Here is a 144,179-nt window from a genome sequence, read left to right as displayed (position 1 = left end):
TCTTCTCAGATGAAGGCTAGTGCTCCCAGCAGGGGTTTGGAAGTGTGGGAAGAATAAAGAGATGCTGTCTGTGCTCTACCTGTTCTATTTCCAAAGCTGTCAATCTGGTGCTTTTGCTAATGTGGGGTAGATGAGAGGTCTCCTTCTGATTTTGTGTGCTTGTTTTTGCCCTTCACATCAGGAGGCAGAGCGCCAGGCACAAGACAAGACAGTGCATGCTGGTGGGTTTTTTGACCACCGGGATAATTCTGCTTGTAAGCAGCCTATACTCCATTGATCTACAAAGAGGTCAAAAACCATATGAAGGAAGCAGGCAACAGTGTGTGTGTGTGTGTGTGTGTGTGTGTTTATCTGCCCCCACCCTAATTGCTAGGGAGAAATAGCCCTCTGAAATGTTTTCTCTGTCTGAAAGCAGGACAATGTGATGCTTTGCAATGCATAGCAAAGCAAAAGCATGGGGAGTTATGTCTATGCAAATGTCATGTGTATGAGACGCCCATTGAACATGAAGTACTTCTTCACACAGTGCATAGTTCAATTTTAGAATTCACTACTACAAGATGTAGAGATGGGCACCAATTTGGATGGCTTTACAACAGGGTTGGATCAATTCCTGGAGGAGAAGGCTACCAATGGCTACTAGCCCTGATAGTTATGTGCTACCTTCAGTATCTGAGGCAGTAAGCCCATGTGCACCAGTTGCTGGGGAGCATGGGTGGGAGGGTGCTGTTGCACCATGTCTTGCTTTGTTGGTCCCTGGCCGACAGCTGGTTGGCCACTGTGTGAACAGAATGCTGGACCAAATGGAACCTCGGTCTGATCCAGCATGGTACTTCTTATGTTTATTTATTTATTTATTTATTTATTTACATTTATATACCACCTCATAGCCAAAGCTGTCTGGGCAGTTTATAAATGTACCCTCTCAGTGTCATGACACTGTTTTGATAATAAGATATCATTTTCTATACCAACTTTATTGAGGCATAGTGAAGATGACTTGAAATTGTATGCTATGCAAGCCAGCTCCTAGGTTGTATATATGTCACATGATTCTACCATGACCAAGACTCAGGAAACCTTGGGGTACTTTATTTATTTAATTTCATTTCTATACTCCCCGATAGCTGAAGCTGTCTGGGTGATTCACAAAAGTTAAAACCATAAGTACAGCATAAAATATAATATGAAAGCTTAAAACTACAATATAAAACCACAATATAAATGTACAACCAGAATGAAACCAACCAGCAATGCAGAGTTTTAAAATGCATATTTAAAAAGCAGATTTAAAACAGCAGAGTTAAAAGATTAGAATACTAAATGCTAAAATACTGGGGAAATAAAAAGGGTTTCACCTGGTGCCAGAAAGAGTACGATGTAGGTGCCAGGTGAACCTCTCTAGGGAGCTTATTCTACAGCCGGGATGCCACAGCAGAAAAGGCCCTCCTCCTGGTAGCCACCCGCCTCACTTCCTTTGGCAGGGGCTCAGGGAGAAGGGCCCCTGAGGATAATCTTAGGGTCTGGCAAGGTACATATGGGAGGAGGCATTCCTTCAGGTAACCAGGCCCCAAGCCATTTAGGGTTTGAATGTTAATACCAGCACTTTGAATTGGACCCGGACATGGACTGTCAGCCAGTGCAACTAGAAAAGCATTAGGGATAAGCAATGAAGGACAGATTCAGTTCTCTTTGGCTTACATTGCATTCTATGGCCTCTTAAAATCTTAAGATTTACCAGTGAATGCCAACATTCATTGGTTTTTTGACACTCACTAGAACATGTACGTTACTCAGTTAATTACTCCTTATTCATGATCTAATGGCTTCCAAAACTGCATAATTAAACTTGACTTTCTAATTACCAGGAAAGAATATAGCAGCAATACTTTCTGTCCAGTCCTTACTGTTTGCTGTATGTTCTAGAATTATAATGACCTTAACCCACACTATTATTATTATTATTTTGCTTTTGACAACAATACTTGTGTGTTTGTATCAGACATCTTGTGTGCATGGAAGTATTTTCTATCAATTTTGGATTCTACAACATTGCTACTGAATTTTGATTCATTTCCAGTAAATGGTTAGCCAGAGTCCTCCTATTCCATTCTGTTTCTCTGCCTGGTTTTGAGAGGCCCAACAACAAACATCTATAGGCAGCCAACTGCCTGGCATTTAATCTTGTAATGGCCTGGGCATTTAAATTTGATACACCTGATAACTGTCAAATGAAACCTCAACGTCTCTTGAGAGTTGTCTTCTCATATTATTAGAGTGGCCAGTTTCTCATCCCCATGATATCTCCTTTATATCACTAGATCTTTCCCTTTGTCAACCCTTTGTTCAAACTTCTCTTTCTCTCTCAGCAATGTGATTCAGTAAATCTCTCTTCACATGTAAGTGAACAAGATATTGCTTTTCTGATAAGAAGAAAATGAACTGTCATTGGTCCTTCACCCCCTGCTGGCAGGTTTCACCCCATTGCTCATGGCTGAAACTCAGACAGAAAAGACGCCTGTTTCCTTGTTACAGTTTTGTCTGGTGACAGTTCTGTTCCCAGTGAGAAATGAATATTTATATGTGGAGCAAAGCCATTTTAGTTGTAGGCTATTGAAAATGGAAAAGAATATAACATTGGGGCTCTTCTCTCCAGCCTGTTCATGTCTCTTTACTTCTCTCTGAATCCCTTTGGCTGTGCACAAGCATTTGATTCCTCAGTGACTTCTGTCATGTTCAGCTGTTCCTTGCATTTTCACTTTTTGGTCCATCACTATCCACTCTTTCCTGGTCATCAACAGTCAAGTACCAGCAATCTGTAGACTTTTAAATAAAATCTAGTTAGCTGTTCTGTCTTTGGCCTTAGCTAGACTAGGCTATAACCTGGGGTGAACCCCGGGATCATCCCTGTGCATCCAGATGATGCACAGGGGTTCTCAGGATCAGGGGGATCATCCCTCCCTTGCCCTGGGATAAAGCCCTCCCCTTTGGGCCCGCTTTTTCTGTGATCTCGCACAGAGCCGGGAGCTGCGCCCATCGGGGTTAGGGTGGGGGGAGCGCAGAAATGAAATGAAATTTTAAAAAAACACTTAACTTTGCACACGACCTTTGCATGCCTCTCTTCCTGAGGTCATCACGCCTTACGTGTAAACGGGGCAAGATCTCTCATTAATCGCAATGCGAGGTCTCCCCTCCTCTCCCCCAGACTTTCAGGTAGATCTAGCTAAGGCCTTTGACTGATCACCAGCACTAGTAAAGAGTAAAAAGAGGAAAGAGTGAAAAGAACAGATTTTTTTCAGCATAAAATTGAAACCCAATCTAGGATTGTTTACTAGATCTCTTGGCACTTTCTCAGAGAAGCGGTAAAAGAACAAACCTCTCTTGATTTTGATTTCCCTTTTTTTGAAGAATAGGTGGCATATGTCCATAAATCAGGCCCCAGTGGAGCCACCAAGTAAAATAGTTAACAAATTAAGGATGAGGATTAAGTTGAAAGAGCTGATAGGTAGAAAAATAGATTATCGATACCCGGTGCCTGTTCACACTTCCCTGTGCCTGTTTGCATTCTCCTTCCCTCTTTATTGTTTACTACAACTTTATTAGATTGTAAGCCTATGCGGCAGGGTCTTGCTATTTACTGTGTTATCTGTACAGCACCATGTACATTGATGGTGCTATATAAATAAATAATAATAATAATAATAATACCTATCATCTCACACATTTGTATCTCACCCTTCCTCCAATGAAAATATAAATGAATGAAAATTATATAGATAAATTTACAAACTAATTTAATTGTTTGAAAAAAGAAATAACAACAAAATAAAACGTTCTATCGGTGACAACAAAGCCCATGAGGAAGTGTGATTGTGAGTTAAATGTATATGTACAAGAGCATTTTGATTCCTAAGTTTACCTGCCACCCTGAAATTCACTATGAATTTAAAGTGCTTAGAAAACCTTACTTACATGAATTTCATTATGTATTCCACATGATAACTATATACTCACCAAATGTCAAATGTTACATGTCAAAGCATCTGCATTATTATAGTAAGTTGCTCCTTTGGGCCAAACATTTTCACAGTTGTGAGTGAAATATTAATCTTTAAGATCAATTAATTTTTCAGCTCAAGATTCCAGCATCCATGTGTGAGAACATTTGGAACTTTTAACTAAATTGTGAAATTGGGAATAGCAATATGGATGGATAGAACTAGCTAAAATTCTGATTAGGCTGATGGATAGTTATGGAAATCACTGCTCAGAGCTCAAGATACAAAACTGAAAATGGCATTCAACCTACAGGTTCTTCAAATGCCTACTTCCAAATGCTTCAATCTTAAGAAACTCAGAAACATTGAAGCATTCCTATGTTGTGCTTACTAAGAGGTGTAAAAGCACATGAAAATAAAACAGAAGGGAAAAGATCAGATCAATCAGAAGTTCTCAAGGTACAAAAGTCTACAATAGACTGGAGATATACTGGGTATACTTTATGCTTGTTAGCATAATTTCCTACTGCTGCTGCATGTGAGAACTCTGCATGTATAGTAAAAAACACCTGTAATGAGAAAATACATATAGATGGTCAAATGAGTGAGGTTTGAGCTTGCAAGCTTCTCCAGACATCGTATTGACTCTTGTCTCATGCTCAATTACCATTCGCGTTTGCAATGGCTGCTCATGTTGCACGAATGGGAAAGTTGTACAAATCGAGCAGCGATTGAATGGGAAATTTGTGCAAATCTCCCCACATTTGCATAAATTTCCTGATTTGTCCAAATTTCCTCCATAGATGGGGTTGATTAAGTCTAGTGAGGAAATTTGTGCAAATTAGGAAATTTGCACAAATCAGGAACAAGGTGAACATGAGCAAATGTTCAACAAGTTGTGAATAAATTCAATGGGCACATACAGACACTTATATGCAGAGCTTTGAATAGGGAATGCTCACATGTTCGCAAGCAAAAACAAAATTCTCATACAGCCCTAAAAATGTGTCCTAAGGGTACAAAGGAGAGAGTGAAAATATAGAAATGTCTAAGATGTAGGCTACTGAAAGTTGTCATCTTTAGAAGGACTTACCCCAGTCCACCCTGAGCACCAAATAATCATCCGTACACTACGCTCAACATCTAAGGTCCTCCTCCGGGTGCCTACCCCAAAGGAAGCTTGGAGCATGGCAATAAGGGAGAGGGCCTTTTCAGTGGTGTCCCCTCAGTTAAGGAATGATCTTCCCGATGAGGCTTGCCTGCCACCAACATTGTTATCTTTTTGGCAGCAGGTCAAGACTTTTCTCTTCTCCCAGGCATTTAACAGCATATGCTGAGTTTTTTAACTGACCCCAGAATAGTTGTTTTTAAATGGATATTGTCTGTTTTTGTATGTATTTTATGGTTTTAATTTTTGTATATTTCTTTTTAATGTTCTCTGTCATTAACTTTTGTAAACCACCCAGAGAGCTTCAGCTATGGGGCGGTATATAAATGTAAATAATAATAATAATAATAATAATAATAATAATAATAATAATAATAATAGACCCCTGTTTGCTGCATGTGGCTAACTGCCAGGTGGACCATGGGTGCCCAGTGAGTAGTGCTCAGCTGCCCAATCCCTCAGCAAACTGCCTTTTTCTGTAAAAATGGTGGCTCATTCTTTTACATGAATAACTGTAAGCCTTTTATGCAAGTGGTGGCTGTAACATGGCCATTTATACAAGATTACAGGTGTAAATGGTCCAGGAGAAGGGAAGGATGTACTGAGGGACTGGATCAGCCCACAACTATTCAGTAAATAAAAACTAGAAGAGCAGGTGGCTTGAAGATGAGAATTAGGAAGGGGAACTACAGGAATGCCGCCACTTCTGACAATTTACCTAGCAAGTGGCAAGTTTGTACCTGCCATGAGGGTGGAAAGGAAAATATGGAGACACAAACATTTCCATGAACCAGGAAACATGAGCCAATGGGAGCTGACCAGAGTAGAGGCTCTAAATGCCAGGTCTATGTACTTCAGAAAGTTTCTCTGTGCAGCAACCCACCCATCCCTCCATAAATGTTGTACAGTATGAGATCAACTAGTCACCTTGATAGGCTGAGAAGGGATTTTTTGGGGTGGCACAAGAATATATTTTGTTCACCTACTTACTCTACACTGCCTCTCAAGGGGAAGTAGTAATATTCTCACCAATTAGGTATATTCACCAGATTCATCCAATTCACACCTTGTTGTGGTGAACACAACTTGTGCTCAGAAATCTGTACATTTCTGAGCTTGTGATGTGCACTATAAAAAAATGTGTTTGACAACATTCACACATTTGACAAATATGCAAAGAAAAATGCATATATTTCCAAAATATTTGAAAATAAACTTCAGTCAATGGGTGCATGTGTCTAAAAATGTGTATGTCTAAAAATGTGTGCATTAATGCATACATTATGAAAATGTGTACAAATATTCATACAGACTTTTAGAGTACTAATAACTACAAGCTCATGGAAAAAAATAGGAACTCGACTTCAAAAACAAAACCAGGATTGATAGATCTGTCCATCCATACTTAGAGCTGGGCTAGAATTGTGCAGGTTGACAGCAGGAGGGGTTTTTCCTTTTCTCTCTCCTGAAAATCTAGTGTTCTGTATTTAATGGTAGTTAGCCTAATGAAGATCATGTCAAGATAATAAAGCCATGCTCATTTATTCCAATTGCACCTCTTAATGTGGGGGTGGGGGTGGGGATAAGAGTTGGGATCATAACAGTCCAGAGGCGAGTGAGCTCTGAAACATGCATCTCCTGTCCACAGGAGTTTCCCAGTGCACTGCAAGGAAGTAGACAGCACTGAACACACAAAGTGATGTACACGCGCAACTGCCCATTCCATAGAAATGAAGGCAGAAACCAATTAGAGCAAGGTATCAGTGTGTGGCTCAAAGGATCCACAGAACTGGATTGGGAGCAGTGGGTGTAGGAAAGCACTCATGGAGGTGGGGGGGAAATGGGACACAATTATAATTATGACTTCAGTTCTCATGCCATTTTGGGACAGTCCCATTTGTGTGAATATGAATATTAGATGGTAAGCAGTTTGATGATTAAAGCTTATGTTCCAGGTTGCAATCCTTAGCACCATCAATTTATTTTCAAATAAACATGAATAGATTTTGACTTTACATATTTAAAACCAGTTCCACCATTCAAGCACCTATTATATATATATATATATATATATATATATATATATATATATATATATATATATACTATTTTCACACTCCAAATTTCTCAGCAACTGTCATGTGGCGGGGTGGGAAGGAAATAGGTGAGAGAAAAGGACTTTAATTTCTAAAAAACAAACAAAAATACATTCAGATTATTTTCTCTAGATTCAATTTCAAATATCACAATAATTCTTTTAATTCAATTTGCTATTCATGTCAGTATGCATGTTTTGCTCTCCCTCCCTCCCTCCCTCTCTCTCTCTCTCTCTCTCTCTCTCTCTCTCACATACACAGAGAGAGAGAGAGAGAGAGAGAGAGAGAGAGAGAGAGAGAGGGAAACACATGTCCCCAACAGTTTTATTGTTATTTATTTACTCAGTTTCTGCCCACCTTTCATTCTGGACCAGATTTTCCTTTTGATCTGGAACAGATTTTTGTGCTGGCTCTTTGATGAACAAATTGCTTAAAAGGATGAGTACCACCAGAGTTTGCCAATAGAGTTCTAAGGCTATTCTATATTAAATTTGTTTTTTTGTTTGTTTGTTCTTCACACTGTTGTTGATAATATTACTAACATGCTGAGTAGTTGTGAAGGACTCCTAAAATTGGGAACAGCTGTGAGCTGTCGCCTGTTTCCTGTGGATGATCTAAAGGTCTATCGGTTTGGCAGGTTACCCTGACACCTTTAGTACCCTCCACCCACACATTTCAAGGCCCCTGTTTACAACTGGCAAAGAAACAGAATTAATGCATTGTCTGATTGCTACATGGGAACTAGGGGTTGGATAGAGAGAGAAAATTCTGAAATTTCAGTTGAGCCAACACTTTCAGCTGACATTGCTGGGATTATCAAGCAATAACTGAAACTGTCAGTAAAGCTTGTTAACAAGTTACAACTGTGGGTACCAATTTCATCCTGAAGATCAAGTGTGACACCCAATTATCCCAGGATGCCTGTGCTGATTCTAGAGCCACAGAAAGCGAAAATGAAAGTTTTGGGGCTCCATATTTAGATCATGAAATATTTCGCCTAGCCCTAAAAGACCTGTTACACTGAAATACTAGAAAAAGGCAATGCCTTGCATTTTAGGGCCTATGTACAGGACCATTTTTGCTTGTGACAGCTCATGTCCTTTAGATAGCCAATGTTGAATCCAAATTTGCTGCCATGAGCCAAGCCAGTAGTGTATTCAGTAGTGTATTCAGAGGTCTTGTGCTGAACTCCATGGGACTGGATGATGCTGGCATGCACGCAGTCAGCTCAGGCCACCCAACTGGAACACAGTGTGGCTTCAAAATGTCAGCTGCCATGGACTGAAACAGTTGTAAATTTGCTCCCTAGAAAGAGACTGTGCTTTGCTTGCTTTCTCAGTTGTGAGCAGTCTTTATAGTCTCTCCCTGGTATAAAATTCAAAGAATAACAGGGCAATTTTTTAGTAGATGCATGATTGTGCAGACACACTGGGCATACTAGACATGATAGCACTCTTCAAATACTTCAAATACTTAAAAGGTTGTCACACGCAGGAGGGCCAGGATCTCTTCTCGATCCTCCCAGAGTGCAGGACACGGAATAACGGGCTCAAGTTAAAGGAAGCCAGATTCCAGCTGGACATCAGGAAAAACTTCCTGACTGTTAGAGCAGTACGACAATGGAATCAGTTACCTAGGGAGGTTGTGGGCTCTCCCACACTAGAGGCCTTCAAGAGGCAGCTGGACAAGCATCTGTCAGGGATGCTTTAGGGTGGATTCCTGCATTGAGCAGGGGGTTGGACTAGATGGCCTTGTAGGCCCCTTCCAACTCTGCTATTCTATGATTCTATGATTCTACTTATGAGCCAAATGTTTCAGAGACCTCTCACATCACTAAGCTAAAGGGGGAGAGAGAGTGGCAGAGAGAGATGATATTGCTTTGTTTAAGAAGGAAGTTGAAGGAAGATGCATATATCATTGGGGCTCTCTCTATGGCCTGCCTGTTTGAAGTGCACTTTGAGCAATTGGGTGCAGAAGTACATGGTGGTGGGCAGGCAACCAAATTAAGATCATGTGGAAGTACTGTTTGTATCCCCCATTGGAATGAAGATAATTCCTGGGATCAAGAGTCACAATTTTATTAACTGATAACAAGGATCTGCAATGAATAATAATCCTAGGACAAGTGTGGGCAATGCTGAGCCCCAGGAGACTTCTGCTAACATCCCCTGGTCTGGAATTGGGAGATCCTACCATGTCTCTAAGCATTAGTTAGCCACGACCATATCTGGGCTTTTCATTGCCTGCCCACTGTGAAGGTGGGCTATGGGGGTGTGGCTCTGGCCACTCCAGACCATCTCCATTGGTCAATGTTTGATGGCTTTGGATTACAAAACTATAGGACTAAAAGGCTGCTCCCTTCCTCCATCCTCTTGAGCTAGTCAGTAGGGATATGTCCCAACCACAAGATTTGGTTTGGTGCTGGATTTGGCAATTTGGAAAACAGCCTGATTCAGCTTGGATAAATTCAGATGTGCTTCAACATGGGTCCGAGTCCGAATCTTCAGGAGGCTAGGTGCAGCACCTTTTATGGGAGTGAAAAATTCAAATGTGGGGTGGGGGGGAAGTAACTGTTCACTTCCACTTAATTTCCGTAAAAACAAAACGTCAATGTCTGTTGTTGTTGTTGTTGTTTTGGTAATTTGTATGAAAATGGCATATGTTGGACAGGTGCCCCCAGGCAAGGAACCTGCAAAATTTCAAAAGGATAAGTTCAGGGGCCTAGGGAATTATGAAGGGATGAAAAACCTGCGAGTAAGTCCCATTAAAATCTATAAACTCACTTCTGAGCAGACATGTATATGCATGCAGTGTTAAACAGGCCATGTTTGCAGAACAAAAGAACACTTAGCCATTTGTTTTTGTTGACTTCATTCACCAATCTGAATATCTTAAACAGGGCAGTCAGGTGTGTCTGAAAAATTTCCTTCAGTTCAGATTTGGAACCTGGAACTGAATGTAGAGCCATATGCAATCTGCGATTGAAGTCCTGAACTTGCAAGGTGATTCACAGAACAGCAACAAAAATGTATTCATAAAATGTGTACATTTAGAAAATACCCATGAAATATTTGAACTTTTGAGCAACACACAACCACAAGCAAAGGGAGAAAAATGCATGCATTTATAATGGGCATAATTGCTTTGTACATTTGGGGAAATATGCACAAATTTTCATGCAAAAAGAGAAGAGCAAAGCTCACAATCTGATGTGGGCATGAGTCAGAATGAGCTTCGAGGGGGAATCCAGCGAACCTCAATGAGCTCAGATTTTCATGATTCACACATCACTAGACAATGTACATTAAAGAGAAGACACACTAAGAAGGGCCTAAAGCAATTAGATAGCAGCGCCAAAACGACGCAGTCCAAAGTGTGCTGACATCCAAGTGAAAAACAGATAATTGCCCTGTTCGCTAGACAGTGTTGGCATTACTGAACTTCAAGCTGTTCAGTTACTGAGTGTGGTCCAAATTTTCCACTTCCTCAGGTTTGTAAGTTTGCACCAAAATTTTGAATTCCAGAATCCCTCTAGTGGCTAATAGTTGGATATCCCCTCTTCCCTTATAAATAATTCACTGAACAGCAATCATTTCAGTCCACCCTTTTCATGTCTTAGTAATTCTAATGAATCGTTCCAGTGGTGATTATTTCCAATTAGGGTTATTTATAGCATACTGGTCCATATGGAGAAAACAATTCCGAAGAGCCCTATTCCTATAAATATAGCAACTCTGTAATTATCCTGTGGCTGACTCATTGTACATAAGGAATGAGGACAGTCACATGTTCCTTCATTAGTATTCATGGAGATATCATCTTTATGTAGCATTTAACCCTTGATAAATCTATCCCCACGATGTTATCAGGCTTCTGAAAGCAAATATTGAAATATGTAGGAGAGATCTCCTAGACAGCAGAGCATTTCATATCAAAGATCAGCTCTACCATATTAAACATCGAAGTCCTTGGTTGATAGGAAACATGTGATGTAGGGAAATAGAGAACATGTCATGCAATCCACGTTCAGTCTAACCTACAGACTATAAGATCAGATTTTGAAATAGGCAGCAACCCCTGTACACATTTGCAATGCAGTTATGTGCATGTTTATTTGGAAGTGAATACTGCTGTGTCCAGTGTGGTTAACTCACTGGTAAATGTGCATAAAACTCCATAATCAATGGAATCTAAGCAGCTTAACTGTGCACAGCATTGCAGAAATCCATGGACATCTAGTCCTGCTTGTGCATGGATGGAAGCCATGCATTTCCTGAATGCCAAACCACTTTTGAAACACCAATCCATGAAGATCAAGTACAGTTCTCTGTTCTACCAATATTGCAGTTTGAAGAGCTGTGCTGAACAGAGTAGCTTACTAGAGTAAGCTACAGATATGCTCTCATAACCTATCGTTTGGATTACTGCAATGCATTATACATGGGGCTGCCTTTGAAAATGCTCTGGAAACTTCAACTGGTACAAAACAGGGCAACACATTTACTAACAGGGACTGGCTGACGAGACCACATCACACCAGTCCTTTTCCAGCTTCATTGGCTGCCAGTCCCGGTCCGGGCCCGATTCAAAGTGTCAATATTAACATTGAAAGCTTTAAACAGCTTGGGGCCAAGCTATCTGAAGGAACACCTCCTCCTATATGTACCTATCAGGGCCCTAAGGTCATCCACAGGGGTCCCTATCCGTGAACCCCTGCCAAAGGAAGTGAGTCAGGGGGCTACCAGGAGAAGGGCCTTCTGTGCTGTAGCACCCAGGCTGTGGAATGAGCTCCCTAAGGAGGTTTGCCTGACACCTACACTATATTCTTTGAGACACCAGTTGAAGACCTTTTTATTCTCTCAGCATTTTAACAGTCTATAAACTTAATTTTAACTTTGCTATTATAAATTTGTATTTCTGCACTGCGGCTGATTTTATCCTGGTTGTGCTTTTATATTGTATTTTATATCATGCTTTTATACTGTTTGTTTTATACTTTGAATGGTTTTAATTTTTGTGAACCACCCAGAGAGCTTCAGCTATTGCGCAGTATAAAAATGCAATAAATAAATAAATAAATAATAAATAAATAGAGCCCTGCAGTGGAGTCCACTGTAAATATTGCAGGTCCAGGTTGAGGCTGAGGCTGCTTTGAATTCCCAGTCAACAATTCCCTCCCCCTATGCCTTTCAGATTGCAACAGAGGTTGATTTACTCCCTCAGACTACCACCTAGGTCAAATCCAACACTCAGTTGCATTGAGGAACTTCATGCTCCAGATGTCCATGCAGACTAGAAACACTTATAGATGTACAAATAAATAAATCTACACATTTAATTATTTATTTCATGTCTATATTGTCCAATAGCTGAAGGTCTCTGGATGGTTCACAAAAATTAAAACCCCAGTTTGAAAATAAAACCAGAATAAAACCGATCAGCAATACAGAGATTTAAAATTCAGATTAATAAAAAGCAGAGCTTAAAGGCTAGGAGGCCAAAATGCTAAAATAATAGGAAAATAAAAAAGTCTTCACTTGGTGCCAGAAGGAGTACAACGTAGGTGCCAGGTAAACTTCTCTGAGGAGCTCATTCCACAGTGGGGTGCCACCGCAGAAAAGGCCCTTTTCCTGATAGCCACAAAAGAACAGAAGGATCAGTGGCCCCTGATAAATTGAGTATACTCAGTAGCCAGTATGAACTACAGAAATCAGACATGAAACAATACATCAATGCAACTCTGTAAATAGGCTCCAGTAAATCAGAATCCTGAAATCCAGGGAAAAACTGGGATTGGAAGAAGTAGATAAGGGCTAGAAAACAAAGGCTCTCTGGAACAAAGTCTAAGTAATAGGGGTGCCAACTCACATCCCTATATAATCTGGGATCATAGCCCCAACTATCCCACTATTATAAGTCTATATTGGGCACCAGACTTGCAGCCTTAAAGGATTTAGCCAAGTGTTCTACTCATTTAGTCACTATGCTTTACCCTACTTCCTATATACAGTATTTGTAACTCTATCAAGCACCGATATTGCAAAGTATTTCTCTCTCTGTTCTCCAGTAATCTGTACTATTATCCCGGCTTTGTCAAAGAAGAGGGGCTGAAAATAACATAAGCTACAGAGTATTGGAGGAATGGAAGATAGTTAAGAAAGAAAGAAAAATCTGTCTATCTTGTTCTTTGTGGAAATGTCAGAGTCCCTTAAATTTGAAGATCACATCATAATAGTCCATAATTAATGTTTGTCATTTTGCTGGAGGTTGCCAGATTATCATTAGCTCATCTTTTGTATTTGCAGGATAAAGTGTCCAAATCATCGGAAATTATTTACAATTATGCTGTTAGGAGCTGTTGGCTAATTTCACCTATTAATTAACACAACTTTCATCAGCACACAGCTATGAATATAATCTTAAATATGTGTCATGCTTGTACCAGAACTTTTATTTGAACATTGCAAAAATATCTTCTTGAAGGCTGCCTATGGGATTTAGGACTAAGATGAACATAGGGGGTTCTTTTGAGTGGGGTGAAAGCAAAACTTTTACCCATTCAGAGAGAGAATAGGAAGCAATGTCCTCACTCTGATTTGGCTTTCCTATCTAATTAGCTGTGTGATGCTATGATGTCATCATGCTTCCTACATCATGCTTGATTGGCTGACATCACCGCAGGAGCCTCTGTTTGAAAAATAATGTTGAAGCTGAGATGGGGGAACGTGGGGAAAATAAACAAAGGGAGCTCATGTTTTTGTGTGTTTTCCAAAACTCCCCTTTCATCCTGAGGAAAAGCATAATCTGAATGAGACTTTTTCTTTCTCTCTGGAGCTTCAGCCCAACACATTTGGGGAAACATTGGCTGCAAGACAACTGCTCACAACTACGTATTTTTAGATTATAACCCAACTCTGTGCCATAAAAATTTGATAGCCTAGATATCAGAAAACATGAACAAATGACCAACCAAACCTGCCAGGGACTTAACTGGGTGTACCTAATAAGTGAGATGCCTTAATCTAAATGCCAAACTATAAGTTAAGTAAATTGATAGCCTGTAGCTCAGGCTTATATTACTTTCTTCACTCTTGTGTAAGTATATGTGGCCCCAATTCATATTCTCAAAATCCCAACCCCTCACAGGGGGACTTAGAAATGGGGGGAAGCCCCAATGGAGATTTCCTCCTTGCAGGAGGGAATTTTGGGAAATGGTGAGGGGTGAAGTTTGACTTTCTCCATCATGGACTCAATCCAAATTAGGGCCACATGTGCTTACACAAGTAAAAAGTAAGACAAGCCTCAACCACACACTACACCGTTAGCACAACATGTAGTTTGGCTCTAATGTTAACAAAGAAGGATCTTTATAGTTCTGAAACAAGCACTAGTGAAGAAAGAATGGGAAAAGCTTGACTTCTGGAAACTTACTGGAAATATCCAGACTGTGGCTTTCAATTATCACTGAACTGTGAAGATAAGATGGTTAATTCATAGAATCATAGAATAGTTGAGCTGGAAGGGGCCTATAAGGCCATCGAGTCCAACCCTCTGCTCAGTGTAATTCTACATTAAAGTATGCCTGACAGGTAGCTGTCCAGCTGCATCTTGAATGCCTCTAGGGTGGGAGAGCCCAATATCTCCCTAGGGAATTAGTTCCATTGTCATACTGCTCTAACAGTCAGGAAGTTTTTCTGATGTCCAGACAGAATCTGGCTTCCTGTAACTTGAGCCCATTATTCCGTGTCCTGCACTCTGAGATGATCAAGAAGAGATCCTGGCCCTCCTCTGTGTGACAACCTTTCAAGTATTTGAAGAGTGCTATCATGTCTCCCCTCAGTCTCCTCTTCTCAAGGCTAAACATGCCCAGTTCTTTTAGTCTCTCCTCATAGAGCTTTATTTCTAGACCTCTGATCATCCTAATTGCCCTCCTCTGAACCCCCTCCAGCTTGTCTGAATCTTTCTTGAATTGTGGTGCCCAGAACTGGACGCAGTACTCAAGATGAGGCTTAACCAGTGCTGAATACATGAGAAGCAGTACCTAGTGCAATTTGGAAGCTCTACATCTATTAATGCATCCCAAAATAGCATTTGCTTTTTTGCAGCCACATTACACTTTTGGTTCATATTCAGCTTGTGATCTACAACAATTCCAAGATCCTTCTCACTTGTAGTATTGCTGAGCCAAGTATTCCCCATCTTGTAACTGTGCATTTGGTTTCTTTTTCATGGGTTTAGAACTTAGCATGTATCCCTATTAAATTTCGTTTTGTTGTTTTCAGCCCAGTGCTCCAGCCTATCAAGATCACTTTGAAGTTTGTTTCTGTCTTCCAGGGTATTAGCTATCTCACCCAATTTTGTGTTATCTGGAAATTTGATAAGCATTCCTTGCACTTCCTCATCCAAGTCATTAATAAAAATGTTGTAGAGCACTGGGCCCAGGACTGATCCCTGCAGTGCAGTACCCCACTCATTGCCTCCCCCCAATTTGAGAAGATACAATTGATAACACTCTTTGAATCCACTTCTGTAGCCAACTGTGGATCCACCTAACAGTTGTTCCATCTAGCCCACTTTTAGCTAGTTTGCTAATCAGAATATCATGGGGTACTTTGTGAAAGGCTTTGCTGAAATCAAGAGGTTACCCGATCAAAGGATGAGATCAGATTAGTCTGGCAGGATTTGTTCTTGACAAATCCATTTTGCCTTCTAGTAATCACTGCATTGTTTTCAAGGTACTTACAGATCGACTTCTTTATAATCTGCTCCAAAAATTTCCCAGGGATTGATGTCAGACTAACTGGTCTTTAGTTTCCAGATCCCTCCTTTTTGCCCTATTTGAAGATACGGACAACATTACCCCTCTTCCAGTCATCGAGCACTTCACCTATCTTCCATGATTTTGCAAAGATAATAGACATTGATTCTGAGAGTTCTTCTGCCCAGTTCCTTTATTATCCTAGGATGCAGTTCATCAAGCCCTGGAGATTTGAACTCATTCAAGGAAATTATGATTAGGATAGGCAATGTGTTTCTTGTAGAGATGGGCAAATCTGTCCATTACAGTTTCTTATTTTTCCATTCTTAAATTTTATTCTTTTCTTAAAAGTTTGCATAAACATTCATGTGCATTTTTGTGCACATTTCTCCTAATACATGCATGCATTTTATATGCAATTTTGCCTAATATGCATATTTGCCTTATAATGCATTTTAAATGTTATTTTCAATAAGATATGCATTTTTCATGCGTTTTCTCTAAATATACATATTTTTGTACACATTTCCCCCTTTTTATAGGAGAACTCAATTGCAAAATTCTTGGAAGCGCAGATTTCAAAGAATGACTGATTTTTTGTTCATGTATTGGTTCAAAAGTGTGAATTTAAGTAAATTCACAGTAAAATGCAAACCAAACTAATTTGTTCCCCATCCCTAGTTCCTTGATGCTACTTCTTTAACTTCACAGATGCAATGAAATACACAAGCATGAGTGACTCACACTTTCTGTCCTCCGTCTTCCAAACCTCAGGCAAAGGAAGAGATGTGAAAAAAAACTTATGAGACCAGGAAGTGGGAGAAGAAGCAAATATCACACCTGCTTCCTCTCTTGCTTTTTCTGTGAAACATCTGAAACATGCTAGTCTTTGAGGTGAGAACCTATCACGAACACACCCATCTATTAGAATGTCAGCATTTGCAAATCCACCCTGGAAAAGAAGCAATGAAACAAACCCCTGACTGAAGGCTAATCATTTGTTAATTATTTTTCAATTTAAATAGATCATCTACAAGTTAAGATCTTTGTTTAAAGTGGAGGGGTAACATCCTTGTTTCTGAATTTAACGAACTATCATTGCCACATATTTCAGAACATGAGGGTTCCATAGAACAGAGAATATAACCCCAGAGTGTCCCTTAATACGTATGGTGATCAGCCTGCTCAGAGACATCAGAAAGCTGGTTCACCCGAGAACGTTTTTTTCAAATGTACTCATTATGAAAAGAGATGCAAATGTATGTATAATGAAAAGAGGTTCATGGACCCATGTTTTTCCTATGTGGAAGGGATATCTTTGTAGGAAAACAAATTAGTTTGGAATAGATGCAAGTATGTACACTTGATCCCCAAATGCATAATACAGAAGACCATCACTAGAAAGAATTAGCCCCATGACAGTGCATCACGGCTGCAGTGTGTCTCAGGAGTCTGGAGAATGGTGAGGGCAGCGCCTGCCATTACAATATAATGGTGAATTGCAACAGTTTTCTGTCATTGTCTTATATATATATTTCCTGTTGGCATCTTAAATCCAGCCAGGGCTTCCTGCCTGAGCACAGGGAATCAGCCAAAACAAAACATAACAAAATAAACAAACAAAACACTGGCCAAACAGCCACAGATGTTGTAAAACTCAAATACTCCTAGCAACAACAGCTTCAAACCCTCAAAAAAGAAGATTGAGTGGCAGTGCCATGATAAGAAAGACAACAACCATACTTGTTTTGTTTTGAGAATTACATTTGCCAGACAAAGCAGCAGAGGCTTCAATCTAACATGGATTCAACCTGGTCAACAAGGCCAGAAACATGATCATTAAGTTGGCATAGTGCTGAACACATCACAACTGCCATTTTTAGTTCTCCCAGGTCTATTATTTATTTATTTATTTATTTATTACATTTTTATGCTGCCCGATAGCCAAGACTCTCTGGGTAGTGCACAATTAAAACCATGGAAATACAATAAGTATGCAATAAATTAAAATGTTAAAAGGTAAAAGTGCAATATAAAATCAGATAAATTACAATCCTGGGAAAGCCTTTTTTGAAAAGGTATGTTTTTAGGAGGTTTTTAAAACCTACTACATTCTCTGCCTCCCGAACCACACACCGGGGGGGGGGGTTTCCAGAGGGTGGGAGCCACTACAGAAAAGGTCCACCATTGAGGTTCTTTGTGGTGACATTCTGTTCGTTTTGGAATGGCCAGCAGGACCTCCTCTGAAGATCGTAAATGTCATCTGGGTGTATATAAGAGGAGGCGGTCTGCTAGGTATGTTGGTCCCAAGTTGTTTAGGGTTTTGTAGGATAACAGCGTGACCTTGTATGTGGCTCGATAGCTAACAGACAGCCAGTGCAGTTCTTTTTACACAGGTTTTATATAAGCAGAGTTAGGTGTCCCTGTGGGCACCATAGCTGCTGTCTTCTGCACTAGCTGCAGCTTACGAACCACACACATGGGTAGCCACGCACAGTGTGTATTCCAGTAGTCTAGTGATGAGGTTACCAGTGCATGAATGACCATGGCTAGGCTATCTCTATCCAGGAAAGGACGTAGTTGATATTGGGTGCTCCGGGCCACTGAGGTTGCCTGGGCCTCCAGTGACAAAGATGGATCCAGGAACACCCCCAAACTATGGACCTGCTCCTTCAGAAGGAAAGTAACCCCATCCAGAACAGGCAAACTCCCAATTAAACAGCATTTAACAGCATTTAACAACATATGCTAAGTTTGTTTGTTTTTTAATGGACCCCAAAACTGTTGTGGTTTAAATGGATACTGTTTTATACTGTTGTTTTTATATTTTTGATGGTGTAAAATTTTGTATACTTTTTTTAATGTTCACTGTTTTTAACTATTGTAAACCACCCAGAGAGCTTCGGCTATGGAACGGTATATAAATTAAATAAATAAATAAAATAAGGGACATCTGAAAGACTGGCTAGCCTTGTTTGCTCAGACTGGTACCTTCTTTTTCTATCCCTTTTCTCTGTTTTGTAAAACTGCCTCCTATATAATTTTATTTGTTACATTTCTATACTGCACAGTAGCCAATGCTGTATGGACAGATCACAAAAATTTAAATCATAAAATACAACATGATAAAATATAAAACCGGAGAAATAGTTCCAAATCTTGCTTGTGATGCCATCTCCCCATTTTAGACAATTCTCTCCCTCCCTCCCTTCTCTCTCTCTCTCTCTCTCTCTCAATGGCATATTGCCAGTATTATGCTGCCAATAGGACCATCATGTCTCCTGCTACTTCACTCTTTGCCATGCATTGCCCTGAGGATCCAGCAATTTCAGCATTTTTGTAGTCACATAGGAAGTCATCTGGTAGCAAAAGCAACCCATAATCAACTAGCAGTGTATTAACAGTATGAAATAATCTGTGCAACATTACAAAAGACACTCAGGTCCTCACCAGCCACCAGAAGTCACTAAGTCTGAGTCTCAATCTAAGCTGGCATTTCAGCCTAGCAGTTATGGAAGCAAGACAGTGAATTGTCTGTTAAGCATCCTCAGGGAAGGGCATTCAGACACCAGCAAGTGTCTCTGGTTGTTTGTGTATGTTTGCATTCTGTCTTGATAAGTCAATAGCAGAAATGACTCTGGTATGATCCTACTTGGAGCATTTCCTCTGGGCCAGCAGATATCAAGAAGATGTGATGTGATGAAAATTGAAAAAGAAAGTCCAGACTTTGCAAGTTACCTTTTAAAGGAAGTATATTCCAGGCAAGCTTTAAAAGTCATCCTAATAACAATTTTCTCTTTCCAATTGAAAGAACCCACATTTGTTGGTGTTCTATTTTTATTCCTTTTATTAAACAAGTTAGGTTTGTATTCCTGGAGTCTGCATGAAAAGACGCATCAGCAGATCACTGGTGCATGTCAGGACATGAGCCATAAAGCACTGCTTCATTACACACTTGAGTGTTTGGGGTTCAAATTATAGGCCAGTACACACAAAAGAGACAGTGTTGTAATTAGGATCAAGACTCCTGAGCGGTGAATCACAACACATAGTATTATATACAACGAAGCCATGAAGCGTGGAGCGGGTCAACAGCCAAGAAGGCATGCATGGCATTAGGGGAGAGAATGGTTACAGCAGTTGTGGGGATTATTTCAGATCTTCTGTATGTGGCTGCCCTACTTTGCTGCTCTATTTTGTTTTGTGGCTATGTTCTTTGAAGTGGCATCAGAGCTTGGGGTTACTTCAGGCTACACATCCTTAGTGTCCCTATAATCTGCAGGCTACATTAGACCTAGCAGTCCTTCATTGGTCTTCACCACCCCCACCAGCCTAATTCTATTGTCCCTGGATCTTTCTCTCTGTTTCTTGTAGCTGACTGTGCCTTTGCCTGGTCACTGTGTATCCTTATGAAATATGCTGTATTTTGTGGCTTTAATTCTTGTGAACTGCCAAGAGAGCTTCAGCTATTGAGTGGTATAGAAAGGTAATAAAGAAAGAAATAAAATAAATAAAACTTTGGTCCCATGGGCTTATTTGGAAATTTCAGAAACTGTTCCAGACACTACCATAAATTGGTTACCATTTAGCAAGTCACAAAGGACAAGTAAGCTGCCCAGAGACATTCATGGAAAATTATGATGGCAGCAGCTAGAGCAGGGGTACAGAATCTACCCTGCAGGGCATCCCAATGTTGGGATTCCTCGTGGAGGTGGGGCTTAGGCTCCAAGCCAGAACCCATGGAATTTTGAAATAGCAGCAGGGATGTCAGGTGCCCTGGTGTTGGGACTCATCATCCATGATAGGAGAGCAAGCACTTTTCCCCACATGAATGAGTTCCAACATTTGTTGCCCCAAAACCCCACTGAGATTGGAGATAGCAATGGGGATCAGAGATGGGATTTGCCCACATCGGGAAGTGCAACCACTCTCTATTGTGCAGGTGAGTCTTAACACCTGTTTATCCCCACTGGTTTTTCTGATCAGTGATAGCAGCAGGGATGAGAGGTAGTGGTAGTCTTTTTCTCAGGGGTTCCCTACTCTCAAGGAGTCTTCTAGTCCTCAAGAAGCTGGGTTGCTTTAAGCCTTGAGATGTGCACATCACCTTCAAATGGCTGCCAGAGGCTGCACCTTTTGGAGTCAACACTCTCTAGGCTGGTAGGTGGCTTAATTTCTTCCTCTGACCTCTTAATAGAGGAGACATCACCTGGAGGGGAGTTGAGGATTCTGTTTGCAGGTCTATCCAAGTCCTCCTCTGCAGATGGGGCTGGAGTGGCTTCTTCTGAGGTGCTGGTGTTGTCCACAGTGGTGCTGTAACTGGGTGCCTGCACCAGATGGCCTTCAAGCTCTGCAACATCTGACTCATTCTTGGAGGAGATCTCCAGCATTGGGCCCAGGCCAGATATGACAGAGAGAGGGTAAGAAACCCCTGGAAATACATCATAAAGAAGGAAAGAATTTGCTGTCAATTGCTATTTTTTTCTTATTTTCCCTTGCCCCTCCCTTTTCACTTCACTGCTCATGTGACTTAGGTCTGGTCTGTACAATCAGCTGGGGTGGTAAAAGTGTTCCTGTCCTGTATCACTTCAGACTGCAGGTAGGAGAGCACAAGAGTAAATGTTTTCAGCATCAAAGGAGCCACCAAAATTATTGCACAGCTGGAGAACACAGCCAAAATGCTGATGGTAACAAATTCCATGGGCAATAATGAACAACATCAGCATGGGGAACATTTTTTTTCCATTTAGAAACTGTAAGTAGCTATTTGCAACCAACCTCTAGAAACTGGTGAAGTGGACTATGTGCATTTTCAAGCAGCCACAATGACAATGGAAGCATTGGATTGTGTTGGGGAAAACCAGCATCTAGTCACTGCAAACATTCCTTTTATTTTATATCTTATAAAGGTGAAAAAAAACCCAAAGTATCATGGCCAGGTATTATTAGCAATAGCAGTAATAGGGAAGCAATGGCCATTAGACAATTCTGAATCAACATTTTCTGTGAGATTGGATGTTTGATAAGCAGTGGCGATAACCCTACCATGCAAAACTTGGTATTTCCATTTTAATAGCACTGTTGAGTGGGTGTTTATGTTGGAGTAAAATAATGGACTAAGCAAGGAGCTCCATGGTAACTGTAAATGATGGCATCAGTCAAATCTTCATGTCCACTCCACAGTAAATATACAGGAGAAATTCAGCCAGTATGGAGGAAGGAGGAGCCTTAATGTTCAGATACCATTACATAGTCTTCCAGAGTCAACTTGCACTAGTCAATCAAGTTCTTTTGCTGGGATTTCATTCCTCCAAATCTTGCAGGCATTATATAGCTTTGTTTTGAATACTCATACAAAGACTGATGCTAAAACAAGCAGAGTCCTGGTCTAAGACCCTCCTGGACAGCAGCAGAATGATCGAGTTTTTATTTGTAGTGCATCAAAGAAAAATAGGGGAAAGATGCAGTCTTCACAGGCCAGCATTTTCTGACAAATGTTCACAAGTCAATGACTCACTTCATTGAGGGATTGATCCACACCATCAATGGAAATGAAACCACTGAAGCAGTGGGAATATGTAGTATAATCAGCAATCTCGACATTGCATTCCTTCACGATATATTAAGTGCAATTCAAAATGGACTTTTGACTTCACTCATTAGCTGTCTCACATGGACAGCTCATCTGCTGTTTTGAAAGAAGTGCAATCTTGGAACAAGCGCTGGACAAAGATAAAAAGTCAGGACTATGGGAAGATCTTGAAATCTTGGGTTACTTTGGTACAATTAGCAAAAGTTTTAAGAATGCTTAAGGAATCTTATCTTTGTGGATTTCAGTATGAATTGGCCTGATCTGCACCTCTTGGAATCATCATCACCATCATCACCGTCATCACCATCATCATGATCTTTTGTAAACTGCCCAGAGAGCTTTGGCTATGGGGCATTATAGAAATGAAATAAATCCTCTTCCTCACCTTTGTATGGCACTTTCCATTGTTCAAGGCACTTCACATACATTAACTAGTTGTAACAGCTGTATAAGGTAATCAGTATTACTATCTCCTGATTTTGGGTATGTAAATCAGCTATAATTTCAGAGTGGAACATATTTTCAAATGCTTCTGTTACAATACTGCACACATTCAGTGCTTACACACACACACATGTTTCCTAGGCACATGTGGGACAGATACTGTAACAGGAGCAATTTTAGTACCATGGCCAGCAGCACAGGTACCAGACCATGGCTTAGAGTGATTTCAGGACCATGGAGAGCAGTTCTGCAGCTAGAGTACTGACATGTTATCTCAGTACTGCTGACTGGGGAGGGGGGAGCAACTGGCAGGGATTTATAATCAGGCCTCAAGAGTCTTTCTGGAAGCTCCACTCCCTCAGATGCTGTTAAAGGGCCAGTAGCCTTTTCCTGTAGGCACTGGCTTCTCCTGGGGAGTGAAAGTTGGAAAACTGAGGAACTGGTTGGGCTTCTCAGGGTCTCCCTGTTCATTAGAGGAGTCTGAAGTTCACTCCTTGGAGTCAGGGGGCAATGGATTATATAGATAGGTTATGAGATTTGAGGCAATAGGCTCCGGTTCAAAAGCACCAGAGACTGGTTTTGGTGCCTCCTCAGAGTCACTGCCACTAGAGGCTTCAGTCTCTGAAGGCTCCCAGCCCTGGCCCGTGACCAAACCACCACCACCACCACCCAAAAAAACTGCAAAGTTGCCTTCTTTTTCTAGGGAGGATAAGAAAAGAACAAAAGTCAGAAATTTATGTCTTCTGAGAAATTTCAGCTCAGTGCTAGTTTGAAGTGATAGAATCAGGCCAGAAACAGTTCTACCACCTCATCTATAATTTGTATAAATTAGCCCTAACTTCTGGCCTTTTCTATTCCTTTCTCTCTCTCCTCTCTATGGCCTCATATCTTCCCTCTTTGCTTCCTTCTGTTTCCACATCTCACCACCACCAGCTACACTGCCCCTGTATGGCCTTACAGTATTCTCTGCTCTCAACTCAGGAACCCCCTAATGTTTGAGGGTATATGACTTGTACATATAAATTCAAGGACTGTTGTATAACAATATTTCAGTTAAATGGGAGCAGAAACATACGTTGCCAGTAAAGTACATATTCCTTACGTCAATAAGCTTTACACAAATCAGATGTTTATTTATTTATTTATTACATTTTTATACCGCCCAATAGCCAAAGCTCTCTGCATGGGGAGGGGGTCATGACGGGCACTATCCTTTTGGAGGTCATGATGGGGCTTTAAAATGGGCAGCCCCTAAGGATGTATGAACCCCTCAATGTCCAGTCCAGAGGGGTCTGCAGTAGGAAAATCCAAGCTACTTGGGACCACACAGATTTCCCCCAAGCCTTACCACATCTTTCAGATTTTGTGGGGTGGCTCTCCTCCATTCCATGGCTGTCATTTTCTTGCACTTCACTAATGACATTAGTCACCTGCACCATTTAGAAATTGAGGACAGCCACCCCGTGGGAAATCTGATGGACCCGGAGGTGGAGTGGAGCCAGTCCGCTGTGAACTTTGCAGCTCTGATTGTTGAGAATCTGGGTTTATTTCAGTCCACAGTGGATTTCTCCATCATTCCTAATTATAAGAGAACTGGTTTTGCACAGACAGGAATCCAAAAATATATAGCCATATAGCCACTGAACTATGAGCACACCCCTAAAGTTTGAGTTTTTCCTAAATCCTTGCCACAGTCATCCAGCTGATGTAATCACATTGACTGTTCCTCAAGTTCCTGTTCCATATTGTTTAACAACATTTACTGCCTCTTGACTGACCCTGCAGTAGGTTTTGCAGTAATTCCATATCAGCAAGAAGACCTTTCCAAAGCCACATCTACCATCTGCTTTCACTGTACCACTCACTCATCCAGGAGAGTTGGCACTGTGTACACCACTCACATTTTGAAGTGTGCACAAGTGCAGCAGAAGGCCTTGAGGTCCAGGCTCTTATTCAACATTGTTTATTTACCATTTTCCTCATGGACACAGTAATCCTCATTGTAATTCAGTATGTGGAGAACTGGCTAAACCTTTATGAACATTCTAATATGTGCAAATCAAATTCCCCATTTGAATGCACCCTGCCTGCAGCACTTTCCTGCCTTTTTAAATTATATATATATATATATATATATATATATATACACATACACATTTCAATTACAAAACTATCGTGCTTCTTAACCTCAGGTGATTTTGCTGTCCTCGCAGAAGTAAGTACTGACAGCGAGCAAGCTTGGAGGTGGCTGTGTTTGGAAATGTATTGTTCCTCCGCTCAATGGTGCTGATTAGGTGGGGCGATCAAATGAACTGGATGCAGTGCCAGTGGTATTCATGGGAAGACCAGTTGGATGGCTGATGCAATCAATTTAAGCTTCACAGAACAAATGTGCATTTAGACACTGAGCAGTTACTGCTTCTCAGGAGGAATGCTTACTGTGCCCATGAACTACTTGGGAACCAGGAAAAAGAAGCGTCCATTCTGATATATACTGGCTGTGCAGTCCAGGGCTCTGAGGTAGCCATAGGTTTCTGTCACTGACAGGGTACAGCAGCTTCTGAATCGCAACTGTGGGAAGATGGAAGGCTACTGCAGTGGCTGCTCTTTTTTCCTGGCTTATTTCAGCACTGCTCTTTATCTCACCTTCATTTTCACAGTCTCCTCAGAATTCCCCCTTTCTACTGGAGCTTGTCAGGGTCAAAAACGGCCAAGTTTCTGGCATTCCACCTTCTTTGATGAAGAAATATACCAGGGCACAATAATAATAATAATAATAATAATAATAATAATAATAATAATAATAATAATAATAATAATTTTTACCCGCCTCTCCATTCTGATCGAGGCGGGGAGCAACAATAAACAATAAAATACATAAAACTGAATTAAAACATAATATACATTGTTAAAAACATCCTGAAAAAAATCCTAAAAACATTCTAAAACATCTTAAAATTCCACTTGATAGGCCTGCTGGAAGAGATCAGTCTTTATAGCTTTTTTGAATGCTAGTAAATTGTTTAGTTGATGAGTCTCCTCCGGCAGGCCATTCCACAGTCTGGGAGTAGCAGAAGAGAAGGTCCTCTGAGTAACAGTTGTTAATCTAGTTTTCGCTAGCTGAAGTATATTTTTCCCAGAAGACCTGAGTGTGCGGAGCGGATTGTATGGGAGAAGGCAATCCCGCAGGTAGCCTGGACCCAAACCGTGTAGGGCTTTAAAGGTAATAACCAACACTTTATACAAGGGATGTGCTCCTCTATGATTAGAAGCGGCGAATCAGAAGCGAATTGGCCTGCTCCGCCTTGCCCAGAGGCGGAGTAGAAGCGGACCGGGGACCCATAGAAGCAAGGCGAAGAGAAGCAGCCATTGGCAGAGCGCTTCTCTTTACGCGGAGTGATCCGATCGCCATTTTGAAAAATTTCACCCATAGAATTGCATTGCGGAAAAGAATCAGGGATAACTGTGTTGTTTTTTAAGCTATCTTTCTGAAACTTATTGTGCTTAGAGAGTCATGGATGGGGGTCATTTTGAGCCTACTCTCAGCTCTCTGCGTGCTGCGGTTCGCTTGCTAGAATTTTTGGAAAAGTCGGGTAAACAAACAGGGACAGCGGGTAAACCAGCGGGATTTTTTTTTTTGAAGCGATGACAGGCACATTCAACTCCCAATCCTGATGAGAATTGATCACCTCATGAAGCATCCTCCAATCCCAGCGCTGGAGGGGGGGACTAAGGCAGAGGCACCCTCAGAGCTTTGAGCTCTCAGCGTCTTGTGGGTTTTGCGTTCGTGGGGAGAGGAGTTAGTTAGGTGCTGCTGCTGTGTTTGGAGATAGATTAGATTTAGCTTGGCGTGTGTGTGTGTTTGTTTGCTTCTTTCTGACTTTTTGCTTCGTTTGCTCTGTGTTTTTCCCTTACTTTGATTTAATATAAACTTTGTTTTTAAATTTTGGAGTGTTTGTTTGTTTGGTTGGTTCCCCCCCCCTTCCCTCTCTTAAAGCCTGACTGTGTTTCATCTTCCTTCTTTCTTCTAAATACAAAAAAAATACCAAAAAAAATTATTCTCTATTTCTTCTCTCGGTTACTAGGACTGTGTGTGACTGTGTTATTGTGTGAGTGTGCTGTGTGCACTGTTTGTGAAGTGCAACAGCCACAGACTGAGCATTTCAAATCCTGTTTGGGCAAAGCATACACACTTCTTGTGCCATTTCCCTACATATAGTATTAGTAATATTCTTATACATATTATTATTAGTATTAGTATTATATTCTTATACATAATATTATAATAAGTATTAGGGTGGCATCTGGGAGGGTGCCCACTTCAATTTTTTTTATCTGTCAAACCGTCGGAGAACAGCCCATGTCTGCAAATGGGGTGTCCAATTTTCATAAATTCCCAAAAAATCAGGGGATGATGTGACTGCCTTGAGTTTTGGTGTGCATGTGTATCCCTGGATAAGCTGTCATGGTGGCAAGTTTGAGGTTTCTAACATGCAAATTGACGGAGCTATTGAAAGGGGTGTGAATGGGGTGCCCGATTTTCATAAATTCCCCAAAAATCAGGGGATGATGGGACTGCCTTGAGTCTTGGCGTGCATGTGTATCCCTGGATAAGCTATCATGCTACCAAGTTTGAGGTTTCTAACGTGCAAATTGACGGAGCTATCGAAAGGGGTGTGAATGGGGTGCCCAATTTTCATAAACTCCCCAAAAATCAGGGGATGATGGGACTGCCTTGAGTCTTGGCGTGCATGTGTATCCCTGGATAAGCTATCATGGTGGTGAGTTTAAGGTTTCTAACGTGCAAATTGACGGAGCTATCGAAAGGGGTGTGAATGGGGTGTCCGATTTTCATAAATTCCCCAAAAATCAGGGGATGATGGGATTGCCTTGAGTCTTGGTGTGCGTGTGTATACATCCATGAGGTGTCATGGTGCCAAACTTGAGGTTTCTAACTTTAACAGAAAAAAAGTTTTATACTTTTTTAGCTTAATGCAAGCCTATGGGGGGGAAACGGAGCTCCGATCCGTATCCGGAGCTCCGCAGCGGAGCGGAGCGGACATAGGCGGAGCGGGGGCAGAGTGAAGTGGCCCAATCCGCAAATCGCAGATCTGGAAGAGAAGCGGAACAGGGGGGTCCTTGCACACCCAGTGAAGAGATTTTAAAACTGGTATAATATGGTCATGCCTAGGTGTACCAGTGACCAGCCTGGCTGCCATATTTTGAACTAGTTGAAGTTTCCGGACTAGGCACAAAGGTAACCTTATGTAGAGCGCATTGCAGAAGTCGAGCCTTGAAGTTACCAGCGCGTGCACTACCGCGTTTAGGTCTTTTTACTCTAGGAAGGGCCTACTTACTAAAGGATTTTTTCCCTCTGAAGTGGATCCTATTTTTCCATCCCCCCTTTCCCCATATTCTTTTGGTATTGTGTTTTTTTGTTTGTTTGTTTTTTGTTCCCTTTACACAATTTTATCCATCTCAATAGGGACTCCTCTCTTGTAAATATACATAAGCTATCAGAAGGATAAAGTCTGATAACTTTAACAGGGATCGCAGAGAACAGTGCATTTTCCCCCAACCCACCCAAAACAGACTCCATGATTTCCCGCCCCCCCCAAGGATAACAACTTTTTGAAACAATTGCTCATCTTAACATGGCAGTCTAAAAATGATGACTTATCCCCAGGTGGCATAATGTCACACTACTTTAAAAAGGGTTACAGAAAAATGAAAAGGACTTTTGAAAGGTGATGGAAAAAATATGGCTGGATGTGTAGAAGGCCTTCAGAGAGAAAGTATGATGATCTGAAGGATCTATTCAGCATAGTAGGGAAACATTTAAAAGGGAATGTGACATGTACTGATTAATAAATAAAAGTGGTAAAGTTTCTAAATTAAGGAGTCACATCTATCCTTTGTTGAATGATACTGTATGTATGAAAACCAGATCAATCCCATTGTCACTCAGAAGTACTTGGTGACTCATCTTGAAGGACTGCATTTTGACAAGGGGGGGGGATTACCCTTTATTTATGCTGTAGAATTTATGCCGCTTCTAGCACCCACTAATGGAGGGAAATGGTAGATCGGTTTTGCTGATTTCCCCTCCCCTCTGCAGCCCACAGTGCCACCTGCAAATCTGCTCCAGGTGATTGGAAGACCATTTGAAGAATAGTTCAATTCTTCCCAAAGGAAAATTTATTTGACTGCATTCAACAAGGTGGGTTTTTATTGTTTGTTTGTTTTTTTGCATAGAATCTGTCAGCATAAAACCCCACAGTTCACTTTTGAGACACTGATATCCTTCCTTATCATGCAAGAACAAAGAAGCATACAATAAAGTTTACGGAAGCAAATTAAAAGAAAAAAATCACTGCTAACTCAAAGCATCATTTACACAGTACACAATTAACCTATGTAAGAACCTGCTTGTTAAACAGCAGGGAGGCCAAGAGCTTAATTAGATTAAAACAGACCTTGTGAATCCATTGTAATGACAATACCCAGAATTATTAGACCAACCAAGATTAAAAATATTTACAATGCAAGCTCATTGTGTTTCATGGGTCTAAGTGATGAGAGGCACATAGAACAATTTAGTATCAGAGGCAGTAAGACTCTATACACCAGTTGCTGCAGAACATGGGTGGGAGGGTGTGGTTGCACCTGTGTCCTGCCCCTCATCTTCACAACATCGGGTCTGCAGGGTGGGGCAGCAGACGTAGCGCACTGCTGGATTGATGGTCCTTCTCACCATCTACAGTGTAAAGAGTGCCAAGACAGGCTTTCTGGGAGGCACTACCGCTGTCACCGCTGCACCCACCCACCCAAGCACAGACACGGCAATTCTGGAGTGCCTAGGAGCATCCGCGTCCCCTCTTCCATGGTTTGTTTATTTTTAAATTCTTCTGTTCTTCTTTTCCTTCCTTTTTTTTAAAGCTGTAAATGAGAAGGATCACATTTACAGCTAAATGGGAGGAACAAGGGGGAGGAATGGGGTGCTCCCTCCCACACAGAATATCCAACACACACCCCTTTAATGTTTTTTTCCCCTTAACAAGGCTCCACAGAGGCATGGAGCCTGGCTCCAAGCTAAAAAAAAAAGTCAGGGCAACTGCCCGACTTTTTTTGAGCAGAGCTTTGGGGCTTTGCCCCTAGATCACTTTGGAGTGGCGGCTGTGTCATGTAGATCGCCTGCCACCTCTCCGAAGCTACCATGGGGGAAAGCGCCCATCTGGACAAGCCCTTGCTTGTGGGTTTCTAGTCGAGACATGGTTAGCCAAACAGTGGACAAAGTGCTGGACTAGCCGAACCCTTGATCTGATCCAGCAGGGCTCTTCTTATGTTCATATCTTAATCTATGCATATCCATTAATGTTCATTGCAGCTCTGTGTGTGCGTGTGTGAGAGAGAGACAGAGAGACAGACAGAGACAGAGACACAGACACACACACACACACACACACACACACACACACACAGAGAGAGAGAGAGAGAGAGAGAGAGAGAGAGAACGAGAACGAGAGAACCTAAGATTCTGTCCTGTTTCAGGCAGCTAAGAGCCTCCAGATGTGTTGAGAGTGCAACTCCCACACGTCTGGACATGCCAGGTTGGGAAAAGCTGGTATACAACTAAGGTGGGGCACGCAGGTCTCAGCCAGTGGAGGCAGGTGGCTCCAACTTTGGTGAGGCTGTGAATCCATTCCAGGTTTCAGTCAAAAGCAGCTGGAACTCTAAAGGAGCTATCCACAGTGCTAAACCCTAACCCCAAAATAAGTTCAGCACCTTGTAGAGTTCTGGCTGTTTCTGATTTCAGAGAAACCCAGAATGGATTCACTCCCCCACTGAAATCAGAAAAACCAACTTCCGCTGGCCCCAACCTAATTTCAGTTGGCCCTCAGCATCATCTCCATCCCCAGGTAGCGTAGGCCCATTCTTGTTTTTTGGACTGCCACTCTGGGAATCATTTCCTTCTCTGCATTGCATGTGTGTGTGAGAAGGAGAGAGGGGAGGGAGGGAGGGAAGGGATGGTGTGGCACACAGAGAGAAAGAGCTATGCAAACATACTATGTTACAAACTCCACCCACTCGCCATGCCCACCATTGGCTGCACACGTAAACCGATTTGACTTTTCCTGTAAGTCAATGGCTTTTCTTAAGTAAAGGGTTCCTGGCTACAGGCTACAGTTCACTCATGAAACTTGTAATGTGTGAACCAGCAATTTATTACAGCACAGCAATATTGATAGATAGATGTATAGCTTTCTTTTTGAGTATATCTATCAATAATACTACCATCAAGATAAAAGGAAGAATTACCATTTAGTAATATTACCTGTAAGGGGTAGTAACAGTTTGCCTGCTAGATAATTCCTAACATTCTTAATAGCTGACATTAAGAACAAAAAATCTTTGAAGAAAAATTAATTCTGGGCTCCACCCCAAGGGACATTCAGCTCAAAGACAGTGCTATTTTTACAAATAATTATAGAATGTTGGTTAGGGCTATTGTACCAGGTTTCTGAATTTGTGTTTTTGATGCATTAATTATTGCCCCAACAGGCATGAATGAGATCTGATATTTTTAAGATTGTTGAATGTAATTATATCATTAGAGTCGCAGGATCTGACAGCACTTACAGCTATTCCCTGGGCTGTGGCACTCCTATCAGAGTTAATTATCTGCACAGAGCGATGGCTTCCTTATGGCCCTTGAGGAAGGGTACCAGATGCACTTTCTCATGACATAGCCATAGATTCACCTTTGTTACTGGTTGGGGCCATAAAAGTCTCTCTCTTTTAAGGAATGCTATGTATTGACTCCAGAGGGAGTGGCAGCCTTTGGTCTTAATATAATGGAGGGAAAAAGGCAGGATATAAATGCAATAAATAAATATCAACTCAGTAAAAATTACTGAGCTGCCCAGTTTTCCATTCTGCTGAGTTTCTCATTCTGCTCCTACACATATTTATTCAGAAGTAAATCCAATGATTTCAACGGGACATCCTCCCAGGTAAGTGTGCATAGGACTGCATCCACAACCCCCAGAGAATGAATCAATTTCAGCTTGGTAGCTGGATAGGTGGATCACAAGTATGCAATTTCAGCTCTTCTGTTACTGTGAATTCTATTACAACATTGCAGAGAGGAAGATTATGAAAAAGACACAGCCAGCAGCATTCCTTGCTTTATGACAGGGGGGGGCGGGGGAACCCACACACATACACAATTTATTTTTCATTGCTCTATGATGAATATGAATTCAATTACATGCAGAAGAGAACTATGTGGCAGTCCATCAGAATTATGCTCCGCTACTAGTGAATATAATGGCTTTTAACACCGAGAGCTTATCAACCAGGTTCAGTCAAGCTTGAGTCCATGTTGCACCAGATGAACCCCTGAAAGGAGATGATGCCAATCAAGGCAAAGGATTAATGTGGCTTCCTTATAGCTCAGAAAGGGGAGTGGGAGGAAAATGCTAATGGAGAACTCTATCCTCTGTAAATACATAATGCCATGATTTCCTAACACATAGCAGATGGCTGGTCAACATTAGCTATGAAAAATGTTATTTGTCATTTCTATTAACACCTTACAGGCAGTATATCTTCCACTGGGGAGGGGGGGCAGAATCCCTATTCTGTGCCATAGAAAGTAACCTAAATTCTTCATCAAGAACAGCAAAAAATAATAAATGATGTACATGAAGACAAAATGATAAATGCATTGCTTATTTTGCACAATTTATTCTTCTTTTGTTATATAAGCGAGGAAAGGAACTGGACTGGCACTTGCACCTTACTTCAACGCTAGTGATAGGACAGCACACCCCACCTCACCTGAGGTTTGCAGGCTTCCATAGGACATACAGAGCAAGTTTCCTAAAAACACACAGTTCTATCCTCCAACAGACGGAACAAGACTGGAGGCTACCTCTGCTTCCCCTCCACACCACCCATCATCTGCCCAATGGTAGGGCTGGCCCTGCCTGATCCGTCCACTAAGACCTGTTCGTAATGCTTTTATCTTAATCATCATAGAACCATGGAAGTGGAAGGGGCCTTTTAGCATTCACAGCTGATGGCTCTCCGACCATCTCTTGAAGACCTCCAGTGAGGGGAAGGTCACTGGGCACTCACATAGTAGTTGATTCCAACTATTGACCTGCTCTTAATGTCAAGATGTTTTTCCTAATGTTCAGCTCAAAACTACCCTCTTGTAATTTAAGCCCATTAGATCCAATCTTGCCCTCTTGGGGCATCAAGTCTTTTTGACCCTCTTTTTTATGTGACAGCTCTTTAGGTATTTTAAGAGTTCTATCACCTCAGACTTCTCTTCTCTGGATAAAACATACCCAATCCCTTCAACATTTTCTTATCAGACATGTTTTCCATGCCACTGACCATATCTGTCGCCCTCCTCTGTACTTGCTGAATAAATGTCTCATTCATCTCCATCATAGCCTCTCCTCCTCCACCATCACTACTACCATTTTTAGATGAGAAATTGGGGCTGAGAAGTTATGACTTAACTATGTCCATACAAAAGCTATAGGCAGAGGAGTGATTTGAATAACAAAGCCAAATTTAGGGTCAGGGGACCACCTGCGGTCCTGGGCTTGGTGGGATATATTTGTCACCTGTCTACTCAACTATTCACAGCTGAAACAAATAGTATAAACAATTCCCATGCCATGAATAAGTACATATTTACATATCCCATTATTCAAATTGGATCATCTTTTATCGTGTACCTCTCCATGTTTTAGGGCACAATCCTATGCATATTTAGACAGGAAAACATCCTACGTGTCTCAGCATCCCCCAGCAAGCTATACTGACTGGGGAATGCTGCAAGTCGTAGGACATTTTTGTGTCTAAGAATGCATAGGATTGCGCCCTTAAAGACATCCATGAAACTTAAGAACCTTAAGTTCATTTATAGAAACCCTTCTTCAAGTGCCCACTTATTCTAAGACTTAAAGGCAGGTAGCAAACGAAAGGGCTGTCATGATGGTGCTCTGGAATGTTTCCCTTAGGAAAGCTCTCCCTGTGCCCACTGGGTTAAAACATTTCTGTTCTCTTGGGCTTTTTAAGTATTTTAGTATTTAAAATCAACTAGTTTTGCAGTGTGTTTTAACTCTCTTATATGATAAGAGAGTTCATGTTATATTATATTCATATTATGTTCATATTATAGTTCATGGTGTGACAGTATGTCTGGTAGTTGCATGCTGTTAGATTTTGCTTTATTGTATTTTTGTATTGTTACTAATTTTATTGTTATTTATTATTTCATTATTTCCACTTGAACTGTACAATGTCTAGGGAAATCTATTCCATGGGGTGTTTAACAAATATAATAAATGAAAACGTAAAACTTATCTTCTAGGGCTAAATCACTCATACAAATATTGCATCAAAGTCACAAAATGGGCTAGGCATACAATAAAAGCAGCATCCAAAAACTGAACAAAAGGGAGGCACCAAAGCTAGGAAGTCATCTGGCTTCAGGTCATCCCTGACAACATCCACAAACAACATACCAAAACACACACACACACACAGTGCCACAGATATTCTCAATTTTTATTAATCTAATAAGTGTCCTGACTATTTCAAGCATTGTTTTTTTTTTTCCCCACAACAAAGCCATGTAATCCTATTTAGCCTACCAAGGACACTTATTTGTAGTCTAAAGGCCTGTTGCCCAGGCAAAAGATCCAGGCCTGACATGTAAGCATAAATAGCAAGGCCTGAACAGGATGAACCAATGAGTGAAGATATGCTGGGGGGTGGAGCCATAATAGCTCTGCCTCCTTTCCCTCCTGCTCCACAGCCTAGACTGACTAATCACCAAGAGCACCTGGGTACCATGCAGGCAGTTCTTAGTTCAAGTCCCAGCTCATCCTGACACTCATTTTATAAACTCCTGATATCAAGGAAGGGTTTAAATAGGATGAACCATATGAAAAGGACAGGGCTCCTGTATCTTTAACAGTTGTATTGAAAAGGGAATTTCAGCAGGTGTCATTGGTATATATGGAGAACCTGGTGAAATTCCCTATTCATCACCACAGTTAAAGCTGCAGGTGCCCTGCCCTCTTTTAAATCTGGTCACTCTAGTATAGCTCCTGCAGCTTTAACTGTGGTGATGAAGAGGGAATTTCACCAGGTTCTCCATATATACCAATGACACCTGCTGAAATTCCTTTTTCTGTGGAGCCCTGTCCTTTTCATATGGTCACTCTAGTTTAAAGAAAATGCATGCTGAGAGGCTCCCGTGAATAGCTTTGGTATGAAGAGTCTTAAGCTTGTAAGTTAGCTGTGCCAAGTAATATCTCTATTCCTAAATAAGTGTCAAGATGTGGTTCAGCACAGATGAAAAAGGCTCTTGAGTGGGTCCTGGGACGGGTAAGTAAATTAACCCAGTCATGGAACAGGCCGTATACTTGTCAGATGCTCTTTATGAAAAGGTGATAAAGAAGATTTCCAGTTCCTCTCCCTGACTTATTCTACCTCAAGGAAAAACATTTTAACCTTTTTCTTTCTTTCTTTCTTTCTTTTTAACTTCAGTGCAATTTCCATTAAGACTAATCAGGGCACAAAAAACTTCATGGGGAGATCATTGTTTACCAGCATGCAAATAATTTATTACTCAAGCTTCATAATTATGTGCTAGAAAACAAATATTCTTGGATGATAAATAATTCTCAAGGCCCCTCCTAATATACATTGGCTATAACATTCCTTGATCATTATTAATCTCTTTGCCTAAGTCTGCTTTGGAGGTATAGTTGAGTTTTTATAACATGTTCAATTGCAGCCACCATGTGATTCTATCATAGGTACATATACTGCAACTAAGCTGCTGCTTACAAGTCTGGCTTTAAGATTCTCTTCCCAACCTTATAGCAAGTGAGTAAATTAAGATTGCAATCAGGGCATTCAGGTTATGAGCATGCCTCTGAATACCAGCTGGTGTGGAACTGATATTTAGAGGGCTTCCCATAGACTGCATCTGCTTAAGGCCCCAGTTCGCCACTGTGGGAAACAGGATGCTAGACTAGATAGACCTTTGGTCTTATCCAGCAGAGCTCTTTTTAAGTTCTTAGGACCAGGCAGGGACATGCATGCCCATACCTGTTTATGTTCTCCAGCTCAAGGACCCTGACATCAATAACTTGAGTTGGACATTGAACCTGACCTGTTGCTAACAGAAGGCACAGTTCTCTTGACCAGGTGATGGCGGAAGGCTAGACTCCTAGCATTTATATCAGGCTGAATGAAGTGACCTCAGGTCATAGCTCCATGGTAGAGCATATGCTTTGTATTTAGAAGGTCCAAATCACAGGTTCAAATCTCAGCATCTCCCGTAAAAAGGTGCTTAGGTAGCAGGGCTAGCAAGACTTCAGCTTGAGGACTTGAAGAACTGCTGCCTGCAAGAGTAGACAACATTTGCTTAATTGATCAACATTCTAGCATCTGGCCTGACAATCACTGAGGCTGATGTCACAGCTGAAGAAAGGTCTGAGGCCTTAAGCAGATGCAGTCTACAGTACCTTACCAGGCAGTCCATCTGTCTCAGGTGTTGAGATTCATGATTCAAGCCCCATCATAGGTGGTCATATATTTATCCTGAACTATCCTTCTTTTTGTGAAATAGCCAAAGCCACTTAAGTCATGGGCAATCAGCCAGGCTTTGGACCCAGATTTGGAAGTACCAGTTGCAGGATAAACTTGCATGGCTGTTGCTTAGCAGGGAAGTGGTGGGATAGCCTGAAATGTATGAATGACCTTGTGCAAGGCCACTGAGGCTTCTTCACATGTATGTGTAAATCTCTTACGTATTCCATGTTTGGTGGCTCACAGAAGAATATGTCAACTAACTCAGCTGGAACAATGTTATGTTTGAGTTCATATGGTAATCCAGAAGTTCCAGTTGGGGCATTGTTTGGTAATATAGGTCATTCAGACATCACAAGTCACCATGTGATGCTGCAGCCAAGCATGTGTTAACCAGTCCCAAGTGAATGGTTTGGTGCCTGCCAAGTTTAACCCTTGGCAAATGTTTTAATTATAGTTGTCTAACAAGAATGTCAACTTGAAGACAACAAAGTTTTGGATGAGAAAAGGCCCTCTGGGACTCATTTATTGTTTGGGGAAATTGAATCAAGCTGAAGAGGAAAGATTTTGTTTCCTATCCAGCTCAAAATGAAGTATGATAAAGTTAGTCACAATCCAGAGCCTTTTTATCTCAATAAATGGTCAAGGAGAGATTTTTTAATGCAATAACCCATTTTTCTTTTTTTCCTCCACAGCAATTCAAGTTTATTTTTAACTTTTCTTCCATAAATGACAAAGAGGTAGGTGAAAAAACTCCTAAAATACCAGTCTTTCCTCTATACTGGATATATAACTATGAGCTTTTGACTCCCACTCCTGAGATGCCTGGAGTGTTGGCTCAAATCTTTGCTTCCAATGAAATATTTCTTTGCTTTTATCCTCTCTTCCCAGAATTTCAGTTCCTCTGGGCAACCCTCCCCCCCAAGAAAAACTCTGTGCAAACATCGTGGGGGGAAAGTGTTATATTTATGTAAATTTTCTTGTTACTGATATCCCATAGATGTAAAATGCGTCACATTCACAGATGATCTTGAATTCTTAGATGTCAAAATCCACCTACACGATAAGCCCTGAAGGATAAATTGCTGTCTTCTTCATTTGTGTCTGAATCCGCTGTCCCTCCTTTATAACACTGTTCCATTGTCAGCTTATTATTCAAACCCTTCTAACATCTTATGCAAAGTAGTACCATTTTTTTAAAAAAAAACGTGTTAGGCAAGAGAATATATACATTTTGCCCATCACTTTTTAACAATGCAAAAAGTGGCTAATTAGCAAGCCTCCCTTGATATCTTTTGATTTGCCTCCATAGGGGACATCAGTTTAACCTAGTTCACAAAGCCCCTCATCCCCTGGTCTTCTGAGGTCTTTCAAAACCTTTGTGTGTGGCTCTACCCTGATCGGTCCCAGTTTTACCATAGGCAAATATCTCGAGCATCTTCCTTCCTGGAAAGGGAATAACATGCCTACAGCCAGAATTAGCAACAGGTGGGACCAGAAATCAGACACCTTCACTCTTAACACCCCATCGCTGTTCTTTTGTATCTCTTGTGAAACCAAGTCATGAAACATTTTGAGTGGGACTCACACTCTCCGACTTGGGGTGGGGGGAATATGGGATTGCAACCAGTCAGTTACAAATCACAGATGGCAGATGTTCAGTTCAATCCCCTTTGGCTATCAGCAGTGGCAGATTCAGAGCTGTTGCAGAGTATTAATGCGCTGCACACGAGTACTTAGCTTTGGGAAATCCTGACTGTCTGTTCTCATTTACTCTCCTGTAGCCATCTTAATTCCTTTTCAAGGTTGCCTTTTGGCTCTCCTCCTGAACTCCAGCAATCAGAGGAATGTCAGAAAACAAGTAACCTTAAGAAGCATCCCTGAACCTATTTCTTCTAGTAAAGACTGATCAATTTCACTTGATCTCCTTTGGATTGTGTGGCTTCAAGACTGAAGTCTTCAGACTTGTCCACACGCTGCACACATCATCACAAAGGAAACTGGTTCCCTATAGAAATCTCAGGGCTTCTCTTTAGCATTTACACAAATCATACCTGATGTAAAGCTGATTATTTAATGGCCGTATAGCCTTCTACAGGGACTGCTGGAATCTCACACATTGCCTTGGGCTGCTTTTGCACTTACAGGAGTCATCTTATCTGTGTGAACAATGTAACATATGACTCTGTAATAGCTCTTGGATGCCAGCCTAGCAGCTGTGCAAAGACTGACGCTTCACACCTTACGTGGGAAAGCATGGAAGGTGCTGCAACAGAGACCCGTGAACAGAGAGTCAGATGTTGCATAGCTCTCAGATGAGTCCTGCGAATGAGAAAAGTGGCTGCAAGTGCAAATGCTGTGGCAAATTATTAACATATGAGCATAAGTCAGTGTTTATGGTCTCCTTGAATCTCATTTCCACATTTTTATTTTTGCAATTTGTTCCTAGCTAGAAGTATGCTGCTGGTAGCAATTCAATTAGATGCTTCTTCTTTCTACTTCCTTCCTTCCTTCCTTTTTCCTCCCTTCTTCTCAAGGCCTACCATGAGGTAGAGTGAGACAAAAGCATGTCCGGTGGCAGATGTTGGGGGCACAGATTGGGCAGTGAGTTGCTCGGTGATTAAGCTGTATTGGCTATGTGGTCTGCCTGTAATGCCTAAGCTTCTCTGCTGCCCTCAGGAGGAGGATGTGCCATCTCTATTGTCAAAATACAATCTCACTGCCAATCGGAAGAATTTCTGTATGTGGGTTGAGGGAGAGGGATGCCATCTTGTCCTTTGCCTCAGGCAGAAAAACATCTTGGGACAGCTTCTCTTTTCTCCCTTTCTCATCCCTTCCTTTGAGATTTCCATCTTCTGAACATTCTGGAAAATGTAGTCACTGCCCAGGGCACAATTATTTACAATGCTATGGTCCCTGGGAGGGCACCCCCAACCCATAAACAAAGCTATGACCTTGGGAGGGGGAAATCCTCACTCAAATCTTTCACAGCTGCATCAGAAAGCTCCACAGCAGCTCCTCTTCTGATATCATTGTTGAGACACTGAGGACAGTCAGCAAGGCTGAAAGGGGGGTGGGACAGTTGGCAAGGAGGGGAAAAGAAAGACATGGATTCACTTGACCCATAAGTCACCAGCACCACCCAAGTGTCACAATTTTGAGCCCTCCCACCAAGATGTTAGACAATAAAGAGGTTTGCTATGCAATCTACAAAGCTTTACTCAGACGTTTCATTACACACTCATTACTGGGCCTTCCTTTCGCAACAACAACCCCCCCCCCAATTAAGTCCAATGTATTTTTAAACTCAGAATTGCTGCTCTCTCCTGCTGTGTGCAAGAGAAGCAGCCCCATTAGAACAGTGGGTACTTCCTCTTTTGAAAGAGTAAGTAACTGAGGAACGAAAACACGGGTGGATAAACGATGGTAGGGAGAGTGTATCCCCACGGTGTGATAGAGCTCTCAGTAAATAAATGTCTCTTCACACCTGGAGAGAGTGTGAAGGCTAGGAACTATCTTCTAAACTTAATTAGCTTAACAAAGCTAAATGGATAGTTTTTCACAGTGTTCTGTTGGCTTTTACGGGGATGGTCTTCAAGATGAAGCTTCTTCTCAGAGGCTAACCTAGTGAATTAGTTGTCAACTATGCTCACTTGACCCTGTGATGGACTCTGGGATCTGTCAGCTCTGAGGTTCCCTTCCCCTCTGACAATGATTGAGTTCCCAGGGTGGGGGGAGGGTGATCTCTCTGCCTGGGCATCCTGTCTGCTAAGCTTTTGGGAAGATTGTTTCTTGACTCTTGGGGAGTCTTGAACAATCTCTTCCCTTGCTTCCTGTCCTGGCTGGTGTACATCTCCTCATTCTTCAGCTTTCAAGTCTGACTGACGCTCCAAAAGCCCACCCACCCCCATTAAGGATTAAATTGCATTTAATGTGGAATGAGATGTTGTTGTAAAAGCCTCTACAGTTCCACCCAACCTGCTTGGCTCTTGCTGACAGGACCCAGGATGGGTGGAGGGCTCTGATCTTGGATCCTCCATCTTGTTTATTGCTTACAGTCATCAATCATTTCTTACTTCATTTTTCATTTAGTTAATTATATCCTGCTTTTTACCCATGATGTGAATTCAAAGCAGCTCAAAGAATAAAACATCATACAAATACATTCTTGTTGCTGGTTTTATTGATGCCTTTTATTGTTATCTTTTTGTGTTTATGTCTTTATTACCTTTAATATTTTAAAGGTACACTCTTCATAAAATTTATTTCTGTAAGTCACCTTGGGAGGGCTTCTGCCTTGAAAGGCAGCCTAGAAATGGTTTAAATAAATAAATAAATAAATAAATAAATAAATAAATATCTGATCTTAATATAGCCATCTATGCCCACCTCAGTTGTAGCTGAACCCTTCCTCTGCCACTTCCAGCTGCCTCAAAGAAAATTACCCCAAGGCAGCATGGAGTGGTGGAAGAAGTATCAAGTGTTCTGGTTCTCTTTTGTAGCATGACCAGATACAGGGCAGGGCTCCTGCAGCTTTAACTGTTGTGATGAAGAGGGAATTTCACCAGGTGCTGCATGCTTACAAATGACACCTGCTGAAATTCCCTTTTCTATTCAACTGTTAAAGATACAGGAGCTGTCCTCCTTTTCATATGGTCACCCTAACTTAAGCCCTTTCAGGGCAAAATGAGATGGTGTTTGCTGCTGGCAATTATCTAGAAACCAATATCTCAAAGAGGCTGATTTCCCTTTGCCCAAGTCCACCTTCTTTTCTCTCTGGAGTAAGGATGGGCAACTTGTAGCCCTCCTGATGTTTTGGCTCTCAACCCTCATCAGCCCTAGCAAGCATAGCCAATGGTGAGGGGTGTAGACCAAAACAACTGGAAGGCTACAATTTGCCCAAAAGAGGGGACATAGAGGAAGGAAAACCATGCAGTAAGCCTATGCACACCAGTTGCTGGGGAACATCCTGCTACCAACTGTTTCTGCAGAGGCCACCAGGGAGGGAGGAAGCAGCAGCCAGACACCTCTCCACCGTGCCTGGGACCAGCTCCAGCTGAGAGCCCCCTCCCTCCTGCTGTCAACTGTAACTGCTGAACTTCGCAACTAAGATTGTAGTGCCTGAATTTGCTTTCCTTTCCCCCCCTCCTCCTCCTCCCTCCCAATCCCCTTTCCTTTTGTGTCATATCTTTTAGATTGTAAGCCTGTGGGCAGGGACTGTCAAGAAATACTTTTGTAAGCCGCCGTGAGAGCCTTTTTTGGCTGAATGGCGGCACAAAAATCCTTAAATAAATAATAATAATAATAATAATAATAATAATAATAATAATAATAATAATAATAATCATGGATGGGAGGTTGCTATTGCACTTGTGTCCTGCTTGTGGATTCCTGGTCAACAGCTGGTTGGCCACTGTGTCTACTGAATGCTGGAGGTTGCAACCAGCACCTTGGTCCAATCCATCATGGCTCTTATTTATTTATTTATTTATTACATTTCTATTAGGGATGTGCTCCGCTTCTCCTCGGAGCGGAGAATCAGAAGCGAATTGGCCTGCTCCGCCTTGCCCAGAGGCATAGTAGAAGTGAACCAGGGTCCTGGAGAAGCATGGCGAAGAGAAGCGGCCATAGGCGGAGCGCTTCTCTTTTCGCGGAGCGATCCGTCCGCCATTTTGGATAATTTCGCCCATAGGATTGCATTGCGGAAAAGATTAGGGGATAACTGTGTAGTTTTTAAAGCTATCTTTCTGAAATTTTGTGTGCTTAGATAGTCGTGGCTGGGGGTCATTTTGAGCCTACTCTCAGCACTCTGCGTGGTGCAGTTTGGTTGCTATAATTTTTTTTTTAAATAGGGTAAAAAAAGCAGGAGAGGTACCTTTTTGAAGTGCTGAGAGGCAGATTCAACTCCCAGTCATGATCACCTGATGAAGCATCCTCCAATCCCAAAGTTGGAGGAGGGGATAGGCAAAACAGGATACTTAGTAACTTGGGACACTGGGAAACTTTTCTTTCTTAGTCTGAACGGACTTTTCCCAGTGTTTTTTAAAACAGTAGCCCCACCAAATGCACAAACACAACCTGAAATCATATACTAAGCCAATAAATAACAGATAGGAAACACAGCACTGCTACCCACCGTAACCTTGGTGAACAACTGAATAGATGTGGTGCAAGGGGATGAGGTCCCCTAGGGCATGTGGACGTGCCCAGTGCACACACACACTCCTGCCCTTGGAGGGTCATCAGAGCCCTCCAAAGAGTAACCAGTGGAGACTAATGCCTGTCATGAGTTGAAGTGACAGGTAGCTTCTTAAACACTGGTACTTACTTAGGGCCAGTCAAAAATTGGCATATCCCCCTCCCCCTGGGCACGTCCACTTTCCTCTTACTGGTAAAAGACAGACATAGCCTTTTTAAAAAAATTCTTCTTGTTGTTTATTCAGCAACACTGCTGCTTTTAATTCCACCCCTCCTTTGTTTATTTATTTATTTATTTATTCCATTTTATATTTACACCCCATAGCCCAAGCTCTCCTGGCTTTGCCTCTTCAGTGAAGTCAGGCAGGCTTTCATTGTGGTTCAACTCCTTGTTTTTGTTGTTGTTATTGCTATTAATATTAATTAGTACTGCTATTATTAACGTTACTGTTGTTGTTGTTGTTTAATAATGGCTGTGATCACAGTGCAGTCAATCAACTCTGAAGCAAGTTTTACCCTACCCTGGCCCTGTTTGGTGCATTCTCTTCCCCTCCTTATTGTTTTATTATGATTTTATTAGAATGTAAGCCTATGCAGCAGGGTCTTGCTATTTACTGTTTTACTCTGTACAGCACCATGTACATTGATGGTGCTATATAAATAAATAATAATAATTTACTCTTATCCTCCTAGCCTCCTAGTTATGGGATGCAAAAGAAAAGGCATCTCTCTGTGCTGCTCCCGCCTCACAGGGATGGTTTGCATTACTGGCTTTGAAACTATCCTTGGCTCACTTCCTTGTGCCCCCAGAAATGTCTGCTGCCTGCCTGCCTTCCCCCCGGGGCATCTGCCTTCCCCCCGGGGCATCTGCCGGGACTGACTCCCCCATACTAGATCTATGGCATATCTCTGCCTGGCTCTCTGCCCACCTGTCCGCCTCCTCTGTGACCGCCTCGCAGGGATAGTTTGCAATATGTTAATGCTGGATTAAAAAGAAACAAGCCATCCTTGGATTACTCCTTGCGCCCGCCTCGCAGGGTTGGTTTGCAATGTGTTACTGCTGGCTTAGAAAGAAACAACAAGCCATCCTTGGCTCACTTCCTTGCGCCCGCCTCGAAGGGTTGGTTTGCAATGTATTGCTGCTGGCTTAGAAAGAAACAAGCCATCCTTGGCTCACTCCTTGCGCCCGCCTCGCAGGGTTGGTTTACAATGTGTTACTGCTGGCTTAGAAAGAAACAACAAGCCATCCTTTGCTCACTCCTTGCGCCCGCCTCGCAGGGTTGGTTTGCAATGCGTTACTGCTGGCTTAGAAAAAAACAAGTCATCCTTGCCGCACTTCCTTGTGCCCCCAGAAATGTCTGCTGCCTGCCTGCCTGCCTTCCCTCCCTCCTCCCCTGCCCGCCTCGCAGGGATGGTTTGTGTGTGTCTTGCTTTGACTCAGGGGATAAGTCCTTCCTGCGCTCACTTAGACTTTTTGAAGTTCCAAATAATTTTTTCAAGTGTGGAAGAAGATTCATATTTAAGTTTATCTACTCCCCAATTCATGGCATGTTGGGATTTCCTTTGAAAAGGCCCCATTGAGCTGTCTGCAGCTTTAAATCCCTGAGATGCTGGGGTGTCCGATTTTCAAAAATTCCCCAAAAATCAGGGGAGGCTTGGATTGGATTGAGTCTTGGCATGCATGTGTATACGTGCATGAGGTGTCATGGTGCCTAACTTGAGGTTTCTAATGTGAAAATTGATGGAGATATAGAAAGGGGTGTTTGAATTGGGGTTAGGAGTGCTGCGTTAGAGGTTAAAGCCCCCACACAAATCAGGGGATGATGGAATTTGCTTGAAACTTGCCATGAATGTGGATGTGCCTGCTTCCAAGTTTTTATCTGTCAAAATGTCGGAGAACAGTCCATGTCTGAAAATGGGGTGTCTGATTTTCAAAAATTCCCCCAAAATCAGGGGAAGCTTGGATTGGCTTGAGTCTTGGCATGCATGTGTATACGTGCATGAAGTGTCATAGTGCCAAATTTGAGGTTTCTAACCTTAATAGAAAAAAAGTTGTAGGCTTTTTTGGAGTTCAATGCAAGCCTATGGGGGGAAAGCGGAGCTCCGATCCGGATGCGGAGCTTCGCAGCGAAACGGAGTGGACTATAGGCGGAGCGGAGCGGACCCGATCCGATCTGGATGTTGCAGATCTGGAAGAGAAGCAGATGGGGGGGTCTGTGCACACCCCTAATTTCTATGCCGCCCAATAGCCGAAGCTCTCTGGGCAGTTCACAAAAATTAATGTCTTTCTTATGCCTTGAAAGTCTAAAGGACATGGAATATGGATTGCCTGGCTGGAAAGAAAGATGGCCTTGCTAGTCCGGCTTCAAGTTAAGCCAACTTTTCCTAGTCTGGCACCTTCCAGATACGTTGGACTGCAACTTACTGTCCTGGCTAGGATTGAGCCCCAGCAGAAGTGTCAATCAAGCACTTGAGGAGACTCTGGTCAAAAGAAGCTATGACTGCCAAGGCAAGGGTCATGTTCAGTTGGCTGTTATGCCCATAAACATGAGTAGTGCAAAGCAGAGACTACTAGCATCTTGAACAATGCTCTAGAGGAATGGCTAGGCTGGAGTAGTTCCTCGTGGAAGAAGCTGTTGTTCCACCAAGGGACTCACAGCAACTGAGCACCCTGACAGCTCAGATCCCATTGGGTGCTGATTACAACCTCAAACGGGCCATGCTTCATGTCTTAAGCTTCAGTGAGGCTGAGGCTTTGGGAAAACCACTCTTGTAGGCTGATGGGAGGGCTGAGTCATTGGGGGCTCCTGAGGTCCCTGCCCCCCCGGAGTGGGATGATGACCAGTGTCTCACTGAGCTCAGAGCATTCTTTGGGGGGTGATGCCAAGCCTCCATACCTGGGGCCATGACACTCCCATAATTCCCAGCCAGTATGGCTATTGGCCCACTCAAAGACAGCTGGATTTTATGTTGCCAGCAAATCCCATGAGTAGAAGACTCGCTCCAAAATAGAATCAAATCAAAGCTGCTAATTAGACTTTTCAGTTAATCTGGGTGAAGCTGAATCAACAGAGAATTCATTACTCAGACATTTCTGTGCTTAAATCTGAATGCCTTAAATAATTCACAACAAATGCTGAGCCTTAAAAAATAAAATAAAGCAGGAGTCCGCATTATAAGGTGCTTGGTGTTGTTTTTGTTCATAGGGCAAGTCAGACAGACAAAGATATCTAGATCGATAAAGTATGATTTCTCATCCATTCCAGCAGCATACAATATAACATTGCTACAAGAGAGTCCTCAGAGCCCTGTTTCCTTCTGAATTCCAGAAAGTCCCTACGTGCCTTCTGGGCAAAGGATGCCAAATTACTCATCTTCCTAATTGTGGCTGTGGGCTTGCTTAGAAAGCCCATTTGGACACTCCTGATGTTATTCCAATAATTGGATCACTGTAAATTCCTATAACAATGTGTCACCTCCCATGCAAATTTTAGACCCTGGGGCTGATCCTCCTGCTGCCATTGCAGTCCAATGGTGCAACTCTTGCACTGGTGTAAAGATTCAGAGGGGCAAATTGGACTGCTGCTGGCAGCCTGATCGTGCCATTCATCCTAGGACACAAGACATTGTCCATGTTTTGTACAAAATAGCTGAGCAGCATCTCTTTGTTGTTTTCCACGGATGCATTAAGCAAAGCATTGCAATGCCAGCTGCCGGTGTTTGCCCACATATGCAGGTGGTATCGCCCCCCCCCCTCTGCCAAATGGAAGCAAAGCCCTAAGGGCCCTCATTTTCTGTTGTGTTCCCTGTTTTGTTTTGGGGTTTTTTCCCATACACTTGGCTCGATACGCAATGAGTTCTTGTGCCCAGACTTCTTTTGCATGCGCCAGCTGAGTGCGCACGTGTTTTACTCGTTGCTGTTCAACTGGCAGCAAAATTGTGGCAAGGAGAATAAAAGCTTGCTTCCCGTCCCAGGAGGGAAATGAAATGGTCATGGCTCAGTTACATACGGATTTCCATACATACTCAGTTCAATCCGTTTCAATCCATGCCTATTGAAAAATGGTTCATTGGCAAACAATCCGATTAATCTAAGTGTGTGGGGAGAGAACATAAATGGGGGGATGGAGTGGAGAGGGAGGAAATCCAGTTTACCTGGTTTAAATCTGTAGCCAGGTGGCCAGCCTGTTAGAACACTGTGTGTATGTGTGCATGGTAACCTTTTAGAACTTCCTGTGAGGAATCATCTAGCACCAGCTTTTGGAAATGACTCCTTAGTCATGTGGAATCATTCCCAGAGGTATTGTAGGGAGAAAGAAAAATGGCTTCCTTCCTAGGCAGAGCCTAATCCTAAAAAGAAACTTCTCAGGGTGGAGGCTTGGGCCCTTTCTACACCTGCCTTTTCCCCCAGGATCATCCCTGGGTTGTCCCTGTGCATCCAAATGATGCACAGGGGGTCCCAGGAGCAGGCAGGGATGATCCCTCCACTTTCCCGGGATAACCGAGACCTCAGTTATCCAGTTTTACCTCCCGTCCCAGGACAATCCTGAGGACTACGGATGGTGTTGTTGCCCGTCCCAGCTTCTTCCCTCCTCCTTATGAGTAGCAGGGATCAACAGAGGGAAGGAGCTGAGCCAGGGGGAGTCCGGGGTGAGTGGGGTTGGGCCTTTTCCCCCACTTACTTTTTGCTGGAGCGCAAGTGCACTCCGGCTCCTGTTTTAATTTGTTTTGAAAAAAAAAGGTGGGTGTGACGTCCCTCTTCCCTTCCAGGATGTCATGCTTCCATTTGGATGCCCAGGGACAATCCTGGAAGCAGGTAAATCCAGGATCATCCCCCTCCCTACCCGAAAGCCTTTAGATGTAGAAAGGGCCTTGCTCAGGTTCCTACTCAGAAAACGTTCTAAATTTAACCCCACAATGATCATATTACTACAGTTGTAAAGCACTTAAGAGGGACTTGGCAGGGCTTCTAGAAATCTAATGGGTCAGGCAAGAATTGACCACTCTTTTTTATCCCCTGCCATAGCTACTATTTCTTGCCTCTTGACCTGTGGGATAATCTCTAACCCTATTTCCCATCCCTTTCCCTGCATTCCTTTTCTCACCTTCCACCTTGGCCAAACTTTTCCAAAGCTTTGAAGCTTGGGAACATTGTTTGCGGGGTGGGGGGTTGAGTAGGTCCATAGCCATTTGCTTAAACGGCACAATTAATTCAGAAGTCGGGGGTCCCTTGAATACATATAGTCTTTATTTTAAGATTCTGGACTGCTAGCAACAAGAAAGACCCCAAAAGGAAACAACATATGTTGAAAAGCTCTTCAATTCACTGTGCATTGTCCTCCCCGCTCCCATTCCTCCCCTGCTGTTTCACTCCTACCACTCAGAGATTACCAAAAATCCTTTGGGAAATGTGTAATATCCTCTGCTTTTCTGTTCACTTACATGGTGCTAAGAAATGTTGGGAACAGTAGCAATCCTGACAGTGACAAATGATTCAGAGCAGCCTGGCGTTAATAAAACATATTGGATGATGTGGCAGCTACTGTTAAAAGTATGTGTTTGCATGTTTAATACACGGTGCTCAAAATCACAATCTGTTGCCACTACCAAGGCAATCTACTGTCCAGTTAATGATGCCTAATGCATAATAGAGGAGAGAACGCAAACAAAAATATTTCACTTAATCTCAGGAAGTCCTATTTAGAAAATATCGAGTTGGTTGTCAAATAGAGAGCATAGGAGAGAAAGAAGTCAGTATGAAAGGAGAGTGAAACTGGAGCACAAGAGTGTTAATCAGATCTGAGGCTAAAGGGACTGTGAATTCAATAAGGGAATGCAGAATGTGAAGACATTACATGGAAACCTGACATTATATGGTGTGTGTGCTTTTTACACATCATTTAACCAGAAGCAATGTCACGTTTGGTCTTTGAGCTTCTCTGCATGAGCAATTTATTGCACACTCATGGTTGGCCATCAACCTCCAGGATGTCTCCCACTCCTTTACCAGTCATCTCGCTTAAAAGAAAAACAAACAAAGATAATACACTATTTAAAATTATCACGGGATATCTCCAGTGTGTAAAGTCGGTGCTGTGCTATTAAACAACCACTAGATAGTAATGTTTCATTGAACTTTATGGAGAGGGAAAGTTTTCAATTACAAATCACATTGTCGCTGTTGGTCGCTGTCAATGCGGAGAGACCTTAGATGCCCTTCATCTATAGAGGCATGTGGCCAGAAATGAGCAAGAAAGGAGAGGCTGTGCTGTGCAGGATAATAACATGAGAATTGGTTAAAGATTCTTGCTAGGACTTCGGAAAGACTTTGTCTAACTGCCCAGTACTCCCTAACCTATCCTAAAGCAGCAGTGGCAAACTTCAGGAGTCAGAGGGCACATTGCCCCCTAGCCAGAAGACACTGGGGGCTGCACCCCAGGCCTGCTGCCATTGAAAGCTGAAATTGTTACAGCAGAAGAACGTTGCAATTTTGCACCTTGTTTGCAAGCAGAATCGCACTCTTGGGATACTTTGGGGAGCCTCATTCTGCTGGCAAAGAAGATGCACCGTCCCTGCGAGCTTTGTTTCATTGCAAATTTTCCACATTTGTTTCTGCCACCATGGTGGGAGGGGCCCAACTATTGCCTACCCCTGTCCTAAATGTTTCTGTTCCCTGCCCCATAGTCTGGGCAAACCTTCATAAGGACTTGGGGTGGGCTTTCCTGTGGAATTTCTAAAGCTGATAAAGAGGAGCTCAGAGAATGGTGAGTGGCTCAAGATGCCAATTACTGAAAGGAGGGGGCTCTGTCCTTATCCAGCTTTCTTCAACATGACTCTAATGGCCTGTAACACCCTGAGCCAAGAGACACGGGGGATTAGGAGAGGTGACATCCCATTACAAACATGTATGCCACCCTAACATGGATGAACTTGGGAAACAGGTTTAACCAGGTGCTAGAAATAATTCCGCCTTCTGCAGATGGACTAACAAATGCCCTTAAATCTCGGGGTGGGAGGAACTGCAGGCCTCCAGGAGCACAACTTGTGCACATCTCTGCCTTTGCTGCATCTCAGCTAAATAAAATGACATCGTCTTTCATTTACCTTTGCTGTGTTGGCCCATTAGTCATGGATTTCTGTAAAGCTACAGCATCGCAAGCCAACTAAACAACCTTGTCATTGCAATTTTTCACAATTTCCTTTGTTTGTGTATCTGTGAACTCTAATTGCAGTGCAGTTTCATTTCCCCAGTGAACTTTCTTATGGAACAAAATTCCTTGATAGTTACAACTAAAGCTGAGCTGAATGTTCTTAAAATACCTTTTCCAGCTTAAATAGGGGAGGCAGAGAGGGAGGGGTGAAAGGTTTCCCAAAACCATGACAACCCCACCTTTTTTGCTGCTCCTACCTCCTGCCAGCAATTCAGTGCCATTTTTCTTCCCCTTTTTTCCTTCATTTTTGTACAGCTCCCCTCTTTCTTCCTATCTATTTGATTCCAAAGTGAGGGCAGGAAGCAGGGCATCTGAGGATGTCATGCTTGAAGCCAAATCAGACCAGACCAATCAGGGTTTACATGGCTTGGGGCTGCAAAGCCTGATGAATCGCATCTCCTGGTATGACCCTACCAATACATCAGTGGGGAGGGACCTCGTTCAGCTCGAGGGGCAAAATTGAAAAGTTTTTAGGAGCTGCATTCCAGCAAGGGGGAGGGGGGCAAAGGCAAAAGGGACAATGGCGAAACAGCAACATTCTTCGACAATGGAGAAACAGCAACATTCTTCGACTTATATATTTATTTATTTATTTATTTATTGCATTTCTAAACCACCCAATGGCCGAAGCACTCTGGGTGGTTCACAAAAATCAAAACCATCAAATACAATTCAAGGTTTAAAACAAACCTATATATATCTCACAATATAAAAGTACAATATAAAAGCACAACCAGGATAAAACTGAGCAGCAGTGCAGAGATTTATACAGATTTAAAGCACAGATTTAAAACAGCATAGTTAAAAGACTAAGATGGTAAACTGTTAAGATACTGGGAAAATAAAAAAAGTCTTCACCTGGCATTGAAAAGAGTATAATGTAGATGCCAGGTGAATCTCTCTAGTATAATGTATATGCCAGGTGAATCTCTGCTGTGGCACCCCACAGCCGGGGTGCCACAGCAGAGAAGGCCCTCCTCCTGGTAGCCAACTGCCTCACTTCCTTTGGCAGGGGCTCACGGAGAAGGACCCCTGAGGATGATCTTAGTGTCTGGGAAGGTACATATGGGAGCAGGCGTTCCTTCATAACCTAGCCCCAAGCCATTTAGGGCTTTGAATGTTAATACCAGCACTTTTGAATCGGGCCTGGACTGGCAGCTCTTGCTGCCAGCAACTGTGACTTAGAGGCCTAGCATTGAACAAAATGCATCATCATCATCATCATCATCGGAATTTCAGCTATTTAGAATGGGGAGAAACAGCTGGGGAAGCACCAATTGATCAGTAATCAGACGAAAGTGGTGTGGCCAGTAAAAGGGGGAACAGACATCTGGGGAAACCGAGGGGGTCAGACTGAGACGCCCATGAGGGTCAGATTTGGCCTGCAGGCCTGAAGTTCCCTATCCACTATGATCATCATCTGAGGCCCTCCCCCTCCTCCAAGTGCCTCCTCTGAGGGAGGTTCTAGGATGGCAACAAGGGAGAGGGGCTTCTCAGTGGTGGCCTCCGGATTGTAGAATGCTGCCACCAGTGCGGTCTGCCTGGCACCAACTTTCCAGCACCAGGTTAAGACTTACCCCTACTTTTAGGCATTTACAGTTCCTGGGATTTTTAATTGTTGGTTGAATAAAATTATTTTTACATGTTCGTATGTTCATGGTTTTATATGATATTATATTGATCATATCACATTTCCCCAGGCCCTATAATATGTCTGGCATCAATCAGCCACTAAAAACTCTAGCTATCCAGCAATCACCTTCAGGGTTTCTGCTCCTCAATAAGCGCACCATGTGTCTATGTACCAAAAGTGTGTGTCTATATGCACCAAAACTGTGTGCATGTACGTGTGTTTTAAAACTCCCTAATATAATGGACAAAGATCAAGAAAAAGATAGAAGAGGAGCTGTATTATTTTACTTAATCTCTCTGGATTGGTATATTACAGCCTTTATTAAGGCATTCATATTAGTTTTGCTTGGCTTCGTTGACACTCTTTCACTTTTTTTAATATAACATGACACTGACCTCTTGAATAACAAAGCATGTGTCCCCAAAAAAGAGGCCAAAAGCCAGGCAACATCCTCCTCTGGTATTATTTCCAATATTGTCCAGCAGATGCCACAGGGAAGGGAGATGAACAGCTGTGACTAGGCCCTGTTACAAGCTGCTAAAGGCCCGACTATTTCAAAGCGAAGGATGTCAAGTTTTGCATGAGATGGTCTCCAGTAATCAGTCAACGCTGCTGTTTTCTAGCCCCTTGCGGCCCCTTGACTTTTCATTTTGATTAAAGATTACAGTGAACAATAGAATGAGCTGTATTGCAATGCTAATCATTTTTTAAAATCTTTTTCGGTTCTTCCAGAATTGCCTGGGCACTGCATGCACACACTCTCTCTTCCTTAGGGCTACCAATTAGTGGCACCAGCTGTTAGCCTAGGTTCCAGGGCCAGGAGCGATTACACACAGACCATTAGCTTTAAAAGGCATTTGGAAGTTCTGGCTATGTTGGGGATCATGCGATATCAACATACTGTATGGCCATATGTGACTTGGCTGGCCTCTCTTGCAGCCATTTCTCATCCAAAAAACTGTTGGTGAACAGTTTGTGATGCAGGAGGAAAGCAATAAAGGGATTTCCCTTCTTTTAAATGATCATCTGCTTAAGTTTATATTCTCCAGAGGCGTAGTCATAAAAATATAAGAGCAACTGAAGAGCCCTGCTGGATCAGACCAAGGGTCCTTCTAGTCCAGCATTCCGTTCACACAGTGGCTAACCAGCTGCCCACAGGGAATCTACAAGCAGGTCATGGGTGCAAGAGCACTCTCCCACCCATGTTCTGCAGCAGCTGGTGCACACAGGCATACTGCCTCTGATACTGGAGGTGGCATATAGCCATGAGAATTAGTAGCCATTGATAGCCTTCACCTCCCTGAATGTGTCTAACTCTCTTTTAAAGCCATCCAAATTGGTGGCCATCACCACATCTTGTGGTAGTGAATTCCATAGTTTAACTATGTGCTGTGTCAAGTAGTCCTTCCTTTTATCTGTCCTGAATCTCCCACCAATCTGGTTCAAGTGATGGCTCTGGATTCTAGTATTATGACAGATGGAGAAAAATGTCTTCCTATCCACATTCCCCACACCTTGCACAATTTTGTACACCTTTATCATGTCTCCCCTTATCCTCCTTTTCTCCAAGCTAAACAATTCCAGCTGTTGTAACCTACCCTGATAAAGGAGATGCTCCAGCCCCTTGAGCATTTTAGTTGCCCTTTTCTGCACTTTTTCCAGCAGCTCTACAATATAGTTTTGTTAAGTAGAACCGTACACAGTGTGAAGAAGCAAGTCATATTAGTCTGTTTCAGCAAAAACAACGAAGACTCTTGTGAAACTTAAAGACTAACACATTTATTTGGAACTGCAGTCCATGAAAGCATATGTCATTTCATCAGATGCATAAAGGTGGTGATGCTGGGAGTTGTAGTCCAAAACATATGGACAATGCCAGATTGGGGAAGGTTGGTCTATATGCACAAACAGAGAGTAGAATGTGTAGTTCTGCTTAAAGATAACATTTTATATACTATATGAATTATTGGATTGGATCAGAAGATACCTCTTGTCTGACTACCAAGACTATCGAAGACTATCAATGGCTACAGGCCCTGATGGTTATGTGCTACCTAAAGTATCCAAGGCAGTAAGCCTGTCTGCACCAGTTGCTAGGGAACATGGGTGGGAGGCTGCTGTTGCACCATGTCCTGCCTTGCTGGTCCCTGGTCGACAGCTGGTTGGCCACTGCGTGAACAGAGTGCTGGACTAGATGGACCCTCGGTCTGATCCAGCATGGCACTTCTTATGTTCTTATGTTCTGATTTGGCCCATCAGGAAAAATGACTGCATATCAGCCCTCTCTGTCCATCCAGAGCACCTGCCTTGCCTCCACAGTTCCAGCACATCAATGCAGGAGCAGAGTGTCTGAGTATAGCCTATACATGTACAAGCTAAAATGCATTGATCAAAATCAATCTATGTAAGACATAGATTGTATTTGGACATCCCATCCCTATATGGGATGGGATGTCGTTTACTAACAGGGACTGGCCGGCGAGATCACATTACGCCAGTCCTTTTACAACTTCATTGGCTGCCAGTCCAGGTCTGGGCCCAATTCAAAGTGCTGGTATTAACATTTAAAGCCCTAAACGGTTTGGGGCCAGGTTATTTGAAGGAACGCCTCCTCCCATATGTACCTACCCGGACCTTAAGATCATCTACAGGGCCCCTTCTCCGTGAGCCCCTGCCAAAGGAAGTGAGGCAGGTGGCTACTAGGAGGAGGGCTTTCTCCGCTGTGGCACCCCGGTTGTGGAACGAGCTCCCCAGAGAGGTCCGCCTGGCGCCTACACTGTACTGCTTTCGTCGCCAGCTGAAGACCTTTTTATTCACTCAGTATTTTAACACTTAATTTTAACTTAAATATAAATTTTACTGTTTTAACTCTGTATTTTAATCTTATATCAACTTTGCTGTGTGGTTTTATCCTGGTTGCGCTTTTTATACTGTATTTCGTAATTGTGTTTTAACCTGTTGGTTGTTTTACTGTGGTTTTAATTTTTGTGAACCGCCCAGAGAGCTTCGGCTATTGGGCGGTATAAAAATGTAATAAATAAATAAATAAAAAATATGGACATGCAGGGATGATGGAAGCAGGGCTGGTGCTCTAGGTGGGCATGGAAGGCTGGGAACCCACCCACGCCCCTCCATGCTATAAGTCATATGAAGCGAGAAATGTCATGTGATCCAGCCCATTATCTTTATGGCTCCAGTTTGTTGATAGTCATAAAAGATGGCTCAAAGACCCAGGGGGTATTTTGACTGCAAATATTTGTATATTGTTTGATAACAAATGTCAAGCAAAACCTAAATAAGGGCCAATGTAGGTGATGATCTTCATTTATTGCTCTAGGCAGCATCTCGATGCAAACAGCACTTTGAAAGGCATAAAGGAAAGCTACAGAGTGCATTGAAGGTGTCATTATAGCATAAAATAAAGATCAGCCAAGTTGGCAATTCAGATTTTATTTTTTTACCCTCAAACCCCAATCAACATCCAGGCTCTGTAGAACCAGAGAGGCTGCCAGAAATGAAAGATGTCAAAGACCATTACAATTTCATGATAGTGCTAATCAGACCCATGTCTCATCATGCACTAATGTAGGCCATATAAGCAATGCTTCCCTGTAGAGAGATTATTCTTAGTTTAGGATGTTTAAGAAGTGAGGTTCTTCTCTTCCCCACCTCCTACCTCTCCCATATGTCTTCCTCATTATTCTTGAAAATGAAAATTCAAGCTCGGCTATAAAAAGAATAAAAGCTGGTTTATAAGTTCAGCAGAATCAAGAGTTAGCCCTGGAGTGCAGATTGAGATTGGCATTTTTTTATGCTGGTCTTGTACATAGGAGGGGGAGGGGGCATGTCAAAGAAGAAACTTGCCTCTCATCCTTTCTAACTTCCAACAAGTAGTATTCAATGTACAGGGAGAACACTGAAAATGTACATCCTTACCTGCAGCCTGAAATGTGATACCATCTAGGATGGAAAGCTTGACCCACTTGATTTTACTGTATGTACAAACTAGTGCTGTGCCAAAAAAAATTGCATTTATTCAATTTTCAACATTTCTTGGGTGGGGTGGGGGGAAACAAAAGCTCTGGTCAAAGTGGCAGGGAGAGGTGAGAATTTTGGAGAATTTCCTCCTTGAGGGTGGGGGACAGGGTTTCTACATACTTTTTAAAGTGTAGGCAGTTGTTCAGGGGTTTTCTTTCTATTCTTAAAAAAAAAAAAAAAAAAAAAACACCCTCGGCACTTGGAGGAGCCCAGGAGTTCTTGAATGCCTATTGAAGAGGGCAAAATCACATGGTCTCCAATAGGTATTCATGAAGAATTGCCAGGCTCCTACAAATGCCAGGAGAGGCTGTGTTTTTTAAAATAAAAATTAAAAATAAAAACAGAAAGAAGTCCCCTCAACAACTGGCTACATTTTAAAAAGATACTAGCTTTACCCAGCATAACATACGCTGTTGTAGCTATCTTAAAGTTTATTAATTAAATATCATTGCGGGGGCACGGGCTGCTTGGAGGCTGCCGATACAGCGCCGTCTGGCAGACCGGGGGTGGAGGGGGAGCAGGTGTCCCCCTCTCCCCAGGGTTCCTGTCAGCCTTGGGCCGCCCGCCTAGCTCACATGAGATTAGGCCAGAGCCTCGGCTCACAGCAGGCGAGCGGCCTCCCACCCGGCCACCAAGGGCCCCGGCCGTGCCTCGCTCATGATCCGGACCGTGGCACTGCCTTCTTCATGGGGGGGAGCGAAGAGGCAGAATGCGGGGGGTAGGATTACCTTAGAAAGTCTGGAGGAGTCAGGCAAGGGACTTAGCAACCTGTATCAGCTGACATTACATATTGTTACTGTTGCTTAGCAACCTGTATCAGCTGAAGCCTTTACGGAAACATACCTAAGCGTTTGATAGATAGATAGATAGATAGATAGATAGATAGATAGATAGATGTGGAGATGTTGTTCCCCTCCCCAAGGAGAAAATTCTCTGAAATTCTCTCCTTCCCTGCGAAAGAGGCAGAAAAAACAATGCCTCTTCCACTGGGAGAGAGAAAAAAGTTCCCCAAAATAAGGGGCAGGATTTGGCCCAGCACTTGTACAAACTGACCCTAAGTTTAGCAGTGACTTCCAATTTCAGTAACTTTACTGTACACAACTGACTATTGTTTACTTTCAGTGCCAGCTCCAGGTTTTTCAGCAAGACAGCTTCAATGCCCCTCCTGAGTGAGCTCGCTCCCTGCTGGACTCTGGGAGCATTCAGCAGGTGCCCGACCATACCTACTCTTGATGCTGGCTCTGCCTACTGTAGTGAATGGGACTATTTTAAATGGAATGAAAAATATTTAGACTTGCCAGAACATGTCTTTTGTCATTTTGAGTTTGCCATAAAGAAGTATGTTAGATGTCAGGGGGAAACTTCATTAACTTACATTTCTGCATGCCATGAAGCTGTTAAAAGCACTAGAAACCTGCCAGAGAAAAAGATGGCAACTTTATTTCCCCCACTCCAAAAAAATGGTCTTGAAAGATGTTCTTATGCATTTCATAGGAGCTATACTGTAGCAGGTTACAATATCTTCCATCATAATGTTGCAGTGATAAAAGAAACTTAACATGTGAAATCTCTGCTTCCCGTGGAACTCAGAAAGACTGAGCAACATCTTTTAATTAGAGCTGAAATGAGTTTGCTTCCAAAATCATCAAAACTTCTATTTTGGGAGATTTGATATCGAGTAATCTCCAGATGTCATTTCCTTGCTTGAATAGTCTTTGTTCTCCATATATTTGATGTCTGTGTACTCAATTATATCTGATTCTGGGATATCTTCTATAATGTACAGTACACTAAATCAACATGATTCCAAAGTTTGAAAACCATGGATAGATCATATTTGGCAGCATCTGATGGTTGCCATGCAATATTATTTAATATTAGATAGTATTTGAGAATTGACATGAAATGGTACATTATAGCATTTGATGGATAATATACATTCAGTGTAACAGCATTTTAATAGATAACATGCAATGGAAAGTACTCTTCAACACTTTGACGGCCTATGAATGCATATATTTGAAGCTTGTCAAAATCAAAATGATCAAAACAGAGACACCAAATGTAAAGCTTTGAGATTTTGAGTAAAAAAAAAATCACCTGCAAAATGGGAGTTTGAATTTTGCTTCAAAATGTTCTGTTCAAATATTTGAATGATACAAATAGTACATTTGCCAAATGTCTCCTATTTGCCAGTGTATGATTCAGCTCTGCTCTTAACAGTCCTGTTATTGGCCAGTTTAAGGTATATGAACCTCTTTCTCCCTAGCACCATTGCTCCTCAGTCTTAATGCAAACTAAGACTTCATTTTGAACTTGACTCTTTTAATGCTTTCATTTTGAACATTACTCTTATTGAATAGGGACATTTGAACGTTTACATTTTTCCATATCCAGCAGCTGACGTTATATTCAATACTGTCAAGACTGGATATTTTATTTCCAATGATCTCTAATATTTATATATTGCTGGGTGCCTAAAAGATCACAGCCAGACAGGCTAGGGCCACTGTGCATACCACAGATTATAATGAAATGATGATAATACGTCTGCACATTGGCAACTGTGCAAAGGCCAGCACTGCAATGGTTACATTTTTTCGACTTGCTCCCTTCACAAGTCAGCAAGTGTTTTATTAGCAGAGTGGGAACGTTTCTTCCTGACTCCTCCGGCTACTGAAGAAGCCTCACGCATATACAGCTGTTGTCTCCTTCATGCCTAAGGATAAGAGTGTGGAAAGCTTTCAACATAAATGTGTCATTTCCCATTACACACCACCATTGGGGCACATGCTGTGACCAAGCCTGCATGATCTCTGGGAGATTTCTCAGGGCGGTGCATGCTGATTTCTATAGGCTGTTAAAGAGCAGTGTCTTAGATCATTCTTATCAATTGAAACACCATGAACGTTACCACATGTGGCAGGGCAGGGTTGGGGATTTCTCTATACAAGATACAAGGGCATGGCTGACTTTTACATTGCGCCCTTTTCTCATAATGCTAACTGCATCAGACACTGTCTTCCATAGAAGTTGGGTTCAAAAATTAGTAGTGGAGGTAGGATGCCACTGCTATATATGTGTATATGTATTACACAACAACAACAACAACAACAACAACAACAACAACGGCCGTTTTCATTTATCTGGCATACTGATATGCAGTTGCTGATCAGAATGGCTTAACCATCTCCAACCACTTTTATGTGCTACGTTTCTATATACTCCTATTCACCCAACTGACCAGGCCTTCATCTGATGGAGGAATCATAAAGATGCTATCTCAGAAAAGAACATCAGGGGCACATCAAAGGAGAGGCAAGCTTTATAAACACACATACACTCCACACCCATCAAGGGCTGAAATTTTCAGATTAAATTTTCAACAGGAGAAGCATCACAGGTCTCCATGGCTGATAAATCCTTTGCCCATCCTTTGTCAGTCAAGGATTGCAGGGGCTTTCTCTGCCCCAAAGCCTTCACAAACTGCTTAAAATGGATGATGTAATGGACCAAGGTTGCTTCATTTTTCTGCATAGGGTAATTTTAAGACATGCAGATGTGGAATTGGGGGAGAGGTTAAAAGCCACTGCTCTGTAAATGACTCGTGGAGGCTGGCCTTTTGCCCTAGACTGATTTCACCACTGCAGTATGCTTTCCATCCCATAGGAACCAATGGAGCCATTTGCTCCTCTTGCAATTGGGAAAAGGCTTTGGAGATGGTTGAAGTCTCAAACTGGCTTGGAAAAAATGATCAGATTTCTTCCCATTTTTTCAGAAAAAACATAGGTAATTTCTGAATTAATCTGAGGAGAGCTTTGGGAAGCTTGCTAAAGGAGGAGGAGCAGCGCTCTCTTCCTCTACCATGTAGATGATGTAACTTCTTTGGGATGGTGGGGACATTTGGAATTTTGTGGGAGTTTTGTGGGCACTCTCACAAAATGGCTGCCATGGGTGATTGCCCATTCATAAAATGGCTGCCATGGAGTGCATGGCCAGTCACAAAACAGTCATTTCCCAGAAGGCAAGACTAAAAGAAAAGCAACTTCCCCAAGAAGTACAAGACCTGATTCCCAGAACACAAAACCACTCTTTTGAAATAACAAACTTACGAAATAAAATTAAAATCAGGAGGAGCAGGGAGCTTGAGGAGCACCAAGAGAGGTCTCTGTGGGCACATTCATGCCCATTGGTACCCAGTGAAAGACACCCCAAAAGTAACATAGGGAACACGTGGTATCTCAGCTTCACTTCTTACAGCACTTATTTTCCTCACAGAAGGAGGAGGCAGAAGCATCCAGACAATAGGAAAAGCAACTGATACCTACATCCACAGGTGGAGCTCTCCTAAGAACCATGCCTGGAGCTTGCTCACTTCCTCACTCCCTAGCAGGGTCTTTGGGAGATGTTGAAGCTGATTGGCTCTGGGAGATGATCCCGCCTCCCGGAAATGACTGAAAGTGAGCGTTCAAGCCATCCAACCAGACTAATGGGCTGGACAGGCTTACCTGTCTCTTGCCTCCCTTTGGGGCAAGCGCACACCCACAGTAAGGCCCCAAAAACCTTAGTAGGCAGCCAAGGACACTGCTGCTAGGGATATTTTATTTATTTATTTATTTATTTATTTATTTATTTATTACATTTTTATACTGCCCAATAGCCGAAGCTCCCTGGGCGGTTCACAAAAATATAAGAATTTTGTTGTAATTTGTAAACCTGTTTGTAACCCCAAATGTGAATAGGAGCGCAATTTTTTGAAAAATGATTACACATTCCCAAACTTCCAATTGAGTTTGAAAAATGTGCTTCTGTTGTTTAAAAAATGTGCACGTCGGAATGTGCATTTATTTATTTATTTAAAAAGGGTTTTCACCCTTTAGTCACTGGGAGGAAATGCATACTTCTGAGAAAAGTGCGCAGAAATGTGCACTTTTCCTATTCGAAATTTGAACATTTCCCATTTGAACAAACAGGAAAACGTGCTGCAAACAAAAATGGGAGCACACTGAACCAAGCTTTGAAGTGAAAATCCCTGTTTCTCCTATCACAAAGTGCCACAATTTCTCCCCACTGTCTGCCATGCAGTGCCTCCTAATGCCATATAGACTAAAGTGCATTTAAAAGAAAACAGCTTGACTGTTTTTGCCAATTCCAAGCTGTTTAAATATTGAAAAATATTTTGAGAAGATATATGGAGATGTGGCCAGGTGCCAGCATTGAATCAGAGCCAAAATTCTGTCACCTGAGCCGCTTGTCTCATTCTGCCAACGATTTGCCTCACCGTTACCATGTTACTTCATGCCCAGAAAGTTTAAAACAATGAGAGGAAGTGTGTCTGTTATGGCAACCATTTTGAATATACTGCATGTGCAAGCCAAGTGCTTTAGAATGGCAGCCGCAGAATTTGCAGCAAATACAAGGCCTGAGAGCTCCAGACTGCTTGCAGGTGGCAATAGCCTGTGGTTCTAAATCAGCCATTTCAGACCTTATTTGAATCTGTGTGTTCAGGCCTAATCTAGTTTATCTTGGAAACAAGCAGGGCGCTACATCAAGGTAATAAGCAAAGACAGGAACATTAGAATACAGCATGTAGCATGCTCCACCAGTGTGCGGAAGCTGACATTATGTTTACACTAGACCTCATGCAGGGCCCCTCATAAAAAACATGGCAGCAATAAACAAACCTTTGCCCCTGCAGGGATCTAGGCCTTGCTTTAAGCAGGTGTAATAGCAATGAAATCAGCTGTGCTACATATGTTTGCAGCGGGCCTGAATTTAGCCTGAAATCATTATTGGCATGACATCTGGCTCTTTAAAAGAATGGCAGTGGAATGAGGGGGGGGTAGATATTTGGCTGTTCTTTGTAATGAGTTTGGCAAACAAGACAGCTGCGTGCCACTTCTCCTGATTTCATGAGTCACTCCCTGTTTATCACAGGCAGAGCTTGAAACTGGCTCCATGCCAAAGTCATATATTTTTGTTGTTCTCTTGGCTATGGAATCTTGTGATATAAATGGAGATGACCTGGCTGTATTAATTAAAGGCTGTTTGCTCTACTAAAGGGAGCCAACTTCCAGAAGAGCCAGAGGGGATGAGACGGTGATGTAAACTTGCATCCATCTAAAGCCATGTTATTGAAAATCATCTTTGCTTTGATATATCATAAAAACCTCTCATTGGGTTGTCTCCAACAGTGTCATTCCCCATAGCGCAAATGCACTACCAGAAACCGAGTTCCAAACTATGCACAAATTATCCAACTAAAGTTCTTGCTTGCGCAACTATGTGTGCAGCCACCTGCAGATCTTAGATTTACAAAGTGGTCTAATGTGTGTACAACTGCTTGCACAATGGGTTGAGGCAGCTAAGCTCCGGTAGCTCAGCAATTCCTTTTGATAGTGATACATTGGATTTAGACCATAGAAACACAGCACATTCAATTATCATTTGGCTCAGCCATTTTAATCTGAAACAGGGCAGGAGATGCCCTTCTTCCATGAACCTCTGCTGCAAACACCAGAGGGCAGAATCCATGTTTGCTTGAAATAAAGGTCTTTCCAGGGGATCAGTTTATAGTGCAATATATGTATATTTTGTTTCACATTTGCTGTAACGTGTCCACATGTCTTCCAAGAGTCATTTCTGCTGTGTGGATATTTTTTTTTTTTTACAGCATTCAAATCACAACACTCTAACACAGAGATAGTACATTCATTGCTATTGGGTTTGTTTTGTGAAAAGTTACTGTATAGGTGTGTTTTCTTACTCTGAAGTGATTAATGCTGCAACATTTTCCCCCCCATGCTTGAATTATTTTGAAATCATTTTGTCAACCATATTATTTTTAACTTGGCTGTCGGTCAATTAAATCTTACAGTGTGGTCCTATATTGTTTATTCAGAAATCCCACTGGGTTCAGTAGGAAATCTTTCAGGTAAGATGCATGAGTTTCTAGCCTTACTGCATGATCCCCTGCGAATGTTTACTTGGAAGTAAGTCTGACTGAGTTTAATTCCACATTGATGGAGGCAAGGCCGGGCCTGAAAAGGCCATAGGATTTTTCAATTATCAGCCTCTCCCATCCTTTTCCTACCCCCTGGAACACCACCTTTTTATCTCTACTTTTATCAGCTCTTATCAGTTTAGGCTGATATACCAACTATGCCCTTATCTGAACAGAGATAGCTTAGCTACAATTATCCATGCTCTGGTAACCTCTTGTCTAGATTACTGCAAAGTGTTATACATGGGGCTGCCTTTGAAAATGGTCTGGAAACTTCAGCTAGTCCAAAACAGAGCAGTAAGATTGTTAATGGGGACTGACCAACAAGAACATATTATGCCATTACTTTCCCACCTGTATTGGCTGCTAGCCCCTTTCTGGGCCCTATTCAAAGTGCTGATATTAACATTCAAAGCCCTGAATGGCTTGGGACCAGGTTATCTGAAGGATCATCTCCTCCTAAATGAACTTGCCTGGACCCTAAGGTCATCTTCAGCAAGGAGTCCCTTGCTGCGGCACACCGGGTGTGGAATGTGCTTCCTAGAGATGTTTGCCTTGTGTCAAGTTGCGCTCTTTCTGGCACCAGGTTAAGAACTTTCTTCCAAGGTGTTTTTTTTTTAATAGCATTTAAGCATTTTAGCATGCTCAGTCAGGAAAAGAAGCAAGATCAGGAAAGTTAGATTGCAAGGGTCTAGGTCAGGGATAGGGAACCTAGGCAAATCAAAATATCTGCTATTGTATTTTACATCTCTGCACTGCTGCTAGTTTTTTACTCTGGTTGCACTTTTATACTGCAGTTTTAAGCAATTATATTTCATGTTATGTTTTATACTGTGTTTTGTGGTTTTAATCTTTGTGAATTGCCTGGAGAACTTTGGCTATTGGATGGTGTGGAAATGTAATAAATAAATAAAAATACAAGGTCTCCCAAGGCCACTTTTGTGACATTGGAAAGCAGGGGCCATGGTTCTTTTCATGGTGGCTGCTAGGGTGGGGGGCGGGGGAAGTGGGAGAGATCAGAATGTGTAGCCCCTTTCCAGAGTTGTAGTAGTGGCCAGATCTACACCAAGCAGGATATAGCACTATGAAAGTGGTATGAAAGTGATATATGAGCCCCAACAGTTGTCAATGCACTTCAATACCACTATAAAGCACTAGTGTAGATCCTGCCAGTGTCTATAGAATTAGGAGGGGGAATCAGAAAACCTATGATCCCTGAAATGCTCTCCAAGGACTATAGGATTGTTCTGTTGGGAATATTGCAACCCTGTCTGTGAGTTACAGGAAGGGGGCAGTGTTGCAGATAGCTAGTTAATGCATGGGTATATAGGGCATAGCTAGCCTGAGGATCTCTCTAGCCCACGGTGTGGTTTCCTGCTCTTCCCCCAACCCTGCACTCTCTTTGTGTTCCTCCATTGCAGAGAATTCATGTGTTTGCTCTCTCGCACTGCTGCAAAATGGACTGAACAAACTACTTTTGAAACCCTGTGCTAAATGTACATATATATATACATGCAAGAATATTTGTGAGCAAGGCTTTTACCTTTTCTTTCACCAAAGAAGGGTGTGGTTTCTTTTTAGTCTTTTTTTGTTCATATGGAAAACACTTATTCTGTTCTGCCTTTGGTTTTTCTCTGCTAACTGCCTTCACAGAATAGCAGAGTTGGAAGGGAGCTGCAAGGGCATCAAGTCCAAGCCCCTTCTTAACAGGAGGCAGCAATACCAATTAATCCCATCATGCTCTGCCCATTCATTCATCTATCTATTTGCATATGAATAATATAATTCTGATAGGAGAAAACATTTTTATTTATGTACAACATATATGAGAAGAGGAGAAGCCAAGGCCAGGGAGCTTTTGCCTTCAGCTCTCAAAGAGACCTTCAGTCAACCTGAGACAACTCTGTTCCACATTTTGTAACATTTGCTTGTTTTTAGTATATTAAAATTGTAAACCGCCTTGGGTTCCTTGGCAGAAAGGTGATATATAAATCCATTAATTAGTTGAATATGTCACTAGCAGGTACCATCTCAGAACAGGCATTCCTTCCTGTATCTTGAGAAAAGAAGATTTTTAATTGCTTCATCTAATTAATTAATTAATTAATTACTTGAGTAAACATTTCATTATTAATTGAAACTGATTATTAATTTTGCCTGCAATAGTATGCATACTGATGAAGGAGAACTCCAGCTGAACTCAGTTCAGCTTATTCCTGAGGAACCATGCACAGGATTACATTCTTATTACTCTATACACATGCAGCATCAAAGTACCTCTCTCTCTCTCTCTCTCTCTCTCTCTCTCTCTCTGTGTGTGTGTGTGTGTGTGTGTGTGTGTGTGTGTGTATTAAACCAAAAGATAACACTACAATTTTTAGCATTGTCCTGCCATGTTATTATTTGGGACTTTTAATTTTGTTTTAATTCACTTGAGGCTATGTGTATTCTTCCTAAACTGAACTGAAGCCTACACCACAACAGGTGTTTTGCTAAAAATCTTCAAGGCTTCTTCACATAGTTAACTATGGAATTCACTACTCCAGGATATAGTGATGGGTACAGATTTGGATGGTTTTAAAAGGGTGCTAAATAAATTCCTGGAGGAGAAGGCTACCAACGGCTATCTAGTCCTGATGGCAATGTGCTATCTCTAGCATCAGAGGCAGTAAGCCTAGGTACACCAGTTGCTAGGGGACACAGGCAGGTGGGTGCTGTTGCACTTGTGTCCTACTTGTGGGTTTCCTGGTTGGCAGCTGGTTGGGCCACTGTGTGTGGAAAGAACTCTTGGTCTAATCCAGCGTGGCTTTATGTTCTTAGACTGCCTCACCTGCAGCAAGGCTACACCCGACCCATATCTCATACGTGAATCGGGTACTGGGCTATTGCTTATCCTGCTGTCGCAGAAAATGGATTTGCAGAAATACTGCATAGAAGCTAAAATGAAACCAGGACAAGTTTTAACTGACGGTACAGAAAGGCAGATTGAGTGTTCTGCTGAAATTGGTGGCTGCCATGACTACTGAATTATTAGTTCAACGGTCTCCATTAATATGTTATAAGCTAATGGGATGGGATGGGTACAGTGCAGTTACACTAAGCAACATTATTATTTGTTATAGATACTCATTTTTTAATTAAATAAGTCCATTTTTGGATTAAAAATAAATACTTGATAAAAGGAAACAACAGAATTGAAAGTAGCAAAAAGAACATCCCTTGAAGAAGATTAAACATTTCTCCTTCAATGGGGGAAAATCCATCATTTGAATTATTCCAATGAGTTTGATGAGTAGCCACTGCAGCTCAGAGACTGAAATGTGGATATAATTTCTTTTACATGAAAATCTATACAATCTATATTTCCTTTGCTTAGTGCAACCCTAGTTTTAAATGCTAGGGCTCACTCCTGGAACAAGGATGTAATATTAAAAGACAGAAATGGCTTTCTTTCACCATGGAATAAGCAGTAGGCCTATATACACCAGTTGCTGGGGAACGTGGGTGGGAGGGTGCCATTGCACCATGTCCTGCTTGTGGGTCCCTGGTCAACAATGAACAGAGTACTGGACAAGATGGACCCTTCATCTGATCCAGAATGGCTCTTCTTATGTTCTTAAGCATAGGGATTCACCTGTTGCATCTCTTTCAAGTCACTATGAGCCCTGGTGGGATCTTTGCTTTAAGAAATTATTATTATTATTATTATTATTATTATTATTATTATTATTTATTGTGCTGCCCCACAGACAAAGCTCTCTGGGCAGTTTACAAGGATTAAATACATTGAACATTTAAAAACTAATATACAAAATTTAAAACCATAAAAAGCATAAAAACAGACTACACAGCAACTATCCAGGGGTCAGTTAAAAAACTTAACATATGCTGTTAAATGCCTGGGAGAAGAGAAAAGTCTTGACCTGGCACCAAAAAGATAACAATGTTGGCACCAGGTGAGCCTCGTTGGGGGAGATTGTTCCACCACTGAAAAGGCCCCTTCCCTTATTGCCATCCTCCAAGCTTCCCTCGGAGTAGGCACTCAGAGGAGGACCTTAGAAGTTGAGCATAGTTCATGTCAGGAGAGGTGTTCAGTCAGGTATAAGCCGTATAAAGCCTTATATGTTAAAACCAGCACTTCGAATAGACTCAGAAGCATACAGGCAGCCAATGCAAGTGGGTGATAGTCGGTCTTATATGTTCAAACATTCTGATTCCTGATATCAATCTGGCTGCTGCATTTTGCACAAGCTGCAGCTTCCGAACCATCTTCAAAGGCAGCCTCATGTAGAGTGCATTGTGGTAATCTAACTTGGAGGTTACCAGAGCATAGACAACTGAAGCCAGGTCACCCCTCTCCAAATATAGGCATAGCTGGGCCACCAACTGAAGTTGGTAGAAGGCACTCCATGCCACTGAGACCACCTGAGCCTCAAGTGACAGAGATGGTTCAAGGAGAACTCCCAAGCTACGAACCTGCTCCTTCAGGTGGAGTGCAACCCCATACAGAACAGGTTGAACACCCTCTATTCGGTCAGAAGTACCACCCACTAATAGCATTTTAGTCTTGTCTGGATTGAGTTTCAGTTTATTAGCCCTCATCAGTCCATTGTTGCAGCCAGGCACTGGTTCCGCACATCCACAGCCTCACCTGATGAAGATGAGGAGAAATAGAGCTGCGTGTCATCAGCATACTGATGACAAGGCACTCCAAAACTCCGGATGACTACACACAACAGTTTCACATAGATGTTGAACAACATGGGGGACAAAACTGACCCCTGCGGGACCCCATACTGGATAATCCATAGGGCTGAGCAATGTCCCCCAAGCACCACCTTCTGGAGCAGACCAGCCAAGTAGGAGTGCAATGCAGTACCTCCCACTCCCAACTCAGACAGTCAACCCAGAAGGATACCATGGTCGATGGTATCAAAAGCTGCTGAAAGATCAAGGGGAATCAACAGTCACACACACCCTGTCTTTCTCCTGACATAGGTCATCATAAAGGGCAAACAAGGCTGTTTCCATGTGAAAGCCAGGCCTGAAACCTCATTGAAATCGATCCAGAGAACTTAATTTTTATTTCTCATTTTAGATTGTCTACAACAGAGACTGATTATGTCCTGCAGTCTTAGCATGCAAATGTCCACAGCAGTGCTGGTTTCTTCTTGATATTTAAAGCATCATACAAATAATTGAACTTTACCATGAGTAAAGAACTCTCAGAATGATTTCTGGCAACTCATTTTGTCATTTCTTGAATCTAATCCCCATTCCTTTAACAGATATGCTCACAACTGAACTGAGTTTATTTCATGTCCCTTTAAAAACAGATGTGTAGGTCAACCAATTTTTATTTTTACTGTGTGTGTGGGAGGAGATTGCAGAGGTGTGTTTCTGGAAAAATCATGTCGTTGTTGTTTTTAACAACAAAAAAAGAAGAAAGTTGCAAAATGCCAGGCTCCTGAGATGAAACCAGATTAATCTGAACTTTTACCAACTGGGGAACATGCTTCAAAAAGTCAAAGCCCAAGACTCCGTTTGGAGTCTCTACAGTAACCTTTAGAGTTAAAAATGCATTTCTGTTCACCCTCCCTCCATTCTCCTGACAATGGTGTTTCCAAATGGCACAAACATTTGAAGATTATATCTGCTTTTCGTAATATAACTGGGCTCGTGGAAGCACCTTGTAACATTTTTTCTCTCCAGAGGAAATTCAAGTATAATTTGAACAGAAGTCGTTACCAGCTGTGTCATGCCATCTGATTCTGAATCTCTTCCAGCTTAAATAAGAAGGGAAAAGTTAAAAAGTCACCTTCTATTCACTGTGTTTTCACTAGAAGCTCTAATTGGGATATGGTGTGTGTAAAGAAATAAAAGTGTTCATTTCTCTGACAAAGTCCAAATCCTTTTCTTGCTTTCACATTTCATTCCTGACACAGAAGCAATTTGCAGACAGGAATGGGAAAGCCCCTTGTTGGATGTGACAGTGTAGGGGCCACATTTTAGCTTGCAGAGCATTTGGAGGCAATTACTTTCTGAACTAAAATGGTTTGCAAGACTCATTTGAGTATTCTTATACACAATGCCCATTCTAATTAATGCAACTTGCCACAGGCAGGTGGGCACAGTCCCAATAACTGTATCATCAGCTATTGTGTTCAATGAATGTTTCTGTCTTTCAACAATGCATATCAATGGTTGTGAAGCATCCTCCAGCCTGTGGTCCCAGAAGAGTATATTCTATTTCCTTCTGCTGCTAGAGTAAGAGGAAGGCATTATAACCATTCATAGGGATCAGATCCTTACCTTCTCCAACAGGCACACAACCTGCCACTTTTCTCAAAGCAAGTTGCAGATCAAACCAAACGAGTTGGTTTAAATAACCAAGATATGTAACAATTTCCAGAGCCATATTAGTCTGTTACAGCAGCAATGACAATGAAGAATCTGGTGGCACCTTAAATAATAACTAATTTATTATGGCATAAGCTTTTGTGGATACCTTAAGGTGGCCATTCTAGAAGAAAGGAACTTCAAAGGCAGATATCAATGTGAAAATGCTGGATTACAATTCACCAAGAGATCCAAAACTATTTCCTGTTGTTTCAACAAGGACAAAGGTATGTTGTCTACTTGTGTTAATCTACTCACTTATGCAATGACATCTGAGTTATTACTGAACACCATATTGTGCATGGCCACAAGATGTTTGGGATGGGGAGATGTGTTCAGTTCACATTTTAACCCAAAGCTACCTAATTTGCACTTCCTGAACCAAAACACGAAACAAAACAGTTATCCTTCAGTACTCCCCCTTCTCTGACTTTGTGATGCAGTTCTCCAATCAAACAACGTGTACAAGAATGAGTATATTGGGGAAACGGAAACACAAAAATGTGTATATTAGTGAAAAGTATGCACAAAATTTATCAGGGGGAATTATTGGGGGAAATTGCTGGCACAAAATGCATATATCAGGCAAAACTACACATAAAATGTGTGTATTAGGAGGTACATGCACAAAATGAATTTTCATTTTTAAAAATGAATCCCAGACTGAGACAGAAATGGACCTCTTGTGTTTATGGAATCAGGACCTCTTGTGTTTATGCTAGACACAAACAATAAGAGAAGGCCATTGCCTTCATGCACTGCTTGTGAACTATGCATTGGCATCTGGCTTGCAGCTGTTCGGAATAGAATGCTAAACTATGTAGATGGATGTTGGTCTGATATAGCAATGTAATTCATACATTCTTATCCAAAATGGGTAATATCCAAGGAATACAATTGCACTGAACATTTACATGCTGCATCAGATCTAGCCACAAACACAACTTGAACGCTGGAAAAATAAACAGATGTATCTAACAATTTAAATATTCCAAATGGAAATCCAACAGTGAAGGAGATACTCTTCTTACAGGAGAATGCAGACAGTTATATTCTGCTCACTGCATGGTTTGGCAGCATCCTTGTGATTTCTGTAGGATCTTTCTTTCTTTCTTTCCTTCTTTTTTTCTTTCTTTCTTTCTTTCTTTCTTTCTTTGGCCATAGCTAGACCAGGCTATCCGGGATCGTTTCTGTGCATCCAGATGATGCACAGGGAATCCCAGGATCAGGGAGGGATCATCCCTCCCTTGCCCCGGGATATAGCCCTCCCCTTTGGGCCCACTTTTGCCGCGGTCTCGGGCTGAGCATGAGACCGCGGAACGTCTGGCCCGTTTCTGCAGCTTGACCCAACTCCATGCAATTATTCGTGCAGAGTCAGGAGCCATGCATGGGGTGCAGCACTCCTCAGGAGCGCTGCATCCATTGGGGTTAGGGTGGGGGGAGCAGGGAAACCAAATTAAATTTAAAGAAGACTTACCTTTGGCACATGAGCGTTCGTGCACTATGTCCTCTTTAAAAAAAAAATTAAAATGGCGGGCACGACGCCTCTCTTCCTGAGGTCGTCGCACCTTACATGTAAACAAGGGAGAGATCTCACGTTAATCCCAACGTGAGATCTCCCCTCCTCTCTCCCGGAACAAAAGGTAGGTCTAGCTAAGGCCTTAGTGTGCATCACTTTGGGCCTGAACCCTGAATCTGAGCTGGGCCAATTCAGCTTAGGACTTAGCATGTCATATGAACCATTTCTAACCATGGTGGCTACATAACCACATTTTAAACACGTTCACTAATCACTTGCTGCAAAAGGGTTAGCAGCCTAACCATGGCTTAGTGCATTGTCTGAACAGGCCCAATGGAATGAAAGATGTCTGGCAATCCACAAAACACAGATGGAACAAATTAAACAAAATCTGCACATCCCTAGGTTAAATCTTTTGTGTGCAATACTAGTCAATTTCAGCCAAAAGGTTAATACTTTAGAGGTCAAATGTTTACTTAGAATGTAGAGGTCGGGAGATTATAAAGTGCAGAAGAAAGTCAGAAGAAGAGGGAGTGAAAGTTTTAAACTCAGGAAATAGAAACTTAGTTGGCAGAAATTAACAAGAAACTACCTTCCTGATTGGTTGGAGCTGGGGAGAGAAAGAACTAATTTTAAGAGATAAATTCCTATGGTTGCAAAACACAGGGGCAGAGAGAAGAAGAAAAATGGAGGTGGTGGAGGAGGGAGAGGAGGAGGGGGAGGAGAAGAGAGAGAGAGAAGAAAGGAATGAAGGACAGAAGAAAGACCAGAATCCTTGAGAAAGAAAGAGCCTGCTAGAACTGGAGAACTGATTGAGAGAGCTAATACCTTACATGGATATAAAGTAGTGACACAGGCCTTAGCTAGACCTAAGATTTATCCCGGATTCATCCCGGGGTCATCCCTGTTCATGTAAATGACACACAGGATATCCCAGGAGCAGGCAGGGACAACCCCGGGATGATCCCAGGATAAACCTTAGGTCTAGCTAAGGCCTGTTTTTCCTCCTAAACCTTCTCCTCACCTCTCATTCTCTCTTACTGTCAACGATGTCACGCTTACTCCGGTCAAGGAAGCTCGTAGTCTTGGCTTTATATTTGACTCCTCGCTCTCCTTTACTCCTCACATCGAGGCTGTAGCTAAATCCTGTCGTTTCTTCCTATATAATATTGCCAGGATTCGACCATTTTTGTCTGTCTCTTCTGCCAAGACTCTCGTTCACGCACTGGTTATCTCTCGGCTGGACTACTGCAACCTTCTTCTCTCTGGCCTTCCTTCGTCTCACATCAGTCCGCTGGTCTCTGTCCACCACTCTGCCGCTAAGATCATCTTCCTGGCCCGCCGCTCTGACCATGTCACTCCACTTCTGAAATCTCTTCATTGGCTTCCAATTCACTCCAGAATCCAATATAAACTTCTCCTGCTGACCTTCAAGGCTCTTCACGGTCTAGCTCCTCCCTATCTCTCCTCTCTCATCTCACACTATCGCCCCGCTCGGGCTCTCCGCTCCTCTGATGCCATGCTTCTCGCCTGCCCAAGGACCTCCACTTCCCTTACTCGGCTTCGTCCTTTTTCTTCTGCTGCCCCTTACGCCTGGAACGCTCTTCCAGAACACTTGAGAACTACAAACTCAATCACTGCTTTTAAAGCTCAGCTAAAAACTTTTCTTTTCCCTATAGCCTTCAAATATTGAGTTTGTTCTGACTCTATACTATTAGCTTTACCCTACCCGGTGCCTGTTTACACTTCCCTGTGCCTGTTTGCATTCTCCTTCCCTCTTTATTGTTAACTACAACTTATTAGATTGTAAGCCTATGCGGCAGGGTCTTGCTATGTACTGTGTTATCTGTACAGCACCATGTACATTGATGGTGCTATATAAATAAATAATAATAATAATAATAATAATAATAATAATAAGTTAGGTTATCTGGGGTGAAATCTAATGGAACGCTTATGCCTCGAATGCTTCTGCTTATTTCAGGTCTTCCTCTGGGAAGTGCTAAATCACTGTTGCTCAAGCAGTGGGTTCCACTCATGCAATGGAATTAGCAAGGCACAAGAAAATTGGCAGAGGCATAAGCACCCCATTGGATTCTGCCCCTGGTTGTTTTATTATAATATTGCTCATATGGTTCTTGGTATTATGTGCATGTGTGTATCAATTCATATTTTTAAATGTTTTCCTATTGACATTTTTCTTCAGTAAAATTTAAAATTTTTCATTGGGTTGCCCATCCCACGTCCAATAGTCGACCCACATGCTACCTAAGCGAGATACCTGAGGCCCAGAGAGTTTTAAGGTTGCTTTGGTGGAGGCAGCCAGAGGGGGGGAAATATTTCCACCTGGCAATTGAAAAGGCCATCAGAAAGGAAGGGAAAAGGGAACACTGGCATGCTATTTTGCCTGTTTGCCCTTCCACTCACACAACAGGGCATTGCCACAACAGGGCACCATCCTATAGATTTTGGTGAGAAATGAACCAAGCAGCTCCTTAGTCCCTTGTGTGTAGTCCTAGAAGTTCGATAATTTTATGGGGGGGGGGAATAAAATAAAGGAAGTTGTCCTTGCATTTTAGCAAGCAAAGTGATAGCTCCAGGCACCAACGTTTTTGAGCCAATAGGGAATGATGAGGCTCAGCAGTCTTTGGAGGCCTATTTCCTCCTTTTCTCTGCATTGACCTTGCTATAAATGAAAATGAACGTTGAGGTTATTACAGGCATTCACATATGGAAACATTATTTTCTTTCATTATAACCACCCTTTGTGTTGACATCCACAGGAATCCAATAACTATTTTATTAGCTGGAGGAAGTGTAGTCAAGACAACATCATATTCTTGCATGACAGCCTTCTAAGAAAGCCTAAGAAACGGAGACTAGAAGGAAAAACTGTGGAGGCTGCAAGTGTTCCAACATAACACACAAAGCATAATAACTGCTGGATAGACATCGAACTGGAAAAGGATGGGAAGCATTACTTGGGCATAGGGGTGAACAGCCCACATGTCAAACTCTTAGAGGATATGAGTTTGAAAACAACGCCTATACTTTACAGCGGGCTTGAAGAAATTCTAGCTTTCAGGCCAAAAATGACCCATGGGAGTTCCTATCCAGTCCCCCAAGCACCGAAAAGTAATTTAATTCTGATCAGAAGCTGATTGGAAATAAGAGATTTTCCCTGCTTCACACACACACACACCCCGCATGCTATATTTGGCTTTTTAAAAGATAGCATTGGCGTCAATGAAAGCTTTTACATTATCATGGGGGGCACTTTAAAGGGGGTTGCTGATCAGGGGATTAGGACTAAGCCTCCCCTACCCCAAAATAGTGGGCCCTACTTGAAAAATTGCCCCTCATGCTGCATTCAGGCTTTTTAAAAGCATTGTTGCCACAAAGGAGGTGTTTCTGAGGAGGAGGGGTGTGCATTCTGTGTGTGTGTGTGTGTGTGTATGGGTGAAAATGGATATATTTGTGTAAATTAATGTATGGGTGGGTGGAAGCCTGTGGTGTGGGTGTCTGTGCATGCATGTGTGTGAGCTGGGCCTGGCCAATCCCTCAGCGCATCCATTTAATGCACGATTGTGGATGTGTTTGCCTTATACCGCTCCCTCTAATGAACTCAGATTGTGAGTGCTGCTGACACGATTGGAGGAAAAACAGGACTTCTGACAAACAAGAGGGGAAGTAGTCCGCTCAGAGGAACCCTGGGCTTTTCAGAAATGTTCATCTCTCAAGGAAACAACTCAAAACAAAGTCCAATGAGAACAATGCATGATCAGTCTGACCATGGAATGTTGAGAACCAGTTGAGGAAGTGGAGGTACAATGGAGTATCCATGAGTTGCCTGGCTGGCTGGAGCCCTGAACAGGAGCACTTGTGTGAGGAAGTGGGGATACACTGTAACACTTCATTGCAGGTTGCACTTGTTATTAAAGAACATTAAAAAGAGGAAGACAGCCTCACTTTGTAGGAAATCATCTTTGTTGAGGAAGTTCTGTTCATAAAGTTTAAGAATATGAAAGTGTACAAAAACTGGAAAAAATAGAACGTCTCTCAATAATGCTCACTTGGTAGCAATTGCATGTACCGGTGCAGCAGTTACCAATCAGGAAATCTTCAGTTTGAATGTTGCCTCTGCAAATGTACTCACTACATAGCCTTAAGCATCAGTTTTATCCCAACACACACACACACACCCTGCAATAGAAGGAAGAATATTGGCATTCTTAAAGGGTTGTTGTAAGGATTATAACTAGGCAAATGCATACAAAGTGCTGCAAAGTCTTGAAAGTACTATACAAATCTTAAGTGTTCATCAGGGGCACCAGGGATCTAAATATTGGATAAAAAAACTGGAACTAGCATCAGCTATTGTAATCACTGTTAAAACTAGTTAAATTGTGTATGTTTTCAATAAGACAAATAGTTTTAAATGGATGATTCAATAGAATGGAAAAGTGTAAGTATTCAGTTCATAGAGCCAATGTAAATGGTTGATTTACATTGAGCTACGTATGTGTAGTTGTTTCTCCAATTCTCCTGCAAGAATGCATATCCCTGGGCCTTGCTAGACGAGGCCTTAGCGTGCTTTGTGGGCCAGTTTCCCTGCTGTGCGTCCAGATGACGCACAGGGGAATCCGGCGCCAGGCCGCACTGAGGCCTCCTCTAACGCACCATAAGCAAAGTCACTTATGGTGCGCCTTTTTCACAGCCCCGGCCTCAGGCCGGGGCTGCGAAACGTCTAGGAAGGTCCGTGGCTTTTTGCGGCTACTCGCTTACTCGCGAGTAGCCGCGAAAAGCCACAGACCTGGCACAGCGCTCATATGAGCGCTGTGCCCATCGTACCAGGGGGGGTGATCCAGGGGGGAGATGGGGGAGGGAAGGCCAGACCGGCAGGAGAGGGGATGGTGGGGGGCGACGAACGGGAGATGGCGAGGGAGGACGGGGGGCGACGAACGGGAGATGGCGAGGGAGGACAGGGCGACGAACGGGAGATGGCGAGGGAGGACGGGGGCGATGAACGGGAGATGGCGAGGGAGGACAGGGGGCGATGAACGGGAGACGGCAAGGGAGGACGGATGGGGGGGTTAACTAAAAAAACCCCTTACCTTCTCTGGAGTCTTTAGGCCACACGTGGCCCCTTTAAACTAAAAAAAAAAATGGTGGACGCTGCAGGGCTTGCGTCGTCCCTGCGCGTCCGGAAGCTGAGGCGGCGTGCGCTAACGTTAGCACGCCGTGGCCCCGCCTCCCTGCCGGCTTATCCCGGCAGGTCTAGCAAAGCCCCCTGATTCAGACTGGGACCATAGCACTTTGGGAGAGAATGGTTTAAGCTTCTTTCATCCTGAAATTCCACCTCACCCCCTTTATTTCTTTTTTAGAAACACTTTCAACAGCTGAACTGACACGTAGATCCACAACCTATATATATGTAAGTATTTAATAGCAGCAAGTAAATATGATACTCATAGTTTAAGACTAGATTGGAATAGAGAATTGGAGTGCCCTAACTTGTCTAACCAATGGACGGTTACACTAGCATCTGTATGGACGGTTGCTCTAGCATCTGTATCTGAAGCTTCTGTAGATCTTAGGTTATGTCTTATATAGCAAAAAAAAATTGTTTCGGATCTATTGGACTCGATAACGCCTTTTCAATAAGGGTTTGTCTAACTACATAACTGTTGGAGATGTAATGCATCTAATGCTTCTTTAACTCATATGTTTTGGCAATGCCCAGTAGTTGCCCACTCTTGGGAGGAGGTTATAATAAGGATGAACTTTATACTGAAACCATCTATAATATGGAATAATGTACATCTCCTCCTAAATTACCTACCAGCTTCTTGGAAGTTAACATATGGTCAGTGTTGATGGATCACCAGAGCCCTTATGACTGCCAAAAGACTTATATTATCACGTTGGAAGGACAAATTCACACCTCCCATAATGCAATGGATCGAGGACCTAATAACATTATCAACTTCTGAACGAGTGTTATATAGACGCAACTTGCAAGTGGATAAATATACGGATATTTGGTCTGCTTTTCTTGAAACCTTTGTATAACTCTCCCCTTTTCTTTTCTTTTTTGAATGGTTCATACGATGGTAATGATGATTTTATATACACAGTGTATGGGGGGGTTTCCCTGTTTTTACGATGTATTTTCTGTTTTGTTTGTTGCTATTCACACACACACAAAAAGAAAAAAAGGAAAGCAGACTTTATTTTTAAAAAAAGTCTTCACTAGATTCAACTGAGACGTTATTCCTTTCATTTTTTATCACCCCTCCCCACCCCCACTGAAGGGAGGATGTGAAATTGGGGGATGGAATTGAGAGGAGGGCAGAAGCTTAAACCGTCCTCTCCCAAAAAGCCATGGTCCCAATCCAAAGAGGCACCATGCACACTTGCAGAAGACTAGGACTTTTACACATAGCTCAACTATGTGTGATTAAAGGAAAGTTTTGTTTGGCCCTATGTCTAGAGAGCTTACTGAAATAATTGAGAAATAAATAAAAGTGTTAGAAAACTCACTGTCATTTGCAATCCATGGATGTGGGTGTAGTTTTTCTTATATAAAACAATCCTAGCGGGTAAGTTTTATTTTTAACTTATTCATCATACTTGCAATACTGCCACCTCCTGCATTCCTCCTTGCCTGCCTTCCTATCACCAGTGTTTGGGGGGGGGGGGGTTGTGTTTTTTTAATAAAGCAGGTTTGCCATTTCAGCTCTTTTATGTTCTCCTATACTCTGATAGGCATCAGATCACTTTATGACTATGTTTGTTGAGTGTCCAAATATTTGCCAGCTCAGGTAGAGTTTGCATAAGCTACACAATGAACCTGCATAGCAGGAAGTTATATTTGAAGAAATCTGCAGAGCCTGTCCTCTTGGGAATGAGGGAAATGAAAGGAAGACCTGGTGTTAGCATTTAGTGATACAGGGATGAAAGCCTGAAGTAGCATCTCTATAGCATCCCTTTTCACCAAAGTAATCTTATGACTACACAACGTCTCTACACATACTCATGCCTTTTCAAGTAAATTGCACATTTATTCAATTTTACAGCACTTTTAGTGTACAAGGGCTATTTGGCTGGCTTTGGAATCTATTTTTTTTAAAAAAAATGGTAGCAAAGTACTGGAAAATAGCCTACCCTTCCATCATATACTGAGATCTAGTTCTATATTATCTTTCCTGCACATAGCCTTCACTGTACTTAAGCACAGGCTTACATGGGGAACATAATATGTGGACTGATCCTGTGTATGGCTACCATTCTAGCAGGCATCTGCATCTGAATCAAATGGATGGGAAATGTTTCCTTAGCAGGGTGATACAGGATTACTTCGTGGGCTGAGCCAGCTGCAATTTCAACATAGGCATTCACAAGATGAGTCACCATGCCAAAAATATATATCCCAAGTCAGCATGGTTGTGTGACTTACCCACAACTGACGTCTACCTTTTATAGGTAATGGCAGATGTAGGCTATGATGATTTATCATCCAAGGTACTTCTATCTAGACTGTAGTAACTCCTCTCCCTCTGAACGTTTTTTTTAAGTCTCATTTTCCCAAACACTTCTCAAACATTTTTTTTTACTCTTTGAATTAATTCCAATTCATGTGTTTTATCTTAAAAGCTCAGCTGTTCAGAGCAGCCCACTTTCCCAATTGGCACTGAGTTGTGTGAAATAATTACCCCGCTTGTTTTAGGCCTCAGTTGGAGTCCAAAATTATGCACTTAGACAATTATGACTGTTGCTATCATTTTGTTTGGCTTCTGTAGGAGCATGAAAAGTAAGTTTTTGTCCTCCCCCATCCCCACCCCCTGAAAGAATAACAAGAGCTACATTACAAACAGCAAAGGAGGAAAACAACTATGGGAAAATACGTTTTGTGTCAACTGGATAACTTGAGTTCAAGCCTAGGGATGGAGAGGAATTTGTTCTGTTCACATTTTAATGCAAACCAAATCAGATGCTAAAAATCACAGAACTGCATTCTAAATTACCACCAGAGACAATAGGGTGAACAACTTAACACAATGTAATATAATGTAAACTAGTGTTGGGCTGAAACCTACCCCCTATTTTTGGAAACTTTCTCCCTGCGAAGGAGACATTGCTTTCCCTGCCTCTTTCACATGGAGTGGGGGAAATTCAGAGAATTTTCTCCTTGGGGGAAGGGGACAAGTGTTCCACATACCATTTTTAAGTGTAGCTAATTGCTGAGGAGCAATTTTTCCTAATTTTTAGTTTTTCAAAACAACAACAACACCTTCCTCCAGCACTTGGATGAGCCCAGCAGTTATTCAAGAATGTCTGTTGGAGACCATGTGACCTCACCCTCTCCAATAAGTATCCAGTAAGCACTTCTGGGCTCCTGAAAATGCCGAGGATGTTTTAAAAATAAAAATAAAAAGGAAGAAAGCAGACCCCCTGAATAACTGACTACATTTAAAAAGGTACATGGAAAATTCTCACCTCTCCCAGCCTCTTTCGCATCTGTTTTCATTTTTTCCCCCATCCTCCACAAAATGCCAAAAATGGAATGGTTGAAATTTTTGGCACAGCGCTAATATAACACAACAATCACAAATCAGGATCTGAGTTAATCCTTTTTGGGAAACTATTAAGGTGTTTAGGGCAGAGGAATAGTTTAAGATTGGTCTTATCCTTGTTCTCCCATGGGATGTGCTCAATAGTAGTGTAAAACCATACTCAGAATTGTTGTGTTTATATTATATTACATTGTGTTAGTTCACCCTATTATCTCTGGTGGTTATTCATATTCTGTGCAGTTGTGTGCTTTTTAGCATCTGATTTGGTTGGTCATTTGCAAATGCTGCATCTCTTTGTGGTTTCACATTTTAAGGTGAACTTAATTAATGTCACACTTTTGAACAACAAGGCAAACCAAAACTCAGCACGGCAAATCTTTTGAAATGTTCCCTTCTCTGAATTTTCCAACAAATTCCAATTAAAAATGTATACAAAAATGTGTATATTAGGAGAAATAATGATCACAGATGCATTATCTTAGAAAAATGACATGCAAAATTAAAGTGTATATTAGGCAAAAATGCATGCATGAAGAGAAATGTGCACCAAAAATGCTTATGAATTTTCATGTTAATTTGCAGCATTTAGGATGAACTGAATTTAAGATCAGAAAAATGAGAAATAGAGAGAAAAATGAAATAGAAATATCTATTCCTATATAAGCCTTGCCCTATAAAGCTTCATGAAAGTACTTGGGGCACAAATCTCATGTACTCGAAGTTTACATGAGTCATCCCCAACTCATCTGATGTACCTTGCAGTTCCCATGAAAGGTATCCAAGTATTGATTCTAGGAATGAGGTCCTCATCAGGCTTGGTGACTTCATTGGTTTTCTGGTAGTCCACACAAAACACAACCTTCTTGAGTCATCAGGTTCTGGTACCAGGACTGTGTCGCGTACTTTAGCAGAGCTTAAGCAGCAGCGTTCCAGCGTTTGGCTTCTTGCACAGCTAACTGAGTGCCTTCCTCATAAGAAATACTCACACAAGTGGTTACTTCAGCAATAGAGTTTACTGAGGTATATAAGCATAACGTTCCTGTATAAAAAATTCCTTTAACAGCAAGAGACATACACACCATGACCATCATCGACCAGCAAGAAAAACATTCCATATGTGCATATATATATATATATATATATATATATATACACACACACACACACACACACACACACACACACACACACACATATATATTTCATAGACAGTATAATGACACAGTTTCATGATCCAATAATTCAATTAAGGAATGAGGCGAGAAATTCTTTCCTTATTTTTGACCTCCACAGTTCCAGCATTGATGAACAACACCTGTGTGAAGCTCTGTGCCAAGTCCAGTTCTCTCCAGGGCTTTCTGGAGATAAATTTCCCGCCCTGACTAAATTTCCTGCAGGTGAAACCCATGGCCTGAAATAAGATGGGACCACTACTAACTCTAATATGACTTCAATCTCCTTCTGGAGCTCTCATAAGAATGTTTTTTGATTGGGCCAAGAGACAGAATGCCAGTCACTGCACTGTAGTGCAACCCCATGCCACTGCAGTATGTATACAAGTATTTCCTCCCAAGTCATCAGCCTATATCTGCTCATTGTACCTATCTGCTAAGTTCAATAAGGCTGTCTTACTTGGCAGCTAGATTTCAGAACATTGCTATCATATACCGAATGTTGACTTTCTGAATATTTAATATTTTGTGAAGAATGTGTTCTATAACCACCAAAATTCATGTATGCCATGTTGGGAAGAACTCTCCGAATCCATGTTGGATTTTGATTAAAAAAAAAACAAAATATTTTCCTAAACCTCAGAAAATACTTTGGTTATATTTCTAAGCCCAATTCATTCCAGGGGCATGAGGCTAATAAATAGATGAAAAGGAGGACATCCAGTCATTCCATTGAATGTATACAACTTATTTACAAAGACATTTAAAAAAACAAAAAAACAACTAACTCCATGTCTGCAAAGGGTCTAACTTTTAATTTTGACTTGGGATGGGAGAATGCTACTGTTTGACAACCACTACATTCACAATTTATGTCACGATCACAAAAACTAATTGATATTCTTCACACATGCAAATGTTACAGTGGTACGTGAAACTAAATGAATGTGTGACAATACACAACAGCCACCTGGTTGTTTCTAATTAGTGCTGTCAACCAAGTGCGGGCTGTTTTTGTTGCTGATTAGGTGTTTTGCTCTTAATCAATTCAAATAAATGTTTTAGGTGATATGTTCAGAATCTTGATGGAGAAATAGAACTGGGGCGGCACCATCTGTGTGTGCCAATGCCGCTTGGAGGGAAACCTGGAAAAGAGAGTTCCTTGTTTTCTGGGTGGTTAAGGTAGACTTGCCTAAATGGAACATGGAGGGAGTAGTTAATGTGTAGCGAAACATGAAGCTGATGTGTCTGGGAATCACAAGAGCCCCACAGAGAAGTCAACCCAACAATCCCTCTCATAGGATGCTCAAAATGTCATTTATTTGTTTATTTTAAAATGTCCTGATGTTTCTTTTCAACAGAAAAAAATCAAAGAGGCTAAAAATATATATATTGTTTCACTGTAAACAACCAAACGCCAACAAAATCCACACACAACTGATTTTAAAAATAAAGTTGCAGTGAAGAAAAAGAAAGCAAGAAAACAACCCAGCAAGCCTTCCTACAAAGCTTTGTAACATGGGCGAGACTTCACAAAATGACAGAATGAAAATAAAGGGGGCAAGCAGGCTTCCCTGGGGAAGGGTATTCCACAGGATTGGCACCAAACATGAAAAGGCCCTGCTCCTAGGCCTCACTGGTGCTGTGCTAAAATTTCTCCCATGTTTTTTTCAACCATTCTCATTCAATTTGATACAAAAGAAATTGATTTCAAAAAGAAATTTAATGGTTATGAAAATTTTGTGGAAATTCTCATGGGATGGATTCAGGTTGCTTGTGTCTACCTTACCTAGGAGGTGATGGAGATGTGTGCATAAGTGCCCTGTTTTTCATTGTGCAATCGTCTCTCCAGCAGTTTGTAGCCTCCTTGTTTTCCCACACTTCGATTAAAGCCCAGGGGAAGACGACATGAGGTAATTCCTCCCATAGGGCTTTTTCAGATCAGGAAGCACAAGCTCTTCACAACAGTTAAAGCTGCAGCCAGATACAAAAGAGGGCTAAAAAAAATAGCTAAAGAGGGCAGGGCTCCTGCAGCTTTAACAGTTGTGATGAAGAGGGAATTTCACCAAGTGCTGCATGGATACAAATGACACCTGCTGAAATTCCCTTTTCTATTCAACTTTTAAAGATACAAGTAGGGTGACCATATGAAAAGGAGGACAGGGCTCCTGTATCTTTAACAGTTGCATAGAAAAGGGAATTTCAGCAGGTGTTATTTGTATATATGGAGAGCCTGGTAAAATTCCCTCTTCATCACAACAGTTAAAGCTGCAGGAGCTATACTAGAGTGACCAGATTTAAAAGAGGGCAGGGCACCTGCAGCTTTAACTGGTGTGATGAAGAGGAAATTTCACCAGGTTCTTCATATATACAAATGACAACTGCTGAAATTCCCTTTTCAATACAACTGTTAAAGATACAGGAGCCCTGTCCTCCTTTCATATGGTTACCCTAAGCCATGGTGCTCACCCACCATGACTTAAATAATCAAAATGGCTGCCAGTGTAACCCCTATGGAGTAGATGGTTTAGTACCTTGCGTGGGGCACTCACTCAGAGGGAGGGCTAGAGAAGAAACAGCTAAAAGAAAGAGAACCAGTTCTGCTTAAAGCTGAATATTAGAAGGATTTCTGATTAATTTTAGGCTCTTATCACCTTGTATAAGGGCTAATACTCTGTTGTGTTACTTGTTGGGGATTGCCCTCTGAAATAAAAGTTGAGAAAAAGTCTACAAAAGGGACTTCCGAAATACTCAGCACCTGGAAATACAGAACCACACAGGACTGGGCTTCGAGCAAGAGATCCATGTTTTTGTTGCTGTTGTTTGTACATAGAAGGACAAATTGTGGCATATTTCTGTAACTGGATGTTTACTAAAGACAGATTTTGTTCAAGTTATATATATGTTTTCTTTGCAAGTTTATTCTAATTAAGCCTCATAGAACCCACATGAGTAGAAGTTATACCAGCATGCTCTGCAACCCTCCAGGGCTTAAATAAGCCATAGCAATGATTGTGTGAGCCGGAGTAGTATGTATCTCTTTGCTCTGGTGGTTTCTCCTCCTCTTCCTTCCAGGCCTCTTGTACATTCATTCCCTGGAGAAGCCTGGGAATAAATATGAAGACTACGATGTCAACAGATTCTCCCCACCCCTCCCTCTCTGCTCCTCTTTCACTACCTTAATAAATTAAGCTGAACAACAATAGAGATGAAAGGAAGCAGGACAATGTGGTAAATGTAGCAGAAAGAAATTTGAATTGTAATGAGGAGAGCTAATCAGGAAAAGAATGGACTATGTAGAAAGCACTAAGGAGTTTCTAAATAAATTCAAAAGGTTAATATTGCTCTAACAGATATGAGGAGAATCCTAATGTGGAAAAGGAAGACTTTGCTTTGCTGTTGTTACAGATCTATGCTACTTTTCTATATCATATATTATCCCCACCCCCAGTCCCATAATGGATACTGTTTACCAGATCTATTGTCAGATTTAATTTAATTTCACTCCGTCCTTTGCTCTTCCAGAATTGATCTTCATCAATTTCTCTCTCTCTTCCTCCCTCCCTTCCTCACATACATACACATAAACATGCACATGTTTCTTCTTCCTGGAATTGCAGGTTCAGTTTTGTTTTCCGTCTTCCTCCACCCCAAAAACCCCCACCTCCTAATAAATGCCAGATTTATGCAACTGCACTCAGGCACCTAATCTTAAGCATTTCACAGATGAAAACGTGGATGCACCTAGGCAGCAGCGATGATGGGCCCAGAGACACGGCCCAGCACTAGCGTGACCATGTGTTCTCTTTTACAAAGGACTGTCCTCTATTTTAAAAGCATTATCTGATTGAAAGGCTGTTTGAAGGGATCCATCCAGTTAAAGGTAAAGAACCCTAAGAACAAAGAGCTGGGCCTTGAAGTTGCTCTACCTGGAACAGACTGAGCAAGGTGTACAGCTCATCTGGTCACACACTATGTTGTGATGTACTATATTTCTATTTTTTAAATCAATTTTTATTGTAATTTTTAACAAAATAAAAACCATATATATTGGTGTGGGTGTGGGTGTTGTAACAATGATTTATCAATTTTTATCTATGCATATAAATTAGCACATGCACGTTTTATGCAAATAGGTGTCCACATTTCTCCCCCCCCCTTTTTTATTTTTTATTTTTTGGTGATTCATTTCATTTCCTCTTTTTTGGTGAGACACAAGTGGCAACCAAGCCAAATGCAATGACCAAAACTGAATCAGCCAATTCTTCCACTCTTGAGTCACAGAGCTTTTAGGAAAATGACCCTGCTCAGAACAAATCCACTGTGAGCCTCAAAAACAAGCTGAAAACCCATATTTGGCCCCAAGTTATGACCAGCCAGCCCTGTAGCATAACAAAGAATGACTGATGCAACAGCCAAAGGAAAAGCTCTGAAGAGGGAGGTGGGCCAATTTAAATAACCACACATTTGCCTTTGCCTGATTGGACAGGCAATATGAAGCCTATACTATCCCTCTAGCTCCACCCCCTCTATCTTCTTTTTTGGTGATGCTGGCAGAAGGCCTGCATATATAACTTGGATGCAATGTTATCGAGCTTCTTTAAATGAGTGTTTTATAGCACACTCATGACTCACCACACATGGAAGTTTGTGGGTCATTTTGATGATGCCGTCAGCCTCCTGCGCATCTCCATTTTCCAGTTTTAGAGTTATAAATTAAGCCGTAGAAAACCTGACTCTTCTAAAATAGGATTTGTTGGGATTTCCTGATTTCACCCGTGCAGGTGAAATTGCACTATAAATCACTTACTAGTTGCGCTACAAATCACCCACTGCATGGGCCACATAGTCGCTGCCCTCTTCCTCATGTCATTTCAGCTCATTGAAAATGTGGAAGAGAAGGAGGAAGCAGAGCCCCAGTAAAGAAACGTGATTTCCCCCCATCTGAAGGGACCCATCGAGAAGAAGAGAAGAGTATACTGTAGGCTAAATGAGTTTAGTGTGTGGTGTATGTGTGTGTTTAATGGTGTCCATATGCATAATAGGTAAGGCCATAATTAGATGTATGCAAGAAACATCACTGGTTGATTTGGGTGGGGGGAATATGCCCCCGGCCTACAATAGGGATACAATTTCTTCTTTGAGCTAAAGAAAGAGAAAGTAGAATTGCTAACTGTGAGTAAACAAGATAGTTGTGCAGCTCATCATAGCCCTAATGAACCTCTTTAAATCATACAGGCCTGTCACCTAGATCTATTGGCTACATTAGAAGACTGCCGAGCACAAGAAATACACAGACAATGAGTTTAAAGGAGGCCTGGAGCTTTTTGAGGACTCATCTAACTGGCTGTAAAACAGATGGATAAATATGAAATGTATGCTAATTCTTTGGCTGCAAATGTAAATAACCATATATATCTTATAGCAGAATTTCTTCCATTAAGCACACGCAGCAAACTCAACGAAGATAGCAGAACTGCTGTAGTTTCATTCTGCATCACGAATTAGGTCAGATAATTGGCTTCAAAGATTAAAGCTTTTTTAAATAATGTGCAGTTATTTGCAACTTTCTCCTACAAGGAGGTGCATCTTTTGTTCTCTCCTTCTGAAATAGGGTGAAGACAATCTTTATCCGTTTTTTTAAAAAAATGAGAAAATTGTTGTTACAGACACTTGTTTTTATGCATCTTCTATTTGAAGATAATGTGTTGTGCAATTGCTATAATGATTTGTTTGTAACTGTGTTTTACTGTTCATGTTCTACTTTTGTCATTTAAGCTTGTGAGCCATTTTGGAGGGGGATGTCTGGCCAAAAAGCAGCACAAAAATGAACAAAATTTAGTTCTCTATTACTTCTCATACCAGATGAAGTTCTTTTTCTGGTCTTTGACATGTAATTAGGGATGATGGAGAAATCCACAATGGAATCAAATCCATTTGGATTTCTATGGATCTGATCCACAGATTCCACAGCAGACCAGCATTTTCTGAGTTATAAAGCTAATATTTTATTAAAAAATCATCTTGAAATTGGACAGGGTAGGCCTGCTGGAAGAGATCAGTCTTTATAGCTGTTTTTAAATTCGGAATTATTGTTAAGTTGATGAATCTCTCCTGGAAGGTCATTCCACAGTCAGGGAGTGGCAGAAGTGAAGGTCCTCGGATTATGGTTGTCAGCCTAGTTTTGGCTGACTAAAGTAAATTCTTCCCAGAGGACCTGAGTGTGCATGGCAGATTGTACGGGGGAAGGCGATCCCACAGGTAACTTGGACCTATACCATGTAGGGTTTTAAAGGTAATAACCAACACTTTATACTTCATCCAGAAACTAATTGACAGCCAGTGAAGTGATTTTAAAATTGGGGGGCATGTCTACACCATAGGGTGTAGAGGGAGGGAGTGGGGAGGATGGTGGACTTACCGGCTTCTGCAATCCTCCACTGGCATCTAGACTGCTGCATGGCATCCCAAAAGGTTGTTGTGGCTGCCATTTTTTTTAAAAAAAGAAACAACGGAGAGAAGTGCACTTGCGCTCCAATGCAAAAGTGTTTTTTTAAAAGAAAAATCGTCCCCACCCCCAATGGGCATGGACTGTTGCCATGCAGCTCTCTGCCCATTTCAAGTGTCCCGCTACTCATGGGGATGATGGAAGGACCCAGGAGCAGTTGCCACACGGCCCACGCTCCATGGGATGGTCCCAGGACCATGGAAACATTGGGTTTTCCATGGTTCCCTATATCCTGGGGGAAGTCCTGTGGATGCACAGGAACAATCGAAGGACTAGCCCAGGATATAGGGCTGGTGTAGACATGCCTGGTGTAATATGGTCACCCCTAGATGTACCGGTGATCAACCTGGCTGCCATAGTTTGAACTAGTTGAAGTTTCCAGACTAGGCACAAAGGTGTACAGCACTATGTACAGTGCATTGCAGAAGTCGAGCCTCAAAGTTACCAGCACGTCTACATCTTTCAGTCTTCCAACTCTAGGAAGGGGCGCAGCTGGAATATCAGCTGAAGCTGATAGTTGGCATGCATTCTGCTGACTTGTGGATAATTTATTTTACTTTCCGGAATTATATGCAATGTTGCCATAGAAAAATAAATAAAATGCACGTTTTGGGGAGATTTGTGCATGGCGGAGGGGGATTTGCGCATTTTCACAAGTGGCAATTTCAGGAAACTGGGAAAATGTGATTCCATCAATAATGAGTGGACAACAGAATGAAAGGCACCTCACAATTCATGAAATGCAGATGGAATGGATTTTTTATTATTATTATTATTATTATTTATATAGCACCATCAATGTACATGGTGCTGTACATAGTAAAACAGTAAATACCAAGACCCTGCCGCATAGGCTTACATTCTAATAAAGTCATAGTAAAGCAATAAGGAGGGGGAGAGAATGCAAACAGGCACTGGGTAGGATAAACAGGCACAGGGTAGGTAAAAACTAACAGTATAACCAAGGCCGTTGCTAGACCTACCGGGTGTTCCGTCGTTGAGGAGTGGTGAAAGCGGATTTTCCCGTTCAGCCGTGACGCCTCATGATCCACACCTGCCTTCGATTTGTGGCGGAAGTTTGCGCCGTTTGTGCTGCTGCCGCCGCGAGCACGGTTGCGCAGCCACACCGGCCTGATTGCCGCGGCTTTTTTTTTCGCTCGCTGCACGGTTTGCGCACGTCCGAAAGACCGCAAACTTGCGCAGCCGTCAGCGATGCCACCGCCGGCCCTGGCGGCGGCAGCGGCAGTGCCAGCTCAAGTGCTGCTGGTGCTGTTGAGGGTCAACATTGATGCGCTCACTTCCTGATGGGGGTCGTGGCGGGTGTCATATGACCCGAGGTCAATCGTCTGCATGGCCACTCTGTGCCTACATCTCCCATCATGCCTCTGAGGTGTCGGCGGCGATGACCGCCTCTGTGCCCTGTGCCCCATCCCAAGGAGCCAACCCACATCTGGCCGTAGCCATGGCAGCAGCCCACAAACAGCTCTGCCCTCTGCCAGCCTGGTACCCACACTAACAGGCAGCGTACAGCACCGCCATTATGCGGCCACGGTAGCTGCCCACCGCAAGGAGTCACCAGCCACTTTTCTGGTCCTCCGGTCCTGCGCAAACTGTCACTGGGGAAATAAAAAAAAAACCACTAGAACAGGCGCACATCCCCCACCCATCCCCCACACACCCCAGCAGCACACTAGCCACTTTTCCGTTCCTCCGTTCCTGCGCAAACTGTCACTGGGGGAGTAAAAAAAAAAAGCCGCTCCGCCGCGCTGCCCCAGCTGGCGGACTGCGCGCAAATGGCGGAGGCGGCTTGACCGAAGCCGCTGACCACTCCCCCTTAGCACGCCTTTTCCTGCCCAGTGCGGACCGCAGTGACCTCACATCCTCCCACACGTACTCCGAATTACCGCGGGACGGCAGGAAAAGGCGCCCTAAAACTCACTTTTTTAAAGTCGGGAGAAAGAGGCTTCACCGCAGGATAACGGCGGATCCTCGTGAACGTCATCTGGAAGCCTCGACGTGACTGTGGAAGGTAACATGCGCTAGAGCCTCGTCTAGTAACGCCCCAACAGTCTAAAGTCCGAGTAACATCACGTTTTAAAAGCTTTAGGGAAAAGAAAAGTTTTTAGTTGAGCTTTAAAAGCTGAGATTGCACTTGTAGATCTCAGATGTTCTGGGAGAGCATTCCAGGCGTAAGGGGCAGCAGAAGAGAATGGACGAAGCCGAGCAAGGGAAGTAGAGACCCTTGGGCAGGTGAGAAACATGGCATCAGAGGAGCGAAGAGCACGAGTGGGGCAATAGTGTGAGATGAGAGAGGAGAGATAGGGCAGAGCTAGACCGTGAAAAGCTTTGAAGGTCAACAAGAGAAGTTTATATTGGATTCTGAAGTGAATTGGAAGCCAATGGAGAGATTTCAGAAGCGGAGTAACATGGTCAGAGCGGCGAGCCAAGAAGATGATCTTAGCGGCAGCGTGGTGAACAGAAACCAACGGACTGATGTGAGAAGAAGGAAGGCCAGAGAGAAGAAGGTTGCAGTAGTCCAACCGAGAAATAACCAGTGCATGAACAAGCGTCTTGGCAGAAGAGACAGACAGGAATGGTCGAATCCTGGCAATATTATACAGGAAAAAGCGACAGGATTTAGCTACTGCCTCAACATGAGGACTAAAGGAGAGCGAGGAATCAAATATAAAGCCAAGACTACGAGCTTCATTGACCGGAGTAAGCGTAACATCATTGACAGTAAGAGAGAATGAGAGGTGAGGAGAAGGTTTAGGAGGAAAAACAAGCAATTCAGACTTAGCCATATTAAGTTTCAAATGACGATGAAGCAGCCAGGCTGAGATATCTGAAAGACATGCTGAGATGCGATCATGAACATCAGGAGAAAGTTCCGGAGATGAGAGATATAATTGTGTATCATTTTAACTGAGGAACAACAATTAGAAAAATAGTAATAGTAAAAATAATCATAAAATAGCATTCTATAAGAAATATAATACATATGAAGTCAATATACACTTGCTACGACTCAGCTATGACTCAAAGTTTGTCTCCATGCACATGCACACAATGTGTATTGCAGATAGGGATGTTGTGAGCATCTGCTAGGGTCTGGAAGTCCAGTGGAGTCCCCTGCATCCACACACCCCAACCCTGCTTGCTGAGGTGTGGGGCATTGACAGACCCCATCACCACCACCACCATCCCTCGGGGCTCGGTGAGCACCCAGGAGCAGACCACCCTCATTGCAGCCCCCATCGGCTCTCAAGCAAGCCCCACTATCTCCTTCTTTGCAAGGAAGGAGACCACGACAGGGCCTTGAGAGCCGGCGGGGACAGCAGTCACCGCCACCTTGCAAGGAAGAAAGAACAAATATTTGGCACATGGTGATGGTGACTCCTGCGCCTGCCAGCTTCCAAGGCCTCATTGGGAAGGAGATGGCAGGCTTGCCAGGAGGAAAGGACAAGCTGGAGTGTGGTGGTGGCGGTGACTCCTGCCAGCTGTCTAGGCCTCGTGGTCTCTCCTTCCTTGCAAGGAAGGGGATCATGACAGCTTGACAGCCACTGGGGCCAGGAGTCCTGTGCCACCCGCACCAGTGTTAAGCCCTCTCAATCCCCTTCCTTGCAAGAAAGGGGATTGAGAGCTGGTCAGAGCAGGATTCACTACTGCTGTGCACCAAAGGCTTGTCCTTTCCTCCTTGCAAGGTGGAAAGAACAAGCATGGCGATGGGGACTCTAGCGGTCGCCATTGGAGGCTTGGCCTCTTCCAGCAAGGGAATGCTCCTTTATGCAACAGTCCCTTTCCAGAAGAGATTACCAATGTGGCAGCTCATGAAGAGGGCAGCCGGCAGCCTCATTAGATGTTTGCCAAGCCACTGAGAAATTCACACAGTTCCGCAATCAGGAGTGGGCAGCTCAACCAGCAACTGCCCAACCCTAAGTCTCAAAGCCTATCCCTCTTTGTTGTTTGAACCTGTGCCAGACAGTTCCTATGCCCTACAGTGAATGCCAACTGTAAGCCTGTGTGAAGAGTGCTTGGTTGATAGCCATCCCTTCCTCTTGTGGTAGCAAATTCCATAGTTTACCTATGCCATGAGGCTGTCTTGTTTTTGGTAAGCCACACTGGAAACCTTTTCAGATTAAGATCAGGGTGAAATGTTTTACACATAGCCTGGAGAAGAGAAGACTGAGGGGAGACAGGATAGCGCTCTTCAAATACTTGAAAGGTTGTCACACAGAGGAGGGCCAGGATCTCTTCTCGATCCTCCCAGAGTGCAGGGGTGGATCTACACAGTGTCGTAAAGGCGCTTGCGTGCACCTCCAGTGCGCCCTGAAACTCATTGTGTAGATCCTGGCCAGAAGAGGCGGAGGAGGAGGAGGCCCCGCATCACCCCTCGCGGGGACGGGGCAAAAAGTTTCCGGGCTCGGCGGCTTCGCTGGGGAATTCGGCTGCGTCCTTGCCGCCGCCGCCCACCTCCCCACCGGCCTCCTGCTGCAGGCGAAAGAGCCACCCGGGTCAGAGAGCTCGGCAGAAGAAGGCGGGGCGGCGGCAAGCGCCTTCACGACGCTGTGTAGATTCCCCCCCAGGACACAGAATAATGGGCTCAAGTTAAAGGAAGCCAGATTCCGGCTGGACATCAGGAAAAACTTCCTGACTGTTAGAGCAGTACGACAACAGAACCAGTTACCTAGTGAGATAATCGGCTCTCCCAGCCTAGAAGCATTCAGGAGGCAGCTGGACAACCATCTGTTAAGTGTGCTTTGATGTAGATTCTTGCATTGAGAAGGGGGTTGGACTCGATGGCCTTATAGGCTCCTTCCAATTCTACTATTTTATAATTCTGAGTTGGGGCAGGCCCCAGAGGAACTTAAACCTAGGGCTTCAAACACAGGGTGCAAATTACAGGGATTCTGCAGAGTGGGGGGCTCATCTCCCCTGCCTTTTATGATGGTCCCCTTAGCTCATCTTTACAGAAGCCTCAGCAAGGAACTAAATAGGAGAGAGTCAGAGTAAGACTTGTGGATTTCATTAACCAACACATAGCCACCTTTCTCTCCATCCCCAACCAAAACAATACCTAACTCTCAGTGCATCTATGCACTTTTCTCATCTATTGCTCTTGGCATGTCCTTACTTCTCCTTCACTCCCTCTTTGTTGCCTCTGCTATTATCAAAATCTAGATTATAAATTCCTCTGGAAGGGACCCAATTTTTTTCCCTTTCCTTTTTTAAACTTATTTTGCATCAGTGTACACTGATGGCGTACATGAGCCATATATAACCCTAAATAAAAAATAGCATGGTTGCTTGGGTCTCTTTTTACACAATGAACACTTGACTGTTAACTAGCTTTCTGCGACTCTGAAATTTCCCAAAACGATGCTATGCAACTGCGATGCTATTTGTAACTTGTGGGATATCAGAGCATTACCAACAGAGTGATAAGATTATTTCCTATTACAAGCCTTGTAATGAAACAAATCAAGTGTAATGATTTCTACTGCCCTGTGGTGGTTGCTATTATTGATTGTTTTAGCATGCAGGCACGTTCCAAGGAGTTTGGTGAAAATGAACAGCGATTTAAGAAAGCGGAAACTCAACTTTTAAGCCATAAAAATTGGCCAGCTTTATTGCAGCATTTGGGCAAATATATACTTCATCCTCTTAGTATTTGTCAAAGCTGCCTCTTGCCAACAAAGTATCTTAATTTCCCAAAATATAGCAGCAGATACAAAAACAAAAAATGAGAAATGATTATGTTCCTATTATTTTCTCTTTTTCCCCCTTACAGCTACACATTTTCCTTGCAGCTACGGATTCTCACCTGCAGTCTCCAGCTTTTAATATTTCAGATCCAAAGGAAGAAATCTGCCCCCACCCCATCCCCTGCTACCAATTGTCTCACATTACTTTTTAACCTGTATTTTCAAAGTGCAGGTTAAGACTTCTAATGAAGACATGAGCAAGTACAAGAGAAGATATTTGGTTGTCTCCATCACACCTCCCATTTTTTCTACGTTTGTCCAGTGACACGTCAGCATGTACACCTGACTCTCCAATTATTACAACAGGTGAATATGTCAAGTGATGATGTTTGGGAACAATGGAGCAATTGCTCATCATCTGCCAGGGATGTCTTCCTCTCTGAGGTCACTCCTTATTCATTAGATGGTGGTGGTTTTTTAAAAATGTTGGCACTTTTCTAGACTTAAACATGGGCTACAAGCAATTAACATTGTGTGTTCAAAGCAGTCTAACAATTCAAAACAAACGTGCATAAAAAACACAACTTGCACAGTCTCGGCACTCACACAGCTCTTCACACAGTCACAACAGTTGTCTAGGTAGCCCCTTTATAGGCAAATTTGGTCTTCATGACCAAACTTGAAATGACTAGGCGGGAACAATTTTGTTGATGAGCTTTTAGTGATAGAAGTGAGCATGTCACTACCAAAAAAAGGTTGTTCCTCCCCACTTCAGAGGAGCTTCCACCAGCCCCTGGAAAAAAGGCTTAGTGCATGTTACTGCCCATTATACATATGGAAGGTGGACTTTAGATGCCATCACTTTCATGTTGCACATTGTTAGCCTTACAGTACAACTCCATACATGCCTATTAAAAGTTTAGTCCCATGGCATTCTGTTAGTGGGTATAAGATTGCAGCTTCCAACTTAGGTGTGATTGTTTTAAGGGAAGAAGGAGTTAATTTATGAAGCCAATGAGGTCCATTTCAAGACATCAACAAAACTACCACTGATACCTTATAGGAGCACATAGGGCATCTCAAACATATGACTCAAGAAAAACAAATTTGCACCACTTTAAGGCTGAACGCAACATTTCAAATTTGAAATGGGAATTTTGGTTGTGACTATTTTCCCCTCCAAACTTTGGACTTGTGATCCCTTGCTTATTTTGCTTCTCTCAGAAACTGTCAAATAAGGAATATTAACCACCACTCCATGTCAGATATCAAATACTGCCAAATATTAAAATATTATTGCAAATCAACCACAAAACACTGTCAGATATGTGTTGTCTTATTCATTACTTTGTTGTTTGTATTTTGCACTACCCAAAAAGCTTGGGGCATGTCTACACCTAAGGGTGTAGCAGGAAGGAGGGGGAGGATCATGGACTTACCTGCTTCCACAATCCTTCCTCACCATCTACGTATACGGCTGTGCAACATCCCAGAAAGGAAGAGGGACATTATGCGTGCCATTTTTTTTAAGAGGAGCCAGGCATGTGCAGCAAAACAGTGAGTAAAATAATAATAATAATAATAATAATAATAATAATAATAATAATGCCAAACTCCATGCCCAACCCCCCCCCCCATGGGTATGGAGCCACCCCAAGCAGCTCCGTGCCTGTTTGAGGACCCAGGAGGCCGCGCCACACCAGCCACAATCCTCGGGGTTGTCCCAGGACTGCAGAAAAAACAGGAAAATGCCAGTTTGAATTATCCCAGGGAAAGTCTGTGGTCAGCCCCAGTTGACCCAGGGATCCCCTGCGAATCACTTGGACATACAGGGTTGACCTAGAGACAACCCTGGGATAAATGAATCATGCCCTTGGTTTCTTGGGCAGTTTGAAAGATAGTTGGATGGATGGATGGATGGATAGATAGAGATAGATAGATAGATAGATAGATAGATATCAAATATTGAAATCAAAGATCTGGGTGTCAGAAACAGAAATCAAATACTCAGAGAATGTCCAGTAAATCTTTGATATCAAATTTAGAAAAGAGTTTTGGAAGAAAAATTGTTTTATCCCTAACCTGCATTCATTCCACTATTATTTTACACAAAAGTGGCATTTGAGAATATCCTTCTCAAGGACAATCATCTAAGATTTTTCTACACTGTCAAAGCTGGACAAAATGTCAGATGTTGGAGCAGCGGTATGTCTCGGTGCAATGACGGGTTTAATACTCTGTAGGACATGTTATGCCATAGAACACACACATGGGAAATAAAAGATAAACCAGGAAGATGAAAATGCTTTCGACAACTTCTCTATCCAAATGGGGGATATTCTCCATTGCTTAGGAATTGTAAGTGTTGGCTAGCTTGCTTGTGAAAGACAGCTAGCCATTACCCAGAGGAATGAAAGTAAATATGTTCTGAGCACAGATGAAACTAAGGGGCACAGCACTTTCTGCTCCACTGACATATGGGTGATGAGATGACAAAAAGTAGCAGGTTCATTGGAAATGAGAGCCATGACGTGTGGAGAACACCCCCCCCCCAAAAAAAGATTAATATCTTAAACCGGAGCCTTCTTAAAATTGCCCTGCAATTCAAAAAGCAGCAGGCAATTACCCATCCTTTATCATTTTATACTGTGTATAACTACAACAGTTTGTCTTTCCATCTTTTTGTACTGGCCATGTAACGCTGCATCAGCTTCAATTAGTACTAGGGAGGGTAAAAATTGTCGGCTTCACTTTCTCCTGCATTCACGTTTTGTTTTGTTTTTAAATCTCAAGTTCATTTCATTCTGTATATGATGAAAAATGTGGACTTTGATAAATTCTGATCAAAAATGAAATGAAATTCTCACCCATCTGTACTGGCCAAATCCAACTGGTACACCAATTCCCAACAGAGAGAGGGCTATGTTGCACCTGCCTGCCATATAGCTGTTTTTATAAGAATACTGTGTTTTTATGCTTTTTATGTTTTTAAACTTTGTACATTTGTTTTAATGTTTACTGTTTTTAACTTTGTAAACTGCCCAGAGCACTTCAGCTATGGGGCGGTACATAAATGCAATAAATAAATAAATAAAAAGATGAGGAGCCCATAAGAAAAAAAAGTGGTTGTGAGCCTGATTCAGCACCACAAATATGGCTGGAAATGTATACAGACAAGAATTATTAAAGATTTTAACTAAACTCAACAGCACCAGAGCTAGTCTCTTATTCTTCATCTGAAAAGGTAAGGATCCAAAATGTAAAGAACACATTTTTGTGTGTTCATATTTCATTGTGCTCAAATTTGCAATGAATTATGCTTGTTTGATTACGCTTGATACGTTTTTGATATTAAAATGAAACTTTACAGTACGTAGTTATAGAAGATAGCCTAATTCTTTAAAAGAAAAGCTTCATGAACATAAATAAATTCCTGACTTTAAATTATAGTGAAAACTGTTGCTATTTGTGCAATCTGCATGTCAAGAGCTTTCCAATTAAGTGTGTTTCATAAGAATCAATCAATGGGAAGTCAGTCAAAAATGGATGAACAACTAACTCCCAACTTTGAATTATATGTACTGTATAATACGACATTAAATGCAACACTTATTTCCTGTTCACCATTACAACTAAAGAACAAATGCTTAGCAGTGAGACCCTTCCCCCTGCCCTCCACTAGATGAAGATCTCCACTTGAGGGACATAATTTTCTACCATATTCTACTAATTGACTCCTATTTCACATGCCATGTTCGCTTTCTACCCAATTTATGGCAGCCATGTATTTTGTTTGCAGTCTACTGCCTACTGTTGCTCAACCTTCTTTTGAGCTGCACATTTCTCATTCTGGTGGGTTAAATGACACTTCACTTTTGCATAAATGATTACATAATTTATCTTCATGTGTGGCCTCACCAACACATTAGTTCTTTCGAAGCAATGATGGCCAGGGCCATCTGTTCTAGCCTCCTACAACTTGCCTTGAAGCACTTATCTCATTTTCTTTGGCAGTATCCAAATTTTAGCAATATAATTGATGGCAGACAAGATGCTCATGTACATTTTTTTCCCAGAGAAATCAGTATCCTTCTTGTGTTCTTCCTTCTGTAGAGTTAAAAGCCCTGTTCAGGCAACATATCCATGTAGGAGGAATGCATGGATGGGGAGTTAGATCATACACACTACCACAGATCTATAGGTCATAAGCAACATTTTGAATTCTGCCCAGAAACAAATCATTAGCTAGTGAACCTGTGTAACAAGGTAGTCAGGTGCTCCCTGTAAACAGGCCCAGTCAACAGCCAGGCTGTAGCATTCTGGACCAGCTGAAGTTTCTGAACTTCTAGGGAGCCCCACATAGAGTGCATTACAGTAGTTCAAACAGTTATCTAGCATGGGGGATAAGATGGAATCCTGAGAGATGCCACAGGCCAGTGGGCATGGCATCAAACAGGACTCTCCCAGCACCACCTTCTGAAATCACCCCTCCCAGCCACCATAAATGATATGCCCATGCAGGGATCGATAACTTTCAGAGCTTCATCCCTTAAGCAGAGTTTCAGGGTTATTAAAAAGATGTTGATTTGGCTTGAAGTTTTAAGTAGAATACCATTCAATTGTACCCTCTGCCTTCTCAAAAATCCATGCATTAGTGGGTGGCCCAACTCAGACTCTGAGAAAACTGAGCCTTCCCCCTCCTAAGCTCTCCTTACTGGAGCTTAATAATTCACCCTTCCTTTTCAGAGAGGTTTTTAGGGAGTTTCGCCTTAGTTCCTGGTCCAGTAGATTAAGAAGCCACAAGACTTTCAAGTTAGTTAGTTAGTTAGTTAGTTAGTTTATTTGCTTTTGCATTTATATCCCACCTTTTTTTGACAAGGAATCCACCTCCTCTCCATTTTATCCTCACAACAAAAACAACCACCCTGTGAGGTAGGTTGGGCTGAAAGTTTGTGACTTGCCCAAAGTTATCCAGTGGGTTTCCATGGCCTAGTGGGAACTAGAACCCGGATCTCCCAACTCCCAGTCCAACACTTTAGCCACTAAACCGCACTGGCTATCTTGGCTCTGAGGACATGCTAACAGAGGATTCAACCATTAATAGATAACTGATGCTGAATCAAACGAGTTCATATGACATCCAGGATTGCAGTACCCTATAGGTTCACACATTTGCTTCCTACTAGATGTTCTGTAAAAGGTCAGTTCCAAAACTGGGGAGAACAAGGAACATCATACTGTGAAATCACCTGTATTCCCCACCCCACCCCACCCCACCCAAGGTGAGTGCTTTTCCCAGTCTATATTCACTCAACAACTTTTAAATATAAATACTTAACCATAAATTGATTCAAAATCTACACTTGGTTTAGGGACTCACTTGAACATTGAACACTTCTAGGCTTTCTTTTCTAGAGATGGCTTCCAGGTTTATGCCCAACTTTCTGAACATGTCTGTGCAAAGCCAAATAACATGAAGCTTCCAGAGAAGCTGCCCTTTTGCCATTCCTGATTTCTGAAGAGAATACCACAGAACCAACATATTGTCTGCTGTAGAGCCCACAAAGAATCAAAGTACCTAAAATTAGGGTGACCATATGAAAAGTAGGACAGGGCTCCTGTATCTTTAACAGTTGCATAGAAAAGGGAATTTCAGCAGGTGTCATTTGTATGTATGGGGAACCTGGTGAAATTTCCTCTTCATCACACCAGTTAAAGCTGCAGGTGCCCTGCCCTCTTTTAAATCTGGTCACTCTATATAGCTCCTGCAGCTTTAACTGTTGTGATGAAGAGGGAATTTCACCAGGTTCTCCATATATACAAATGACACCTGCTGAAATTCCCTTTTCTATGCAACTGTTTAAGGTACAGGAGCCCGTCCTCCTTTTCATATGGTCATCCTGCCTAAAATGTCCAGCAAGACAAAGGAAGTTCATCATCAGAGAGTACCCATCATATATATTGTAGAAAACAGAGCAATACTATGGTCCTGCTATACCAGTCAGCTGTTACACCAGGGCTAATGCTGGAGTAAGGGTTCCACCAGCCATAACATCCTCCCAGAGCTGGGGTGTTATTACATGTATTTATTTCATTGGTGCAGCGTAATCCCATCCCAACCGGCAGGCATGAGTCAAAGATCAGATCAGTTCTGTGATTTCCAAAACACATTGCAAACGTTGTAAAATCAATGGTCCTATTAGCATTCATGGAAATATAGTTTGCAAAGCAGCAAAATACATCACAGTGTAGAGCCATTAGACTGACAGTAACCTTGTTTTCAACATTTGGATATGCAGGTGTGTGATATATATTACACAGCAATCTCCATACACAAGCTCCATCTAGAGGCTAAGAAATAGAATTTGTGGGGGGGGGGACTCTTCCCCCCCCCTTTCTGTATACAATGGTTGAAAAGATAGTCATATGGTACAATTTAGTATTAGGCAATTTTAAAAAAACAACAACTGACCCCTAGCTATTTTCTATCCATGTATATGTGAAGAAAAATGGGGGAGAGCATGCTTATGTCAAGTATGCATTCTCATAATAAGGGCAGCAGATACAAATTATTTTTTATTATTATTATTATTATTATTATTATTATTATTATTATTATTATTTATTTATTTATATAGCACCATCAATGTACATGGTGCTGTACAGATTACACAGTAAATAGCAAGACCCTGCCGCATAGGCTTACAATCTAATAAAGTTGTAGTAAACAATAAGGAGGGAAAGAGAATGCAAACAGGCACAGGGGCACTGGGTAGGGTGAAGCTAAACAGTATAGAGTCAGAACAAACTCAATATTTAAAAGCTATAGGGAACAGAAAAGTTTTTAGCTGAGCTTTAAAAGCTGTGATTGAGTTGGTAGTTCTCAAGTGTTCTGGAAGAGCGTTCCAGGCGTAAGGGGCAGAAGAAGAAAAAGGACGAAGCCGAGTAAGGGAAGTGGAGGTCCTTGGGCAGGCAAGAAGCATGGCATCAGAGGAGCGGAGAGCACGAGCGGGGCAATAGTGTGAGATGAGAGAGGAGAGATAGGCAGCACATACATCTGGAATATGTGCTGAATGACAAAGACTATGTGCTGAGTTCCTTGGCATACTGGGGAAGGAACTAAAATTTAAGCAGCAGGAACTTGTATTTTTATGGTTTATTGTACACTGCCAGGAGAGCCTTGGCTATCAGGAAATATAAAAATGAAATAAATAAATAAATAAATAAATAAATAAATAAAAGCAGATGGTAATTTCCTCTCCTTTCTCAAAAGACTATTGAAAGAACTTGTTTTCAGCACCCTGCTGAAATTAGGCTGGAAGTAGGCTGTGTCTCCTGCTCATTTGCCAGGACTGTTTCTCAAGGGTGACCATATGAAAAGGAGGACAAGGCTTCTGTATCTTGAACAGTTGCGTAGAAAGGGGAATTTCAGCAGGTGTCATTTGTATGCATGCAGCATCTGGTGAATTTCTCTCTTCATCACAACATAGATGCAGAAGCCCTGCCCTCTTTTGTATCTGGTCACTCTGGGCAGGGCTTCTGCAGCTTTAACTGTTGTGATGGAAAGAGAAATTCATCAGGGGCTGCATGCATACAAATGACACCTGCTGAAATTCCCCTTTCTATGCAACTGTTAAAGATACACAAGCTCTGTCCTCCTTTCCATATGGTCACTCTAGTTTCTCTATTACTGTACTGAGACTTTTTCATGGGGAAAACAGGCAGAAGACACTAGGAGTGAAGAGACAAAGTATTGGGTTATGTTTTGTTTTTCAGGATAGTAAGAAAAGGCCCCACTAGGAAGGGGCTGTGACTTTAAAACAGATGTGAAAAACCCACAGTTCCTCCAGCCTGCGATACTCTGTGGTTTCTCTCTCATGTATCTTATTCTTTAGAGAGATTTCATGGAGTAAAGTAGGCTAGAGAAGTCACTTCTCCTCTCTAAGCATGGATAGGAAAGTCAGTCCAGGGGAGTTGAGCACCATGCTCACTTCTGCCTTGTGGCCCTCAACCTGTTGTCCACCATCATGACCACATGGAGCCCTCAGAGGCAATAACATTGCATACCTCTGCCATAGAAGGAGATAATGGTATCAACCAGGAGCATTACTTTCTAAGCTACATCAAAAATAATGCATCAAGGGATAGTGGTGACCTCTGTGTGGAAATCTGATGTGTATACAACAGGGGTAGAATTGAGTCCATTTCTTCTCAAATAGTTCTTGCAGGCTTTTGCACTCACATTCAGGGACAAGAATTGCAAAAGGGAGCTCAAATCTTTTCAGGTCCACCATGCTTTAAAAGAAACCACCCAAGATTCCTTTTAAAGCATCATCTTAAAATCTTATTCTTGTGAGAGATGCCATAGCCTCACTACCTAGATTTTTCTTCTTTTTGTGTACATTCTAATACTGGATAAAGACAGAAAAATGTTAAGGGTCAATTTTGACATTACTCTGCAGCTGATTGTAACATTAACAAGACAGCTCTTTCTATGCTGCAGCTCAGTTGTATCAGGGATGTGGCACTGGCAGGGTTAAATATAGTCTTTCGCTTCCTTCCCCCCTTTTCCCGGCTTTCCCACTGCAAAGCACCCCCTGCCAAGAGCTCACATTATCAGTTGGGCTCACATTACAAGCAGATACAATGTGATAGTTGCTTTGACCCTGAGTGATTTATCACTCAAAGACTTGTAGCAGCAGCTGAACATGTGAAATGCATCCAGTGAGAAGTGTTGGGTTCAAGGTGATATCAGGTAAAATGAAACTTCATTTTGTGGCGTTTGATTTATGAGGGTTATTTCATATGTTCACATAATTGCTTGATGTTGGAGACACTGAGGGATGAACATGCATGCCTGAACTCAGTCTTAAGGTACATGGGAATCCAGTCAGGCCAGTTGACTTCACAGTATCTGCAAATGAAAGATGTGGCCCTGGCAAGTAATCTAAGCAGTGGGGGGGTGGGCTTGAAAATGTAAGCCTGAGACTGGAATGGATTGGCCTCATTTTGAGTTTGGCCCGATCTGCCTTCAAGTATGGCCAAATGGTAAATGGTTAACAGCTACTCTCCCTGCCAGTCCCTGCTCTTCTTTACCATGATATAATGGTGGTGGAGGGACTATGGACCCCCAGGCAGTGGAAGGCAGGGCAGAACATTAGGAGAGATCCTGCAGAGCTCTTCCTTGGCAGCAAATGGCATGCTCTATGTTGCATTTCTTGTTGGATCAAGAGCCTTGACTACAAAGAAGGTAGGTTGGCACAACAATGTTCATACCTTTTTTCCTTTCTTATTCTTTCGGAATCCATGAGTAGTCAATGCATACAAGGGGAGTGGGATTATGCCCACACCTAAAGTCTATATTTTGAATAGCTGTGTGTACACATAATCTATGGACAGGTTTGCATGATAGGAGAAGGAAAATAAGATATTGTGGCTAATTTTCCTTCCCTGCACATGCTGGATGCATGCCATTACCATTATTTCCCTCACTGGGCATGATTTGTCATGTCATTTGAACCCAGCAAGGGTGCGCAATGGGGGTGGGAAACCCTAAAACAAGTCATGCATTGTGGAGTGATTTGTAAACCCACTCGCTGCACACCCTCACTGGATTCGGATGACATGATAAACCGCGCCCAGTTGTATACTTGTGGAAATGACATGGCATGGGAAAATAAGCTATGATGCCTCATTTCCCTTCCCCAATCATGCAAACCCAGGCCACACCTACAGCCCTTTCGTAAGGGAGGAGGGGTGGTTGTGAGTTTTCCCACTTCTGGGATCAGCACTCATGGGGCACATGTGAGCAAAGTTTCCTACATTTTAAGGAGTCCCATTGTGGGAGGACATGTGCCCCATGACAGCACTTCCACATGTGGATTTGGAGAGGATAGGCAGATTATGTGGCTATGGGGATGGTGGTGGTGGTGTTATGACTTGTCAGAGATGCGCATGAACGCAACTGCACAGCTACACATGTGGTGGATAGGGAATCCATTGGATGTGTGACACTGTGCAGAGATATGTTTGTGTGTGTGTGTGTTTTAAAAAACACTCTCACTGCCCCAACATGCTTATACACATTCAAAGCATGTGGTGAAAATGGCAGCTGGATCCACACACCTCCAAAATGCCTGCGCATACCCTTGACAGCGGGTTGGCTGTTTGTTGAGCCAGGAACTCATGCTGAACAGCAAGAGCTTCGCGAAAAGGATGCACACCAGCCACGGACTTCGGAATTGTATGGAGAAAGCATTCAGAGATATTCCGGGAAAACTGAGGGGTGGAACTAAAATCACTGTGGGAGAAGCTGTGCATCATGTGGCCCAGTAGGGACAACTTTGATATTATTCTGGAATAAACAACTGGTGTAGACAAGGCCCCAGTCACTGTCTATTAGTAGGAATTGCAGTTATGGTAGGGAATGTTTATGCTTGTATACATCTAGATACCAGGTTAAAACATTTCTCCTCCAAAAGGCATTGGATCTTCAATGTGTTGCTCTAATTCAGGGGTAGGCAACTTCCAGGGTTTTGGGAACTGTCTCTCATAGTTGTTGATGTTCATGCTCTTTTAAATTACTTACATGCTTCATGGAAATTAACAAATGGTCAGTGTAAATGGATTCTCTGTGCACTTTTGACAGCTAAAATATTAATAATACAACTTTAGACGGATAAATACTCACCCCCTATAATGCAATGGGTTATTGACCATATAACGCTTTCAACATTTGAAAGGGGTTGTTATAGATGTCATCTTCAAATGGATACTTCTTTGGATACTTCTTTAGCAAGTTGTATTTTTTTCCAGATATATGTATTTCATGTGTGTTCATTGTTATGAATATATACGAATTCATGTATGTATATATCATCCTAATCTAGGGTGACCATACGAAAAGGAGGACAGGGCTCTTGTATCTTTAACAGTTGTATTGAAAAGGGAATTTCAGGAGGTGTCATTTGTTTATATGGAGAATCTGGTGAAATTTCCTCTTCATCGCAACAGTTAAAGCTGCAGGTGCCCTGCCCTCTTTTAAATCTGGTCACTCTAGTATAGCTCCTGCAGCTTTAACTGTTGTGATGAAGAGGGAATTTTACCAGGCTCTCCATATATACAAATAACATCTGCTGAAATTCCCTTCTCTATGCAACTGTTAAAGATACAGGAGCCCTGTCCTCCTTTTCATATGGTCAGCCTATCCTAACCCCCCTCCATGCATCGACTAAACATGGATTCCAGATGACTGCACAGGACTCCAGACTACACAGGTTGGGGAGGGGGAGAAGAGAGGATTGAGAAATTAGTTTTTTTCTGGCCAGAAACTATTTTTAATGCAAAGCCAAAACCAGATGTCCATCAAGAATTTCCAAAGCATCTGCCTTCTCACAGTTTTTCCCAGTTGAGAATTTGAGAAGATGCACGCACACACACACACAGTATTTAAAGTATTTATCAGTTGTGGCGCAGTCAGACAGGCTAATCTTGAAGCCTTGAAAAAGTGGGAGAAAAAAGCCAGTTATAAAGAGATTTGTTATGTTGTCAGCCTGTTTCTTAAACAATGAAGCAAGTCATGTCTAGAATTCCAGTTTATGGGAGCACTTCTTATAAAAGGCACATAAATGCATGCTTATTTCACCTCTGGCATGTAGCTAAAAATGTGGGAAACTTAAAGGCCTCTCTTTTGCAAAGGCTATCTTTACAAAAACACTACCACTATTTAACATTTATTTTCCTGCTGTTAATCTGCTTGCTGTTGTACAGCACATAGACATGATCGTAACAAAGTCCCAGCCCAGAGAGTTTAAAAGGATGCATCCAAAGCAGAGGTGAGAGGCGTGCTAGAGGTTCACACATGAGTAAATGGTACTGGATAGGAGAGTATCAAATGGTGGCAGAACAGCAAGGTAAGGCTTAGAGCATAGGTTAAAGTCAGCATCACCACATGTTACAGTAAATGGTTTAGAATGTAAGAATATAAGAAGAGCCATGCTGGATAAGTCCAAGGGTCTGTCAAGTCCAGCACTCTGTTCACACTGTGGATAACTAGCTGTCAACCAGGAATCCACAAGCAGGACACATGTGCAACAGCACCCTCCCACCCATGTTCCCAAGCAACTAGTGTATAAAGACTTACTGCCTCTGATACTGGTGGTAGCACATAGCCATCAATAAGCTTCTCCTCCAGGAATTTATCCAACCCCCTTTTAAAGCCATCCAAATGTCAAGTATTTGATTTGCAAGTGTTCATATCTAAGTGGAAGTTTTTCTGGAACTGAAGAACAAAAGTAACAACCTCTGAGATAGCCATCTCAAGGTCTTTGAGAGTGGCCAGGATGTGCAGCTGGATGGCTCTCTGACCAAGGCCGTTTGCCCATGTTTTTTTCTTGAGGCATAGCAACACAATCCTGGTGATGCAATCCGGTGTTCATATTGCATGTGGACACTATGATTGGCTCACAAGGCTATTAATATGTGACATGTGATTGGAGAGTGTGGAGGGTTTATGTGAAGAGTTTTTGTGTAAAGTTCCTCAACTAAGTTATGCTCTATGTAAATACTTGTAAAGTAAACTTAGATTAGTAGTCCAAAATGCTGTGTCTGAGTATTCTTTCATGAACATCTGCCTGCTGCCAGTGACCTCTGTCTCTGCTGACGTGTGCTTGCACTCTGTGCATGCTCTGAGAGAGTGCAATACATCAGACTCCTAACACCAAACTGGTGGCCATCACTACATCTTGTAGTAGTGAATTCCATAGTTTAACTATGGGCTGTGTGAAGAAGTGCTTCCTTTTATTTATCCTGAATCTCCCAACAATCAGCTTCATGGGATGACTCAGGATTCTAGTATTATGGGAGAGGGAGAAAAATGTCCCCCTATCCACATTCTCCACAATTTATATGTTATGGCTTTCCTGTCCATGATGTATAAATGAACGAGTGTAGCAAGCTACCTTCCCAAATGGGGGAAATATGAATCAGGAAAATCTAGTGATGTATGGATCAGGCAAACTAGAGCTTGCCAAAGTTTTCCAACTTCCAACTTGAAGCTCATTCCAACTCAAGTCCATATCAAATTGCAAGGTGTGTGTTTTCGGGAGGGGTTGTTTGTTTTTTGCATGAAACTCTGTATTTTTCCAAATGTGCACATCAGTTGTGTGCATCTTTGAAATGTACACATTCTTCTCCCATTGATTAAAACATAGTTATGTGCAGTTTTCAGAATTACGCATTTTTTTCATGCACACTTTCCCAATGTATGCATGCTGTCAAACACTTTTGTTGTTGTTGATCTGCAAACCACATTGCAATGTACAGACTTCAACGGCAGATTGCATCTGAGTCCATGTTTGGTCCAGAAGATGCGAACTGGGTAAAACCTGACAAAAAATGAACCGAAACTATTTTCTCATACATCCCTAAAAACAATATTAGTTGTCTTAAAAATACATTGCATTTGTAGAGCACATTTCAAAGCATTTTGCATGCATTATTCAGCCATTTGACCTGACAACATCCCTGGAAGATATGTCAGTATTATTAGCCTGGTATTGCAGATGGCAAAGCAAAAGCAGAAAGAACAATGACATATTTAAAGCCAACCAGTGAATGTATTGAGCTGAGGTTTGAACTGGGATCTTGCTAGTTCACAGGTCTTTTGAATAGCCCTCCCTAACACAGCACCTTCCAGATGTGTTGGACTACAACTCCCATCAACCCCAGATGTAGACCAGTACACTTGAAGGGTCTAGAAAAACAGTATACCTAGTCATGTAAGTTATCTTTGGGATTATTTGTGCACTGTATTTGGGGTGGAGGCAGGCAATGAGGGCACAGCGATGGCAAAAGGCCAGCTCTTCACTGCTCCCTCTGCCCTCTCTGGCCACTCCCACCCCACCAAAGGCAGCATCTGATTGATTCAGATCATTGCTACTCAAAACTTAAGATTTAAAAAGTAGTTTTGTTTTGAAATGGCACAGCACAAGCCCTGCAGGCTGGGCCAGCCAGCTGTCACAGCACTTCATTTCACCCTTGGGCCTGGCTGGGCTTGGCAGAAGAGAACTGGAGGAGAATCTGGAGGTGTCACCACCAGGTAGAAAGAAACAAAGGAGGGCTGGCTAGCTCCCTGGCTGAAGGCAGAGGGCTTGAGTGGCATGGAAGAGGGGCATTGGCAGCACTATGCTGAGGGCCCACTGGAGGCTTGCACCAACTGTGGTGTGGATGGTACAGATCGATGCAGTAAATAGTTCTATATGTTAAGCTAATGAGAAGTATCATCCATGCAGAGAGACCATTTGGGGCTACATCCCTGTGGCAACTGGAATGACTCCTTTGGCCTTAAGTGATAGGTAGGCTTAGGAGCATTATGGGCATTACTCTGAGCACCAATAAGCAGATCCACTTCTTGAAATGTCTCAAGCCATTCTCAGGTGTGTTGTGGGTAAGATACAAGAGTCCAGGGCAGCCTTGTATTTAAGCACTAGCCTGGTAGCCATAGATGACAAGGACCTGCATGTAGGTGTGTGAGCAAGATGGCAGAGGAGGGAGGGACCACTCTGATCTTCCTCTGTGCCCAGCACAGACATTGATTGGACTACCAGAGGAGGATGGCCCGGTCCTCTGTGACCACCTTTGCAAAGCAGTGGGCTGCTGCACAAGGGGCAGATCTCTCTGTCCACTCCCCCCTCCCTGCCAGTCCTTAGCAGGCTAGTAACTTTTATGGGCTCATTTTCAAGTCTGATACAGGAAAGTCTTTGTTCCAGAAGCGGCTTCTAGGGAGGCATCTGAAAAAGAATAGTTCCATCCTGGCAAGTACAGAGGTGGTGGCTATTACAGGCAGAAGGTGTACCTTGGGTGGGGTGGGAATCATGCATTAATCAGCACTATGTTTAGGATGGGTAAAGTACTCATTCGCATAACACAGAGGGGACCGGTCATATCTCAGTAGTAGAGCACTTGTTTTACATTCAGAAGGTCCCTGGTTCACTCCTAGATGAACCAATGCTCTGAATCAGTATAAGGCAGCTTCTGCTGTAATTTATTTATTTATTTGTATTTATTAAATTTATATACCACCCCACAGCTGAAGCTCTCTGGGCAGTTTACAAAAATTTATGGAGCTCACTGTAACATAATGTGGTGGTAGATGGATTTATAGGAAGACTAGACAAATTCAGAGAGGATGGGTCTCTTCTCCATAATAATTAAGTGTAGATTAACATTTTCAGTGAAAAAAATGTAATTTGGGGAGGGAATGTACTTAAAAAACAAAACAAAACACTACTGCTCCAAGCTTTTTTCATACCATTTTTTTCCTGTCCGTTGTTCATCTTGGGGGTTGCTTTGGTGCAGCGTTTTATTTTTATTTATTTATTAGAAGGAGGAGGAGAAGGTTCTTCTTGCTATTGGTTATGTGATCAAGCTAATCAGAAATCATCTAACCAACGTGATGGTGTCACCATACACATAGCAAATCAGTTTTGGCTATGTGACAACAAATAAGAGTAAGGACAATGATTCCTGCCCTCACTCTGAACATTTTTCAGGGCATTTTTCACTCTATTTTGCAGACCCACCGAATTATCATGGAAGTTGGAGGTACATTTCACAGAGTTGATGTTTTCCCCCAAAATATCATCTGCCCCTCTTCAACTTAGCCCCAATGTTTACAGAGACCAGATTGGAAAAGTATACTAAAGGCTTTGGAGGTCACATTGCATTGGTGGTGGTGGTGGTGGGGGGAATATCAGACTCCTGTATCATTAACCCTCATCATGCGCCTGGAAACAAAACTACATCATTCTTCTGCAGCAGCCTCTTCTGTGCTATATAATGGATTCATAGCATGAACAAATGTCACTGAAAATGAATGTCTGTGAATAAATGTGTTAAATATCTGAAAGCACAAGCCTGTCCTTTCAACCTTCCTCTTCTCCATTGGAAAACTCCTCAGCAAGGGGCAATAGGGTACATCACATAGCCAACATATGCCAAGAGCTCAGGTCGAAAGCTAAGGAAGAAACATGAATTTGTTTATATTATCAGGTAGCTCTTTGAATTACGTTGCTGCTGCCTTTATCTTTTGTCATCTTGCAAACCTTTCTTTGGGGGGGGGGGGAATAGAGAAACCTTTTTTCCTGGTATGCTTTGGTGAAAATGGAAGTTTTCTGAAAATACCACTTGAATTATTTACATGGGGGCCTCCAGCAACAGCTGCCCCTGCAGCTGCCAGCAAATGTTCCAGCAGGGCAAAAGGTGGGTGTGGGTGGTATCTTAAGGATTAGCTCCCCAAATAGAGGTTTTGTTTTGCTTTTTGGTCTCTGCTTTGAATCCTCAGACCACTCCTATCTTCCGAAATGTAAGTGAAATCACCTTAAACAGAAGTGGCATATTTTTCACCAGCTTCCAAGAAGGGCAATATGGCAGTCACTCATGTGTGGCAACTGTGTAACTACAGTATCCAAAGACTAACAATGGGCATGTCTAGACCTGCCAATATCCCAGGGATCGCCCCAGATAATCCCTGTGCATCCACATGATGCACAGGGGATCCCGGGAGGAGGGAGGGATGATCCCTCCCTTTCCCCGGGATATTGGCATACCCTTTAATCCCAGTTTTTCCCATGGTCTCGGGCTTGTCCCAAAACCACGGGACATGTGGCCAGCCATCCCAGTTTGTCCCGGCTCCTCGTGAGGAACCGCAAGGAGCCAGGAACCGGGCATGGGGTGCGGAGATCCTCTGTTGCCTCTCAGGGGTGGGGTGCGGAGATCCTCCGTTGCCTCTCAGGGGTGGGGTGGGGGGAACGGGATTTTTTTTTTTAAAAAAAAAAATGTACCTTTGCACAGGACTGCTCTTGTGCTCATTTGCGATAAAAAAACAACACCAAAATGGTGGGCACAATGTCCTCCATCCTCCCAGGATATCACATGCCACGTGTAGACAGGGGGTAAGAGCCCGTGACCACCAAAGCCAGGAGGTCTAGACATGCCCAAAGAGTCTTGTGGCACCTCAAAGAGTAATAAATGTATTTTGGTATAGCTTTCATGGACTATAGCCCACTTCATAAGCTCTGTAGAGTGTTATCGAGAATTTCAGGGAAACATACAGTACATATGAGGGGGGTTATAATATTAAGATCAGAAGGAGCATAATGTGACAACCACATTAACAACAGGGGATGATGATGATGATGATGATAATGATATTGCCACATCTGAATTCACTATTTATAATTCTTCCCCCACCCTGCCACCCCAGTAAGTGCTGTATATAAACATTATATTCATAATATTCCATGCATCTGATGAAGTGGGCTACATAGTCCTTATACCAGAATAAAAGTGTTAGTCCTCAAGGTGCTACAATACTCTTAGTTGTTTTTGCTGAAACAGAGTAGCATGGCTATCCTCTGGGAATTATCTAAAGGATGATTTTTTGTTGTACTGAAATTTGATTGCTGATTTTCATTTTGGAGAATGAATGAATGAACTATGGAGAATGAATGAATGTGCCTCAGTCCACTGGCGATCACTCTTTTCATATAGCGACTCTGAAGCTGCTCCAAATTATTTTTAGGTCTACTTCAATGAGCCAGGTGTATCATGGGAAAGTCTTGCACTCATCCCATACACCCCAGATGCTCAGTTTCAGTATTTGTGTCTGCCTTGCTTAGAAGCATTATAGTGCCCCAGGTCAACTTGACCCAGCATGATCACAGAGGGAGAGCATGTAAACATCACACATTAGAAAAACACCATGTAATGGATGCAATTTTCTTCCAGCTTGACTGAATTTGACTATGTTGCTGCCTGCTGTCCTTTAACAAAAGCTAGGTCAGCTGGAACTTTCTGAATTAACTCCTCGGTACCCTGGGGGTGCTCGTGGTAAACATCTCTACTTCTTTATCCTTCCTTATTTGTGACTTTGATCACTAGAGTGCTTTCACAGGGGCATACGGAAACAAAGGTGTCAGAATTTTGTTCAAGTGTTTCTAAGGTTACTTTAACCTAAGGCACAAGTTACTTTAAAGTCTAAAAAGTAGCTTGCAGCTATGTCTTCCCCCTATTTACTCTAGAGTAAGTGTAGGAACTGCAATCCACATTGGGACCCTAGCATGTGAGGTAGGAAGGCTATATATTTTATAAACGTTGGTGCTATATTAGCCAGTTTTGTGTCTACAGTTCCCTAAACTTTGTTCTCCGGTAGGCGCTGGGCAAATCCGTTCCTCATTACAAAGAGTGAAGCAGAGTGAGTGGAGGCCAGAGGAATATGTATCAGCCTCATATTGCCTGTCTAATCAGACAGAAGCACATGTGTGGTTTCTTGAATTGGCCCACCTCCCTCTTCAGAGCTTTTCCTTTGGCTGCAGCATCTGCCCTCCTTCTTCATTCTTTGGGCTCATCTATACACACCACCCTTTCGCAAGTGAGGAAAGGTGGTTGTGAGCTTTCCCGTTTGCATGATCATTGCTCATGAGGCACATGTGAGGGTGGTTTCCTGCAAGTAAAGAAGAGTCATTGCGGGAGAACACGTGTCCCCTGACGGCACTCCCACATGTGGATTGGGAGAAGTGGGCAGGGATACATGCTTGTTCATAAGCAAATTGAGAAATAATTATTAGAACCAAAATAGAAATGCAGTGCATCACAGCATAGTGTGAAAGACTGGGACCAGGGGACCTTCCGCCCGCCTGTTCAATCTGCTTTCCAGGAGGCACTAATTGTTATAGAACAAAAGTTCTTGTGGCTGTGTTTTTTTAATCTGTAAACAGAATTGGAGACGCCAGCTCTTCAAATAGAAGATGGTCCTCTAGCAGCCCTTCAAACAGAGGACTATCCTCTGAAAAAGAAGACACATGGCCACCCTAGGCTCTAACTCAAGGGCTTTCTCTTATGTTAGCTGCTATTCATCCAATGCTGTAATGCATGCATGTAAGGGGTAGCAATGTGGCAGCAGGCTCCATCATCAATCTGCACATTCACTGAATGCTTGAACAGGGCCCCCATCTTTATAGCTAAAGTCATGGGTAACCAGGAAGCTGCAGAAACAATAGGCTAATCCAGCCTCATGTATTCTTTGATACCTGCTTGTGTTTCTAGACTACCAAATATACCACTCGATGGATTGATACATGTGAGACTTTGGGCCTTGCTAGACCAGGCCTTAGCGTGCCTTCCAACCCATTTTCCCTGCTGTGCATCCAGATGAGGCACAGGGGAATCCGGCGGCAGGCCGCAGTGAGGCCTGGTCTAGCGCGCCATAAGCTAAGTCGCTTATGGCGCGCTTTTTCCCCAGCTCCGGCCTCAGGCCAGGGCTGGGGGAAGTGTGGAGACTTCCGCGGCTTTTACTTTAAAGTCTAAAAAGCCGCGGACCTGGCACAGCGCTCATAGGAGCGCTGTGCCCATCGGCGGGGGGGGGGAGAGAGGGGAGGGTGAAGGATGGGAGGGTGGGTGGCACGGGGGGAGGGCGGGTGCGATCGCACCGCTCGCCGCCCAAGCAAGCAGCCGCTCGGCGCTTGCCTGGGCAATGCCGCCCCATCCCGGGCATTGCCCGGGCAAGCGCCACTCGGCTGCTTGCTCGGGCGGCGGCGGCACGATCGCACCCGCCCTCCCCCCGTGCCACCCACCCTCCCATCCTTCACCCCCCCCGTTTTTTTTTTAAAAATAAAACAGCCACTTACCTTCCCGGAGTCTTCGGGCCACCTGCGGCCCCTTTAAACAACAACAAAAATGGCGGACGCCGCAGGGCTTGTGTCCTCCCTGCGGCTCCGCCGTCTGGAAGCGTGGGGGAGGCGCGCTAACATTAACCAAAAAAGCCTAACCAAAAGCTTACGCCGGCAGGTCTAGGAAGGCCCTATGCCTCAAATAAACACATGTCCATTTTTTCTACATGGCCGAATAGAAACTTGAGAGTCCAGTTTTCGTTGGAAAAATGGCACAGGGAAAAAAGTTTTGCAGTCACAATCTGGATTACTGCCCACCATGGTTCTTATTTGAGATGTTTTTTAAAAGTCTATTATCACGTGACTCTAAGGACACCTTTTGAACCAAGGTGCATATCTTGTTAACATGGGACAGAAAACATTAGGTGCATAGAAAAAGAATCATTATCAAATAAAATGTGCAATCTGGCCCACGTAAGTTTTACCTTTGATTTATACATACAGGGAATGTAAAAACATGGCTGTAAACATTCATCAGATTAATCAGAAGATTAATCAACTGCAGCAATAATAGATTAATCGAGGCTAGCCGGGTTTAATCAGCAAGGACAAATTTTAATGCCCAGGTCTCTGAGTGAAACATGGGTTTTCATTTAGGCTGTTTGAATTTGGAGTGTTACTGCAATGAAAAATGAAAAAGAAAACATTAAAGATGACTCTTCCCTTCAAACAATGAGCAGTAGTTTCGTTTACTAATTTGACTTCTTCAATACTACAAAAAGACATTATTTACAATGGGCCTGTTTGGACAACACTTCAGGCTCTGTGGTTAGCGAAGCTGTAGTTCTCTGGGGTTAGCAGTAACTGCAAGCTGTGCTGTCGCACACAACACTTTAAGCCATGGTTAAAGCCACTAGCCTTACTGCAGATGGTCCGACTGTGGTTAATGAGTGAACAGGGTTTAGCAAGGCATATTGCACAAGGCACCGTAAACCCTGCTACTTAACCAAAAGCTGTAACCAGCAGGGTTTAAGGTGTCTTCTGAAGTTTAAGGTGTCTTCTGAAACACCACTGAGTTTTTTGCGATATGCAAATTTATTTGATTGAGTAATCTGTTAAAGGCAGATTCTTCAGTTGGTTAACAGCTCTATTAAAAAAAAACATTTGTAGCATTAATTTGGGTGGGTGGGGGAACTTATTTAAGACATTATAGATTCAGTAAGGAAACTTTCATAAAGCAAAGGCCAGGACAACTGCATTGTATCTAAGAACTAAGGCCTTAGCTAGACCAGCGTTTATCCTGGGGCAAACCCCGGGACTGTCCCTGTGTGTCCAGATGATGCACAGTGGATCCTGGGATCAGGCAGGAATCACCCCTCCTTGGCCCCGGGATACAGCCCTACACTTTGGGCCCACTTTTTCCATGGTCCCGGGCCCAGGACCACAGAAGGTGTGGCCCGTTGCTGTGGCTTGAGCCGGCTCTGCGTGATTACTCACCGTGACCTGCACATGGGGTGCAGTGCTCCTCAGGAGTGCAGCGCCCATCGGGGTTAGGGTGGGGGGAGTGGGGAAAGTTTTTTAGAAAACAAAAACAAAAAAACCCTTACCTTTCTGCTGCCAGCCCTTTAAGAATAAAAAATGGCGGGCGCGACGCCTCTCTTCTTGAGGTTGTCACTCCTTACGTGTAAATGAAGGCGAGATCTCACGTTATTCACAACATGAGGTCTGCCCTCCTCTCCCCCAGAACAAAAGGTAGGTCTAGCTAAGGCCTAAGAGGCTCCATCCCTTGTTTACCTGTTCTGTATTTTTAGAACAGCTGAAAATGCTTACCTGGAACTGAATGAGAGATGCAAAACAGAGGCCGATGTATTTAATGAGTGGGAGAATAATACTAGCACAAGCTCACCTTTGGGATGCCACAACACTTCTGGTTCCTGTTGAAATTTTTGATTTTCCTTGATACATTTTATGCCTCCTTCATGCCCATTTATTTCACAAGGTATGTGGTGGCCTCTAGTGGCCCATGTGTATGATGAAAACGTCAGAGTACTTCCTTCATTTATTTCCCATCTTCATTGTAAAAGAAAAGTAAAGCACTTAGGAAATGCCAGAACTGAAGTTTCCTGCCCAGTTCCCAAAGCTCTTGTACCACTGGGGTTTCTGTTGAAGTTAATGGTGCTTGCGTTGGCAGAATGTGTGAGAGCCTGAACTCAACATCCTATATGGTACAGGCAAAATCCCACTGATAATTTAATTCTTTTTATATGAGCTAGCATTTGCATTCCAAGTACAGATAGCAGTATAATTCAACATTTTATGTGCTGCATTCCTGTAAATGTGGAATATTTTAAAAAAGGGTAGTAGACTGGTTCACTGAGGGGGGTGAATTGAAAACAATTAATGTATATGTTTATTGCCAAGTATATATGAAGGCTGCAGTCCTATGCATTCTTACCTGGGAGGGACCTGAATAAGCATGTACAGGTTTGTGTTGTCTAGAAATAAACATTTATCTTGTTTGTTGCTTTGATATTCTGTTGGTTTTTTAAATTGTGCTGACATGTTATTGATTTAAATTGTTGTACACCACTTTGATGGCCTTTTAGCAAATAAGGCATATAGGGGTGGGCAGAAAGAAGACCTCCAGATGTTTTAGACTTCAGCTCCCAGCATTCCTGACCATTGGTCATGTTGGCAAGGACACCTGGGAGTTTAAGTCCAAAACATCTGGAGATCTACCTTCTGCCCATCTCCAAATTAGAGAACATAAGAAGAGTAATATTGGATCAGTGTCCATTTGATCCTGCATCCTGTTTGCAAGTCAAATGATTCCAGGAGGAAAGATAGTATGTCAGTATGAGGTCATCTGTTGAATTCAGACTGTGGAAATCCAAATTCAAATCCCCATTTAGCCACCTAAATCTTACCAAATGATCCTGGTCCAATCACTATCTCTTAGCTTAACCTACCTCACAGGTTTGTTCTGAAGATAAAGGAGCAGGGAGATCTCTTAATTTTTGGTGGAAGGGTGGAATAAAATGTAATAAATCAATAAATCTATGCATTGTTGTTACCCAGCTTCTGAGGAATTGGGCTTTACTAGGTGACATGACTGTTAAATAAGCAGCAAAAACACTTATTGCCAACAATGGCAATTATAGAATGTCATCACACAGGGGGAAATTGTGTTTCCTACCATCGCTTCTCCACACTTCCTCATTCTTCCGGGAGGGGAAAGAGGAAGTAAACAAAGACCACATGGACCATTCAGAGGCTGTTGTTGTTTTTATCATGCTGCTTTTCCTGGACACAGCAAGAGATCGCAACACATTCTGTCGGATTAAAAGAGGTATATTTTACTATGGAAAAATGAGTGGAAGGAGCAGAAGGTGTGCGGGAGGTGGACATCATCATTGTCTAAAGGATGTGCCCACATCCATAAATGGACAGTGGCAAGCATGGGATAAAACACTTGTCTGATGAACCTCATAGTCTATTTTTAAAATATATGACTACATTACTTTCTTCTTAAATAATCCGTAAAAAGGCTTACTGAATTTGCACCATCTATCCATCCAAGAACAGTCTGTCACATTTTTTCAATGTTCGTAAAACACAGAGAGCTTGCTTAGATTTCCCTTTCTCCAATTTTCATCACATCAGCCCTTGTCCTACACAAAATACTTACCTATTGTTTTGTTGATTATTGTTTTATGGCTGCTATATTCATGTTAATTACTCTGGATGATGATGATGATGATGATGATGATGATGATGATGATGATGATGGGAGGATATTTTAAATGAAGAATTTTTATCGAAGAGTTTAGTTTTGTGGCTTTATTTTTTTGTTGTCATGCAGCTTTTGTGTTTTTGTGTAATTGTGTTTTAATGAAATATAATTGTTATATTTATATTGGTTTTTATATTGTGTACACCCCTTGAACAACTCCTTTTGGAGGTGAAAAGTGGGTATATCTGCAGGGATGCAACCTCTGCACATACAGCTGCATGTGTGAAGGCTCACTTGAAGGGAGAAAGGGAAGGGAACATCACATAGAGCATCCAGAATGCTGAGCAGTAGTACTCTACAGCAACCGCTATGTTAGGGAGGTTCATGCACACACACTGAAAGTACATTGAAGGAGTACCATCTAAATCAGGGCAACTGTGGGAGGTCCAATGGCCATTTTCTCTCTCACACACACATAAACACAGATCCCCATCCCTGTGGGCCGCAATCTTTGGGACATTCCCAAAAAAGTAAAGAACCAAAATTCTTTGGGTGTTCCATAGCCACTACAGATGGCATACATATAATTTCTGGATGTGGTGTGGGTTACAGGGGGACAGCAAGGGCTGCATGCAACCTACTGGCTGTGTGTCAGCCAGCCTTGATCTAAACCCACCCACACCGTACCAATGCCCACAGATGTATGAGCAGATACCAGCCAGGAGGAGGCCTGGTCAGTCCATGTGTTGTCAAAAGTGGGGCAAGTCAGTTCCTCCAATGCATGAGGGAAAGAGGGCTCATTACAGTGAGTGGCCTGCTCCTTTAGAGCTGCCCCTGATCCTGCAGATCTTTCTTACAAACCTGGTTTTGTTTTGTTTTTTTACTAGTCTGCCTTCTACTTTGCATTCTGTTGCTTGGGTGACCCACCATCACATGTTTTCTACACAGGTAGATGCTTTCAACACAGCTATGCACTCCTGCTCTTTGCCATTGGTCTTTCATTTGCTGTTGCCTGCCATGCTTCAGTTCCAAAACTGTTCCAGGAATGGCAGCAAAGGGATAAGCTACTCATCTTGGGCACTATCCAATAAAAGGCCATGACACTCAAACCAATGCACGCACGCGCACACACATAGCTCATCATACTGATGACTGGCTGGTAGTATCAACTTTCCCCAAGTACTTCTTGGAGAGCTACAAAACCTCACTAAACCAATATGAGCAGAGACCACATGGCAGGACACAAGGAATGTGTGTGTGTGTGTGTGTGTGCCCTGGACAGCTCTACAATATTGTCTTCAAGCCTGAAAGCATGTGTTGCCTGTGCATTCAGCCATACAAAATCATGGCTCTCATATCTGACAACAGCCTTGCCTTCATTACTTGCACCTTGCTTCTCAAAGGCCTGCATACCTCTAGAAGCATACAGACCACTGATGGGTGTATTTGCATTTATTATCTCTAATAATGCAGCAAGGCTTGCAGCGCATTCACCACATAACTCTGGTAATTGAAGCTGAACAACATAGAAAATGGATCCGTTTCTCAGAGGAAATTAAAATGGAATTGGCCCAGATAACAGGGCCTAGACACAGTAAAATAAGAACCATTTGCCCTTCCACATCCAGTGCATTTCCCGATCTGAAAACGCTTTTTACCCTTATAGAACAGTTTTTCACTAAAAATTAGAATTAGGTTCCTGAAGTGTACTAGCAGTTGTTAATAAAAGACACGCTTTCCCTGGGGTTTGTCAGCTCAGCACTTCAAAGCTCATTTTACAAGCAGGCCAGCTTTGTATTTAAATGGGGGATGTTAAGACAAGCTCTGCAGTCGAAGGAATAAAAGTGTTGTGTTCTTTTTTTATTTTTTACCCCTTTAATGTTAAATCATTGTCGAATGAGCTTTGAGGAGCTGGTCTCCCCACCTCCCTTCCAGACAACCTTAACTTAAACAATAAAGAACCATGCCACCGAGTCTTATGCTGCACTGGAGTTGTTACTTCTCCCTTTAGGGGAATGCTGTAGCTGGCGGTGGCTTACTTGATGTTCTTGTGAGGTCCCAAGGGGTCCATTGTCAGCAGTTTTCAATGCCAGCTCAAAAGGGTTTTGCTGTTGTATGGCCACCAACCAGTAGCAAGTTCAAACATGCACAGCCTGTGTAGCTGAATTTAGACATAGCCAAGGCATCGCATATAGACCCTGGGATACATTTCACTCAAGCTGATGACAGCTTATCATTTGCTGGCAGCAAGGGGAGATGGGGGCATTTTCACAAGACGAGTACCAATGGAGTAACTCTTCCCTCTTAGGGATGAGAATTAAAAGAGAAGCAAAGAACAAAAGAGTGTGGTTACGAACAGAATAAAGGAGTACAGGGGACAGCGAGAGGAAGGCAGCAGTTCCCTCAATGGAGCTCCAACTTTACAAATTGTGTCTTATACTATGTACTTGTAACATTTGAAAAGAGATGCTGAAAAGATCAAGAAGGAAAAAAGCATCTGTGTCTAAAGGGATCCTTTTTTTAAAAAAAAAAAAAGGGTGTGTGTGTGTGTTTGTGTGTGTGTGTGTTGCTCTAGGATTTTTTCATTTCCTCTTTCCTTTTTTAACTAAGGCTGACACTGACATGGCCTGTGTAGGAAATAATTGATGGAGCTTGAGGCAATATTTGGAAAAGACTGAAGAGCTGGTAGGCAGGGGGTGTTAAGATTTTATTCAGCTCTGATCCACATGACCAGAATGTCTAAAGAAACCTTCTGCCCTCTCCCGTCACTCATCCACTGTAATATTTTCTCCTCTTCCCCTTCACCAACTGAGTACAAGCAGGACTTCTGAGCTTGTTCTATATATGCCTTCCATGTTGACATGAAAGGAACTTTCAGAATGCTTATTCTCCTGACATGGTTCCTTCGATTTTCATGGCTGCACTGATACATTTGCACTCAAATTCAGTATGGTGCCATGTTCTCATCAGACTAATGATGAGCAAACTTGGCTCAACTCAGTTCAGAACTGGCTTGGTATTTACATGCTTTGTCAGAGAATTTGCTGGGCAAATACTTACCTGGTTTTAAAGATTTCTCTCCCAGCTCTTAATGATGATCCACGCATGCTGATGGTGCCACACAAGTGTGCATTTGTCTAGTGCATCATGGGAACTGCAGTTTGTTTTGAGGATCTGAATGTCCAGATGGCTTTTTTTTCCCATGGCTGGTACTTTGAGACAAGTACAGAGTAAAGATGTCTAGATTTTGTGAAATCCATCCTGCGTATGTTTTGTCGGTTGCACAGTTTCGTTCATTCCGCCATCATTAACAGATAGATTCAATTTCCCCCATTTTGCAGAAAGATACATAAATAATTCCATTAGAAATTTTGCAACAATTTACATAATTTATCTGAGTACATAATATTTAGCATATTGTCCCCTATTCCATTCAACTTTTCCCCACATATATTTTCCATCATGGCATGTCTCAGCAGACCTTTGCGTATTTTCCTGTGAATGGTTTTCTATAAATTTTGGGAAAGGAAAAAGAATTGGAAGTCTGCGGACACCACACAGCCTGGGGAGGCCAGTCCACAGCAAATCACGAAGGTCAGATTCCTAGAAATCCAAACTGATTTTAGTCTAGCTCGAATTTCTTCAGCATCCTTACTACAGAGTAGGTGTAATTCAACAAACCAGGGAACAAGAGAGGGTTTTAGATTTGGATTGTGGCCAACTCTATGAAATGTTAGCAAGAAATAGTCAAGGGAATTGATTGACCTAAATACCAAACAAAAAGCTGCTTGGTCAGATGATCTTGCCACATAGTCCTTCGTTTCCTCGAGAGTAAGGATGTAACATTTTTTAAAAGAATTGTGCTTATTAAGCAGTTGGCTCGTGGACATGGCTTGCTAACCACTATCAATATCACCACATGTGCAATATCTCATTTTATATTTCAAGCTGAAGAAGATTCTAGGAAGGGCACTGATGCTCAATCCATAACACATCCAGTGATATGAACAGGATAAATTTGTATTCTGGAGCAGACATTTACACAGTTCGGTGACATATCTACAGCTGATTACCTTTTTTTCTAGCCTATGCCATGATGGCCTTCTTTGGAAAGGAATACTAACTCCTGGAGAGCAAATATTGTACACAGAAACAATTATTCATTTGGTTCTGTTTGTTTGTTTTTTTCTGTTCTCCTTAAGCCATTGCTGTCCTGTGCTGAAGTCGGGGAAGGCACACCTGTTTCATATTGCTGCAGGATTGTTACGGGACAGGGAGAAATGATTTCTACATCACAGCCAGGTTAAGATTTTCCCAGGGGACCCTATCAAAACTGTTGCTCCTTTATTGCAAAGTAAAGCTAAGCAATAATTCCATCTACAGACAATTAAAGAAATAATGGCACAACACACTTCAATGGATTTCAGTGTTCTATTAACGCTCAGAGTATTTTGAATGAAATGGTGAAACCTATCCGGTGAGGTAATAATGGCTCCCAATGAAACCTAAATGGCTGCTAAAGGGGGTTTAAGCATCACTCTATGGATACTGTATTGCATAAAGAGAAATGGAAAGAGCCAAAATAAAGTTACAGCAATCCAGGTGAACATTATAATATGTGTCTATCTAATGAAAAGTAATCCAATCTTTAAAACACTCCCTCCTGCAATGAGTACTCTTTGCAGGGTCCTACCAACCTCATACGTTGTTGTTGTTGATGATGATGATGATGATGATGTTTTTAATGCAAGCTACTTTTATTTGATATTTATAAAGACCTTGTCAGCAATGGAGAGAGCTGGGCCCAGCCCGCATGGGGACACTGAGGCTGGGGCAGGCATGTACAGTTCCATTCCTCTGCCATCAGTTCTCATGAGTTCAGGTAGATGATTGACTGGCGTTCAAGTTGGTTGTGTAGTTCTATGCAACCATTGACCCTGCTCATGTGAGGGCTAAATGTGGGGAACAGAGGGCCTTTCTACACCTCCCGGCATTCCGGGGGGGAGGGGGGAGGATCTTGCGATATTCTGCTCGTGAGATCCTCCCCTTTGTTGACTCGTGCACACGACATCATGAGAGGAAGGAGGAATGTCGCACCCATCTTTCTTTTTAACAGAAAATGAGTGCACTTGTGCTCCAACAAAAATGTGAGTTAAAAAAATGATCCTGCTCCTCTCTCCCCCGATGGGCACGGAATGCCTGAAGAGCTCCGTGCCCTCTGCCTGTGCCCCGCTTCCTCACGTTTACTCACGAGGAGGTGGGACAAAGCCCACACACCTCCCACAGTCTCAGGGTGATCCCAGGAAGAAATGGTTTTTCCCAGGGATTATTTATTCCTGGGAAAACTCATGCTCATCCTCCCTTTATTATTATTAATAATAATATTTATTTATAAAGTGCCATCAATTTTCATGGCGCTGTACAGAGTAAAACAAAGTCCCTTTGTGTCATTTGCATGCACAGGGACTTGGCTGTGACCAGCTCAGATTTTCAGGCTGGTATAGAAATGGCCAGTGCCAATGTGGTGTAGTGGTTAGAGTGTTGGACAAGGAATTGGGAGATCTGGGTTCTAGTCTCCATGGAAACTCACTGGGTGATTTTGAGCTAGTTACAGATTCTCAGCCCAACCTCTTCACAGGGTTGTTGTTGTAAAGATAAATAAATAAATAAATAAATTATGGTTTAAATTCCCTAAAGAAGTTTACTTGGCAAGAACATCGCTATCTTTTCATCACCAGGAAAAGACCTTTCTTTTTCCCCAGGCATTTTGGAGACCTAGTTCTAGGTTATTGTGGCTGTTTTATTGATTCTTGTGCTATTTATTGTTCTTCGTTGTATTGTATTGTATTCTTTTAAATATTTGTATTGTATTTTATATTTTTAACCATTCTGTGGCATTTCATTTTCTTTAACCATTTATAATCTGGCCAGAGAATATTAGTTATCAGGCAGATTAGAAATGTAATAAATAAATAAGTGTGTACAAAAGCCTAGGGACGTATGGTTTTTGTTAAATCAATTCCATCAGTGTTTCACAGATTGTTAGGCGTGTTTCATTCTGTTGTCTGCTTGTTTTTTTAAAAACCAGAATTTCATTCTACTTGTGCTAATTCCTAATAGCGCATTTGCACATTAGGCCATTTGCGCATCAGCACTAATGCAAATTCGCGCAAATCTATCCCCAAAGTTAAAATCCATGGAATAGACGTGACTTGAAAAAAGCCAGTCTGCAGGGTGGATTACTAGAAATCTGAACTCACTTGAATCCATTGCAGATTTCTCGGACATCCCTATGCTTCTACCCCAACATCCCTGCCTCTTTCTCCTCTGTCCCTGACCTTTCTGTGTTAAGCAGGGAGGTCTGAGGGGAGCTTCTACTCATGTTTACTTGAATGTAAGTAGAAGCCTCTATGCAATCAGGAACCCTGCTTTATCAGGGTCACATGGAAGCTTCAACCCATGCTCAAGCAAGCACAGGTAGAAGCCCCCCTTTATGCCTTCCCATTCAACATGGAAAAGTCAAGAGCTGGGGGGATAGGGTTAGGGTGGCCTCATGTATTCTTTTACAAAGGGTTGCCAGAGGACTGTTCTCTTATTTGAAGGGCTGTCCAGTCCAAGTCTGGTTTAGAGATAAAGAATAGGGGTGTGCAGAGTGGGTCTTCTCCACCCCGAAATTCAGGGCGGAGCTCTGTTGAGTGGGTTCTCCACTCCAGTTTTAAGAGGGGGTCCATCTCTCTGCACCACCGGATTACTTGTTGGAAAACTGCTCCATTTTCGGAAAACTGCGCTAGTATTGTCAGTGGGAATTAACCAAAATGCATACATCTCCATCATTTTTAAAGAGAAAGTGATGAAACTTGGCTTGATGATAGCTCTTAAATAGGGCTTTAGACATGCCAAGTTGAAATGAGATCCCTCTATCTCTTGATTTTTACTAGGATTTTTTTTAAAAAATCCCCTCAAACCCACCCACCCACAAACCTAATTCTGTGTTAATTTACCTTGCACACAGTTGTGCATCAATGAAGTAAAGGATAAAAGCTCCCTCCATAAATGTGCAGGGGTGAATTAACATAGAATCAGGTGTATGGGTAGGTGGGTTTGAGGGGGAAATATTTTTTAAAATCCTAAAAATCAAGGGATGAAAGGATCTGATTCCAACTTGGCATGCCTAAAGCCCTACATAAGAGTTAGCATACTGCTAAGTTTCATCACTTTATCTTTAAAACTGACAGAGCTGTAAGCATTCCGGTTAATTGCCATAGCCTATACTGAAGCAGTTATCCGAAAAAGGGACGGAACTCCGAACGACCTTTACTCTGCACTGTGAGTATCCAATAGTTTCAAAAACATCCCTTTGGATTTTCATTGTGGTGCACACACCCCTATGCTTGACTGGATATTTGAAAAATGTCCCTGGAAAAATTCAAACTTTTGAAAAATGAGCTCAAACACACTTCAATCAATGGGAGAAGAATGCATAAAGATACACACAATGGATGTGTCCACAAAAATACACATGAATTTTCATGCAAAAAGGAAAGAAAAATTATCACAATCTGATATGGACACAAGATGGAACACGCTTCAAGGTGGAACTTGGTGAACTTTAACTCAAGTTTTACTTGTATGCACATCCCTATCAATACATGGTCATTCTAAAACTGTTGTTAGGGGGGAGGCCCAGTTTTAGCCATCATGTAAGTAATCTGAATATCTGCATAGCACTTTTGGGTTTTGAGTGTTTTTTTTTAATGGTTACGATCCAGAAAACCTAAAGAACTATTTTTTTCCCATATGAATCTGCTCACTTGTTAGGATTTACTGGGGAGATTCCACTTTGTGCCCTACACTGGCTCAGGCTCAGGAAAAAGCCTTCTCTATGGCTGTTCCCAGGCTTTGAAATTTTTTGCCTAGGGGGCTTGCTTTCACCCATTCTTGTTGACCTTTCACTATATAGATACGCAAGCTTTTGACTTGCTGAGTTGAAAACGTATGGGTGATCAACTGGAGAGTGAAATTGGTGTGCTGTTTCGTTCCAACTTTTTGTACTTATGTTCTCACCCTGATTTTTTTAAAATTTATTTTTAGTATTGGTTTAGTTGGTATTACATCGCATTTATTGGTTTTATATTTTCATATGTTTTAAATTAAAAAAAAGATGTCATCACCAGAACATCTCAGGATGCTGAATCATTCTGTGTATCCACCAAAGTCTAGCATTCAGCACATCTGTTAAAACTCTTGCACAATTCCCCACAGGGGAAAGCCTGCAATCCTATGCATACTTAGGAAAGGAACCTCTCGTGCAAGCACGGAGTCATTACTGACTCTTGGAGGGACGCCAGCTTTCGCTGATGTTTTCTTGGCAGGCCTTATAGCGGGGTGGTTTGCTGTTGCCTTCCCCGGCCATGATTACCTTTCCCACAGCTAGCTGGGTACTCATTTCTCAAGAAACCCATTCTTGATAGGCTATCTCTGTCTAACCACCGACCTGTCTCTTTGTTGCCGTTTGTTTCAAAGATCCTGGAGCGTGTGGTCTACTATCGTTGTCTTGATTTTCTTTCTAGTAACTCTGCTCTGGATCCTTTTCAATCTGGATTCCGTCCTTTGCATTCCACTGAAACAGCCCTTACTAAGATTACCAATGATCTTCTTACTGCCAAGTCTAAAGGCCATTATTCCGTTCTTATTCTCCTTGATCTAACTGCAGCCTTTGACACGGTTGATCATGATCTTCTTTTAGATTCCCTTCATGACCTTGGATTTTGTGGCTCTGTCTATAACTGGTTATATCTAGGGGGTCGCTCTTTCAGCGTGTTGGCTAATGGCAGCTCGTCTTCTTCTTTTCCCCTTTCAGTAGGGGTTCCACAAGGCTCGGTGCTTGGTCCGTTGTTGTTTTCTTTATACATGTTGCCCTTGGGTAATCTTATTTAATATCATGGCCTCCAATATCATCTGTATGCCGATGATACACAATTATATCTTTCATCTCCGGATCTTTCTCCTGATGTTCACGATCGTATCTCGGCATGTCTTTCAGATATCTCAGCTTGGTTGCTTCATCGTCGTTTGAAACTTAACATGGCAAAGACTGAACTGCTTGTTTTTCCTCCTAAACCTTCTCCTCATCTCTCATTCTCTCTTACTGTCAATAATGTTACACTTACTCCGGTCAAGGAAGCTCGTAGTCTTGGCTTTATATTTGATTCCTCGCTCTCCTTTATTCCTCATATTGAGGCAGTAGCTAAATCCTGTCATTTTTTCCTGTATAATATTGCCAGAATTCGATCATTTTTGTCTGTCTCTTCTGCCAAGACTCTTGTTCATGCATTGGTTATTTCTCGGTTGGACTACTGCAACCTTCTTCTCACCGGCCTTCCTTCTTCTCACATCAGTCCGTTGGTTTCTGTTCACCACTCTGCTGCTAAGATCATCTTCTTGGCTTGCCACTCTGACCATGTAACTCCACTTCTGAAATCTCTTCACTGGCTTCCAATTCACTTCAGAATCCAATATAAACTTCTCCTGTTGACCCACAAAGCTTTTCACTGTCTAGCTCCTTCCTATCTCTCCTCTCTCATCTCACACTATCGCCCCGCTCGTGCTCTTCGCTCCTCTGATGCCATGTTTCTCGCCTGCCCAAGGGTCTCTACTTCCCTTGCTCAGCTTCGTCCATTTTCTTCTGCTGCCCCTTATGCCTGGAACGCTCTTCCAGAACATTTGAGAACTACAAGTTCAACCGCAGCTTTTAAAGCTCAGCTAAAAACTTTTCTTTTTCCTAAAGCTTTTAAAACTTGATTTTGTTCTGACTTTCTACTGTTAGTTTTACCCTACCCTGTGCCTCCTTACCCTACCCTGTGCCTGTTTGCATTCTCTTCCCCTCCTTATTGTTTTATTATGATTTTATTAGAATGTAAGCCTATGCGGCAGGGTCTTGCTATTTACTGTTTTACTCTGTACAGCACCATGTACATTGATGGTGCTATATAAATAATAATAATAATAATAATAATAATAATAATAATAATTTTACCGACCTCGGAAGGATGGAAGGCTGAGTCGACCCGAGCCGGCTGCCTGAAACCAGCTTCCGTTGGGATTGAACTCAGGCCGTGGGGAGAGTTTCAGCTGCAGAAACTGCTGCTTTACCGTAATTCACATTGGGCTCTGTGGTACTTATTTCTCAGTAAACATGTGCAGAATCACAGTATAAGGCATATTCTGGATCCTCTGGAGTGAAACGTCTGCTGAAGAATGTTACAAAACACCCTCAAAATTTTGCTGTTTTAGGGAAGAATGTGCTTGTATCTGTATCTGATTTCCTTGGTCCTAGAGAAGAGCAAAATAGCAAGTTCCATTAGGACAGTCAGGCCTTGCATGCCCCAAGTGAAGCTCCAGACCTCTTGCAAATGACTTTCTGACCAACCTCTTGTGTTTTTTTATCCCTGCATAATAACACTTGCAAATTTCAGATCTTGCTTTAGGGTGACAGCCCCAGAAGCCCTCATCAAGAAATACTTTATGCTAGTTTCTAACCTTCCTGTTTAAGCCAGAGGAAAGGAAAGCGTTATTAGCCAGTTTACTTCATTTAAACTTTTCAAAATATTCAACACCTTTTAAAGCTGAGACCCTGAGGCCACAATATTTTGTTAAGGGGACATGTCTATGTGAGTCCTTTTGTCACCTTAGTGAGGACTTTGTTTAAGACAACCATCCAAATCCCCCTGGTTCACTTGTTCACCTGGACCTGTAATAGCCATAGATATTTATGCAAAAATGTTATTCATCAACTCCCCACCACCACCCATTTCCTCATATCAAGAAGGAGAAAAAAAGCCATGGGGCTGTTTACATATAATCATGGTGAATTGTGGGTTAATTAACCCACAATTTGCTGCAGCATGTCCAAGCCAAGTGGTAGAATCAAATGAAAAGCAGAGCTGTAATTCTCTAAGGCCTTAGCTAGACCTAAAGTTTATCCCAGGGTCGTCCCTGCCTGCTCCCAGGATATCCTGTGTGTCATTTACATGATCAGGGATGACCCTGGGATGATCCCAGGATAAACCTTAGGTCTATGCCTGTGGTGCTTGGTTTTCAAGGTGAAAGGAAGGGACACTCTTCTAGGTTGAAGTGAGCATCCAAATGCTAGATTTCACAAGCAGAAAATATGCAGGAGTGACAACAAAGTTCATGGAGCAGGTGTTAGGCAATTAAGGTTTCATTAGTTGAAGCATTGACCCAGATTATTGATTGATTGATTGATTGATTGATTGATTGAAAGCTTTCTCCAAGTTCTGTTCTTCAGTGTTGGAACAACTGGCTAGCCATCCACAATATTTGAAACAAATACCAGTAAAATTGCTTGTCGCAGATAAATTTTCTTTGAGGTGACATATAATGCCATGGAGAATTATGATGGCTGGCATTTCCCAGTTTTTACCTTATCTACCCATCATGAGGCTTTTCTTCTCTCAGGCAGCTGTTGTGCAGGCATAGAATTTATTGCCGCCTTCATAACTCTACTAATATACTCTGACTTTCTTTTTAAGCAGGTCGTCCTTTGTCCTTGAAATGAATCCATTTACATGGCTGAATTTGGCCAAAGCACTGAATAATTTCATGGCCATCACATGAACCAAGGCAAGGGCAGCGAGTCCTCATGCCTTAATAATCTGTGTTCACTACTAAGAAAAGAGAAAAGCAAGTAAGAAGAAGAAGAGCATTATTTACGGGAGGCCTAATATGACCTATTCAACAAGATGGAAGTATTACACAAATCTACACTGGCAGAAACGCCTGCAGCCAGAGGGCAGGTACAGATCAACTGACTTGGATTTACAAGGAAACACAATGAACTGTGAGAAAAGCACCTAAAGGACAACAAATATGTGCAAAGCAAGGCAGAACTACAGCACAGGCAGCTCAGAGAAAGGCAGTGCAGGCAACCAAAATTACTAGTATTTGTCAGATGCTCTGGTCCTGCAGGAGTAAAACCTGCCATCCCTCATGGACGACGGAGACCACAGAAAGCTGCCTTATGCCAGATGAGGTTATTTGTCTATCTAGTCTGGTACTGTTTATTCAGCCTGGCAGCGGCTTTCAAAGTTTCTCACAGAGATCTTGCACTACCTGATCCTGGAGGTACCAGGGCTTTAACCTAGACATTCTGCATGTAATGCATAGTGTCTGTCACTAAGCCTCGCCTAGCTTATGTGGCACTGAATGGCATGGCCATCTGTGCAGTGCTCAGATGGTTTGCAGTTGTGATTACGGTTGTCTACGATGCCCATGAGCTATATTTGTAACACTTTGCAGAAGGGTGGCTTTGGTAGTGTGTTGCAGCAAAAACAATAAAACAATGTTGAGGCACCTCAAAGACAAAGGGCAGTGTCCAACAACGTCATTTCACTAATGAAAATTACAGTGCGCTGGCGTCAGGGACATCTAACGCAATGCCAATAGTGTTAGCTTGCGCGATAGGTTTTCCAGGATATCTGCATTAGTGGAATGACATCATTAGATGCTGCTCTGACACATTTATCTGGCATAAGCTTTCCTGGCTACAGTGAAGTGCATCTGATATGTAGACTGTAGTCTTTGTTTTTTAGCTATTTTTGAGTTTCTGGTTTTTTGTGGTGAGAGGATAATTCAAAATACCATAGCTCATAAACTAATAGGGCCTAGAAGGTTGGAACATCTCTCCTAAAGCTTAATTGCTGGCAGTAAGAGCTTTAAGCTATAATACATGGGCATTTCTGATATTTTAGTCCTGCCCACCACTGGAATGCAGCCCCTGAGAGTTACTCCAAAATTGATTTTTGCCCTCTGGAAGAAAGACGCTAAACTCCCCTACTTTGAGACAACAGCCCACTCCTGCTGCTGTTCCTCAGCATCTGTTATTCCGAGGCATTTTGTCTCTGAACCTGGAAGCTCTGTATAATCATCATGACTAATAGCTAGTGATAGAACTATCCTCCGCGGATTTGTCTAATCCCTCTTTAAAGCCCTCTAAGTGTGTGGCCATCACCACATCTTAGTGCAGCAAATTCCATCAATTAATTGTGGTTTGTGTGAAGAAGTACTTCCTTTCATTTGTCCTGATTCTCCTGCCAATGCTTTTCACTGGATGACCCCAAGTTCTAGCAATATGAAAACAGGCAGGAGGAAAAATGATTTTTCTATCTACTTCCTCCACAACATGCATAATTTTATAAACCACAAGCATACCACCATCTCTAGCTGTCTTTTTTTCTCCTGCAGAATGCCCCTACTGAAGCTGTTTGTAATCAGGATTATAGTTCTGCATGGTGGCTAATAGTTGCATTTAAAGCATGTCATCTCAGTGACCTGAGCAACCCTGTGTTTCCCCAATGCAACCCTTCCACTCTACCACAACAATGTCTTGTCTGTCTGTCTGTCTGTCTGTCTGTCTGCATCACCTTTTCTGCAAAGAGGCCATGATGCTGATTGGCTCAATATTAGATAGTGTTAGACCTTGTCGCAGTCCATGGGGAGCAACAGCCTATGACGCCAATTGAGTCAGAGGGGGACACTGTGGGGAGCCAGAAGTCTGAGAATTCAGTTCTCCCAGGTCTTCCACCTGCTTACAAGCTGGGCAGGGGTGAGACTCATGATGCTGACATGGCTTATCTTCTACACCCGGAAGGTCTGATCTTGATGGAGGCCCTGGGTTCTCTACCAGAGATGTCTTCCATGGGAATGGGGCAGTAGAGGAGGACGCTGCAGGAGATGTGTCATAAGATGTCTTATCAACTAAAGAGGGTGGGACTGAGGTATCCACTGAGACATTGCATGCGTTTGTGAGCTAGGTTTCCCTGTCAGCATCAATTATCCAATAGTGATCTTCAGAAGCAACTCCCCTGTATTTGAATAAGAACAAAAGACAGTTGGGTTTGCTGGGAGCAATGTCTTTCTAACCTGGAAAGCTTACTTGTCTTGCTTCTTGGATGGAAGTACAAACGCATTTGGACTTATTCTGTATGCTAAACGCAAGTCTATTTAGGTCTTTTGTTGAAATACCATAAACTGATCCTGGTCAAGGAACTATGTTGTACTCTGTTCTCTGCTGATCTTTATCTTTATCTTAATTTTAGAATTTCTGTAAACTGCCCAGAGAGCCCTGGCTATGGGAGCGGTATATAAGTGAAATAAATAAATAAATAAATAAATATTACAACTGTAAAAGGCTTAAAGCTAATTACTGGAATTGCTGCAATCAAACCTTCACTGAAACTTGAGTCTCAGGCCTAATCCACACCAAGCAAGATATTGCATTATGAAAGCAGTACGAAAGTGGTATATAAAAGGCAGAAGCCACACTACTGCTTCATAGCGGTATTGAAGCGCACTGACAACTGTTGGGGCCCATTGACACATACCATACCACTTTCATAGTGCTATATCCTGCTTGGTGCAGATCTGGCCTCAGAATCAGGAAGTCAGGTTTTGACAGACAGTTTCATCCTTTGAACCAGGCCACTCTAATCCTATCACCTCTACCAGGGGTGAGCAACCCTGTAGGGCTTGGCTTAATTTTAAAGTCCTGTGCATACAATCCATTCACATCTTTGGCAAGAGCTATCTGTTTGTTCTCTGGCTGCCCATTCAATGGGTGAGAAAGAAGCAGAAGCAAAAGAGAAGGAAGTGGCAGAAAGAGAAAGGCATAAAAGACAGGCCACCACCCAAATGTGGTCGCCAACAGATTACCCTTGATAGAAAAAAGGTTGCTCACACCTGAACTACAGTTGGCTCAATGGTCTACTTTTTCTTCAGGATTTTCCTTGCATAAGAGATTTTGATTATGAAGCTATCCCATCCAGCCAATGTAAGACAAGAACAGGATGATACTATAGTTTGGCTTCATTTTTAATACTTCAGAATAAGTTATTGTGGCCTCAATCTACCTGATAATAGAGTTCAGCTCCTCTCTGATCTTGCAGCAGCAGCAAGTTTTAGTAGTTGCACCATTCATATGGCTTGCACAAATCCTTCAGGCTGTAATATAATGCAAGCCAGCCAGTCTAAATCACGAGCTTCTCCCTATTCAGACTTCCTATGCAACAGCCTGGCAAGAATAATTACTTGATTACTCTCAATATAGAAGGTTGAAAAGTCTTCACTTTTTCCAATTGCCTGAGCACCAAAAAAAATATTAAAAGGGCAAACCGTGACGATAGTCATTAAAATCAGGTTGTGACCTGTTTTGGATTTAGCTCTCAAAGTTGAATAAGAATTATGCCTTAAAATAACAGGATAGTTAAGGCCTCTTTTACTCAGAGTTCTCTGGACATTAGAAGCTATAGATTGGCTTTATTTATGTTTCCAGGGACGAGAAGCCAAGGAGAACACAGAAGCAGCTCACTGAAGGTTGCACAAGTGCAAAGCAATTGAGATGGGGAACATAGCTCTGTATGCAAAATGCATGCAAAATGGACTTATGCGTAATACCAGTTGGAAAGGATCACTGGTAGCAAAGGCTGCCTGAGATTCTGAAATTCTTCTGCCAGTGAGAAAAGGCAATAATACCTATTGGGCCAATGATTTGGATCAATAAAAAGTAGTTTCCTAGAATAGGCAAAATCAAATTATCTGCACTATGTACTACTTCCTTATTCTAAAGTAACTGCAGGGAGTCCAAACCAGATTGGGATCCTACTGTGGGAAACTGGAGAGCTTTAAAAATTTAATCTGGATTCTCTCTCTCTCTCTCTCTCTCTCTCTCTCCACACACACACACACACCTGGTACACCTATAATTTTCATTGCCAAAACGTAATTCATTAAAACAAATGGATCACTTTTCAGCAGCAAAAGTTATAAGTGTGGAGGGGATGAACATAGCAGGGGGCAAAGGTTTTAAGCCCCTTACCACTCACACATGGGGGCCAATCCTGATCAGAGGCTCTGTGTTTGCTTTAAAGTAAATGTAAAAAGACAGAAAGTAATGTGCATTTTGGAGTCTTTGTTTCGCTGAGCAGCTGAATATTACTGCAATACAAAATAAGATAGAAAAACCTAAAAGAAATAGGAATATTATAACCTTGGAGAAGAATATTGTCAAAATCAAGGAACAGTAAGTCTAAAGTCTTACTTCCACTGACTCTATATATTTATCTCCATCTTGTTTCACTGCAACAAGAGCTCTACTTTGCAAGATAAAAGCATGAAGTGCTGCTTCCTTTCAGAATACACTGAATAGTTCCAAAGATCACAGCGAGAAGGGAATACAAGAGAGACCCAAAGCAGATTGACCCACAATGTTAAATCTTCCGCAACGCTATAACAACTTTACTAGCCAATTTCAACTCACCAGGCAACAGAGGGACTTTTTCTATAGTGAGAGGCTGAAAGCCTAGAACTGGAATAAGTCACATAGAGCCTGTAGCCCATGCCATGTGCCAGCATTTGTGAATATTACAGATTGTACCTTTATTGGGATATTGAATTTGACAAAAGATTCCCAAGAAAGTGTATACCTTAAAATGTAAGAACTTAAGAGGAGCCATGTTGGATCAGTCCAAGGGTCCATCTTGTCCAGCATTATTTTCACACACTGACCAACCAACCAATTGTTGACCAGGAACCCACAGGCAGGACACAAGTGCAAGAGCCCCCACCTCACATTCCACAACAACTGGTGTACATAGGCTTACTACCTCTGCTACTGGAGGTAGCACATAATTTTTGTGAACTGCCCAGGGAGCTTCGGCTATTGGGCAGTATAAAGATGCAATAAATAAATAAATAACCATCAGGACTAGTAGCCATGATAGCCTTCTCCATCAGGAATTAATCCAATCCCCTTTCAAAGACATCCAAACTGGTGACTTTCACTACATCACATGGTAGTGAATTGCATAGTTTAATTAGGTGCTGTGTGAAGAAGTACTTCCTTTTATCAGTCCTGAATCTCCCACCAATCAGCTTCATGGGATGACCCCAGTTTCTAGTATTATGGGAGAAGGAGAAAAATGTCTCCCTATTCATATTCTCCACACCATGCATGATTTTCTGCTCATCTGTCATGTCTCCACGTAGCTTCCCTTTCCCAAGCTAAACAATCCCAGCTGTTGTAACCTACCCTGATACAGGAGATGCTCCAGCACCTTGATCATTTTACTTACCCTTTTCTGCACTTTTTCTAGCTCTAATATATATAGGGAAATCTCAGGTATTTTCCTTGCGCTCATGTGCACCTGTGTAGGAAAGCTCATTTGTGAAGTAACTCTGCAACAGATATGTGAACCTTTTGTCATATAGGTGCACTGCTCTGCAAGGCCCTGCAACAAAGCTCTTGCCCTGGAGAAGAAATATGCCTCTGGAGCACTGGGGAGGAATTTCTTTCATCCTGATGACTACATTTACTTTCATGGGAACTCTCAAATGCTATATTCCGGTGGCAGGCGGGGTTACAGGCAAAATGGTGGGGCCAAAATACCAGCATAGCTTAGCTTACTGCTCTTATTTCCAGTAACTAAGCTCTAGGAGTGCCATTTCAACCTTTTAGATGGAGGGGGGACACATGCAAAAGCTGAAAAACAACCGGGGGGATGGGGTGGTGCCATGGCCATTGGAGAATCCCAGAGGGCTGAATTGAGACCCCTGCAGGGCTGGATTTGGCCTATGGGTTTCAAGTTTCCCACCCTTGCTCTGGAGAATGCTTCAGTCTGGGATGTAAGTCCATTTAGATAAGTATGTAAGAAAAGCTACACTAGATCAGATCAAAGGCATTCAGATCAAAGGCCATTTGAACAGAGGCCAACCCGTTGCCAGGGGAAGACAACTAGCAGAACATGAAGCCAATAGTACCTTCTCACTTACATTTTACACCATAATTGGTATACAGAGGAATACTACCTCTGATCATGGAGGTATTATATAGCCATCATGACTAGTAGCCATTGATAGCCTTATCCTTCATCAAGTTGTCCAATCCCCTTCCAAAGTCATGTGAATTGGTTGTCAGCACCAGATTCCATGGTAGTGAATGTCATAGTCTATCCACGTGTCCTTCAAAAATGTACATCTCTTTATCTGACCTGAATATATCTGTCTTGCAGATATCTGCAAGTCAAAACAGAAACAAACAAGCAGTTCATAGGTTGGAAATCAGAAACCTGAACAGGAAGAGAAGATATCAGGACCATGGACAGAAACAATGGGAATGAATTCAGAATGAAGGCTATCAACCAGATAGCATGAATGCAATTTTCTGGAGAGTGTACATGAGAAAAGTCCAATAGAGATTTGATTCTTCTGCTTTTCCTTTTAGGAGGACATTTGGGGCACATATCAGATGGTATGTTTATTTTTATTTATTTATTGTGACATTTATATCTTGTTGCCACCACCACCCTTTTCTTGGCATGGAACTCAAGGCAGCTTACATGGTGGTCCTCCTCCTTTCTATTTTTTCCTCACCACAACTCTGTAAGTTAGGTTAGACTGAGAGTCTGGCCTAATTTACACAAAGCAGAATATTGTACTATGAAAGAGGTATGAAAGTGGTATATAAAAGGAAGGAGCCACACCAAGCAGAATATAGCAGTATAGAAGCAGTATATGGTACGTATCAATGGGCCCCAACAGTTGTTAGTGCACTTCAATACCACTATAAAGCAGTAGTGTGGCTCCTGCCTTTTATATACCACTTTTGTACCACTTTCATAGTGCAATATCCTGATAGTTGTAGATTAGGCCTCAGTGGGTAGCCCAAGGTCATCTAGTGGGCCCCATGACTGAGTGGGGACTAGGATCCAGATCTCTCATGTCCCAGTCCAATGCTCTAACCACTACACTATAATCTCTCCTCATCACATTCCTGCTGACCCTTTTAAGCATGCTTTATTCAAGGCAATAGGAAAGGCCTTGTTAGCTATACTGCTACATTCAATATGATTTATTTTTCCTCTAGAATTGTGAAAACCTTGCATGCCTTTGCCATGTATCGGCTGTTGTATCCTTCTCTTTGGGGAATAATATGTTCCATTTTGGATATCCTTTGGGGATCGTCCCACAGATGGAAGCATTGTAAATGCCTTATTAAATTACAGCTTCTGGATTAGGGCTCAAAACTGGCAACTAAGGTGAATAATAATCTACTGCAGCCCTTCAAAAGCTCTAATTGGAATGTGCTCTAAAAGGGGGGGGGAACTAGTCAAAGAAGTTTAAAACAAAAACACTCCACAGAACCAGCTGAATTTGCTTCATGTTTTACAATACCCAGAGAGAAAGAAGCAAGTTAATAAATCTGGGAACTGGTGGCCACAGCAACAAATTGCATTTTCTCCTCTGGATAGCTTTCCCCCTATCACCAATCAAGAGCAATTAAAAGAAACCTTAGGGTAATATAACTATGTTTATGTGCTTCCATAGCTAGTTCTTTGTGAAAAAAATATTTATTTATTTATTTATTTATTTATTTATTTATTTAGCACCTGCAAGATGCTGATTCATTACCATGCATTACCTTGGGGGTTGGGGGTTATTTTGATGGCCATGGAGGGGGACCCAGTAACAAAGACCCCGGAAAAGACACTTGCATGCTTTGGTTTATTTCCAAAAGCTGTTGGAGGGACCAGAGCTTTGGGCTGACGAAAAAAGCATCCAGTATAACTTGGCTGGCCCTTTGGAAAACACGAAAGGAAGCAGAAATAATAGTGTTTGAAAAACAGGCAATATGAGATAGAGTGTTAAACCATTCTTGCTTGGAAGTGTACAGCTGAACTTCTGAGCCTGTTTGGATTCATGGTCATTCATCAGACACAGCATCATATTAGAACTGAATTTTCTGTACTTCCTCCATAGAAAAATAAATCCGGGATATAGCTGTTGCTCATGTCCAGGATTTCATAGTTCCAGTTTCTCAGTTCAAAGTCTCAAAAACATATGATATGGAATGGGAGGGGGGAGAGATCTTTATAGCTTCCTGACATCCTTCTAGTTAGAGTAAACTGACAGGCAGTGTTTCATGATATTAAAGAATGGCCCAGAGTGCTTTCCCCCCCCACACTTTTGGCATAATCTGTTTATCCATCTAATCTGCCGGGCTGCTCTTTATGCTGATAAATGGGCATTAATAAAATTACCAGCCAAGAAAAGCATCATTCTCTGTACTGCCTTTGCTGTCCTCTTGCACTTGGCATATGATCACACATACAGTACCGTGAGATTGACTCAAGCTTGCCTGCCTAGGGACTGAGAACCAAAGTTGCAATATGTAAAAGTAGAAAATGCATAGGAATATGGTGATGGTGTGCCTGACGGTCTTGTTGGCTTCTAGCCGCTTCATTCACCATCTAATGGTATTTTCCCCTCCTAACAGATTCTTTTTAATTATCAGAAAATAAGGTCCTGGGAAGCCATTGAGAATTGCAGGAAAATATGCATGAATATGAAAAGAATTTACCATATGTGCTATTAAGGTAATCTGATTTTCTACACAAAATGGACATTTCTTTTTCACACATTTACATTTATAACACACTTTTCTTCTTAGGAGCTCAGAGTGGCCTACATGGACTTATTCCATTTTCTCTCCATAACATCCTTAAGATATAGCTTAGGTGGAGGGATAGTGAGTATTTGAAAGCCCTATGTGAAAAAGTTGAAAGAGCTGGGTATGTGTTGCCTAGAGAAGAGGTGAACAAGGGGAGGCATGATAGTAGTCTTCAAACAGCTGAAAGACTGTCTTGCAGAGGATGGAGGAGAGCTGTTCTCTGTTGCTCCAGAGTGAAAGGCTAGAACAAGTAGGTGGAAAGGGCAGGGAAGACGGTATCTACTAAGCATTATGAGAAACTTTCTAATGGTAACTCCTGTTCAAGACAAGAGTGGAACAGGCTGTCTTGTGAAGTGGTGGGTTCTCCTTCACTGGAAATATATTAGCCAAGGCCATTTGTCAAGGATGCTTTAACTGCATTGAAAAGCCTGCATTGAGCAGGAGGTTGGGCAGGATCATCTCCAAGGACCTTCCTGCTGAGAATATTGCAACCTCGTCTGCAGATTACTTGAAGGGGGAAGGGTGGCAGTTAATTAATTCATGGGAATTATGACCATAGATAGCCTTAGGATCTCTATAGCCTACAGTGTGGCTTTCTTTGATTTCTTCCTTTTGCTAGGGTGACCATATGAAAAGGAGGACAGGGCTCCTGTATCTTTAACAGTTGCACAGAAAAGGGAATTTCAGCAGGTGTCATCTGTATGCATGCAGCACCTGGTGATATTCCCTCCTCATCACAACAGTTAAAGTTGAAGGAGCCCTGCCCTCTTTTTGTATCTGGTTACTCTAGAGTAATGCTGTGATCACTCTAGCTATATTAGAGTGACCAGATACAAAAGAGGGCTCCTGCAGCTTTAACTGTTGTGATGAAGAGGGAATTTCACCAGGTGCTGCATGCATACAAATGACACCTGCTAAAATTCCCTCTTCTATACAATTGTTAAAGATACAGGAGCACTGTCCTACCTTTTGCTCCACCCCTTTCTTGCCCCCACCTCCATCTCTCTCTGACTTCCACCACTGCTGGGAGCACACGTGTTTGCTCTCATGGTCCTGCCAAGGAAATGGAACACAAAATGGACTGAACAAACTTTTTAAAAAATCTACACTGCACCTGCATTGTATGTGCAGGAATATTTGTGAATAAAACTGTTTTTTCCCCTTCCTTTCACTGAAGGGTGTGTGTGTAGTAGTCTCCTTTTATTCATGTAAGATAACCTGTGTGCATGTGGGACTAGTAAGTGCTCATTTTGTTTTGTCTTTTTGTTTTTTCTCTGCTAATTGGCTTTCTAACAGGAAGCAATTTACAAAATAATCTCATTACTTCCGATTCTATGACAATCTGCTATCCAGTGCACTAGATATCTCTCTCTCTCTCTCTCTCTCTCTCTCTCTCTCTCTCTCTCTCTCTCTGCCTGTTCAAGATATTTTTCAGGTGCAAAGCAGCCCTACTTCTATAGCCCAGGCAAGATCCATTGCTGCTTGTGAGTTAAGTCTCTTTAACCCCCCACCTGCATTCTTTCTTAACGATCAAATAACTGAGTTATAGTGAAACATTTCCCTACAATGCAGAGCTTAAATATTTACATATAGCATATATAACTGTGAGTGGAATAAAATGGTGGTACAAATAACTTGAGGTAGTGCCTCAATTTGTAGTTGTTTTACATCAGCATGGTTTATAGCTATGGTTACGCCTAACCATGAAGGGAGGGAAAAAGAGATAAACTTCAATATTTTCTATATTCTGAGGCTAAATCTATGATGCACTGAACAACAGTTGTATAGTGGGCAAAGAGCTGCATTTTTTCTACAGTTGACCAAGGCAGGATCTGCACTACTGCTTATAATGGTTTATAAGGGTTATGACAACTGTTCAGGCCCAGGACAAATTACATATACCATTTTTATACGGTTTTAAAAGTGTTATATCCTGCATGGTGTAGATCGGGCCCAAGATGATTTAAACACTACAAATCACATAGAATTTCTGTGATCACACTTAAACCCACTTTACCAACAATCATATTTGTTGACGTGTCCAAGGGTCCTTTTTGTGCTGGAATTTACAAAGGCTTGGATTCTAAGTGACCCTTCTACAAACGGAAGGATTTTTGATCAAGCAGAGACAATCAGTAGTAGAAGGAGGGGGGAGATTTTCACTGATCCTTCCTTTCTCCTCTGCAGGCTGTGTGCTACCCCCCACAATGTTCCAGAGAATCCCCCAGCTCTAGGGAACATATTTATAGTGGCAGAGGGAGAAGAAGGAATCAATGGGAAATTGCTTCTCCCCTCCATCCAGATGAGGAAGTATCACATGAACCCATTTCTGCCTGTGAGAACTTAGCATCCTGTTTTGCCAAGAGGCAAAGGTTATTTTAGGATTCAGTAGCAATAACCACACAAATACAAGTCTAAGATTTTGTTCCATAGCAGGCAAAAAGATACAACGAAATACATTATACTGAGCAAGATAGCTTACTTCCCCATTCTGTTGTCAGGAGCTCTAGGAGAATGACAATGGAGAGACCCCAGACAATCAGCCAGCACAAAGCTCACTGTGAGCAAATTTGTGGGGACTTGACAACTACATGGACTATGTGCTAGCAGGTCATGCCACCAACCTTCAGCACACTTATTCTGCCACGGTCATAAGACAAGCCTGAGCTGGTGGCCGTCAGCCAACACGGATAACTCTGGTGCAGACAACTGGCAGAAAATGCAAAGTAATAATATGAAGCACCTTTAAAGGAACCAAACACTCAAATGGGAATTCAGGCATAGATGGGCAACTCATGCTCCTCAATATACAAAGGTCTTCCGGTTTTATTTTCCCATACATATCCAAGCCAATATCTTTTGCTACATAACTGTGCATTAACTTTTAATCTTCATGAGGAGAGATTATGCGCCATTTGGATCTCTAATTATTACAGTTACATGGGAAAAATCCTCAATATGGGTTTCAGTACATCAGGTTTTAATAGGGTATCCAGTTGGAACCCTCCATGTTCTCGAAGGAATGTGGGTGATAATTTGAATATTCCCATCAGTGGGGATAGAGTTGCCATGCTCCCCTCCCCACCAGATAGCCAGATTCCTGTGCCTTTTACAGAGCCAAATTAAATGGGGGTTGTTAATTGCATGAATGGAATTGCTGTACATCTTTTTGTTTTGTAAATAGCAGCCTTGGAGATGCCTGAGCAGCTTTGAGGCCAGAGGAAATGGTCTGGAGATGCTTAAGTCTTTCTTTACCAGCTACAGCACCAATGGGAACTCTTCTGGGAGTGCAAATAGCAGTTTCAGAGAGGTGGTTTATGTTGGGACCATGGCACAGACAGAAAGAGTCAAACACCCCCTCTCCATGGCCCCACAACTTTCCAAGCTTATTTACATAACAAAAAAGCAGAGATTAATTCCATCCATGCAATGAATGCATTCATGCAATTAATGGCACATACTGTATGGTTGCATGGCAGGCAGACATTTAATACAGGCCATTTTTACATCATGGAGAGGTGGTAATGGAAAACAGCTCCATGGATTTTCTGCCTTTCATGCATCACTTAAAGGCATTGTGGGGAGAGATAGCAACTTCTCATCATTTGCAGGCTGAAAAAGATGCTGCTGAGAGGATTAATGGAACAGCATAGTGGGGGTGCTGAAACTTCAGCTTTGCTCAAAATGTTGCCACATTTAAATGCATTGGCTCAATGGAAATCATATTCATGCTCTAGAAGCCAGGCTACCATATTGGAAGGGTGGAAACCCCAATTTTATTTTCTGCTTAAAGAAGCTTCAACACTGCAATCCCTCAAGAGGCACAAGAGAATGTGAGTGAGATCCAAAGATGTCCATCTACCAACGGACAGTTGGTGGAATGGATTCCCCCTTCTCCTGTAGCCCCCACACAGGCCCCAAATCTATTCTGAACAGTTGTGAATCCTCTGGGGCAGATCTGGGGGTGGTGCAGGGAAGGAGAGGAAGTGTAAGTTCCATTCCATGACTGAAAATCTACTTGTGCAAAGTTGGGTGGAACCCTATAATGGAATTGCAGGTCACATAAGTGCTCAGCAGAAGAAAGTCCAAGAAGTGCCCTTCCTCTGCGTCCAATTCACATGGCCGCAAGTAGGCTGTTGCTGGGGGGGGGGAGGAGAGAGACATGCCTCCTCACTATTGGTGGAGGCCTGGTGGTGCCATCGGCAGAGAAAGGGGTGGCAGCACCAGTATTAGGCGGCCGTGCCCACCCCTTCTGCCTCTTTCATTTTGCGGCTCCCTGCCTCCCAGGATGCAGTGTGAATTTTCCTGGTCATCATTTTGGGGGCCGAATAGGATTTTTTTCATGTAGCCTGATTGGCTGGGGCTATGTTTTTTTCACCTACTTCACACTGTAAGTCTGGAGAGAGTGTCTTAGGAGTTGGGTTTACCATTTGGTCACATTTAGCCTAGGCGTTAGGGGCGGGCATGTTTAGAAAACAGGGATGGTGATCATTCTGCGGCACCATTATTTGGTGACAGGTGATGCCTGAGGCCTTCCGCTGAGGGTTCTTGCAGTCCCAGTGGGGGGGGGGGATAAGGGTTACCTGTAAGGCCAACTCACGTCACTTCTCCTGATACCTTGCAGATCAGGGGGGAGTGACATGGGAAGGCCTCCCCTTCCCAAAAGGGGTAGGCCTGTGGATCAAGCTGACACTAGTCATCAGGAATAGAATGTTTCACCCATTAAAACACCTGCTAGATGCTGGTGAAGTGAGGGCTCACCCAGTGCTGCCTTTGCAGATCTTAATAACTGTGGCCCTAATTTGAAACCATTTATATTTGTCTCGTCTCTTTATTTCCCCCCCTTCACCTGCAAGCAGTTGACCTCAGATGTGCTTTGCAGTGGTCTGTTAACCTATTAAATGGCTGCTTCTCTCTTCCAGCATTCAGTTAATGGGAAAAGCTGTCCGATTCTAAAAAAAGAGCTGAGATGCAAATATGATTTCCAAAGAACCCCAGGGAATCAGATAATAAGCAATTACTCTAACCAAAGAATACTGATATCTCAAATTTAATTTATGTGTTTATGCATAACCCTTTAAAAGCTTTGAATTTCAAAGCACACAGTAGTATCTTTAACAAAAATACACGGTGCTGCAATTAAATTCCACGGACATCCACATTTATGCAACCAGGTGTTATATTCTAACTCTGGTTGCATAGATGTTTAAAAGCCTTCAAGAAGTCATAATTTGCAGCTTCAGTCTAATGAAATGGATTGATCTCATAGGTGCACATTTGAACTCAAATAATTGAATAAATATATTTTTGCAAGAGTCTTCCAGCCCAGCATCCTGCTTTCAGGTAGGCGCTTAATTCATTTAAGGATCCTAATTTAGCTGACACATCTTTAAATAAATAAACAAAATAACAGAAAAATCCTGTGATTCAGCCCAGCTTGAACAGACAAGAGGCTTATGTAGACCAACATCCTGTTTCCCACAGTGGCTAAACAGATGTATCTTTACTCATGAGTAAATCCTGCTTTACAATGGATATTTATTCTGTAAATTCCATTGTATCCAAAGGGGATTACTCCCTAGCTAGACCTACCTGTTATCCTGCAATGGAGGAGGGAAGATCTCGCTTTGTGTTTAACGTGAGATCCCTCCTCTGTTTACACATGACGCACAATGACCTCAGAAGGAGAGGCGTCGCGCCCGCCATTTTTTAAGTTATTATTAAAGGGCCAGTAGTGCACGAATGCTCATGCACAAAATGTAAGTACTTTTAAAAATTTAAATTACTTTCCCCGCTCCCCCCACCCTACCCCCGATGAGTGCAGTGCTCCTGAGGAGTGCTATGCCCCTCACACAGGACTGGGTCAATACACGACACCCGGCCACACATTCCACAGTCTCGAGCTCAGCCTGGGACCGCGGAAAAAATGGGGCCAAAGGGGAGGGCAAGATCCTGGGGCAAGGAAGTGATGATCCCTCCCTGATCCTGGGATCCCCTGTGCATCATGTGGACACACAGGGACAATCCCAGGGATCACCCCGGGATAAAGCCCTGTCTAGCTATGGCCTTTAAAACACTTTAACCCACTTTTCTTACAATCCATGATAATTTCCAAAGACAATACAATTCCTCAAACTAAATTAAAATAGCACACCATTTGTATATATTGTATTCCAAGCAATGCAATTGGGCAGAAAGGGATCTAGCATTAAAAGCAGCATTAAGATTACTAGATTATTGAAGTAACTAATTTAAGTCCCATTCATTTCAATGGGTCTACTCTAAATAGGACTTTAGTTGGATTCTACTCCTTGACTCCAGAAACTCAGTTTGCCCCTGAAGGTTGGCTAAGCAAGCATTTAGGATTAGCTTGGGTAAGAGAGCTGTCATGTACACTTTCTGACCTCTAACCTAATTTCCTTATTTAAAAATGTTTATTTCTTTATTTACAACATTTATATACCACTCCACATCTAAATAGATTCTTGAGAATAATACAAGATAAGAAGACTAAAACCCCAACTGTGGCTGGTCGCTCAAGGAAGGCTTCTTGAAATAAAGATATTACCCAAGGCCATTCGGTTGCACTTCTGGTTAACACATTCAGAGGCCCTGTTCTGGGTTACCTGAAGGCCTTTTTCTTTTGTGGTGGCTAAACTATGGAATGGCTTCCCCAAATATATTTGTCTGGTACTGACTTTGATTTCTTTTATACAGCAGGCAAACCTGTTTTACTCTCCCAATCTTTTAGTGGTGTTTAATAGTGATTCATTACAAGTATACTTCTGCAGATAATAATTGCTACCATTTTTATTATTATTATTATTATTATTATTATTTATTTATATAGCACCATCAATGTACATGGTGCTGTACAGATAACACAGTAAATAGCAAGACCCTGCCGCATAGGCTTACAATCTAATAAGTTGTAGTAAACAATAAAGAGGGAAGGAGAATGCAAACAGGCACAGGGAAGTATAAACAGGCACAGGGTAGGGCAAAACCAACAGTGTAAAGTCAGAACAAACTCAATATTTGAAGGCTATAGGGAAAAGAAAAGTTTTGAGCTGAGTCTTAAAAGCAGTGATTGAGTTTGTAGTTCTCAAGTGTTCTGGAAGAGCGTTCCAGGCGTAAGGGGCAGCAGAAGAAAAAGGACGAAGCCGAGTAAGGGAAGTGGAGGTCCTTGGGCAGGCGAGAAGCATGGCATCGGAGGAGCGGAGAGCCCGAGCGGGGCGATAGTGTGAGATGAGAGAGGAGAGATAGGCAGGAGCTAGGCAGTGAAGAGCTTTGAAGGTCAGTAGGAGAAGTTTATATTGGATTCTGAAGTGAATTGGAAGCCAATGAAGAGATTTCAGAAGTGGAGTGACATGGTCAGAGCGGCGGGCCAAGAAGATGATCTTAGCGGCAGAGTGGTGGACAGAGACCAGCGGACTGATGTGAGACGAAGGAAGGCCAGAGAGAAGAAGGTTGCAGTAGTCCAACCGAGAGATAACCAGTGCGTGAACGAGAGTCTTGGCAGAAGAGACAGACAAAAATGGTCGAATCCTGGCAATATTATACAGGAAGAAACGACAGGATTTAGCTACTGCCTCGATGTGAGGAGTAAAGGAG

The sequence above is a fragment of the Elgaria multicarinata genome, chromosome 1 (assembly GCF_023053635.1).
Source record: "Elgaria multicarinata webbii isolate HBS135686 ecotype San Diego chromosome 1, rElgMul1.1.pri, whole genome shotgun sequence".
NCBI lineage: Eukaryota > Metazoa > Chordata > Lepidosauria > Squamata > Anguidae > Elgaria > Elgaria multicarinata.
This window is presented reverse-complemented; position numbering follows the sequence as displayed.